Here is a 121,896-nt window from a genome sequence, read left to right as displayed (position 1 = left end):
CAAGCTTTGTCCTCCACCTCCTGACTCTGGCTGCTGGCTCCTTTTATAAGACACCCAGAAGTGCTCCAGGTGCTTGTTGGTCTACTTCCAGCAACACTCCCGGGTGTGATGGAAGAGCTGCATCCAAGGGCTCTGCAGCAGCTGCAGTACCCCCTGGCAGTGCCCATGGAACCCAAAAGGGGTGAATCAAACTCCAGCTCCCATGGAACCCTGCAGGAGTCCGAGGCACTCCTTCAACTTAGGAGGGCTTCCACCTAGCACTCCATGGAAGGTAATGCTCTGGATAGGCTTGCTCCCTGGGTAGTTCCAGCATGGATGGCATCCTGGCTGGGCAAGGGCCCTGGGCGTGCGCCACAAAGGAAACAATATTAACACATATATGTTGTAAGAGACGGTCAGCAGTTCAACAAGGACGCCTCTCTGTTGGAAGGATGAGCCTTTTTAGAACACTGCCTCTTGCAAGACACTAGATGGCAGCTCCCCTGAAATGTAGCGGTGCCCCGGATTCCCACAGGGCATCCTGGGACTTGAGTTCAGTATCTCAGCCCTGTTGGGTGCCCTCCAGGGGGCTTTGGAATGAAGATGGGAGACAAGATCCTTGCCTAGCCCAGAAGTACTAAAAGGTCACGGGGACGGAAGCCAAGAATTACTGCCAGGCTGATTAAAGAACTTGAATTCTCCATTTGACCCGGAAGTGTGGCAAGTCACGTGGGAGGGAGAACAGAAGCACTTCCGGTTCAAGGAATATATAAAGGACTGTGGAACACCCAGCAGGTGAGCCAGAGTCGGCTGGAGGTGAACAAAGCTTGCTGGGAGCTGTGGAGGAGAAAGAGAGAGAACATTGTGTATTTGTGCTTAATTACTTGGCTGTGTTATTGTGGCTGTGGTGCTGGGAGGGCACTGTTTAAGAAGGAAATGATTAAAAACAACTTCTTGATGCTTTTACCCTGTGTCCTGCGTGTCTGTCTGTTGGGTTTAAGGGGCAGCAGTGACCTCTAGAGTCCGCAATGTATATAAATGACTGTGTGTGTGTGTAAAGAATGCACTAGAACAGGGGTCTCCAACATGTCGCTTGCGAGCTACCGATAGTTCGCAACCCCTTTTCAAATCCTACATAACTTTGAAAACTTGATTAGCCAAATTAGGGGTGGGCGATCTTTCCAAAAAATCATATCACGATCCTTTTAACACAAAATCAGAATTCACAATTTGAATTTCAATCTATCTTTTCAATGAGGCATACACTTAAGAAAACTCATCAAGACCTAAGTAACACTTTATTTTAAATATCAAACAAAGTTGAATTCAATTGTTCTCTCATTTGCTAGCTAAGAGGAGTTAAGGCACACGCACCAAAGTTGGGGAGTCAGTAAGGAAAGCCCCTACCCTTGGATCTTGGATTCGCACAAATAAATCGAAACCGCAAGCGAACTCTGATGCATAGCGAAATGAGAGAAGTCGCAAAATCAACCGGAATATTAAACCAAATTATAGAAAAAAAACCCAATCGGAATATTAAACCAAATTATAGAAAAAAAACCCAATCTAAATCCGTTAAGTAGTTCTCTCTTGAAAAGTGGACAAACATATTATATATTGATATATGATATATTATATATTAGTAAACCATCAAAATAATGTAAAGTCTCAATAGCATTCTTAGCATTTCTAGAGCTTAGTAGAGCCAGATAACTAGAAGAATCTTCACCAATCAGCTCTGAAAAAGTCTACTTTGTTTGGGTCTCCATACCTCTGTGAGTCTGACATGAATGTCATGAAATCAAAGTTCAGAATGAGACGGACAGACGGACATTGAAATGACTCCATAAGAGTGAACATAAGGGGGCTACACTCCACCGTACACCTCAGTGCCAGTCATCTGGCTAACTAAAAAACACAACTGGACCTGTGAATAAAGTGACACAGTGACTTGTGACAAAATGACAAATGAAGAAGTCACATCTGTGGATTAGGAATTGCATTGTTTTGTTTTGACAGCATTCATGTTTTAATTCAATGGTGTGAGATACACTAGACATACAAAATACATTTGCAAGTGAATTCAATATTTTTTGTGATGTTTTAATGCAAAATGTGAGTTGCGGACACCAACATTTTGTAAATGCAAAAAAAACACGAGGAGCTCTCGGCCATTTTCATTTTGTAAAATTAGCTCTCCAGGGGAAAAAAGGTTGGAGACCCCTGCACTAGAAGAACTGCAGCCTCAAGTGCAATGACACTACCAGAATCCTGTGAGATCCTTAGGTGGCAGGTAAACTGCTAATGCTACCATTACCAGTGACAACAACCCACCATTGATAGAAGGCACAATGCTCCAGTATTGCATATGGCAGCATTTCTCAACCTTTAAGTATTTGCCACCCGAGTTTTCATAATAGTTTTAATCGCGCCCCCCTAATGTTTTTTTTGAGAGGAGCCCATTAATACCAATTTGTTCTTTTTAAATTAATGATATATCATAGATGCATATTTTATTATACCTACTTAACTTTTGTCGACATTTATCTAACTCTATATTTATTTTTCTAGTATCAGAAGGTAGTTTAAGTTAATTTGTTTTGGTTTCAATAGATGTATTTTTCATATTTTTGATTCTTGTTTTCTTTTTTTCACATCTTCACGCCCCCCCTTTTTGTTACTTTGCGGCCCCCTAGGGCTGGGGCCCTCAATCACAGTCCTGGAGAGCCGCAGTGGCTGCAGGTTTTTGTTCTAACCCAGTTGCCTAATTAGAAAGCAATTCTTGCCAATAATTTAATTTCTTCACTTGTTAGTGCTTTAACTCTGCTATGTCAGGTAATTCTCATATCCTAGATTTTCTTCCCCTTTCTAAGGATATCATCCAAATGATTTGAAGGCTAAAATGGAGGAGTAATTCTCAGTCCTTCACATTTTTCTCTTCACATTCCTTCCAAGTATTTAATTAAACCCAATAGAGGATGATAAATACACACAGAGGTGTAAATGGTAAAAAGCTAAATGGAGAAATGCTGGTCTCATTTGTCATTTGCTTCTTATTGCTAATAAGGGGTGATTAAAAACCAAGAATCCAGCTGTTTAAGACTGAAATAAGCAATAAGGGTTCATAATCTTAACGAGCGAGACAACTAAAGTGAAGCAGTAGTGTTACTTGAGCAAAAAGAGCTTCTTATTAAGCAACTGGGTTGGAGCAAAAACCTGCAGCCACTGCGGCCCTCCAGGACCGTGATTGAGGACCCCTGCCCTAGGGGGTCTGCCCCACAGTTTGAGAACCACTGGCATATGGAGCCCTAGGTCAGGTGGCACCAGTGACATCCGTGTAAGTCCATGATACTGGGGGACAATGAGAACCATGACTGAAGCCCCCCATGCCTACAGGTGGCAGCACTGAAGAGACTTATTCTCTAATACACTGCATATCTCCCTGCTCTTCATTTCATTGGTCAGGTGTCCAGGATATTGCTGAGCCCTGTAATAGAAGACTAGCAGTCCAGGATTGCAGGAATACCTGGAGTCACCAGAGGGATTTCTGACAGGATTATCCCCAGATTCCCTTAACTATTTGCTGACTCAGGTGCTGGTGGTTGAGCTCCTTCTGGAAGCAGTTCCATGCAGGGACTTAAAAGTTGAACTTACAGCCGACAGTTGAAAGGCCCAACGCCAGTTCTGATCCTGGCATATACAGGGTGAATGTGAGTGACCAATTCACCTAACACATGGATTTTTTGTGGCAGATGACTAGGACCCCTGACTGGCTGGGACACCTTTATAGAAGGACTGGGGGAAAACCAATACCTTCCCTGGAACATGAGAAGGCAGCTCTCCTGGATTGCATCGGGGCTTACAAGCTCAACCCTGTGCATGCCCGTGACCACTGCCAGGGGGCGCCTGAACAATTCCTGAACCCTGGACTGTACCACTTCCACCACACCAGGAAGATCATGAGGGAGCACCTGGAGCACATCCGGGTGCAATATAAAAGAGGCCGCCTCACATGTCTGTCATGGAGCCGAAGTTGGGATGTAGAGGACAAAGCTTGCGGGAGAGGAGTGGAGGCGGCAGTAGAGGAGAAGAAAAGAAAGAAGAAAATGACTGAGCTCTTGTGTGTGATCTGTGCACTGTGTACAGTGCTGTATAGAAAAGGAGAAAAAGAAAATAAAATCGTGTGTGCTTTTGGGACTTGTGTGTCTCGGTGTCTGTCTGTGTCCGGACTGATCTTCCACACCGTCCTTTTACAAACAAGTTTAATTCAGTTCAAGGTTTTTGGACTGGAGCCGTTTTTTCAGCAGATCTGGATGCAAAGTTGGAACCAATCCTGAGTGGGATGCCAGTCCATTCCATGGCACACTCATTCACACCCCTTAGTGTGGGTGAGGAATTGTTTCATTTCTCCCATGCTTTTAGTGCGTATGGAATATGAGTCCTTACAAGGACCCTGTGCTTTTACTCACCACTACATCTACAAGATGTCGTCGGCTTTAGCCACCATGTCACATTCAGCTCTGCATCATTCACAAATTTGAGTTTTCCAGATATTTATTGATTTTTTTTTTCTTTTAATAAATCCATTGAAAAATAGACAGATGAAGTATTTTGAATCACAGATGTAAAATAAAGTAGTCGTCTTATCTGAGGCTCTCAATATCACACAGTTAAATAATCGTTAGAAGAATAATTCTTTTATTAGTTTTGTGAACAAGCGTTTTTTCTCACATTACTGGACAAACATGAACACAGAGAACCATTGCAGAACATCATTTGCCATGTATTCAACCAACATGGGGTTAAGAAAATGCACCGGAATCGGCTCTCCCACCAATGGATGATTTTTCTACAATTATTGGAGACAACCTTCTTTTTGGATAGTCCATTATGTTTGAAACTGAAGGTCTTGGAGCTAGCAGCACTGAACAGCAGGTGAGATGAATAAGACGTGTCTTCATTGTTTCCCAAGCCTTTGTCCTTTCTCCAGTGCCTCGTATTTCAGGATTGTGAGAAGGGGCTCCATGAGTGCTCAAGTGCCACCTGAATGGCCTTCTCCCTATGACAGAGATGAACTAAACTTTGTCCTGGGCAGCCACGGTGACATCTGATTTTTATTTCATTCTGAATGACTCCTAACTGGATTTCACTTCTTACTGGTCACCTAATATTTATTTGATTCCTCCTTCTTGCTCTCATCTGATGCATTAGAAATCTCTCTTTGTATCTAAAATATTTTAGAACCAGACTGGATCATTAGCTTGTTCATTCATTTATTTTCAAATCCACGTAATCCACTTCTGGGTGCCAGGGATGCCAGGGCCTATCCTGGTAGCAGTTGGCAGAATTCAAGAAAAATGATTATTATTATTGATAGGAATATTCCTGAAGTCCTCAATCTTTCTAACATAACACTTAATCCAATTCACTGCCATAGGGGCTGAAGCCTATTTCAACAGCAATGGCTGCAAGGCAGGACTCAACAGAGTACCAGTCCTTCACAGGACCCTCTCTCACATTGAAAGAAAGCCAATTTAGATCTGCCTTATCTTAACATGCAGCCCTCAGTGAGCGGGGAATCAACCCTTACAACATCTTTGGGGCAAATTTTGCTGTTTGACATCAGTAAAAGTACCCTAAATGTAATTTGCTCAGCATAAAAACTTTGTGACATTTCTTTCATTTTCCTAAATTAATGAAAAATAAAAAAAGTTAAACATCCGACCATTTGTTAAGCTTCTATTGAAAAAAGATTACCTTGCCATGTCTTTTGGGTCAGTTTTGACCCACTATTGACTTTAATGGATTTGACACTGAATTTAGGGCAGTTTGTTTGTTCACAACTCATAAAAACATCCTAAACGTTACGTGTTCACGAATTAGGAAGGATTTTAGTAAAGTGTGCTGAGCTTACAAAACCAAAGCAGTTTACAAATGGCACACTTCTGTGCAGCTGCCAGGGCCATATTAACGCATGGGCATGCTGGGCAGTTGCACGAGCATAGGGCTCCACGCTAATCTATGTATGCTGCGACTTGCTGTCAATAAACTAATACTATTCTATATTAAGTCTTTCAGGGCTGATGTTGACTTTTGTCAAAAGGAGGAGTTGCTGATGGTAATCAACTGTAAAGTGTGACAAAACCAACCGTTATGTTTCAGTTGGACTCTGGTTGGTAGAAGGAAAGGTAGCTTCATTGGTTTGACTGAGATTTCCAGCACTCATGTGAGTAGTAAGGTGCAAACAAGAGCAAAAATGGCACTGACATAAACAAATGCATAAAGCAAAATACTCCGTGGATGAAGTTTTGCCAATTGTCTCAAAACTGGACTATGACTTGCTGGACTCCAATTTTGATACAAGTGATCGAAAGCAAATGTGAGGGTTCCAGCTTCAGCTGACTGGTCCCCAGCTAATCATTGTACTGGCAATGTTCGCCAGGACGACTGCCACTTAACAATGATAAGAGGTAGAAACCAGATTACAATGCACTGCAGCCGTGACTACTGCTGCTGCTGCCGCAGACACGCGAAGAGAGCCTGGCAGCAAGCCTGCTGCCCATTCTTGGCAAACTGGCAGCCGCTGCATGCAGCAACAGACGTTTTATGTTGATTTCTGTGTGAAACCATTGCTTTTCAGAAACTGTTTTTTGGAAAAAATATTCAGCCCTCAAAGAGTTAAACTATAAATATTTGTTATTGTGTTACAAATGGACATTGGCATTCGCCTCTGATTTAGTATCACGGTCACCTCTGCAACCTCACGTGCCTGTGTGTGTACGAATCTCACTCACTACACCACGTAAAAGCGTATATGTTAACGTCACTTCAACTCAACTCTCAGCAAAGAAATTTCACAAATATTTTGTGTTGAACACTTGATTAATGAGAAATAATTCATAGTAATTTCATACTGTGCCATCTCCGTCCGTATGGCTATCCAATTGAGTATCATTTATATGGTGAAATTTTTGTGTTTTTCAAGGCTCATGTTATATCGTTCAAACGTTTGTGTTAATAAATCTTTTTAATGTTTAAACACTGATTTTGTTGGAAGTACCAATACAATAAATATATGTTTCATTTTATCAACCATTTACACTTTTACTCCTGTGAGCGGTTGTGTTGGTAGGGGCCACAGTGCACTGCTTTGCCCGGGGGGGCCTATAATGCTGTTAAGATGGCCCTGTCAGCTGCTACATATTTTGAACACTGCCATGTCCTTCAGGTCACCATTGACTTCAATGGATTTTTCCACTGCATTTAGGTGTTTATTTACAATCCTTATAATCATCTAAATGGCATCAGCTCAGTAACAAAATATGATGGGTTTTAGTAAAGTGCCCTAAATATACAATAAGCGAAAAAGTTTCAAAATGTCACATTTTTGTAAAGCTGCTGCACATTTTGAACAATGCCATGTCCTTCGAGTATGGCAAGCCGAATGAAACATTTAGAAACATTTCAAAATGTTTTTTAAGATTTCTGGAATTTTGTTATTATAATAAATTATATATTTTGGTAAGTTTGACCCACCATATTTCTAGCAAAGCTAAATTTCTCTTTGGTACAAATAAAGATCGATCATCTATCGATCCATCAATCTGCTTTAGTGGATTTTACTCTCCATTTAGGGGACTGTTGGTTTACATCCCATTCAAACACCGTAATGCCACATGTTATAAACCTTGTCACTACTACAGGTTAATCAATATAAAAGAGGTTTGGGGTAAAAACTCTCACATCCAAGGCACCTAAAAAAGGGTGTCGAATCGGGTCAAGAAAGACCCGGAAGGTGTAGACTTGAGTTAGCAGTCGAAGACATTGTAAAGGTGAGAGGGGTTAGGGAACCCCCTCTCACAAATTCAACTCAATTAGCAACACTCAATCTCTTTGTTATCTGTTACTAAAGTAATGAAATGAAAAATAATTAATTGGGTCAACTGTGGCAAATATTGTGCAGTTTATATACTTTGTGTCTATCAAATTGTACCCATGATCGAGTTCTTTCAGTCACTACCCAAATCTCATGACTATTGGTGAAGTTAGGAATGTAAAACGACCGATAAATGGAGAGCCTCTTCACTATGACCAACTGGTTCAACGTCAAAATGACAGTTGATATGTACATGTATAGGGTGGCATGGTGGCACAGTGGTAGCACTACTTTCTTGCAGTAGAGAGACCTGGCTTTGCATGTTGGGTCCTCCCTGCATGGTGTTTGCATGATCTCTCCGTGTCTGTGTGGGTTTCCTGCAGGTGCTCCAGGGCTCTCCCACTGTCCAAAGATATGCAGGTTAGGTGAATTGATGAAACGTGTGTGTGTTTGTCCTGTGATGCGATGAAATGGTGCCCTATCCAGGATTTGTTTCTGCCTTGTGCCCTATATTAGCTGGGATAGGCTCTAGCTACCTAGCTTGTCTGTATCAAGTTATATATATATATATATATATATATATATATATATATATATATATATATATATATATAGTGGCAGACTGCTGGGGCCCTTACCCAGCCCCGACCATGGAAGGACTGGGGGAGAGTGTATTTTCAAGACCGTTTCTCCCCTGGACTGTCAGAGGGAAGTCCCCTTGGCTCCCAGTAGGGCCACAGGTTATGAGCATGGAAGCTCATCCCTGCTGGTGCCCATGGCTAACACCAGGGGGCACCTGGACATTTGCAGGGCCCTATTTGAGAGCACTTCTGCCACACCCGGAAGCAGCTCGTTGGGCACCTAGAGTCCTTTCGGGTGCCCTATAAAAGGAGCCAGTCACCACCACTCAAGAGCTAGAGTCAGGAGAAGGAGGAGGAGGAGGACTGGAGGCAGATGGACTGGCGGCAGAGAAGGGACTGTGTTGGGTTTGGTGAGCCTTGTGTCTTGGTGATTTGTGCGCTGAATTGTAAATAAACTAAGTTGTGTGTGGTAATTATATAATTATATCCATATTATACTGTATATAATATGGATATAATTATATAATTACCACACACAACATATTATATATAATATGGATATAATTATATAATTACCACACACAACATATTATATATAATATGGATATAATTATATAATTACCACACACAACATATTATATATAATATGGATATCATAGTGGTTGGGCTACTGCCTCATATATTCAGCATCTTCCATTCCCTATGTCCCCATGTCTTCATGAACTTTTCACCAGTACTCCTGGTTTTATCCCATATCCCAAAAATATGACTGCTAAAAGAATTGGCACCTACAACTTGGTTTCATTTTGAGTGTGGGTATCAGTGTTTCCTGCTATAGACTGGTATTCTTTTATGAATTTCTTTGTGCCAAGTGCTGCCCAGTTCTGCCAGGATATGTTCACTCCCTGCAACCGTAAATTGGATTAAATCACTTTGAACGTGGCATGGTCTGCAATAACTATATGTATTAACTGTATAGATAAGAATGAAATAATTGACTATCACTGATGTCAAACCAGAAGAGATGACTATCCATCCATCCTTCCACCCATCCATTTCTGTTTAATGTAGCTCAAATTCATGAGGGTTAGTCTATTCACAGCTTTTTGGGCTTTGGGGCTATGAGGCCACACCATTTTACAACCATGTTTCCTATATGAAGATATGAAACACATAATGTAATATGTAAGAGCCATCTTCTTAAGTAAGGAACTTGTCACTTCTGTGAAACCACATCAAATGCGCATTGCTGAAATTCTTTTAAAAATGACCAACAGAAGACCAGCATCTGACCAGTGATATTGTGATAAATTAGAGCTCGTTGAAAAGTTAAGTGCACATGAATAAATGATAATTTATTAATTTTTCTTCTGCCACTTTCCTTTCTACTCAATCGTAGGGGGCTAACCTTTGGAAAAACAATTTGCCACTGACATCAACATTTAACATCAGGTCTCAGGAGGAGGTTGGACATTTTGCACCTTGGAGAGGGTGACGGGGATTCGGCTCTCTCCGGGTGTGGGTGCCTTGGTAATTGGGTGCGCCGATGCTTGCAGTTCCGCTATTCTCTCCTTAAACTTTTGCTGCAGATAAGTCTCCTCTTTAGAGTAGCTTTTAGCAAAGGCAGACATCAGAAGGCAGATTGCCATCAGGGTTCCTCCAACGCAGAACAGAATGGCCCCGACAAGCTTGCAGATGTCTAGAGCCTTGTTAAACTGGATTGCATGACTGTCGATGAAAAGTAATTCATCTTCCCCAAAGGCTTCAATCTTTGGTGGTACGACATAGCCAACTGCGATGACTATCAGGCCCGTTAAGAGAATGATGGTTCCTGACATGAGTCCGACCTAAGAGAAAAGAAAAAAATGGATTGGGTGATAAAGAGAACATGAAGTGTTGGGTCTTTTTAATGATGAATCCACAATCAGGCTCTTCAGGTATTTTAACATCCCCATCCATCCATCCATCCATCCATCGTTTGCTTTGCGCCTTCCCCCACCATAACCTATCATCTATGAGGGAGGAGCAAAAGCTTTAGATTTGTCAAAAATTGTCTGGTTTTCAGCTGATCTCGATGTTTGAGAGTTCCACTAAACCGAAAACATTGCTATCTTGATGATGGGTGTGTGTCTGTCTCTGTGTCTCAGTTTCTTCATGATAGCTAAAATGGCTGGACGGAAAAATGCCAAACTCGAAACTTAAGCCTGTTAAGAGATGTCGATGTGCTGATTAGTTTTTGAGCGAAATTGGGCAAAAGAAGAAGGCACTCTAATGGAACCATCAAATACCGTAATTCTGCAATTAATTATGAATTCGTCTCGTCAATTGCTATCGTAATGACCTATTTTATGATCAGAAAGGTCAGCTTCAGTGCAGTAAACAATTACTGAAATGTTAAAGAACAGTTCGGGAAACTTGGTTCCTAAGGCACAAAGCCTACTGGTGCTCACATCCAAATTTTTGTGGCTTATCTGGGTCCAGGTCACAAGAATAGCAGTCTAAGGAAATATACCTTGACATCTTTTTTCCTGACACCTTCTTCAACTTCTCTGGGGGGATACTGAGGCGTTTCCAGGCCAGTCAATAGATATAATCTCTCCAGAGTGTCCTTGGTCTTCCCTGAGGTCTCCTCCCCATCCTTATCAGGTCACCAAACCACCTGAACAGGCGCCTTTCCATGCAGAGGACCAGCAGCTCTACCTTGAGTTCCTCTCAAAGGTCTGCTTCTCACTCTGTCTCTAAGGGTGTGAGACAGACAGCATGCGAAGGAAACTAATTTCTGACACTTGTATCCGTGATCAAGTTCTTTTGGTCACTAACCAAAGCTCATGAGCATAGGTGAGATCAGAAACGTAGATCAATCTGTAAATCAAGGGACTCTTCACCAAGTCTGACATGAATTCGGAAGATGCTCAGTTACGCTTGTCAACCTCCTACTCCCTTTTTCCCGTCACTAGTGAACAAGAGCCAGAGACACCCATACATGTGTTTTCATTTTTTATTTTGACTTTTAATTTTAAATTGTTTTATTTATTTTTTACATAAATAAGTAAATACATAAATAAGGATTTTTGTTGATTTTTGCCTTTCCTTTTGGATTTATGACACAGTTGGATCAAATTCAGATGCACTTTGAGGATCAGTCAGTTCAGATCCCACACGCAGATGGTACACCTTGACATAAGGATGTGGATAATAACCTAACCTAACATAACCTTTGGCCTCTGCAATCCTAAAAAAGACTAAGAAGGTTACAGAACCCACCTACTGAACTCAGTTGATCGAAGGCTACAGTGTCTGCACTGCCCTCGAACCCACCTGAATGTTACGGCAAGCACACATTCTTGAACTTGTTTATTTTTGAATGAACTCAAACTGTAAGCAGTTGCAGATTTTGGTTCAAACCAACTTGTCGTTCACTGAATGAAGCTCTTTCAACTGATTGCTGCTGCTTGATGCCTTACTTAGGGACAGTTTGACTATATTTACAGTCTATGTTTACGAAAATTCACTGTTTGTTGCTAGATCTCTACCAGCACTGTCTGCTTGTATTCTCTATGGAGTGGCCTTCTCGTCCACTCAGGTCTACCAGGGAACAACATCTGGTGATGCCACCTCTATGTGGCATCAAGTCTCAATTCAGATATAAGTCTCACTATAATTTACTAACTGTCCCCTGTGACTCCACCCACATAGTAGTGAAACAGAACAAACTCTAAAAATCAATAAAAAATGTAAAAAAAAAGTAATAATTTGTATTGAGAAGAATTTATATTGATAGCTTTTGTATCCAAGGGCCTCTTGATATACAATATTTTTAGTTTTGCTATCAGTGGTGAGAATGTCTCAATTACTGTATAAGTATTCAGTTATAAGTCTCAATTATGTTATAAATATAGTCTAAATTTAAGTTATAAATATTCAGCTATAAGTCTGAATTACTGTATAAGTATTCAGTTATAAGTCTCAATTATGTTATAAATATTCAGTTATACAGTAAGTCTCAATTATAAGTATTCAGTTATAAGTCTCAATTCAGTTATAAGTCTCAATTATAAGTTATAAATATTCAGTTATAAGTCTCAATTCAGTTATGTCTAAATTATAAGTCATAAATATTCAGTTATAAGTCTCAATTCAGTTATAAGTCTCAATTATAAGTTATAAATATTCAGTTATAAGTCTCAATTACTGTATAAGTATTCAGTTATAAGTCTCAATTCAGTTATAAGTCTAAATTATAAGCCATAAATAGTCAGCTATAAGTCTCAATTCAGACTCTTGTGTAATTCCGAGTTGTTGGAACTGGCTGCCCACCTCCATCCGTACTGCTGACTCCCTCAATGTATTTGAGAAGCAACTGAAGACCCATCTATTCTGTGAATATCTGTCAAATAGGAAAAATAACTTTACTCTGTGGTACTTCATATTCTTGGTTAATTTAATTTTAATTGCTTTACTGATTATAATGTGTGAGTTATTACATCTTTTCACTTTTGACAATCAATTTTTGTTACCCATCCCCTGGTCTCCTAAGTGTGGGGCAACAGTGCTTCCAAAGTGAAAGTGGCTACATAAAATAGTTTATTTTCTCCATAATAAAAAGTTAAATTATATGGCTACATTATTGACCTTTTCAAAATGAACAGCTGGTTGAAAAAAATGGCTTAGTGAATTTGGGCAACAGAATAGAACAGAAAGAACTGTACATTATTCCATAATGGTTAAGAGAAGCACCCAGGACTCTAATTTTGGTGGACCAGTCCATCTATCTTTATTCTGAATCTACGTTTTCCATTAGAGAGTTGCCAGAATCTGCAGCCAACATAGGCATCAGTGGGCTCAACACAGGGAGCAAACCTGGAGAAATGCTAAAGTAGGAGACTACCACCACAATCTATCACTGAGGGCGTTGGCATGTGGCAAGCATCTAGAATAGGTGGGAGAAACCCATAAGAACATGAAGTCCACAAAGACCAGGGAGAACCCCAAATGCATTGAACTTGGACAGAATTGTACCTTAGCTTCTTTAAATTTAAAAAAAAATCCTATTGAAGTCATTTCTTTCTTTCGCTTCCCTAAATTTAGAAATCAATAGAGTATGCCCATCCCCTGTTAAATTTCTTATTTTTTCTTAATAGAAAAATCTCCCACCTTCCAGAGAACAGAGCTCCACCTGCTTGGTGATCTCTGAATCTGAAAATCTTCATCATGTTCCCAGATTGAGGCAGTGCAGTCTTCATAAAACTGGTGTAAGTATGATCGAACTCCATAGCGTCGATAGTTACCCTCAGCAGCACTGTGCGCGTGCTCAACCTTCTCTGACGCACAGATCTCTGAGCAGGAACGCATCCTTCACATCTGAAATAAATACAAAGAAATGAAGTGGTTGGGAACATGAGCTGACATCCACACCCAACACACGCCGAAATGACAGGCCTCTCAGAATGCAGTACATCTGTGAAAGCGTGTCACTCACTCACTCACTCACTCACTCACTCACTCACTCACTCACTCACTCACTCACTCACTCACTCACTCACTCTCTCTCTCTCTCTCTCTCTTCTCTCTCTCTCTCTCTCTCTCTCTATCTCTATCTCTATCTATCTATCTATCTACAGTCATATGAAAAAGTTTGGGAATCCCTCTCAATTCTTTGGATTTTTCTTCATCATTGGCTGAACTTTCAAAGTAGCAACTTCCTTTTAATATGACATGTCTTATGGAGACAGTAGTATTTCAGCAGTGACATTAACTTTATTGGATTAACAGAAAATGTGCAATATGCATGCATAAATGTGGGCACCCCAACAGAGCTATGATATCAATACTTAGTTGAGCCTCTTTTGCATATCTAACAGCCTCTAGACGCCTCCTATAGCCTTTGATGAGTGTCTGCATTCTAGATGGAGGTATTTCTGACCCCATTCTTCCATACAAAATCTCTCCAGTTCAGTTCAATTTGATGGCTGCCGAGCATGGACAGCCTGCTTCAAATCATCCCATAGATTTTCGATGATGAATTCAAGTCAGGGGACTGTGACGGCCATTCCAGAACATTGTACTTCTCCCTCTGCATGAATGCCTTTGTAGATTTCGAACTGTGTTTTGGTTCATTATCTTGTTGGAATATCCAACCCCTGTGTAACTTCAACTTTGTGACTGATGCTTGAACATTATCCTGAAGAATTTGTTGATATTGGGTTGAATTCATCCGACCCTCGACTTTAACAAGGGCCCCAGTCCCTGAACTAGCCACACAGCCACACAGCATGATGGAACTTCCACCAAATTTGACAGGAGGTAGCAGGTGTTTTTCTTGGAATGCGGTGTTCATCTTCCGCCATGCAAAGCGGTTTTTGTTCTGACCAAATAACTCAATTTTTGTCTATCTATCTATCCTGTAGACTACACTAAAATTAATATCTATCTATCTATCTATCTATCTATCTATCTATCTATCTATCTATCTATCTATCTATCTATCTATCTATCTATCCTGCCAACTACACTAAAATTAATATCTATCTATCTATCTATCTATCTATCTATCTATCTATCTATCTATCTATCTATCTATCTATCTATCTATCTATCTTGCCAACTACACTAAAATTAATATCTATCTATCTATCTATCTATCTATCTATCTATCTATCTATCTATCTATCTATCTATCTATCTATCTATCTATCTATCTATCTATCTATCTATCTATCTATCTATCTATACTAAAATTAAAGTCTATCTATCTATCTATCTATCTATCTATCTATCTATCTATCTATCTATCTATCTATCTATCTATCCATCCAGACAACTACACTAAATGTTTAGTTGCAACCAGTTTTTTATGGTTTGTCTGCCATCCCTAAGCCTAAATGTCAAACTCTGCCCATGGTTATTTTCTGCTATGTTATGTTATAGGTGGCCAAGATATTTTCTATTGTAGTTAAAGGTTTTGAGAATGAGAAATAAAAATCCACACACTGTGCAAAAAATAAGGTTTTAAGTTTAAAAGACAGCACAGTGTTTGAAATAGTCTATTCAAAACATGTTAATTTGGATGACTCAGTTGCAGCAAATGATAAGTCAAATTCTAAAAAATTAGAAAGTGTAATGTAATTTTTGACACTTCTTTTGTCTGGCAAATTGCAGAAATATGGGCTACATATCTCAGGTCTGCCTCAGAATTAACACCAACAGTTTGAGATCTGTTTGAACCTGATAATTCCCCTCATAGAGAATGAATGTCAGTTTATGCACCTACTGTACATTGATCCAATTATAGATACTAATGTAAAAATGCCTGATTTAAAAAATAATCCACTTATCCCTCCATAGAAAAGAAAATTTAAAAAAAAATTAACAATTGATAACAGTTAATGTGAGAGACATAAGAAGGGAAAAATTACAGACAGACAGACAGACAGACAGACAGACAGACAGACAGACAGATAGATAGATAGATAGATAGATAGATAGATAGATAGATAGATAGATAGAACTTTATTTGTCCGCAAGGGGAAATTAGTTTTTTTTACAAAAGCTCTTTAAATAAATAAATAACATAACTAGGAAGATAAGTAAGTAAATATATAAATACACACACACATCAGAATGACTGTAAAGCAAGAAAATTCAAAAGGAAGAAAAGTTCTGATTTAGCTGCCACAGTCACAGTGAGGCAGAGACGAAGCGGAGTGTTAGGAGTGAAGGAGATCCTGGTGTCAAACTGTCATTGAGATGGCACAGCAGAGAATGTTTAGTTGGTTTTCGACCCCTGATCCTGAAAACATTAATATCTCGATGATGGGTGTGTGTGAGCGTCTGTCTGTCTATCTGTGTCTCAGTTTCTTGAGGATGGTCGAGAGCTAAAACAACTGATCTTAAAAATACCAAACTCGAAGCTTACGCCTGTTAGGAGATGACGATGTGCTGATTAGTTTTTGAGTCAAATCGTGCAAGAGAAAGAGGCACTCTACAGGAACCCTCAAATACTGTAATTCTGCAATTAATTATGAATTCTTCTCGTCAGTTGCTATCGTAATGACCTATGTTATGATCAGAAAGATCAGCATCGGAGCGGTAAATAATTACTGAAATGTTAAAGGAGTAGTTCAGGCAACTTGGTTCCTACGGTGCAAAGTCTACTGACGCTCACGTCCAAATTATTTTTCTCCAAATTGAAAAAAATCACAGCAGATCACACTGAACATCAATACAATAATTACATTTTTTGACATTAATGGACTTGTTAAGAAAGAGTTTGTTCCCCTTGAAAAGACTGCTAATCAGTAATGCATCAGTGGATGGTACCTCACCTGGCCAGGAGGTCATAATAAAGGAAGGACACGGATGGACATTGTTGGTTTGTGGCACCTTTCACAGTCGGAAGGCCATTATGAGGGAAGGACAGAAGGCGACTGCCTGCTGAGGCTTTGTGCTCCCCCAGCACACCGGTTGGCAGTGTTCCTCTGGAATGACTCCAGTTTGGACACCGGCAGGGCTACATGGGAGCTGAAGTTCTCCTGGGCAGCCATGTTAGGGTTCTCAGGTGTCACTAGGGGGAGCTGCTGGGAGTGGCTCTGCTGTTATGGAGACTTTCCACCAGACCTGGAAGTGCTTCTAGGTGGCAATACTGTTTCACTGGAAGTACTCCAGGGTTTGTGTTAAAAAACAGCCACTGTGCCTCATCCCGCAGTCAGTGTCGGGAGGAGAGTGGAGTTGGAAAAAGAAAAGAAATGAAATAAAAAAGAAATGTGACTAATTTATTTATCAGGTCATTAAAAAACAGGCATTTTATTTGGATAAAACCTTCTTTCCTTGAACCCGTGACTGTGTGATCCAGTTGTGTCTGGGTGTGTGGGGTGCAAGTGCACCCCCTACAGGTCACAAGATACATTACATTAACTGTATATTCTCACAGTAAAAAAGAAAATATAATACAATAAATGGATAAAATACTTATATTAAATAGGTACTCACTCGCAAATTTACATTTAAGCAGTGTTTTACCTGTCAATATCAATTCATTGTTTCAATGCGCAGAGCCATTTTATGAATAACTGTTGGATTGCTGTATATCCATAATGGTACTGCATTCTGTGGAGGCCATTTGAGTCCAGTGAGCTCATTGTCATGTTCAAGAAACCAGTTTGAGATGATCTGATCTTTGTGATATGACACGTTATCCAGCTGGAAGAGGCCATCAGAAGATGGGAACACTGCGGTCATAAATGGATGGACTTGGTCAGCAACAATACTGTGGCATTTAAACAATGCTCAGATGGTACTAAGGGGCCCAAAGTGTGCCAAGAAAATATCCTACACACCATTACACCAGCACCACTAGCCTGAACTGTTGATTCAAGGCAGGATGGATCAATGCTTTCATGTTATTGATGCCAAATTCTGAAATTAACATCCGAATGTCACAGCAGAAATCGAGACTCATCAGACCAGGAAAGTTTTTCCAATGTTCTGTTGTCCAATTTTGGTGAATTGTAGCCCTCAGTTGCCTGTTCTTAGCTGACAGGAATGGCACCCACTGTGGTCTCCTGCTGCTGTAGCCCACCTGTGCTGTGTATTTTGCACACGTTGGTTTAACAAGTGGTTATTTGAGTTACTGTCACCTTTCTATCAGCTCAAACCAGTCTGGCCATCAACAAGGCATTGTCGCCCAGAGAACTGCCGCTCACTGGATATCTTCCCTTTTTCAGACCACTCTCTGTAAACCCTAGAGATGTTTGTGTGTGAAAATCCCAGTAGATCAGCAGTTTCTGAAATACTCAGACCAGCCCGTCTGGTTGTTCAGAGTCACTTCAGTCACCTTCCTTCCACTTCCTGATGCTCGGTTTGAACTTCTGCAGTTCGTCTCAACAATGTCTACAGGCCTAAATGCATTGAATTGTTGTCATATGATGGGCTAATTAGATATTTGCAGTTGTGCCTAATAAAATGGCCGGTGAGTGTATATGTCTGGCCTGGTTGTGCCTCAGTATCCCTGGAGGTGTTGGAGAAGGTGGCGGGGAAAAGGGACATCTAAGCACCTTTGCTCAGACTACTGCGCCCAAATAAGTGACAGAAAAAGGACGGATGGATAGAATGGGCAACTTAACATCCTTCCATCCATTATCCAACCCGCTATATCCTAACTACAGGGTCATGGGGGTCTGCTGGAGCCAATGCCAGCCAACACAGGGCACAAGGCAGGAAACAAACCCCGGGCAGGGTGCCATCCCACCACAGGCAACTTAACATTTATCATCATAATTAAAGCCACATACATAAAACACGTTAATGCTTTCCACATTAGGAATACACTTTGTACAAATCCTAATTGCAAGATATTTAAAACGTGACATTGCCCCACAATCCAGGTCAAAAGCCTCCTTCGTTCTAATGGAAGACGACGCACAGACTGTCTTGTTCCCATTTAGCATAAACCACGAGTCTGCTCTTTGGCACGCGGCCACAGTTAGTTTATGAGCCTCCTGTTGTTATATAACCATCTTCATTTATCAAGTCACAAAACATTTCATTGGGATGAACGTTTGCACAATGTTACGGGAGGGCCTGAGCTGTGAGTCAGCCCTCATCTGCATGTGAATGACATTCCTAAATGTCAGGGTGCCAGTTATTGTTAAAAGGCAAACAGAGTGCAGCTAGGAAGGCAACAGAGATTGGCAGCATGCAACTACTCCTCCACTTGACCTGGCACAAGCAGTGATTTGTGGCAGCAACCTTGACGTACTCCTTAATGTTAAACGTTTAGAGAACAGATTCTTCTAAATCCTCAGTCCTGTACTCGGAAAGTAACCCATTTATTACGATTCTTTATTTAATATCAAATCGAAGCCTAAGGCGACACATGGTGATAAATGACAAGCTCTCCTGGCTGCCATATGCTCCTGTCGGAGCACTTTCATGTTGATTTGTTGATAAATTGGGTGGCAACACAAAATGGGGACCTGCACGGAAATATTAAGACTTGGCATGTTATCAGGCATTGATCAAAACTACTTGCTTTGCAAAGTCATTTGAGTCAACACGACAACTTACTGCTTTATATGAATTTATATGGTGGGCACGGTGTTCTCTTGTGCTGGCTGGGCTGTTACAATCTGTGTACTCAACTATAGAACATCACATTAAACTTTTATGATTTGTTTAGACCGTTTGTTATTTACAACAATATGCTTCCTTTTTGGCTAGAAGTAATTGTTTGAATGAAGTGCCAAAAGTAATAACCTGCCAAATATGAACACAGTAGTAAAATTATTGCAGATATACAGTGATGGAAATAAGATTGCATTGAACACGTTAACATTTTCCTCATCAAATATATTTCAAAGCAACTGCTTTAGAACACCTCTGTTTTTTCCATTTTTAGGGAAAGTATAATGTCTTGATGTTTTATGAAATCAAGACATAGAACAAATAAACAATGGCAAATAAAAAAAAAGTCAAGGAATCTTTAATTGTACAAGATTTTTGATTCATCAAAGTAGCCTGCACCCTTTACTGACATAACAGCCAAACTGTGGTAAGGCTTGTGATTCAGAATGCTAGTCACTCTGTGCCAGTCACCACCTCTGCCCCCAGACCATCACACTTCCTCTCCATGTTTGACAGTTGGTGTCACACACTGAGGGACCATCCTGTCACCAACTCGACGCACGACAGACACCCTGTGTGATGAACCCAAGATTTCTAATTTGGATTCCTCAGTTCGTAAGACTTTCTTCCAGTCTTCAGTAGTCCACAGCTGGTATTTCAAGGCCCTGTTTGGTCCTTTAAGGAATGGCTTTTTTTCGCCCTGTCAAACCTGCAGCACAAAGTCTGCTCTTCACAGTACAAACTGATATTTGCTTTTGATGACCTGCACTGTTAAGCTGTGCTGAGAGGCGCCTGTGATTACACAAGCTGGTGACCCTCACAAACTTGTCTCCAGATTGACTGGTGACTTTGCCTCTGCCAGATCTCATCCTATCCAGGGGCGGCTCTAGGCTCGTGGCTGCCCTGGGCAGAGAACGAATCTGTGGCCCCTTCGCCAGCCAATATCAATATGGTATCTTATGCATGGCGGATGGCCACGTCTGTTGCGGACACTGCATAGCTGCCTCGCGCTCATGACATAAGCGTTTAACTTATGATAAAGTTCAGGATTGCACCTTCCTGTGATGCAATGAAAGCCTCCTGAGTCGCCTTTCTCTTTCGTTTTGAATAACCAGATTCTTGTACTCGAGATCTCTTCATTTTGCTTACAAAGGGTATGCAAATGTCTTGTGTCCCCTATCCAACCAGATATTCACTATGACTATTGCGCTAACACTAATACTTTATTCTGTGGTGGGCTGGCACCCTGCCTTACACTCTTTATTGGCTGGGATTGGCTCCAGCAGACCCCCGTGACCTTAGGATATAGCAGGTTGGATAATGGATGGATAATACTTTCTTAAAACTAGGTGAAACATTAACTTGTAAGACAACTTGCCGACTTGCACTAGCTTCGCTTCAGCTGTCAGCTGTGTCGTTATTTCCTCTTTCTGTTTTATATTCAATATTTATTGGCGTGGCGGCCCCTGGGATTTGGCGGCCCTGTGCAGGTGCACAGTTTGCACATGCCTAAGTCCGCCCCTGTCCTATCAGATTCTCTTCCAGTTTCCAATTGCCTTTGGATTGTGTAGGACACCACTGGATTCACAGACACAATTTCTCTAAATGAAAGGCCTACACTTCTAAGGGTAATAATGCTCTGTCTCATGTCATTTGTTAATTGACGTGTTCTTGCTATTATCAGTGTAATATTGTCCAAGTCGTACTTCTGTTCCAACTCTGCTTTAAGACACACAGAGGGGTTTTAAAGTAATCGACAGAAGTTGGGACACCCGTGCAAATTGTTTGCTTCAAATTGCAAGGCTTCATTTACTTTAAATGCTGCAGAACATCTACAGAGTGTATAACGTATTAGTTGTTACCTAAAGAAGGCCCATTTGTAACATTCTGATATTTCCCTTTTGCTAACCAGAACATTACATTTAAACCTCTGGCAGCTGATTGCTTACCTTTTCACAATTTCAGTTCATTCATTGCATTTTAACTGATGAACTTTGAAGCAAAACTGGCACAACGGAGGTGTTTTAAAACTTTTGACCAGTAGTGTATACACATGAAATTCAGACTGGACACTGGTATTAATTAACTCAAAGAAGTCATATGATTCCAATCTATTAGAAAGTGAAATGACACAGGGAAAAAAAAACATATTGAGCATAATACGAAAAAGCACTAAAGCACCTCCTTCCACTACTTAGCTCTCCTACTTGTGCTGGGTTAGCATATGTTGGTCAGTCAGTATGTCTCGAAAGGATTACACACCTCTAAATGTGAGACAAATCATTTGTTACCTAGTTGTCACACAAGTAACATCTCATGATGGGTGGAGTCTAATCAAGAGGGAAGCAGACAGATTCTCAAACCAGACTACACATCTGGGGACAGATTAGTGACAAAATCCTGCACTGCAAAGGCTCCATCTACAGGGCTTCATCCTAAAACACCTGAAACCAATTCCTCCAGTCCGTGCATTTTTTTAATGCTGCCAGGGTTTCAGAATGGTGGCCAAAAAGTGCAAAAAGGCTGTGTTGTTTTTAACAGAACAGAACATAAATACTGTCTACGGAGTGTGTAAATGGGCGCCAACAATTCAAAGACAGGGGAGTGACAAACATAACAGAATTAAAGGGTCTCGTTTAAAAATCAAAAGGGGATGTACACTTTTTATAGAGGCACAGACCATTTTAATTTTATTAAACATAGTTGAACATAGTTAGAAGAGACTGCATGTAGCATATTTCAGAGAAAGTGTGCTGAAAACAAAAATGCATGCCAGAAATGATGTTACTTATGCAATATTAAACAGCGAACGGAGCAGGTGCACACTCGATTTGACTTCAAGCCTCAAACAAGTCATGTGTTTAATGCATAATTGTTTAAAAGTATAGAAACATCAGACTAAAAATAGTGTGCTCTCATAGAAATTAAAAAACACATTAATTAAAAAAAAAATGAAGTTGCTTATTTTTATGTTTACTCATTGTTGAGGACCCCAGCGGCTGGATCAGGCCAAGGGGACTCCCGCATAACACCTGGCTGCGGCAGATAGATGGTAATTTCCGGAGTGTGGGACTGGACCTGGGGGTTTGCCAATCGGGATCCCGAGAGGTTTCGTTGTGTGGTGGGCACAGCAACATGCTGAAACCAGTGCATGCTCCCCAACCTGGCTTGACCTGACCTTTTTGTCATGCATATGGAATTTCAACAGACAAAGTGCTGTGTAGATTTTGATCCATGTAATGCAATTTAAAAAAATTCGATCACGGGCTTTAAATAGCATACGCTAATATCACAAAAAGCCATTCATAAGAGCGCCAAGGCTCTGTTCACTCTTTAGAATTGTATGCATGACGTCATTTCTGGCAGATGTTTTCAGAAAAATGCCGCATGACCTCTCTTCTAAATGCTGCTCAATGATGCTAATTTAAATAAGCTCCGTCCCCTTTTTTAAAAGTACAACACCCCTTTTGAATTTTAAACACACCCTTTCTCTTCTCTTAGGTTGGCCACACCCTGTTTTTCAATAGTTGCCGCCCACTTTCACATGCCATAGACAGTGTGCAGGCATGGATGGACCTTCTAGCAGAACAACAGTCCTAATCATACTCAAAGGAGACTCTCTGGTGGTTCCAGAGGAAAAAATAAAGGTGTTGGAATGGCCCAGTCAATCACATTTGTGGAAAGAACAGAAGATCAAAATTCACTAGCAGTCTCATCCCCCTGCTCCACCAAAGCTAAACACCTTTGTAGAAGAATGGGCCACAATCCCACCTGAACACTGGGAAAGACTTGCATTATCAAACAAGAAGTGTATTGACGTTGTCACTGCACGCAATGGATTCTCCACCAAGTATTAAATTCCAGTTAGCATTTTCAATGCTTTTTTTCTAAGTCATTCCACTTTATTGCAAATAAAATTTCTATGGATTGGAATTTTAGTTTGTTTAGCTGTGTCATTTTTTATATGAGTTAACTAGCTGTGCTACCCATCTAACATCTAAATTACAACACTCATCTCAGCGTTAACATCCAGTGCTTCATCTACTGGATTATGTTTTGTAATGCATGTAGTAATAAGATGCATTGCATTTGTTATTTCAACAGGTGGCACATCACAAACATCTGTAAATAATAAAATGCATTACTACAAATATTACATATGCACCATTTTTCAGAAAAAAAAAGCAATGCATATACTGTATCTCTGACACATGGAATGGGATTCGTAAAAGCACAGTTAATTTTGGTGATATTCCTGTTGGAATGACAAATGCAACATATGTTATATACCATTTAGTATGGAATATATAAGAGCAGTGTTAATGTTTGTAATGTGCCATCTTCTGGAATGACAAATGCAATGCATATGTCTCTGTTACATGCCATATGTAATGGGATTCATAAAAGCAGTGTTAATGTTGGTGATGCGCCATCTGTTAGAATGAAAAATGCAATGCAATGCATATATCTCTATTGGGATTGTGTGGCTATTAGCTAAACAAGAGGGATTGATTGGTCTTCTCTTATTTATCAAATTTCTTATGTTTCTTATATTTCTATGTTATATGCCATTTGCTACATTTTAATAAAAGCAGTGTTAATGTTTGTGATGTGCCATCGGTTGGAATGACAAATGCAATACACATGCCTTTCATATGCCATTTGATGTGTTTTTCATAAAAGCAGTGTTAATGTTTGTGATGTGCCATTTATTGAAATGACAAACAGTGCAATTTATTACTGCAATGGTTCATGATGCGTCATCTGTTGGAATGACAGTATAGTAACTTCATGGACACACAGACACTTATCCTTTTATTAAGGTGCACACCAATGTCTGGTCTAAATTTCATGCGCATTACTTTAATGGAAATTTGTTTAATGAGATGTGTCAAACTTATTTCCTCCACTGTATAGTAACTTGTGTTACTATAGGGCAGTAGGACGCCGGCAACAGGGTGCGTGGACAAGGTGGGAGAGCACTCTCCAGCGTAGGATTACATGGTCGGACATCATGCATGGAGATTTCTTTCGTGTCCGGTTCCTGGTGCAGGCGGTCTACGATGTCCTGCCAAGTCCAGCAAACCTCCACGTCTGGGGAAAGAGTGAAACATCATCCTGCCCACTTTGTTCAGGAAGAGGCTCTCTAGAACATCTACTAAGCAGCTGTCCTAAGGCATTGGCAGATGGACGCTACCGGTGGCGCCATGACAAGGTGCTCAAGGCAGTTGTTGAAAGCTTGACTGCAGCCATCAAGACAAGCAAACACATCCACGGCCCTAAGAAGTCAGTTACCTTCATTAAAGCAGGAGAGCAATCCCAGGCAAAGGCAGTAACAACAGGCCTCTTCCACACAGCCTCTGACTGGCAGCTGCAGGCTGACTTGGGAAACCAACTAAAGTTCCTGCAGCAAATTATAACTACACAACTCCAGCCAGACATGATCATTACATCTGAGGCCTCAAAACAGCTGATCATGCTGGAACTGACAGTGCCCTGGGAAGAACGTATTGAGGAAGCTAGGGAGAGGAAACGTGCCAAGTACCAGGAGCTGGTACAGGAGTGCAGGGGCAGAGGCTGGAGGGTACTCTATGAGCCCATAGAAATAGGTTGCAGAGGATTTGCAGGACACTCACTCTGTAGAGTCCTCACACGGTTGGGCATAACAGGAGCGGCCAAGAAGAGGGCCATTAAATCCGCAAGTGAAGCCGCAAAGAAAGCCTCAAGGTGGCTTTGGATGAAGAGGGCCGATCCGTGGATTGCTACTGGGACACAAGTTGGGGAGTGATCAACCCCGGCTGGGTCACCTGAGCGAGGGTGTATGATGTTGCGAGACCCGAAATGCCTGGTGACCTCAGGATACAACACTGATGATGTGTCCCAGTGCATCCAGGTGATGTTTCTTATACAGTGTTTTTAAATACTAGCAAGATTTTCGCTACATATTCTACATTTATTACTGCACAGTATTTATTTTGGTAATAATTCAGTTCCATGTGTGATAAATTATAAATGGCAGTTTGCTAACAAATTCAGCAAAGTATAACATGTTTCTTACCTGTCTTGCAATTTTCAAACATTTTAAATGATAAATGAGAATGTGAAGTTTCTGTATTACAGTGTGCTGCCATGTTTACAAATATCACATGGCGGCTCCACAATCCATCATCAGGGATTGAGAGTGATGATGTAGAGGGGAGTTTTAGGCCCCGCAGGAACAACACCATTTATCTGAGTTACTTTTTGATTGGGAAGTACAAGACCTGTGAATATCATCTTCTCCATAGTCTTATTTTGTGAAACTACATTCACAGGGCCTGAATCAGATATCGGTGGGCATTCTAGCAAGAAACCTCTATGAGTGACTCTATGTTTAGGATGACAATAAATGTAGCTGAGTGGAAATATTCATTTATTAATTCAATTTTTATTCTGTTGACCAGAACAAAAAGAAAAAAAAAACATTCAAAAAGTTCCAAACAGCAAAAGCAATACAACCACAATGAAATCATAGCCTTCCGATAACTGTGACCAGAGACTTCAGAAAGAATTCAGACCCCTTCAGTTGGTGTTGCAGCCTTGTGTTCATATAAATTCATTTTTTCACACTTTAACCAACACTTAATGCCCGAGAATGACAAAACAAAAAAAGGATTGTTGGAATTTTTGCAAATTTATTACAGATAAAAACAGAAATAATACATCGACACCACTCTTCAGACTCTTTACTATGATGCATGTGATCTGACTCAGGTGCCTCCCATTTTATTGATCATCATTAAGATATTTGGAGTCCACCTGTGCTCAAGTCAATTGATTGCACATGATTAGGTTAGACACATACACACCTGTCTACACAGTTGGTCCCACTGTTGAACAAAAACCAAGCCATGAGGCCGATAGAATTGCCTACAGAGCCTAGAGACAGGATTGTGTCGAGTGAAGGTTCTGCTGAATGTTCTCAAGAGTGCAGTAACCTTCATAATTCTTATATGGAAGATGTTTGGAACAACCATGACTCTCCATTGAGTTCACCAGCCAGCAGAAAAAAGCTTTAATTAAAGTGTGTTGACCAAGAACTAGATTGTCACTCTGGCAGAGATCCAAAGAACTTGTCTGCAGATGGAAAAGATGGGAGAAACTTCCAGAAGGATAACCCTCACTGTGGCACTTCACTGATCTGGGCTTTATGACCGAGTGACCGAAAACAAGTCTCTCCTCAGTAAAAAACATCGGAAACCCTACATGGAGGACACTCAGATTACGTGAAACAACATTCTATAGTCTGATGAAGCCAAGAATGGAGCCTGAACTCCAAATGCTATGTCTGGAGGAATCCAGATATCTCTCATCACCTTCCATTCCAACAGTGAAGTATGGTGGTGGCAGCATCAACAACTAGGAAACTATTCAAGTTTCAGAGAAGGTTGAAAGGAGCAAAGTACAGAGACATCTTTAATAGAAAGCCTGCTCTACAGCACACTGGACCTCAGACTGGGTCAAAGGTTCACCTTCCAATAGGACAATGACCCTAAGCACTAAGCAAAGACAACACAGGAGTGGATTCGAGAAAATGTCCTTGAGGGGCCCAGCCAGAGCCTGGACTTCAACCTGGAGAGACCTGAAAGTAGCTGACCACCAAAGGTCTCCACCCAACCTGACAGAGCTTGAGAGGATCTGCAGAGAAGAATGGAAGAAGCCCACCAAATCCAGATGTGTGAAGTTGGTCATATCATATCCAAGAAGACCCTAGGCTAGAACTGTACAGACTGCATCTCCGTTGTTAGTCATTAGCACTAAAACAAAAGTAACATGATAGTTAGGATTTGTTACTAACCCTCACCTATTCTGCTTCTCTTCTCGGTACTCCAATGTGGCCCTCCATGCAACGGCCCACCTGCCAAGTTGTTCTGCCTGCCTAAGGTAAAGTCATCCCTAATGGAAGATCATAGGACTAGTCAGGTAGAGGGGTCCTTTCATCGGATTGGCTGGCCCAGCGCTGACTCAGTGGTGAAATGGCCAATAGGGGGAGGCAGCTTGATGGACAAATCCAAATCATATTATGTGGTATCATCTACTGTTGAATTCTGCTCTGTACTTGTAATATTTTTATTGTATTATTATATTGCATTGAGGATTACTTGTGTTCTGTTCTGTGTATTGTATTGTATTGACCCCCTTCTTTTTGACACCCACTGCACACCCCACCTACCTGGAAAGGGGTCTCTCTTTGAACTGCCTTTCCTAAGGTTTCTACCGTTTTTTTCTCTGCAAGGGTTTTATTTTGGGAGTTTTTTCTCATCTTCTTAGAGAGTCAAGACTGGGGGGCTGTCAAAAGGCAGGGCCTGTTAAAGCCCATTGTTGCACTTCTTGTGTGATTTTGGGCTACACAAAAATAAATTGTATTGTAATTACTGCAAAAGGGGCTTCAACAAGGTATTGAATAAAGATTATGAATACTCGTCTGAATGAAATATTTCAGTTTTTTATTTTTAATGAATCTGCAAAAAATTCCTTAAATCCTGCTTTTGCTTTCTCATTTTGGGTTATTGAATGTTGTTTGATGAGGGAGAAAATTACTTGAAATGACTTTTAGCATAAGGCTGCAAAGTAGCAAAATGTGTAAAAAAAAGTGAAGGAGTCGGAATACCTTCTGAAGGTGCTATTTAATTCCCACCTCCCTGATCCCCGCAACCATAAAACAAAAACAACAAAACCTCTTCAATAAAGGCCAAGTCCCCCAATCACAGCACCCTGGAGTTTCAAATGAGGTGAACTGAGGACACAAGAAAGGAAATTGAACGTGCTAAGAAAAGGAACAAATAAAGACTAATAATGAGGAATTAGAAAAATATTGAATTTTAGGGCTGCGGTGAGCTGGCACCCTGCCCGGGGTTTGTTTCCTGCCTTGCGCCCTGTGTTGGCTGGGATTGGGTCCAGCAGACCCCCGTGAGCCTGTACTTAGGATAGGATATAACACAAAGTCACAGACCAAGTGATTTAGGTGATGAATTATTAACACTTGTAATGTGCATTTCCAAGTGAAACAAGCAAAAATTGAATAAAACCCAATAATGAAGAGCAGTGGCATCCCTTCCTATAAGTATATCACGCCCTGAGCGGAGGACCGATTGGTGGGGTGGTCTGCCTAATGGTGTTATTGCTGTTTCAGGAATTGTTAAATTAATGCCGCCTACAGTCACCTGTTGTGATCACCTTCCATTAATGAGCAGGGAGCAGAGAGACAGCAGTCAGGAGCACAGGAAAGAAAATAAAAACAAAATCATGAAGAAGCAACTCGTGCTGCACTTGCAGGTGTGTTTTGAAATTAAAATTTGTCAAACTTCTGTTCAACTTGTTAAAGTTACATCAGTCACAACTACACTAAAGCAACAATGGAGCAAGCACGGCATTCTGTGTAATAGTTTTGATATCAAGTGCTTAACAGATATTATCCAGTGCCCAGTGTCCATGCAGACCTCAGCACCTACAGATATCGTTAAAAGTTAAGTCGGGATATGAAGTGCTCAGTGTTGTTGTACCAAAGACACGTTTGGAAATTTCAACAATATGTGGGCTCTCTTGCTTGCTAGTTAGTGGATGGATGAATTGTGTTAATTGCACCTAGCAACCTTGACATCCAAAAAGAGCAATTAGCTCACATTATCATAATCTGTGCGTCTGGGGGCCATCTTCATGACTCTGGAGAGGTAAACACTTCCACCCCAGGAGGACAAGGGGCACTAATGGTAACAATCTCTTTTCTGTTTTCTGTAGGATAGGACAACGCCCTGGTGAAGCCCCAGCCCGTATGGTCCAGACGATATAAAAGGTGCCTGACCCAAGAAGGTGGAGTCTCATTTGGACCCTCACCTAACTGGAGGACAGAGGAAATCCAAAAAAGAGCAATTAGCTCAGATTATCACAATCTGTGCATTTGGGGACCATCTTTATGACTCTGGAGAGATAAGCACTTCCGCTCCAGTGGGAGAAGGGGCACTAACGGTAACAATCCATTTTCTGTTTCCTGTAGGATAGGACAACGCCCTGGTGGAGCTCCGCCCCATATGGTCCAGACGATATAAAAGGTGCTCCACCACCAGAAGGAGGAGTCTCATCTGGGCCTTAACCTAACAGGAGGACAGAGGACATCCAAAAAGAGCAGTTAGCTCAGATTGTTACACATGTGCACTGAGAGACCATCTTCCTGGCTCTGGAGATGTAAGCACATTCATGCCGGGATGAAAGGGGGCACTAATAGTAACATTCTCTGCTCCTTTTCCCGTAGCACAGGACAACGCCCCAGTGAATCCCCACCCCTTATAGTCCAGACGATGTAAAAGGTGCTCCACCCCCAGAAGGAGGAGTCTCATTTGGGCCTTAACCTAACAGGAGCACAGAGGACATTCAAAAAGATCAGTTAGCTCAGATTGTCACACATGTGTAGCTAGGAACCATCTTTGTGGCTCTGCTAATGGCAAACATTCTCTTCTTTTCCTGAAGCACAGGACAACACCCTGGTGAAGCCCCACACCGTATGGTCCAGACTATATTAGTTGCCTGACCCAAGAAGGAGGAGTCTCATTTGGACCCTCACCTAGCAGGAGGTCAGAGGAAATCCAAAAAAGAGCAATTAGATCAGATTATCACAATCTGTGCATCTGGGGGCCATATTCATGACTCTAGAGAGATAAGCACTTCCACCCCAGTGGGAGAAGGGGCACTAATGGTAACAATCTATTTTCCATTTCCTGTAGGATAGGACAACGCCCCAGTGAAGCCCCGCCCCGTATAGTCCAGATGATGTCTCATTTGGACCTTAACCAAACAGGAGCACAGAGGACATTCAAAAAGATCAGTTAGCTCAGATTGTCACACATGTGTAGCTAGGAACCATCTTTGTGGCTCTGGTAATGGCAAACATTCTCTTCTCCTTTTCCAGAAGCACAGGACAACGCCCCACTGAAGCCCCACACCGAATGGTCCAGATGATATAAAAGATGCCTGACCCAAGAAGGTGGAGTCTCATTTGGACCCTAGCCTAAGAGGAGGTCGGAGCTCCAATGCATTCCAGTTCTTTACGAAGCCCTGACTGTTCGCTTGCCCCTAGTGACTAATTTACTTAAGTTGGTCCAGTCGGCACCCCAACCCTTTTTCCTACCTACTTTGGTCTGCTTACTCGGCTGCATTTACAAGATGAACTTCAAATGATGGTTAATATTTTTGGCCGCTGACATTACTTGATGTAGTTGAGTTTGTATTGCTATCTACTGTCATTGGAAGGACAAAATGAAGTTTAGAAGAAGATTCCCCTTAGAGCCCCAAGTTTGGCTGGGGGCAGCACTGCTAGACAGTAATCAATCCAGAGGGAATTCCAACTTGAACCGAACAGAAAAACAAATGATAGACTGAAGACCAAATGGTCAAAACTTGAATACACTCCCAGAACACATGGAAGAAGATACAAAAAACATCAAGTGAACCAGAAATGACTCAAAGGATCAGAAACCAGACCCAGAGACAGAGGAGAGCTGTTTTGAACATGACAAGAACATCCAAACTCCAAACTTCCTATGATTTAGATAGGAATATAAGTAACAAGATAGTTACGTTTGCAGATGATACCAAGATAGGTGGATTAGCAGATAACTTGGAATTCGTTATATCATTACAGAAGGACTTGGATAGCATACAGGCTTGGGCAGATTTGTGGCAGATGAAATTTAATATCAGTAAATGTAAAGTATTAAATATAGGAAGTATAGGTTTGAATACACAATGGGCGGTCGGAAAATCGAGAGTACACCTTATGAGAAGGATTTAGGAGTCGCAGTGGACTCTAAGCTATCGACTTCCAGACAGTGTTCAGAAGCCATTAAGAAGGCTAACAGAATGTCAGGTCATATAGCGCCTTGATGTGTGGAGTACAAGTCACAGGAGGTTCTGCTCAACCTTTATAACACACTTCTAAGGCCTCATCTGGAGTTCTGTGTGCAGTTTTGGTCTCCAGGTTACAAAAAGGACATAGCAGTGCTAAAAAAGGTCCAGAGAAGAGCGACTAGGCTGATTCAGGAGCTACAGGGGTTGAATTATGAGGGAAGATTAAAAGAGGTGAGCCTTTACAGTTTAAGCACAAGAAGATTAAGAGGTGACCTGATTGAAGTGTTTAAAATTATGTAGGGAATTAGTCCAGTGGATCGAGACTTTTATTTTAAAATGAGTTTATCAAGAAAACGGGGACACAGTTGGAAACTTAAGGGTAAATTTCACACAAACAGGAAGTTTTTCTTTACACAAAGAACAATAGACACTTGGAATAATTTACCAAGTAGTGTGGTGGGCAGTAAGACATTAGGGACTTTCAAAACTCGACATGATGTTTTTTTGGAAGAAACAAGTAGATAGTACTGGCGAGCTTTGTTGAGCTGAATGGCCTGTTCTCATCCAGAGTGTTCTAATGTTCTAATTCAAAGGAGGCATGAAGGCAAGGTTCAGCATTACTAATAAGTGGCAACATAACCTTTTACTGCCCAATGTGTCAACTTGGAATTTCTAATTAAACAAAATGTGAATTTCATTTTAAGCGACTGAGCAAACTGTAAGGTATATGCTAAAGTATTTGATATATAATAGTTTTGGCCACTGGGGTAATGCAGAACCCCCACTTCCCCAAGCCTCAAACACAATTGGATTCAAAACTCAACCTTTTTATTAACAAAAACACCTTGGACAAGTTTCTGCTTTTAAACAGCACAACCACAGAAACAAATCTGAGTCTTTTTATCCTCCTCCACTCTCCTCCCAACTCCCATTCCCCAAATGAATGTAAGGGTGGCTTTTTTTATGTAAGACCTGGGAGTGGTTCGGATGTCAGGACTCTGCATGGGGGAAAACACCTTCTGGGTTAGTCGTAAGCCTTCCCTGCAGCACCCCCGGGTGGCACACACTGATCCCAGCGTGACTGCCACCATGGAACTACAATTCCCAGAAATCCCTGTGTGTATGTATTGATATATGCCACCCAACGCACCAGGGGTGCACAGAGTTTTGGAAGGCTATATCCCCATGTCCATCCACCACTTTGGCCTCCTGAATGGGCAAGAGTCTTTTGTCGAACCTCACCAGGGTTCCAGTCCATCCATGTTGGCATGGCATGCCCACCTCATGGCTTAGACAGGGAACGCCTTGCCTATGACCACCCATTACACTGGCTTCCCGGCCAGGCAAGGTAGCAGGGTCCATCCCAGCCGGGACACCAATCCATCCATGCCGTCCATCACATAGGTTAAGGTAAGAAAGCAAACATTAGTGTGTGTTTCAAATGTTGACCCTTTTGTCTTTGCTGGCTGAAATGCAAGTGTCCCATTCACCATCAACACTAATTCTACGATAAGGATCAATTTCTCCATTCTCACATAACTATTCTTGAAATTATTAGCATACTCCTCATCATCTTAAGATGTTTCTGATTCCATTTCTTCCAAAAAAATGATTTTGTTCTTTTATAACAGCTTCCTCTCATCCTTGTATTGTTGCATTGCAATCTCTCATTGCAAGGCTCTTGAAATGTAAAGGTGGCATTATAATGATAGTACAGACAGATCTTCGACAAATGCAGTGCATATGTCTCTTTTACACGCTACATGTGTTTGGTATGGGATTCATAAAAGAAGTGTTCATGTTTGTGATGTGCCATTTGTGGCCATGACAAATTGAAATGCATTTTATAAGCACAAATGTTGGTAACGTGCCATCTGCTGGAATGACAGATGCAATACATTTCATGGGCACAAATGTCTGTGATGTGCCGTCTGTTGGAATGACAAATGCAATACATATTTCTCTGTTATATGCCATTTGGTATTGGGTCCATAAAAGCAGTATTAATGTTTGTGATTTGCCACCTGTTGGAATGTCAAATGCAACACACATTTAGGCACAAATGTTTGTGATGTGCCATCTGTTGGAATGACAAATGTAATGTATTTTATAGGCACAAATGTTTGTGATGCACCACCTGTTGGAATGAAAAATGCAACACATTCCATTGGCACAAATGTAATGGGTCTGCTAAATGCCATTCAGTATGGGAATTACTAGAGCAGTGTTAATGTTTGTGATTTGCCATCTGTTGGAATGTCAAATGCAATGCACTTTTAGGCACAAATGTTTGTGATGTGCCATCTGTTGGAATGACAAGTGCAATGCATTTTATGAACACACATGTTTGTGATGTGCCATTTGTTGGAATGACAGAGACATAGCAACTGGACAAACACACAAATACACAGACACATAGGCACTTATCCTTTTATTAAGGTGGATTTTAAAACAAAGCCTGATATCAAACGAGCTAATGTTCATGCTGCTTAGGTAAGTTATGACTTTTCTATTATTCCAATGAGGTAAATTGCACCTAATTACGAACAAAAAATGTCTACAAATATTGATGGGAGTTTAGGGATTTAGGAATTATACCCTTCACATTTGCAGCATTTTATTAAGCATCTGAGTAATTTATTCTGATTCCATTTGTGAAATGGAGTAATGAACACTTCTGAAAACAGTGAACAGGAGGCTAAGGCAGTTGGGGGCCTTCAAAGCTGTTGTCAGAGTGTTTGGTTTATCACAGTGTACTTATTCTATAGCGTACACTTTTAAATAGATATATAACAAAAACCAACTGTTGTGATTATATGACTGACAAAACATGTGTGGACCTAAACTCATAATTAGATGATAACGAGTGCACTGAAAAAGAGAAGGCAAACTACTCATTAAAACTAATGACTGAATACAAATGACTCAGTTGACTCCTAACTACTCTTAACAATGTGTAATTTAACACAGATGTGTATTGACTGCTGCAGACTGAATAGTTAAAACACACAAATGGGGTGTTTGGGTCTTCTTGCGCAGGCATCGTGGCCAAATGGGGTGAGACCCCTGGACTGCAGAGTGTGATAATGCTGGATCAGAAAGCTCCGTTGACTCATGCAGAGACCTTAAGTAGCCGAGGTGGGCACATGACACTCCACTTTTCAAGTCACTACATTGGCACCCTGAAACAGCACATACATTTGTTTAGTTCATATCCTTGATGCTTGCCTACAGAGTAGTCAATGGGTCAGCACCTACTGTATATACTGTATACTCTGTGGGGGTCCTATGCTCCCTCTTGCCCACCTGATGAACAACCTCTGGTGATGCCACCTCTGCCTGGTATCAAATCTCAATCCAGGCTCTTTTCCTGTGTAGCTCTAAGCTGGTGGAATGAGTTGCCCATGTAGCACCATTTGAAAATCAACCTCCCACAATCAGTTTAAGAAGTATTGGAAGACTCTCGTGGTTGGTGAATTTCTGTCCAACTGATATTCAGTTATATAAATTGTAACACGCTTGTATTTTGTTCTGAGTTCTTCACTTGTGATGACCCATTTTATTAACTTATGTTACACTTGTTCCCAAGCAGTCCTCCAGACTGATGTTTACTCGATTATATAGACCACTTTCGCAAGTCCCTTTGGATAAAAGCGTCTGCTAAGCAAATAAATGCAAATGTAAATGTTTAAGCCCCTAGTGCTCCAGATGTGCAATTACACTGGAGTGCGCAGTGGCTAAAAAGATCAGATCAATAAATGTATACATGGATGCCAATCAAACAATCAACGTGGAGTATTTGGACAAATGCCTTTCTCACAGCAATGAACGAAGAGATCACAGACAAACGGTAATACTTTAAAAATATAACATACGAGATAACAAAACATTCAACACTCAGAACGGAAAAAAAGAGCAAGACATCTCGTTTTTCTCACGGAAGATTGAAATCTTGTATAATTTACAAAAAGTTCAGAACAGTGCATTCTTCTTATAAAGATATGGTTTTATATGATCAGCTACGTAAATAATAACCCGATGAGTCATCCGAGTCGATTCAGGCAAAGACAGCAACGAATGTGCGGCCCGAGGCGAATGACGTCTCATGTTGTATTTCTCCCTGCGAGAACGGAGCAAAGCTGCTCGTACCGAATTCTAATTAAATTGGTGCTTGCTAGAGTTGGCTCCAGCTTCCCTGCGACCCTGCTCAGGATAAGCGGGCTGGATGGATGGATGGATGAATGAATTTTTTGGGTGGTGGGGGTATACCCTCATGCTATTAAATCCGAGACATGCCACTCGACAGATTATGGATTGCTGGCTGGTTGGGAACGATATCGTGAATTCTTATTACCAGTTCAGCACCCCCATGTACACTTTAATGCGAAAACAGAAAACTATATATAAAAACAACGACTCGGTTGACTCCTAACTCTTAACAATGTGTAATTTAACACAGATCTGTATTGACTGCTGTAGACTGAATACTTAAAACACCTATAGCATGGATTGTAAAAGCGTCCCCGTGGGGTCTGCACGTTCTCATCCTCTGAACATTCGGTGCTTCTTCTACACAACACAAATCGCGCGATTCACCCGATAGTGGGAGGATACGAGTGTGGGCTCAGATGGATCGCCGCCCGTCCGAGCTGCCTCCTGTCCTTATAAATACCGAGTATACTGTCTAGAACCAAGCGGAAAATAAAAACCTTGGTCTAGGAAACGAATAGACGAAATTTAGGGCATTGCCTGGGATTCTCATTTAAAAGGGCACTTGTAGACACTTCTTTGAGAAATCACCTCGAAACCGCCACATATGAAATAGTAAGGGTAGGTGCGGGAAGTACAGTTATCGCCTCACAGTACGGCTCAATCCCCAGTGCTGGAATGGATGCTCTCGGTGCCCTTGTGTAAACGTGGGGTTTTCATAATATCCGTTTCCTGTCAAGTGATGTACCGGCGCCGGTCCTTGTCTGTGTGGATTGTACCCGACATCCCGCGATTTTAGGAAATGGATGGCTGGATGGACACCAGTGAGCTCAGAATGAACTAATATTGCATTCAGAAGCTCTGACGGAGAGCTCGATTTGCAAAGTACGGGCATCATCATGTTTGGGGCTTGCTCGTGCTCCACGCCCAGTGACAGCAGGGTGGGCTGTGACTCCACTCGACCCTATAAACGAAGAAGTGGATATAAGCGTACAGAATCATGCTGATTTAACACAGGCGATTTTTGCTACAAGTGCCTGCAATAATTAATCCTTTGATTGTTAATTTCTGGCATTCTGAAGAACGATTTAAACACGATTAGTTAATCTTCGTAATCAACAATGCCCCAATGTGAAATACCGATTTGTGATGTTCACCTGCAGACGACCTTTGATGAAAAGCTGCAAAGCGTTACGATTACAACGAGCGCGATTTACATTTCGCACTAGTGGAAAACGTTGTTTTAATAAAGTTGTATGTTATTTCCTAGATTCACCAATACCTTTCGTCCTCCTTTTAAATCGGGTTACATTTTCTGAATAAGAACCCACAACGTGTATTGTAACACGTTACTTGTGTCCAGCAAGAAGGGACATTTATAAATCTCAGGTCACTGTGTGTAATATGTATTACGAAGCGCAGTTACCTGAGACGTAAGGAAAGAAAGCTTGGGGTGTGACAACATAGCCAAACCCGACCGAACTGTAAGGTGACTTAGGTCAGCGCTCAAACTGGGTATTGAAATGTCTTAACCGCTTGCTCACATAATCCGTGACGAAAGAGACGAGCGCGAGCAGTGCTTAGTTTTGTTAGGATGGGAATTCGAATATCTATCTATCTATCTATGATAGAGAGAGAGAGAGAGAGAGAGAGAGAGAGAGAGAGAGAGAGAGAGAGAGAAATAGGCGAGCGATCAAAATAACAATCACAATCATAATAAAAAATCACAATACAATGTAACAAAGATTTAGTCGGAAGGGAGACGCAATGTAATAGCATAAGCAACCAAGAAGTCTAACGTACGAGTTCTACAATAACATTACCAAAGTTTGAAATAAAATCCCAGTGAATTACCCGCTTCGCAGAGTACGCGTAAAGGTTAGAAATGAAGGCACACACACAGCAAAGCCACATACCTGAGCAGTGAAAACATCAGCTTTATGGCATTTTATGGTTTGCAGCACCACGTCTACAATGCATCCGAAGCCTGTTTTTTTAAGCCGGTGTCGAAGTCGGGAGCATCCTCTCTGTAACCTTCTCTTTACATGCCCGCTACCCGTGACGTATCGTCCTTGCGTAGCTTAAACAAACAGCCGTCTTTCCAAAACAAATTCAGCACTAGCTGATGCACCACACGTCCGCGTGAATTGCATGCTACAATAGGAAAATGATTGATATGAAAGGGTAAAGAAAGAAGATGTAAATATTTCTATATACCTGTCATAACCAGACTGTTGCCTGGAGAGTGATCGCTGCTGCAGCTCTCTCACTTCGGTCCCATCACTCTGAGTGCCGCGCTCTCTCATTCGATGAATAACATTCACCGATTCACAGCGCCGAGTGCGCAGGCGCGCAGAATCCACTGGACGCGAGGCGTGGGTGGCAGTACAATCAGCCCTCTGTGGAGTTTCAGACTTTCGTCAACTTCTGTATTGCAAAACATTGTGCGTCCTTGAGACTTTCAAAAGGAACGGCCTCCTTTGATTTCACTCTCCTTTCGGATGCCTGCTTCAGTTTCTTTCACTTATGACAGTCCGCGTGGGTGTGTCTAGAATTCGTTTTAATGAATACACCGACATACAATAAGCGCACGCGGAGGATTAAAAAAACACTTTAAAACTCACGACCTTCCACCTCGATCTTTATGTTATGGCTACTCTTAAATGTGGCAGTCATTTTGGGAATCGGTGCCTTCAAGCGTTTACAGAACAGGTGCACGCGCTATAGAAGATGAGACCGTGCTGGAAAGATTAAAGAGCGTAAAAGAATTTTCGGTTACTTCACAGATGCGGTTTTTCTTAAATGTAATGCCTTTATACAACATAGTAAAGATTGAGAGGGATCAGATCAATGCAGCTGCACTCTTTTATTGGTGATCACAAAATTTTAGACTTATTTTCTGGAGTGCTAATCTTCTGATGACATGACTTGTTTTTTATGTAGCCTACTGGTGACATTATGCAAACTCACTAGATGACTTGTTCAGAATTATACTGGCAGCACACTATTTCAGCAGTAAGTAGGATACGAGTCCAGTAGGTTGCGGACTCATATTACAACCTCAATGAGTTTTGGGGTCATCAAGGATTGGATTATGTCTATACTGGTATACAGTACCTAAGTATTGACCTTGGAAGTTTTATTGTTACACAGCATTGAAATGAAGCAAATTTAATTGGACTTTATGAACTTTTTTTGCAGAAAAAGTGAAAGTGAAAACAGATCTCTGCAAAGTGGTCTAAAATAATTGCAAGAATAAAACACAAAATATTGAATTGAATAAATATTCACCTCTTCTAAAGACGTCTAGTGTAACACCAGCTCTTGTTATCTATATAAGTTCTCAGATGATTCCTTCATCATAGGCTGTATTAATAATGAAGACAAGTTGGAGTGCAGGAGGCTTGTGGAGAACATTATCTTGCAGTGCAGGGAGAACCACCTGAAGTTCAACATCAGCAAGACAAAAGAGATGGTGGTGGATGTTTGGCATGTCTAGGAGCCCCTGAGACCAGTGATTGGAAGTGGAGATTGTGCACAGTTATAAGTACCCGAGGGTCCTTATGAACAGCAAACTGGACTGTTCTTACAACACAATGGTGCTGTACAAGAAGGGACAGAGCAGACTGCACATTCTGAGGAGACTCAGGTCCTTCTGATGTGTGCAGCAAGCTACTGGAAACATTTTGGCAGTCTGTTGTACCCAGTGCATTGTTGTATGCTGTGCTCTCCTGGGCAAGTAACCTGAGTTAAGGTGATGCAGAATGGCTGAAGAAACTTATCAGAAAAGCCAGATCCATCATAGCTCTGACACTGGACACTCTGGAGGCTGCTGTGGAAAAGTGGATTTGTGGTAAAATATGTTGAACAATTCTGCCCATCCCCTTCAGAGGGTGTTGTCTTGGAGTACTTTTATCCACAGGCTCATTCTCTTATGGTGCAATAAGAAGTGCCCCTGGGGTTCTTTTCTGCCTGCTGCCATTAATTCAATGTTTCTTTGCAATGCCCCGTCTTTCACTCTAAGCAGGAATGATAGGAATTTAGTGCCACTTCAACTCACTACCGTTATTTTAGCATAATATATATTGTATTCTGTTTTTATTCTATTGTTTTATATTGTACTTTGAGTTGATATCTGTTTTCAATGTGTTTGCTGCACCATGCACTTGAATTTCCCCTTGGGGATTACTAAAATGTATCTAATCTAATCTAATCTAGCTCAGTATTTAATAGATGCACCATTGCCGGCCATGACAGCCTTAAGTCTGTGTGCTCAGTTCTCTCTCTTTGTCTTCCATTTTTGCATATCTGGACTCTGCCGTTCCCACTTCTTCTTTGTAAGACTGCTCAAGGTCTCTCAGGTGTCATGGTGATCGTGAGTGAACAGCCTGTGTCATATCCAGCCACAAATTCTCAATTGGATTGAGATGTGCACTCAGACTTGGCCACCCCAGGACATTAATTTTGCTGTTTTTAAGCCACTGCTTTGTAGTTTTGGCTTCTGCTCGGGGTTGATGTCTTGGTAGAACACAACAGTTTCTTGCAGGCTGCATTAGGTTTTCCTCCCATATTTTGCTATGTTCCTTTTCCCCTCACAAGCCTTCCACAGCCTGCTGCACCAAAGCGTCTCCTCAATATGATACTGCCAGCACTGTCCTTCGCAGTGGGCACGGTGTGTCACTGATGACGTGCTGTGATTGGCTTACACCAGGGGTGTCCAAATCCAGTCCTGGTGGGCCACAGTGGCTGCAGGTTTTCATTCTATCAATCTTCTTGATTAACTTGTTTTGCCTTAGTTTTAATTGACGTGACTAAGACCCCTTAATTGTTTCTTTTTCCTTAGTAAGCAGACAAACAATAATGAGACACAAAGCAAGCCGCCTCATTTAAAATTAGTTTAGCAAGAGCAAGGAGATACCCATCTTAAGGGTAAATCTCACAAAAACAGAAAGCTTTTCTTCTCACAGGGAAGTATAGAGACTAGCATAGTGTGGTGGGCAGTAGGACTTTAGGGATCTTCACAGCTACACTTGATGTTGTTTTGGAAGAATTAAGTGGATAGAACTGGCGAGTTTTGTTGGGCTGAATGGCCTGCTGACATCCAGATTGTTCTAATGTTCCAGGCAAGAACAATAGATGTTCATAAAACTGCAGCTGCCGAAGCCCCCATGCAACAGTTGTTGTCTGTACAATTTCTCCAAGCTAAGCCACTGTTGCTTGTAACTTCTTCAGATTTCTTATGGGTTTCTCAGTGGCCTCCTTCAGTCGTCGTCGTCTTGCATGATCACTCAGCTTGGGTGAACATCCTGCCCCAGACAGATCTATGGCTCTGCCATGCTCTTCCCATTTCTTCCTGATTGATTTGTGTTTTGTGGATTTGGAGAAGGTATTCGACTGTGTCCCTCGAAGCATCCTGTGGGGTGTGCTCCAAAAAGTACGGGGTACAAGGTTTGTTGTTACGAGCCATCCAGTCCCTGTACAGGAGGAGCAGGAGCTTGGTCCGAATTGCCGGTAATAAGTTGGACTCGACTCCTGTTGAGGTTGGACTCCGCCAAGGCTCCCCTTTGTCACCGATTCTGTTCATAAGTTATATGGATAGAATTTCTTGCCGCAGCCAGGGAGGGGAGGGGATCTTGTTCGGTGACCTCAGAATCTCGTCTCTGCTAGTTGCAGATGACATGGTTCTGTTGGCTTCATCGGACAGTGACCTCCAGCTCTCACTGGAGCGGTTCGCAGCCGAGTGCGAAGCAGCGGGATGAGAGTCAGCACCTCTAAATCTGAGGCCATGGTTCTCAGCCGGAAAAGGGTGGAATGCTCTCTCCGGGTTGGGAGCACAGTACTGCCTCAAGTGGAGGAGTTTAAGTATCTCGGGGACTTGTTCACAAGTGAGGGAAGAATGGAGCGGGAGGTTGACAGATGGATCGGTGTGGCATCCATAGTAATGCGGGCTCTGCAAAGGTCCGTCGTGGTGAAGAGAGAGCTGAGCCAAAAGGCGAGGCTGTCGATTTACCAGTCGATCTACGCTCCTACCCTCACCTATGGCCACAAACTTTGGGTAGTGACCAAAGGAGCAAGATCGCGGATACAAGCGGCCAAAATGAGTTTTCTCCGCAGGGTGGCTGGACTTTCCCTTAGAGATAGGGTGAGGAGTTCAGTTATCCGGGAGAGACTCGGAGTAGAGTTGCTGCTCCTCCGCAATGAGAGGAGTCAGTTGAGGTGGTTCGGGCATCTGGTTATGATGCCTCCCTGGGCGGTGTTCTGGGCATGCCCCACTGGGAGAAGGCCACAGGGCAGACCCAGGACATTCTGGAGGGATTATATCTCCCGGCTGGCCCTGGAACGCCTCGGGGTCCTACCAGAGGAGCTGGAGAAGGTGGCCAGGGAGAGGGATGCCTGGGCTTCCCTGCTTAGGCTGCTGCCCCCGCGACCCGACTTCGGATAAGCGGTGTATAATGGATGGATGGATGGATGATTTGCAGTAACTTGGACTCCAAGGGTAATTCAGTGATTTGGATATTTTCTCGTCACCATCCCCCGACTGTGCTTTTCAATCAGTTTCTCATGACGTTACTTTGGAGTGTTCTTTGGTCTTCATTGTGTAGGTTAGGGCACCATACTGACTCAACACAAGTTGGCCCTTTCATATTTAGGTCCACTTAAACTACAAGGAAGAGTCAAGCTAAAGTTATAAAATGGGATTTATCAGAAAATGGAAGGAACTTTAACAAAACTGATCAGGTCATTTCTCAATGTGTGATGGACGGCCGGCAGCTCAGGCCGACACATCCAAGATGCTAGATGGTGTCTTCCCTGCAGCATGGAGGTGCCCCGGATTCCCGCAGGGCACCATGGGAGATGGAGTTCGGCTTCACAGCCCTGCTGGGTGCTGTGGGTGCAATCGTGGGACGCTGCAGGGAGATGCGGGGATTTTTATTTTTGCGGTAGCCCGGAAGTACTCCCAAGTCACAAGGACGGAGAAACAGAAGTACTTATGGGCTGAAGAAAAATATAAGTCTTTATCTGACCCGGAAGTGCTATGGAATCACATGGACAGAAGGACAGAAGCACTTCCGGGTCAAGGACTATTGAAAGAAATATTCGAGTCCCAGCAAGGGAGCTGGAGTTGGGTGGTAGAGTGACAGAGCTGCTGGGAGGAGAGGAGGATTGATTTATTGTTATTGTATTTGACTATTGATTTATTGTTTATGGTGGTGTTAGTGGTGTCTACTGTGGCACAATATCAAAAAAAAGAAATTAAAATATTTCTAAGTGCTTTTGCTTGGTGTCTTTGACGTTTTGTCTGTGGGGTTTGAGGAGCGACAGTGCCCTTTAGTGTCACATATGTCATCTGCACCCTTCTCAATGCCCTTGCGCCACCTGCGTGGATTACAACAGAATAAAAGGTTGTATCTCGTCCTCACCACCCCTCGTGCACCGCTTTCTTCACATCATCATCTGTTTTGAATCGACGACCACCCAGATGTTTTTTTAGTGGTCCAAAAAGGTGGAAATCAAATAAGGAGGATGTGGCAATACCTCAAACTTCAGTTTCTCCATACAATCATTAGTGCTCTTAGCAGTGTGTCATTGTCTTGCAGCAAAAGGACCCCTTGAGACAGCGGTCCCCACCACTTGGATCAAATAACAGGCTTCACATTGGGCTCTAGCAAATCACAGTATCTTTGCACTAGTGACTGCAGTACCCCTGTAGTATTTGACAATAACTTGGGTGCATGAGTGGTTGTGAGGACAAGACAAAACCTTTTATTCTGCTGGCACTTGCAGGCAGGTGGTGCAAGTGCATTGAGAAGGTTAAGGCTACACTGAGAAATGACAGCATCAGTTTTGTTAAGGTTTGTTCAATTTTCTGATAAATCCCATTTTCTAACATTAGCTTGACTCCCCCTTGTAGAATCACGTGAAACCCCAGATTCAACCGTGACTTTTATACTCACAAAAACTACTGTAGATATAAATGGGGATGTGGGCCAGCAGCCTGGCAGCACTGGGTACAAGCAGGAACCAATTCTAGATCTGTTGAACTCCATAAGAGGCGATATTTACTGATACACTCACCCACGGACCCCCACACTGGCTTGGCTTTCCTACTAGTCTGCACGTGTTTAGGAGATGGAACAAAACCTGGAATATCCAGATACGGAAAGTGTGCACATTTCATGCAGATGGCATTTTTAATAATGTAAATATATTCAGTGGTGTTCCATTTACTTTGCTTTTAAGATAATGAAAGAATATTTCATTGCTAAGACGCAGATTGGACAAGGAGCTTCATTATAATCTGGTCCCAGAGATGGACCTGCTTAGTCATTTGACACCTCAGCCTCTCAATTTTGGACCCTTGCCCAGACAGACCTTTTGTGGCTCATTGTTAACATGTCTGAGGAGGAGGAGGAGGAGGAGGAGGATGTATAGCCAGCTGGCTCATATCTGTTGGACCACCTTTTATTCTAAAGCACTCCACGCCTAAATGGGATTTGTTTTTCTTTTTGCCCCCCCCTTTTTTGCCACTAAGTCGTGTCCTTGTACCGTCTATACTCGTGCTACCTGTTTGTACTTTGATGTATATTTAATGTTTGACTGTTTGATAGTGTTAGGACTCTCAGTCAGAGCCACGTAATAAAGTCAACAGGGCTGCCTTATTTACACTTATGCTCAGATATTTTCAATTTCATACAAGTAAATTAATTTTTGAAAACTCAAATCTGCTTTATTTTTAGCCTTGAAGTGCAGCAATCCTATGTTTCGACGTCTTTCCTGGCCCCAAATCTCTCTTCAGTCACTGATTATTTTAATTTTGCAGGCTGAGAAAGTCAGAGATTTTACTGTATATTCTTCTGGCACAGTGCAACATGATAGGCTTGTGTTTTTGTTTTTAATGTTTTATTTTTTGTCATCGTCGTAATTTACCCCAAACCTTCGGGTTTCTCCTCTGTTTATTTGATATTAGCTGTCCACACATTGTGACAGATAGGGGGCGATATCGCTCCCTTGAACCCCTGTCCAAGACTCCAGAAACCTGGAAAAGTCCAAATGTTGACTTTATTTATCTTCCACAGTGCACAAAGCACCCTCTCCTCCACTATACTCATATACAAATCAATCACAAATACAATAAACAATCCTCCACTCCCAGACGCGTTGCCACCCTTCCACTAAGCTCAGCTCGTCGACTGGGAGCTCCCACAATCCTTTTATTGTCCCTGACCCGGAAGTTTTCCAATCTCCAGACCATGTGATCTTCTATCACTTCCGGGTCAGATAAAAAGTCCTTTTCTTCACCCCGGAAGCACGTCATTCCCCTTGTCCATGTGACTCGGACGTACTTCAGAGGCGTAGGGTAAATAATCGTTGTTCCTCCCTGCAGCATCAACTAGTGGCCCCCATGGTATCCAGCAGGGCGGTGTATAAAAACTCCAATGTCCATGATGCCCTGCTGGTCTTCGGGGAACCTCCATACTGCAGGTAGGGCTCCACCTGGTGGCTTGGGGTTATTGGCTGGGATAAACGGCCGGCAATACACCACACCATGTAGTAGTGAAAGAGGACAAACTTTAAAAATCAATTAAACAAAATGTAATTCTGGCCAAGCAGAAGGCAGGTACATTCCAACGTCAAATGTTGCCACTAACAGGAGGGCGTTCCCCATGTGGTGAGAAAAGCATGTGGCCGTGATATCTCTGGCAATCAGCAGCTACCCTCTGAAACACTCTCTCTCAAAAATGTCAAACGTTACTCCTTAACAATCCATCGATTATAATGTCTGTTGAACAACTAGCTAAGTGGAGGCAAGGTACACTCCAACGTGTAGCGAGAGGTTGACCGAGTTGAATGGAGGCTGGTGTATGAGTGAGGAGGGCCCTACCTGGCTCCCTACTCTCGAGGCCGTGCTTCACCCTCCCTTTGGCTCGCAGCCTCTCTCTCGGATTTGCACAAATAAATTGTTACCGCAAGTGACCTATGAAACTTAGCACGATGAGAGAAGCTGCAAAATCAACTGGAATGTCCAAGCAAATTATAGAAAAAAAACGATCTAAATCTGTTAAGTAGTTTTCTCGTGAAAAACAGACAGACATTGGATTTTATATATACACCAGTAACGGCGCACTCCACGATAACGTGCAGTGAATACACTTGACTTGAGCATTCATAGTTTTCATCCTCTTTCTCTGCATGTTTACTATTTGTTTGCTCAGATGTTGATGCTCTTGCTGCTTTCTGAGCGGCTCTTCTTTTCTCCACCCTAGCAGCCCGTTGCTTCTCTTCTGTTGTCGCCATTGTTTCGCATTAAACCTATTAAGTCAGTGTTTGTGTTGCAATTACTTAGTACGTTTTCCTGAATTTTTTACTTAAACTGGCACTTACAGTTAGGTCCATAAAAATTTGGACAAAGACAACCTTTTTCTAATTTTGGTTCTGTACATTACCACAATGAATTTTAAATGAAATAACTCAGGTGCAGTTGAAGTGCTGACTTTCAGCTTTAATTCAGTGGGTTGAACAAAATGATTGCATAAAAATGTGAGGCAACTAAAGCATTTTTTTTAACACAATCTCTTCATTTCAGGGGCTCAAAAGTAATTGGACAAATTAAATAACTGGAAATAAAATGTTCATTTCTAATACTTGGTTGAAAACCCTTTGCTGGCAATGACAGCCTGAAGTCTTGAACTCATGGACATCACCAGATGCTGGGTTTCCTCCGTTTTAATGCTCTGCCAGGCCTTTACTGCAGCGGCTTTCAGTTGCTGTTTGTTTGTGGGCCTTTCTGTCTGAAGTTTAGTCTTCAACAAGTGAAATGCATGCTCAATTGGGTTAAGATCAGGTGACTGACTTGGCCATTCAAGAATTTTCCACTTCTTTGCTTTAATAAACTCCTGGGTTGCTTTGGCTGTATGTTTTGTGTCATTGTCCATCTGTATCATGAAACGCCAATCAATTTGACTGCATTTAGCTGGATTTGAGCAGACAGTATGTCTCTGAACACCTCAGAATTCATTCGGCTGCTTCTGTCCTGTGTCACATCATCAATAAACACTAGTGTCCCAGTGCCACTGGCAGCCATGCATGCCCAAGCCATCACACTGCCTCCACCGTGTTTTACAGATGATGTGGTATGCTTTGGATAATGAGCTGTTCCACGCCTTCTCCATACTTTTTTCTTGCCATCATTCTGGTAGAGGTTGATCTTGGTTTCATCTGTCCAAAGAATGTTTTTCCAGAACTGTGCTGGCTTTTTAGATGTTCTTTAGCAAAGTCCAATCTAGCCTTTCTATTCTTGAGGCTTATGAGTGGCTTGCACCTTGCAGTGCACCCTCTGTATTTTACTTTCATGCAGTCTTCTCTTTATGGTAGACTTGGATATCGATCGCCCCCCCTGGAGAGTGTTGTTCACTTGGTTGGCTGTTGTGAAGGGGTTTCTCTTCACCATGGAAATGATTCTGCGATCATCCACCACTGTTGTCTTCTGTGGACGTCCAGGTCTTTTTGCTTGCTGAGTTCACCAGTGCTTGCTTTCTTTCTCAGGATGTACCAAACTGTAGATTTTGCCACTCATAATATTGTAGCAATTTCTCAGATGGGTTCTTTCTGTTTTCGCAGCTTAAGGATGGCTTCTTTCACCTGCATGGAGAGCTCCTTTGACCGCATGTTGTCTGTTCACAGCAAAATATTCCACATGCAAGCACCACACCTCAAATCAACTCCAGGCCTTTTATCTGCTTAATTGATAAGACATAACGACGGACTTGAACACACCTGCCCATGAAATAGCCTTTGAGTCAATTGTCCAATTACTTTTGAGCCCCTGAAATGAAGGGATTGTGTTAAAAAATGCTTTAGTTGCCTCACATTTTTATGCAATCGTTTTGTTCAACCCACTGAATTAAAGCTGAAAGTCTGCACTTCAACTGCATCTGAGTTGTTTCATTTAAAATTCATTGTGGTGATGTACTGAACCAAAATTAGAGAAAAGTTGCCTCTGTCCAAATATTTATGGACCGAACTGTAAGTCTTCAATCTGGCTCAAGAATGATTTAAGATATGAAGAGGTAGGGGAAGTGATGCCGAAGGTTGTAGGAATGAGAATGGTGCCCGCTGCCAAGAGTTGGTTCTACAATAAAATAAAATAAAAATAAAAAGAGGAAAAGCCTTGGAGGTCAATCATCACCCCAAAAGTGTTTAGTAGAGGTCGCGTAGTACATGTGTACCAAATTTCAGGTCAATAGTTCAAACGGTTTGCAAGCTACAGGTGATTTAAAATCCTGGACAGGCAAATGGACAGCCACGGTAACGTTTTATATAAGAAGACCAGTAACAGCGTACTGCATGATAACGTGTAGTGAATACACTTGACTTATAGTTTTCATCCTCTTTCCCTGTATGTTTACCATTCATTTGCTCAGAGGCTGATGCGTTTGCTACTTCCTGAGCAGCTCTTCTTTTCTCCACCCTAGCTGCCTGCTGCTTCTCTTCTTCCGTCAGCATCTTTTCGCGTTAAAACTGATTAAGTTAGTTTTTGTGTTGCAATTGCTTAGTATGTTTTTCTTCATTTTTCACTTAAGCTGGCACTTAAATCATTCTTGAGGCAAATTGAGGACTTAAGACATGAAGAGGTAGGTGACCGCGAAGGTGGTAGGGAATGAGAACGGTGCACATACGCATGCGCCGCACTGCCTCCCTGTTGCGCACTGCTGAGAGTTGATTCTACAGCAAAATAAAATAAAAATATAACAAGCAATAAAATCATCACCCCGAAAGCGGTTAGTAGACGTCATGTAGTATATGTGTAAAAAAATTCAGGTCAGTTCAATAGTTCAAACGGTTTGCAAGCTACAGGTGATTTAAAATCCTGGACAGGCAAATGGACAGCCACGGCAGTATAAGAAGATAGTGAAGGCATAACGCCTAAGCAAAATAGATCAAGTGTTGAGGGAAGTCCCCGTATAACGTTAGCGGATCTGAGGAATCATTAAAGACTGATAATGTGGTCAAAGATGAGTAATACAGACATTTGACAATCAAAACAATGCTTTTGTGGGTCTTTTATGTATACATGGCAGGGAATGATTAGCAAACAGGAAACAGAACTGAATCTTGATGGAGGTGACCTTGATGGTGAGAGGGAAATCCATCCATCCATCCATTTTCTAACCCGCTGAATCCGAATAGGGTCACGGGGGTCTGCTGGAGCCTATCCCAGCCAACACAGGGCACAAGGCAGGAACCAATCCTGGGCAGGGTGCCAACCCACCGCAGGACACACACAAACACACCCACACACCAAGCACACCCTAGGGCCAATTTAGAATCGCCAATCCACCTAACCTGCATGTCTTTGGATTGTGGGAGGAAACCGGAGCACCCGGAGGAAACCCACGCGAGACACGGGAGAACATGCAAACTCCACGCAGGGAGGACCGGGAAGCGAACCCGGGTCTCCTAACTGCGAGGCAGCAGCGCTACCACTGCACCACCGTGCCGCCCACGTGAGAGGGAAATGACATCATAATCTGGAGCCGAAAAATGAAGTCATCGGTAAGGGACGGGAAGTGAAGTCATCAACTGGAAGTGACATCTACATCCTTGGATGTGCAGTCCTCAGAGAGAGCTGGAACTGAATTTATCAAGTGGGCTTTATGTATGGTACTTTGCTTGAGCTTCTGTTTTACTGTTGAGGAAGGGGAAAAGGCATTAATGCTCTCTTCCAATTCCCCATCTTTCATTCTTTCGTGCTGAACTGGGCCTTTTGGCTGCCCCCCACTTATGAGTGTGTGACAATATATATAGATTTGAGGTTTTGCCTTAGACCCTTTCCCCACTGATTTCCTAAGAAAGTGCTTTAGCCCACAAAAGTTCTTTTTTAATTTTTTGAAAAAGTTAATCCTGCAAACGCCTGAATGATTATCCATGTTTTCCATGTACATCCCATAATCATTTCTTAATGATTAGTTCTCATTTCACAAGTGATTAAATGGAAGCCCCTGTCCTACACTGTCCACATTGTCTGACTTTGCTGGACGTTGATCATTTCAGTCATTTGAACAGCTCTCACAATGGCATCCCAGGCTCACCAGAACTTCCACAGCGAGTGTTAAGCCACCATCAACCACATGGTTAACATGGAGTTGACCGCCTCTTACACCTGCCTGTCAATGGCTCACTACTTTAGATGCGACAATGTGGCTTTGCAGAAATTCCTCAAAAAACAAAGTAATGAAGGGAACAAGCATGCAGAGGAGCTGATGAAATATCAGAGAAAAAGGGGCAAACACATCTCCTTTCAGGACATCAAGAAGCCAGAGAAGGATGAGTAGGCTGTGGATGCTCTGAAGGCAGATAGAACCATCAACCAGGCTTTACTAGATCTTCATAAAATGGAATCTGACCATGGAGACTTCCTAAGAAGTCACTTTCTGTCTGAATGAAGAGGTGGAAATCATCAAGAAGATGGATGACTACATCACCAACGTGAATAAGATGGGAGCAACCAGCAGTGGGTTGCCAGAATGCTTGTCTGACAAACTCTCCCTGAATGACAGCAGTTAACCTAATTTTACAAAGAACTCAATAAACATTATGTTTGTAGCACAAGATTTGGCGTTGAGTCCTGATTTCTATTTAACGGTGTGCTAGAATGTGGCCTTTCCTATATACAGTGCATCTGGAAAGTATTCACAGCACATCCGTTTTTCCACATTTTGTTATGTTACAGCCTTATTCCAAAATGGATTAAAAATCTTTTTATTTCCTCAGAATTCTACATACAACAACCCATAATGACGTCAAAAAAGTTTACTTGAGATTTTTGCAAATTTATTAAAAATAAAAAAACTGAGAAATCACATGTACATAAGTATTCACAGCCTTTGCTCAATACTTTGTCGATGCACCTTTGGCAGCAATTACAGCCTCAAGTCTTTTTAAATATGATGCCACAAGCTTGGCACACCTATCCTTGGCCAGTTTTGCCCATTCCTCTTTGCAGCACCTCTCAAGCTCCATCAGGTTGGATGGGAAGCGTCGGGGGACAGCCATTTTAAGATCTCTCCAGAGATGTCTGGGCTCTGGTTAGGCCACTCAAGGACATTCACAGAGTTGTCCTGAAGCCACTCCTTTGATAGCTTGGCTGTGTGCTTAGGGTCGTTGTCCTGCTGAAAGATGAACCGTCGCCCCAGTCTGAGGTCAAGAGCGCTCTGGAGCAGGTGTTCATCCAGGATGTCTCTTTACGTTGCTGCAGTCATCTTTCCTTTTATTCTGACTAGTCTCCCAGTTCCTGCCACTGAAAAACATCCTCACAGTATGATGCTGCCACCACCATGCTTCACTGCAGGGATGGTATTGGCCTGGTGATGAGCGGTGCCTGGTTTCCTTCAAACGTGACGCCTGGCGTTCATACCAAAGAGTTCGATTTTTGTCTCATCAGACCAGAAAATTTTGCTTCTCATGGTCTGAGAGTCCTTCAGGTGCCTTTTGGCAAACTCCAGGTGGGCTGCCATGTGCCTTTTACTAAGGAGTGGCTTCCGTCTGGCCACTCTACCATACAGGCCTGATTGGTGGATTGCTGCAGAGATGGATGTCCTTCTGGAAGGTTCTCCTCTCTCCACAGAGGACCTCTGGAGCTCTGACAGAGTGACCATCGGGTTCTTGGTCACTTCCCTGACTAAGGCCCTTCTCTCCCGATCGCTCAGTTTAGATGGCCAGCCAGCTCTAGGAAGAGTCCTGGTGGTTTCGAACTTCTTCCACTTATGGATGACGGAGGCCACTGTACTCATTGGGACCTTCAAAGCAGCAGAAATTTCTCTGTAACCTTCCCCAGATTTGTGCCTCGAGACAATCCTGTCTCCGAGGTCTATAGACAATTCCTTTGACTTCATGCTTGGTTTGTGCTCTGACATGAACTGTCAACTGTGGGAACTTCTATAGACAGGCGTGTGCCTTTCCAAATCATGTCCAATCAACTGAATTTACCACAAGTGGACTCCAATTAAGGTGCAGAAACATCTCAAGGATGATCAGGGAAAACAGGATGGACCGGAGCTCAATTTGGAGCTTCATGGCAAAGGCTGTGAATACTTATGTACATGTGATTTCTCAGTTTTTTTATTATTAATAAATTTGTAAAAATCTCAAGTAAACTGTTTTCACGTTGTCATTATGGGGTGTTGTGTGTAGAATTCTGAGGAAAAAAAAGAATTTAATCCATTTTGGAATAAGGCTGTAACATAACAAAATGTGGAAAACGTGATGCGCTGTGAATACTTTCCAGATGCACTGTACTGCACTGAGATTTGCTTATTTTGTTATTACAATAAACATGTTCAAGATTTCATAAATCTGCTTAACAGCTTAAAGAGCATTTGTTCAGTTATTGGTAACTTAAATGTACAGCGGAGCAGGGAAACGGGAAATTTTCAATTGATATTCAATGCACGAATAAACACATTACAGAATACATTTAATGATGAAATGTATTGTACAGGATATGCAATTAATGATAGTAATCGATATTCATTCAATATTCAATTTATGTTTTCTCCGTACACGACGTAACATATCAAGAGGAATGCCAGCCATTTCTTCTTCAATTCTCCTTTTTAGTTCATCAATATTTGCAGGACGTGTGTGGTACACTTGGCTTTTAAGATGTCCCAACATAAAAAAATCACAGTGAGATATGGGGATCTTGGAGGCCATGGATTGTCACTGTTGTGTGAAATGATGCGCCTTCTAAACAATAGTCAAATAGCTGCCATCAATTGTTGGGCGGTATTTTGAAGTGGCTCCGCCTGAGGACTTCTTTTTTAAGGCTGAACCCAAAATTTGAAATTATGCACCCATGTTGCAGATGGGACATAATCATGACATCTTAACTGGCAATGACGCAGAAATTCCCTTTGTACAGCAGTTACGCTATCACCGTTCTTATAAAAGGTGTTCACAGGGAATGCTCTTTGCGCACCACCCCAATCCTCCATTATAACTAATGGCAAGGAGTTCTAAACGAGGTCACATTGGTCCCAATCAACTGCCAACGTCCTAGATTCGTCAACACCTAGTTCCAAAAATTCCCATTTCCCTGTCCCACCCTGTATATACTCTGCTGCAAACTGTTGGAAATAAAGTAACATGAATTTGCTTCTGGAGAGGGGTTGGGTCAGATCTGCTGCTTTCAGTAATACTGCCATGTGAGAATCTTAATTAACGTTTGAATTTGCAGTACTCAGCTATGAATTACTACCTCTGGCATCCTTAATAAGGGCAGGATAACCCATGTAAAGGATTCAACGTTAAACCTCTGAATACCCTAACAATGGCTGAGACCAATCCTGCTCTCCGTTTCCCACACTACAAAGGCTAAACCTCTAGATTGCCCCAAGCAAAGGCCAAGCCGGGATCATAAAACACAGCCTGCTCCCTCTTCATCAACCTTTGAGAGGATTTTGAACAGATACACTGAACAGAGACTGGCACTAAACACCTTAACAAAGACCAAGAGCCTTCTACTGTTGGGATCACAGACCACTCAGCCTGCTCCCTCTTTGACACCTCTGAAAGGATTTAACCGGAATGAGCACAGCTCATTACATAACTGAACCTCTTAACACTTTTGGTCCTGGTTGGGATTCTACCAAATCTGGATTTGCTTCCGTTAGGTCAGATTATCTCAAGGCATAATATGAGCTACCACAGCTGTGCTGACGACACACAACTGTATTTATCAATAGCACCTGATGACCCTGACTCTCTTGTCTCACTGACCTCCAATGTCTTACTTGTGTTTCTGAATGGATGAGTAGTAATTTTCTCAAAATAAATAAGGAGAAATCGGAAATCTTAGTGATTAGTAAAAATAAATATAATCAGGGTATTAGAAATAAACTTGATCCATTAGGCTTGAAAGTAAAGACAGAGGTAAATAATTTAGGAGTAATTGTTGACTCTGACCTGAATTTTAAACCACATATTAATCAGATTACTAGGACAGCATTTTTTCACTTAAGAAATATAGCAAAAAATCGACCCCTTATAACTTTGGAAGATGCTGAAAAATTAGTTCTGTTTTTAGTCAACTAGATTACTGTAATGCACTCCTCTCAGGACTCCCCAAAAATGACATCAATCGGGTACAACTAGTGCAGAATGCAGCTACCAGAATCTTAACTAGGAAAAGAAAATCCGAGCACATCACACCAGTCTTAGCGCCACTACACTGGTTACCTGTGCCATTTAGAATTGACTTTAAAACACTGCTTAAGGTTTACAAGGCCTTAAATAATCTCGAACCATCCTATAGTTGGGAATGCCTTTCACCTTACACTCCAAATCGTAACCTTAGATCTTCAAAAGAGTGTCTGCTTAGAAATCCAGGAGCTAAACTTACAAGAAGTGGTGAGGCGGCCTTCTGCTGTTATGCAGCTAAAATCTGGAATAGCCTGCCAGACTAATACATTAGAGCACTTTAAAACACTGCTGAAAACACATTTCTTTAACATGAGTTTCTCATAGCTTCATCCTAGTTAATTCCTGATACTCTGTATATTCAATTAATTATCATTACTATTCATGGTGCCTCCGCAATCCATACTAACCCCTACTCGCTCTTCTGTTGTTTTTCCGGTTTTCTGGGGTGGCGATCTGCGCCACCACCACCTAATCAAAGCACCGTGATGTCCCTACATTGATGGATTAAAGACCAGAAGTCCACATGACAGTCATCATCAAGTCCTTCCATGAGAACCCTGAATACAATGAGGACTGATCATTTATGTTAGGTTGAATGCCTAGAAGGGGGCTGGGTGGTCTCGTGGCCTGGAACCCCTGCAGAGTTTATTTTTTCTCTCCAGCCATCTGTCCTCCCTGGCCATCGGACCTTACTTTTATTCTATGTTAATTAGTGTTCTCTTATTTTGTCTTTTTTTTCTTTTCTTCATCATGTAAAGCACTTTGAGCTACATTATTTGTATGAAAATGTGCTATAGAAATAAATGTTGATGTTGTTGTAGTTTTTTTTATAGTTTTAACAGTTCATTGGCAGTGTGTAAAATGATCAGTGTTGCAGTAATTATGACTCACTCTCCTTGCATGAAAAAAAATGTGTTCCATTAAAATTTCACATTTTCTTGGTGAATTATGACGTTTACTTAAAAAGTGCAGCAAAAAAGTATTTGCCGTCCAGGGATCCATTAACACCCAAGTATTTGGCAGTTTAAGGGCTAATATATATAAATGATTCAGATGGGAATACAGTATAAGCTGGTTAAGTTTGCAGACAATACCAAGCTCAGTGGATTGTCAGATAATCAAGAATCCGTTGAATCATCACAGAGGGACTTGGACAGCTGACAGACTTGGGCAGATTTGTGGCAGATGAAATTTAATTCCAGAAAATGTAAAGTAATACATGTAGGAATTAGAAATGTTAGGTATGATTACACAATGGGAGGTCTGAAAATCAGAAGTACGCCGAATGAGAAGGATTTAGGAGTCGCAGTGGACACGTCACTATCAACTGCCAGACAGTGTTCAGAAGGCTGTTAGGTTATATAGCGCCTTGATGTGTGCAGTACAAGTCCAAGCAGGTTCTGCTCAAGCTTTATAACACACTGGTGAGGCCTCATCTGGAGTTCTGTGTGCAGTTTTGGTCTCCAGGCTATAAAAAAGGACATAGCAGCACTAGTAATAGTCGTGAGAAGAGTGACTAGGCCGATTCCAGGGCTACAGGGGATGAATTATGAAGAAAGATTAAAAGAGCTGAGCCTTTACAGTTTAACTCGTTCAGGGCTGATGTCAACTTTTGTCAAAATTCAGGAGTAGAAGACGGTAATCAACTGTAAACTGCAACAAAACTCGCCCTTACATTTTAGTTCGACTCTCTTTGCTAGAAGGAAAGTTACATAGCTTTTTTGATTTAACCTCGATTCCCTATGCGTGCGTGAGTAGTGAAGAGCAAACAGCCTCTAAAATGGCACCGACATCTGGTGAGAGACCAAAGCAAATGTACAAGGCAAAATGCTCCATGGGCGTTTTACGTAATTTTGTTTAATAGGACTCTGACTTGTCAGACTCCGAGTTTGATGCAAGTGATCTGGAGATGGAGATCAAAAACGAAAGTGAGGTACCAGCATCATCTGATCAGTCCCCAGGTGATCGTGTTGCTGAACACTTTCGTGTAGCTGATGTGCCTACAGCAGTGTTTGTCTAGTAGGACCACCACGTATGATGACAAGAGGTACAAACCAGTTTGCGTCACACTGCGACCGCCACCACCACCCACCTGCTGTGCGAAGACAGGCAGGCAGCTGCCCACCATGCATTCTTGCTGACCATTGAGGTGCCCCCAACGCAGCCACTGCTGCCAGAGATGCTGAACATGCGCCAACAGCAGCCACAGCACATAGCAACTGACATTTTATGTTGACTTATGTGTGAAACCATTGCTTTGTGTGCTTTTCAGAAAACTCATTTCTTTGGAAAAAATATTCAGCCCTCAAAGAGTTAAGCAAAAGAAGATTAAGAAAAGACCTGACTGAAGTTTTTAAAATTATGAAAGGAATTAGTCCAGTGGACTGTTATTTTAAAAGGATTTCATCAAGAACACGGGGAACTTAAGGGTAAACTTCGTACAAACATTAGGATGTTTTTCTTTTCACAAATGGACTAAGTGACCAAGTAGTGTGGTAGACAATAGGACTTTAGGGACTTTCAAGACTAAACTTGATGATATTTTAAAGGAATTAAGTGGATCGTGAGCTTTGTTGGGCTGAATGGCCTGTTCTCATTTAGATTGTTCTTCTGTTCTAGTTATATTGTTGAAGTCCCTTAAAAGTGAAGGTGCTTGAAGTGAAAGGTGCTATAAAAAAACTGAATGTTTGAATGATAGAATTATATTTAAAAAGCCACCTAACAAGACAGCCTGGCTCTTAAATACGTGTTGCTCAGGAGTTTTGGGTGGCCTTGCTTGGTTTCCCTCAGCTAATATGAACAATGCAGTTCTGCTTTGCTTCAACTGTCGATCACTCTCTCTTTGAGCAAATGGCGTGAAGTTGATAATCATGTGGAAAACAATAAGACCTGCAAACAGGAAGGGACTGCATAATGGGGGAACTAAAGAGGTGGCAAAGAAAGTTCAGAAAGCTTCTGAGTATAGCATGCACAAATGAATAAACAAGAAGACACAGGCCGCGCTGTCAATGTATTGCTAATGTGATTGACGTGGCAGAGTGAGTCAGAAGAAAGGCAAACAGGAGTTATTGGAATTGAGCTCTGAGTATACGAGTTAGAAGGTGAAATGATGACCCAGAGAGGCCAAAAATAAATGAGACGTTAGCAGAAGATGTAATACGGGCTTGAAAGAGATGATTGCATGACTCCAACACTATAAACCTGCGCCAGTGAAGGATGAGGTTCATTCTGGTTATATTATATGAACTGCTTTGTGAAATGCTTGAGGACTGAGCTCACTCAGAACAATTTGTAAGGTGCTTTGTTATATTGTTATCCTAGCTATGCTACTTGCCTTCATCCATAAACTTTTGTAAGATAATGGGCCTCAGCTATAGGGTTGTCTATTAATCAGATGTACCAGAGGTGCATCTATGTGACTGTGGCTTTGGACCTCAAGGCTGATTTATTCTTCTGTGTCAAGCCCATTCAGTAGTTTAAACTTAGTCATGCCGTGCTGCAGCAACATACCTGGACGCTAGTTGGCAGTGCTTGTAGCATGTTACAAAAGTGGATCTTCTTCTTCTTCATCTTGTCCCACTTCTATGTGGGGTTGATGCGCTTGATCAACTTTTTCCAAGCAGCTCGGTCCTGCACCTCCTTGCCAGTCAATGATCCATTAAAATGCAGGCAGCTTTTGCCCTCTAGGATTACCGCTCGTCTTTTTAGAATTTTAGAACAATCTGGATGAGAACAGGCCATTCATCTCAACAAAGGCTCAACATCCTATCCACATAATTCCTCCAAAATAACATCAAGTTGAGTTTTGAAGATCTATAAAGTCCTACTGTCTACCACACTACTTGGTTACTTATTCCATGTGCCTGTGGTTCTCTGTGTAAAGAAAAACTTCCTAACGTTTGTGCAAAATTTACCATTAATAAGTTCCAACTGTGTCCCTGTGTTCTTGACAAACTTATTTTAAAGTCACCATCTTGATCCACTGGACTAATTGCCTTCATCATTTTAAACACTTCAGTCATGTCACCTCTTAATCTTCTTTTGCTTTTAATTGGAAATAATTCGTCCCCTGTAGCCCTGGAATCAGCCAAGTCACTCTTCTCTGGACTTTTTCCTCTTGCGACTGTCACACACATGGGAGACAACTAGAAGGAACAAAAGACGATAATTCCATGCCAAGCCAGTGGGTGACGGGGTGCAGTAAACCTCTCTCTTTTATTCCTGCAGACCATACATGGGAAACTCTGCCTGGATGATATCACATCCATTTCCGGGACCCGATGATGTCACTTCCGTTTCCGGGACCCGATGACGTCACTTCCGCCAACCTACCTTAAAAGGCTGACGACTGCCTGTTTTGGACTCAACCTGCACACCCTGTACTACCAATTTTCATTTCGTTGCAGCCTTATTCAAGTATATAGGTGGCGGCCCCAAACATTTCCTGTGTCAAGGCATTTCCTTTCACACTACACAGTTTCTTCCATAGGCGAACGTATTTGCCTCTTACATTTTTTTACTTTTTCATATATCTACCGAGCTGATTTTTCTCACCCTAAATTAGCAACTTTTTGATTATTTTTTGTAGTGTTGCAATGAGGCATTATAGAAATGTGAATATTTTATAATTTCTTTGACAAATCTTTTCTTGATCTGCTGCATGTTTATTTCAGAATAGAAGAAGACAAATGAAAACATGTTTCAGGAAATGCGTAGTTACCAAACTGGCCAATCAGAGTCATGGGGGTCTGTGTAGGATTCACATCAACATGATATGGTGTCAGGCTATGCTGTAGCTATGCCATAAGCTATTCAGGCTATGGTGTAGACTCAACACTGAAGTACGAATCGGCCTTCAGACTTCAGATGCTGAAATTGTAGGTTCCAATCCCACTACTTACAGAACAAAGCTTAAAAGAAGTGGTGAGGCGGCCTTCTGCTGCTATGCACCTAAAATCTGGAATAGCCTGCCAATAGGAATTCGCCAGGCTAATACAGTGGAGCACTTTAAAACACTGCTGAAAACACATTACTTTAACATGGCCTTTCTATAACTTCAATTTAATTTAATTTAACTTAATCCTGATACTCTGTATGTTCAATTTCCTTATAATAACTACTCATGGTGGCTCTAAAATCCGTACTGACCCCTACTCTCTTTTCTGTTTATTTTTCCGGTTTCTTTGTGGTGGTGGCCTGCGCCACCTCCACCTACTCAAAGCTTCATGATGCTACAACAACGATGGATGGATTTAAAGGCAGAAGTCTACGTGACCATCATCATCATCATCAAGCCCTTCCATGAGAACCCTAAATCCAAAGAGGACTGTTTCATTGATGTTAGGTAGAATGCCCAGAGGGGACTGGGTGGTCTCATGGTCTGGAATTCCTACAGATTTTATTTTTTCTCCAGCCGTCTGGAGTGTTTTTGCTTTTTCTGTCCCCCCCTGGCCATTGAACCTTACTCTTATTCGATGTTAATTAATGTTGATTTATTTTATTTTCTTATTGTGTCTTTTATTTTTCTATTCTTTATTATGTAAAGCACTTTGAGCTACTGTTTGTATGAAAATGTGCTATATAAATAAATGTTGTTGTTGTTGTTGTTGTTACTGACACCAGGTGACCATGAGCAGGTTACTTCACTTGCCTGTGATCCAACTGGAAAAACAAAAGACTAATTAACTGTATGTCAAATGTTGTAAGTCACCTTGGATACAGATATCTGAGGTGTCATACAGTCATAATATTAGGTCACTGGAGCTGCTTACTCTTAAACATGTGATACACATTTGCCTATAAGTGAAACATTCCTGCATTGGAACAATTCCTGCTTTTCCTAGCAACTTGCCATTTGTTGAAGGTGTCACATATGCACATAGGACACAATTTAAGGGCTTGGATAATTGTAATGATCCCCCGGAAAGCCAGAGGGCATTATTGACTAATACCTTTTCTTTTTCTGTCTGGACCTGAAGACTGGACTTTTGACTGCCATGACACCTCTGAAGTCACTTCCAGATTCTGCCTGCCAAGAACCTTTATCAAAGGGAGCAGCGCCATCATAGTTAGTCTGTCTTGAAGACTTGCATTGTCGTGATGTTCCTTTTTCCTTTTCAGCACGCTATACTTTGTGTTTTATTTGAATATGTGGGGTTAGCCTTTACGGTGACCCAAAGGTTTTGCATCTCTTTTTGTCTCTTTATTACAATGGTCATCGTAAATCATAATTTTACAGGAAAGTTTGCTCTGTTGTGTTGAAATGGGTATTCAGTAGGTATAATGTAAAATTTGACTATAAATATAGATAATTATTATTATGAGATGTTTACAATTTTAACTTCATGTCCTTCTCTCTTTTTCATCAATTGCATGTTTAAAGTTGATTTTTTTGCCACTGCCATAAGCAGCCAATAAAGAGTTAACACTGAATTGTGTTTCACTTTAACTTAACCCTTTCGGCCTTGACATCCTATTACTAGTACATATACAGAATATATATGCAGCCATTTTTGTAAAGCACAGGTATGTTTGCAGTCGTTGGAACTGGACATGCTACTATTAGTACAGACTGGAGAGACTGGCATACAGTCCACAAAACACAGAAGTGAAAATGGATGCTTCCAGAATGTGCACACCACTTTCAATTTTATTTCCTCAAGAAGACTGAAGTATTTGGTATTTGGCAGCTATTATATAATAATAGTGATCATTTTTTTTGTTTTTCATTTTTCAGTTTCCTAGACACACTAAAGGTTGAATATCTCACAAAATAATTTTTCCCATAAAAACAGAAAATACAGAGCCGGAAGGGTTAAATATTGCCCTGTACCCTCACCACCCCTTGTTAACCATTGAGCTTTGCACCTTCCTTGAGCTGCCCCAAACTTTCTCCATCCCCTTCTTACCTGACTGTAGACGTCAATAGTGGTCCTGCCTCTTTTATCCCTTCTCTATCTATCTATCTATCTATCTATCTATCTATCTATCTATCTATCTATCTATCTATCTATCTATCTATCTATCTATCTATCTATCTATCTATCTATCTATCTATCTATCTATCTATCTATCTATCTATCTATCTATCTATCTATCTATCTATCTATCTATTTATGAAGGAATGCCTGACGTCTCTTTAAGAGGTTCAGGCCAGCCAGGGAAGCAGTGGCACCTTTGGTCACCAGGGGAGCGAGCACTTGGCGTGGAGCATCATCAATGGGTTTGGATGACCTGAATGTGCTTCTTTGTGAGTCTGGGTCAAGCACTGGAAGTTCCTGGTTATTCTTTTAGGGGATTTCTTGTCCCTTTTGCAATGGAGCTTGGAGCTGGGACCACAATAGGTAGAAGAGTTCACCTGAAAAGAGGTAGAGGATATGCCAGTACTATGAGTGAGAAGAGGAGGAGGAAGGATGCTGAATTGTAGCATGTAGCCTGCTCCTTAAATGGCTTAATGTTTGCTGTTTTTCCTTTGTGTTTTGCCACAAGGTGGACAGTTAGCAGGCCACTAGTGCAAAGGCAATTAATGACCCATGTCATGGATGTGTGTCAGAGGGCCATCTTCTGGGTTTGTCAAAGGTAAGTATTAACAGGATACAAGGGGGCACTGTCGCTAATCGTCTTGTCTCTTTTCCTACCCACAGCTCTGAGAAGACACCCACTGAGGACAACTGACTCCAGCCCTTCTGGTCCAAAGACTAATTGAGCAGGGAGCTCCCGGAAGGAGTCAACTCACTTGGGAATGAACAACCCGTCGGATGGAGCTCCATCCTGAATCCTAACCGCTCTTCAGAGCCTTGTCGCTAACTTAAAAGGCAGACACCAGTTCTTGTTCTGTTTTGCACCATTGTGCGCCAGCTCTTTTGTTTGACTTGGTTATTTCACTAAATGGGGTGACCCGGTCGTCACCCCAACAATTTCATTTGGACTTGTGTATTTCTCTTGGTCGATGACACCACCAAATGACATCAAGTTAACAAGCAAGTTAGAAAATGGACACATGGTGTAACATTTAGGTGCATTCAAGGGCTTAGTTGGAGCATTTCACATTTTTTAGGCACTTTTATCAAAGAGTTGATTATGAAATTTTTGTTTATGGACTATTTTTATATCACTGAGTCATATTCAAAAGGAACAGCAATAACAGGATGCAATTACATGCATTAGTAGACTACATTAAATGTAAGCTTTTAACAGTCATTTACAATGTCATGTACTGCAGTTAAAAACGTAGCCCAAATAGTATTGTGGTGGCTCCATAGCGTTCATCAGCAGCTCTCAATTTAAGAGATGTAAAAGTGACATCGACTCATGTCCAGTTTTTAGTTATTGTTGTGGAGGTTGTTTGGCCAATTGTAATTCAAAATTTTTAAACATAATATTTTTGAAAGAAGTACCTGAAGCCCTGCGGTGGGCTGGCGCCCTGCCCTGGGTTTGTTTCCTGCCTTGCGCCCTGTGTTGGCTGGGATTGGCTCCAGCAGACCCCCGTGACCCTGTAGTTAGGATATAGTGGGTTGGATAATGGATGGATGGATGGATGGAGAAGTACCTGAAGTAGCACTACATTCTGTTGAACTATCAATTTAAAAGTGTTAGCTGGTGTCAGAGAAATACTGAATCATTACAAAGTTCAGATAAGGCAGCTCTGAGGTTATCTTGTGCCAGTCAATCACAGGACGAACACACAAACTCATCCTAGGGCTAGTTGAGCGTCACTAATTCACCTAACTGCATGTCTTTGGACAGTGGGATTAATCCTGAGGACCCGGAGGAAACCCACATAGAAACAGGGAGAAAATGTAAACTCTTCATAGGGAGAACCTGTCTCCTTACTGCTAGACAGCAGCGCTAACTCTGCTGCACCGTGCTGCCCTTATTACCAAATACTGACACAAAAGCTCTTGGACTCGATCGATAGCACGTGGGTAAGGTGTAGTTCTCACATATGGCACTAGAGGTTGTATGCCTGGTAAATCAGTCCGTCAAGTGGCATCGTGCTGACTTAATCAAATGCATACTTCTGTCACTTATCATACAATACTAGTAACGGCGCACTGAGCGATAATGTGCAGTGAATACACTTGACTTGAGCATTCCTCGTTTTCATCCTCTTTCTCTGTACATTTAGCATTCGTTTGCTCAGAGATTGAGGTGCTTGCTGCTTCCTGAGCAACTCTAGCGGCCCGCTTCTCTTCTTTCGTCAGCATCTTTTTGCATTAAAACTGATTAAGTCAGTGTTTTTGTTGTGACCCGACATTTGCACAATTGACATATGCGCGCCGACAAAATAGCGCCGATTAAAACGTGCCGTCGAAAGTTTCATTAAATATTAATTACTAGTTTAAAGCAGATATAATAATGTTTATTTTAGAAGTCAATATTATGAGACGCGGCACACAGATAGTCCTTAAGATCACGCCCTGCATATGTAGGAAGAATTGCAGCAAGGACGTCCCACTCTCTTGGCCTCTCTCGCGATTTTGTCGGCGCGCATTTGTCAAAAACAAGTTAGCGGGTTTGTCGCCACTTATTTGTCGATCGCGGTTTTGTCTGTATGTCTATTGCACTTTTGTCGGTGAACCGTTTTTGTTGCAATTGCTTAGTACGTTTTCCTTAATTTTTCACTCAAGCTGGCATTTGAGGAAGACTGAAGACTTAAGAATAATTTAAGATATGAAGAGGTAGCTGAAGGTGGTAGGGATGACAACGTGTACCAAATTTCAGGTCAATAGGTCATGCGGTTTGCAAGTTACAAGTGATTTAAAATCCTGGACTGACAAACGAACAGTACGAATATTGCATTATATAAGATTTTTTTTTTTTCTCTAAGCCACTGTGACAGATTTTCAAGAAACAATTTTTGACATTGACTGACTTTTTTTTTTTATAAAGAGTTTGATCCCTGTAGACAGACATTACATTGAACTACTGAGGCATCTAACGTTAAGAAAAAATCGCAGGAGTTAATTGTGGGGACGGATTTCATATCGTCCAAATGGCATAAAATGTAAGTTTAACAGATTGAAACTCAGAGTTTCTTCTGATGAGTGTGTGATTTTAAGTGTGTGTGTCTGAGATTTCATGGTGATGGCAACCCTTCTAGCTCTGGATCCTGCTTTGCACCCTGGTTTGGATGTGGTCCCCTGAGACCCTGAAAATAGATTCAGTTCATTTAATAATTAAGGCATGGATTTATGAATGGATGGACAAAATAATAATTTTTAAGCAAATAATAGTAGTAATAGTAGAAAAAATGGTTTTCTTTGTACAGAGAGCTGCGAAATTCTTACTAACAAGTCCAACCAACACACAATATGTCAGCACTCTCTGGCACCATGATAAACAAGAATGTATTAAGATACACAGCTTAACTGAGGATAATTTAATAAAGAAAACGTAAAATGTATATGAAATACGACATCTTTTAGTTGTCCTATATACTATGACCAAGATTTATGTGGCAAAGGACGGATGGATGGACAGGTGGATTTTCTTTCTTTCTCCTCACTAGCAAAGCAAAATCTCTAATAAAATCTCAGGCTCACACTCGTCAAACAGATGGGATCTGATGTCCTGTAAGCATTGATCCTCTCGTTCGACACGGCACACGCTCCGGCGGGCAGGCAAATGTGTCAAGACACATTTTCAGTCTGTTGGACCAGCATCTCAAACACAACAGGGATCCGTCTTTGAAAGTTACAAAAAAAAAAAAAAAGGAAAATGAGTCACACTTCACTACCGAACCGGCTAAGTCTGTGCATTTCTGATGCTTTCCTCCATCTCCATCACAGCGAGCTGGAGAAGAACCAGGTGGCACTGAACACAAGGAAAGAACGCTCATCAGGGGGGACTTTTAGCATAATTACATGTATTCTTATGTTTGAGTAAAAACATGACCACTTGTCAGCCACTTAGGTAGAGGAAACACTTTAACTGAATCAAAATGTGGAATTGACAGTTAACAATATTTGCTTACTGTTTGACTAACTTTAAAATACAGAAAGGTTAAAAAATTCAATTCAAGTGCTATCAATAAAGTAACTTGAACATAACAATAGATTTTTATATTAAAAACTAGGGGTCTTTGCCAGGGCCGGATTAAGATGAAATTGGACCTGATGCTGCAGTGCAAAAAAGGCCTGTTTTTTCTCGGCATTGGTGCACTCGACACTCACCGTACATGCGCACTCAGACCGACCGAGGAGCCTTAATTGCTTACGACGCAACCAGCCAGCCTTTATTGAACTTGAATAATAATAACGACGTAGTATCGTAACAACTCGAGATTATCATCAACATTCAATAGCAATTGTCTGAAAAGTGCACTTAATGCAGAAAACTTAACAATGAAATACACAAAATTTCACAATTCTCTTACGAAACAGAGTAAGAAAAAATGAATTTGCAGAGACATTGGGTCAAAGTGACTCAGTTCAGGCTCTTGAGGGTAAAAATTTGTCCATTTTAAATTTCATAATAGACCAGAATCCTGTTGAGGATTTAAAAAATTCTAAACATCCATGCCGGGCCTGCAGGCCAGCTTTTAGTTTTACCTTTACAGATAGTCATTTAAATAGCCATCGATTTTTACTGTACAACTAACTTTCAAAGTGAAAAATTTACTACGTGGCACTTACCGAACAATAATAAAGTGGCAAGAATCCCTAAGATATTGCAAAAAACACAGATAAATTACTAAGTAAACTGTTTAACGTAAAATTGATAGCATTAACCTGAAATCTTCGGTTAACAATAAACACAACGACGTTATAGTTACGTCACAGCGCAAAGAACAATAGTAGCTGTTGTCACAGACGGCTGGGGTTCTTACCCGGCCGGGACGCCTAGAAAGACCAGAAGCTGGCATTAAAAGCTTCCGGGTCAGGAGGACACAACCGCCCTGGAGCAGGAGAGGACCACGGGAAAGGAAGAGAGACTTTCCTACTCGTTGGGACCCGTGGCCACCGCCAGGGGACGCTTTAAGCCTCCTGGGACCCGGGAGAACATTACTTCCGCCACACTTGGCAAGATGGCGGAGGAACCTGCCAGGGACGCCTGGAGTGCTTCCGGGGCAAAGGGCAGCACTTCCGCCACACCAGGAAGTGCTGCCGGAAGATCGTCATCAGCCACCTGGAGCACATCCGGGCAGGAATAAAAGGCGCCGCCTCCCAGCAATCTGGGAGCTAGAGTCGGGAGAGGGAGCAGGACGAAGCTCCCAGGAGGAGATTGCGCCAAGGACTGAGAGAAAGAAAGTTCATTTTGGGTGATTATTGCTTTGTGCATTGTGTGGTGTTTTGGGACTGTGTTTATTTAATGAATAATAAACGTGTGACTTTTATAAAGATGTGGTCTCCGACTGGTGGTGTCCGGGCAAGTCTCACACTGTATAATAAGTAACGCTGTGTCTAGGCATCCAAAAGTCGGACTCCAAATTTCATTCTTAGAATTATTTTGAGGTTAATATAGCAAAGGAAAACTGTTCAGCTTCCGGAAAATTCTCGCCTGTTTTCATCTGGGCCTGTTTCAGGATTGGGCCTAATGTTGCAGCATCAATAGCACCCACCTTAATCCGGCTCTGGTCTTTGCCCCCTGCTTGCTTTGCTTGACAATCCCCTGGCCTAAGCTACATGCCAGCTGCTTCACGTCTCTGCCGCTTGCGTATGTGGATTTCACGCTCACCAAACAATCAATCTTTTAATTCTTGTGAATACACCTCTTCATTGGGAAGAAACACTCCTTTTCCATGATGGCAACACGAATTAGATGATCGACAAGTCTCAGACTTAAAATTTAAATCTGAACAATACATTCAATCTCTTTTTGCTATTCCATTATTTTACAGAGTAATAATTTCCATTTGTTTGCACTAATGCCATCTTTACTGTAATTTTAACACTTTCATAATCTCTAACCTGCTCTGCATGTGTATTGCGTCAACGTTTTTGAATTCTTTACGACGTTCTACTTTATCATCATCTACTCTTTGTCTTTTATTTCCGGTCCCGGGCGTGGTTAAATCTCTTGGCACAAAGTCTCGTCTCGAGGGACATGAAAGTATCTCTCTAATAAAGTCACATCTCGTCCCAAGCTAAAAAGTTTCATCTCGTCCCAGGATTGTTTTTATTTAATAGAGAGATACGGGTGATACTTCACAGCTCTGACTCCCAGATTTGAACATCAGCCTGGCCACTGTGTGTAGAGTTTGCATGTTTTCCTTGTGTCGTATTTCCACTTTGTAGTGTCACACACGTGCGATTAGGAGGGAGTTGAGTGGACCAACTGGAGGTAATCACCTGCCAGGCCAGGGGTTGGCATAGTGCGCTAAACCTACTTCTGTTATCTCTGCAGGCCAAATACAGGAAAACCTGCTTGATTTAATGTCACTTCCGGTTCTGGTGCAATGACAGATGTCACTTCTGGTTCAAGCGCCAGATGACATCACTTCTAGTCTGTGCCTTTAAATCGGCCATCTTTTCCTCAGTCAGGTCAGTTCAGGCTGGAACTCGACCTATGCACATCAGTGCTCATTACAAGATCCTTTTGCAGCCAGGGGCAATATATGGGTGACTGCCCAAAACCTTTTTCTGTGTGTTGGGACAATTTTTTTCACAGTAGATATGGTCAGAGAATATGAAACTAAACTGGCCATCCAGGACTGGCTTCTGCCTACCACTTAATGACATTGATATAACCTCAGCCCAAAGCAGATTTGCAAAATGATGTAACGACTAATGTGATAGAATCCATTTTTAAAAATGATAGCAGTACAAATTATGGATGATATTTGCTTACTGTTTGACTAACTTTAAAATACAGAAAGGTTAAAAAATATTCAAGTGCTATTAATAAAATAACTTGAATATAAGAACAGAAGAAATCTGTTTTTTTCCCACTCTCTAAAGACATGCTGGTTAGGTGAATTGGCACCACTAATTTGGCCCATGTGTCAATGATTGCCCTGTGATGGACTGGCTTCAAGTCTGGGGTTTGTTCCTGCTTTATGTTAGCTAAAATAGGATCCAGCCCCCAGCGAGACCCTGCTCTGGATCAAACAGGTTAGAAAATGTCATGACATTTGTTTTTATCGTTTTGTCTGTTTATATATGTTTATATTATACTAGCTGTGTAAGCCCATGGTCCTAGAAACTATTGAAATCGTCAGAAAAAAAATTGAAATGAAGAGATGTCAGGTAATTGAAAGGAACCATTCTGGACGTCTGTCTCCTAGCAGGTTTCGTTTTGCCGATGTGCTCGCCTCGCTTCTGTATTATCGGCTAAGCGAATGTCTATAAAGTATCTATCTATCTATCTATCTATCTATCTATCTATCTATCTATCTATCTATCTATCTATCTATCTATCTATCTATCTATCTAATTCTTCAAAGGTTTCATTTTGCCGATGTGCTCGCCTCGCTTCTGTATTATCGGCTAAGTGAGTGACTCTTTCTTCGGAGGTTTCATTTTGCCAACATGCTTGCATCGCTTGTGCATTAGCGGCTAAGCAAATGTCTAATTCTACGAAGGTTTCATTTTGCTGGCGTGCTAACCTCGCTTCTGTATTATCGGCTAAGCGAGTGACTCTTTCTTCTGGCGTTTGATTTTGCCGCTGTGCTGGCCTCACTTGTGTATCCTCTGAGGTGGAGCCCTTAGCCCGACTCCACCTCTCACTTCCAGGCCTTTCAGACAGACACACACACTTCCACGTGTAGACATTTATATATAAGATATATAATGTAAATATGTACATATTTATATATGTTGTAAAGGACGACACACCTGGGCAGGTGTCTCAGCTGGGATGAGGCAAGGTTCCTTACCATTATAGGAGGCCGGAACATTGGAAGCTCACGAGGAAAGCCAAGTTGTTACCTGACTTAGCCAGGAAGATGGCAGCAGATGCCAGTTTGGAATTGGGTATGCCGGTGTCCTGGCAGGGTGAGATCACAGAACAATGCTCTGCCTGGAAGGCCAGTGTGATAGGTGGACCAGGGGAGAAGCTGATCAGGGCTACATGCTCCCCCCAATAAGTTAGGTGGGTGGTGCTACCTGTACAGACACTCACAAAGCATGCTGGGTACTGTAGTCCCATGTGGCAGCCTTGTTGGGTGCTGCCAGAGGTTGTTGTGACAGTTTGTGATCCCTACTCTCGGGGACTTCTGCTTGGCAATTGGGCCATGACCCAGCACTGGTAGTACCCATGGGTCTACCGTAAAAGAAGCCATGTGAGCTGAAGAACACACGTCTGGGAAGAGTGGAGGAATCGGAGAGAGGAGAAGAGAATATTTGTGAAGACCCAACATGTAAGAACTCTTTTGTAAGGTACTTTGGTTAATAAACCTGTTTTATTTGAACCCAGGACTTGAGTAGTGTGATCAAGTTTGTGGTTTGGGGTGCTGCAATGCCCTCTATTGGTCACAGTGTTTATATTTTTATCATTAAACTGGTAAACCACATTCTGTTCTGTTTCTCACCACCATTTTACGATCATTTTTGTATAGTTGTTGACATGCTTGTTGCAGGCCACATGACCCAGAGGTCAGGTAACGAATTGTGTCATTGTTCCCCACCTGTAGGCCTATAAGATGCACAGACTGGAGGAAACTGCAGCGAGTTTTTAGAATGAATTTCTGGAAGCACACCCTTTACAATGGTGGATTTTACTGCTATGAACTACTGAGATTTTAATAAGTTGTTTTCAAACATCTATGCTCTTTTTGAGTTTAGGACTCTTTTGCTTTGCTCCCTCTCTCTTCTTTGTCTTTCTTTACGGCTTAGTCGCCATCTTGTTAATGAATCCCTATCAGTTTAAAGACTACTACCTTCTCTGCCTCACCCCTTTAACCATTAATCTCTGGGTACTGTATTGAATTCGTCTTTGTACGTCCCTTTTTCCTTCTTGGCAGGCCCACCGCCAAGGGGGGACAAACGGGACTCTGGTCCAGGGCCCTAATGGAAGGGGGCCCCTTTACGCTTGATTTTTTTAATGCTGATGTTGTGGGTGTAGATATACACTCACCTAAAGGATTATTAGGAACACCTGTTCAATTTCTCATTAATGCAATTATCTAATCAACCAATCACATGGCGGTTGCTTCAATGCATTTAGGGGTGTGGTCCTGGTCAAGACAATCTCCTGAACTCCAAACTGAATGTCAGAATGGGAAAGAAAGGTGATTTAAGCAATTTTGAGCGTGGCATGGTTGTTGGTGCCAGATGGGCCGGTCTGAGTATTTCACAATCTGCTCAGTTACTGGGATTTTCACATACAACCATTTCTAGGGTTTACAAAGAATGGTGTGAAAAGGGAAAAACATCCAGTATGCGGCAGTCCTGTGGGCGAAAATGCCTTGTTGATGCTAGAGGTCAGAGGAGAATGGGCCGACTGATTCAAGCTGATAGAAGAGCAACTTTGACTGAAATAACCACTCGTTACAACCGAGGTATACAGCAAAGCATTTGTGAAGCCACAACACACACAACCTTGAGGCGGATGGGCTACAACAGCAGAAGACCCCACCGGGTACCACTCATCTCCACTACGAATAGGAAAAAGAGGCTACAATTTGCACGAGCTCACCAAAATTGGACAGTTGAAGACTGGAAAAATGTTGCCTGGTCTGATGAGTCTCAATTTCTGTTGAGACATTCAAATGGTAGAGTCAGAATTTGGCGTAAACAGAATGAGAACATGGATCCATCATGCCTTGTTACCACTGTGCAGGCTGGTGGTGGTGGTGTAATGGTGTGGGGGATGTTTTCTTAGCACACTTTAGGCCCCTTAGTGCCAATTGGGCATCGTTTAAATGCCACGGGTTACCTGAGCATTGTTTCTGACCATGTCCATCCCTTCATGACCACCATGTACCCATCCTCTGATGGCTACTTCCAGCAGGATAATGCACCATGTCACAAAGCTCGAATCATTTCAAATTGGTTTCTTGAACATGGCAATGAGTTCACAGTACTAAAATGGCCCCCACAGTCACCAGATCTCAACCCAATAGAGCATCTTTGGGATGTGGTGGAACGGGAGCTTCGTGCCATGGATGTGCATCCCACAAATCTCCATCAACTGCAAGATGCTATCCTATCAATATGGGCCAACATTTCTAAAGAATGCTTTCAGCACCTTGTTGAATCAATGCCACGTAGAATTAAGGCAGTTCTGAAGGCGAAAGGGGGTCAAACACCGTATTAGTATGGTGTTCCTAATAATCCTTTAGGTGAGTTTATATTCGGACAATTATTCAAGTTACATGTAATAGAAAAGTTAAATAATTTAGCTTACAACAATACAAGTAAGTGTTTTAATAGCCGCACGCTCCACGCAAGTAGATATCGTGCTCATGTCGTGTGAAGCACGCTTCTCAAAGACAAAGGAGAGCCGACGTCCTTGAGCTTGACATTGAGTAGTATGTTTGTTGTACAGGGTAGCCAGGGTTAGCACTGGCTTTCCTTCTCGCAGTCAAACTTTGATGTGCGAGAAGGCTTAACTGGTATTCATAAATGCAGCATTGTCGCTGTCGGATAAACAACATTTCGATCATTTTGTACACGTATTTCAAGGTTTTAGCATGTGGGGACCCGGGTGAAGGCAGAGGGACCCACACGTACCCAGTTGTCTGGGGCCCAAATATTTCTGACGGCGGGCCTGTTCTTGGTCATAAAGAAAGGAAATTTTAGTTTCAAATAAGCAGACATCAATATTGAATGTTCGCCCATATTTGCCCATATTTCTTAGGACTGCTGCTCTCCTGGAGGTCATTAAACAGGCCACATTAAAGCCACACTGCATCTACACGTCTGCATGGTGACCAGCCTCTTAGACCACCAGCTGCTTTTAATTAAATTCCTTGTATAATTAGGTAGCTAACAGTAATGGTAACAGTGGGAGTGGAATGGACTGTCAGCCTAATTGTAAAAAGTCTGGCTATTGTCAATTTAGGAGTTTCTCCGAGTGTTTTTTTAATATCGGTACATTTCTATGATAGATGTACTTGTTAAAATCACACGTACTGCATATCCAGCCTGGATTAGACAAGTGCCTGTACTTAGAGTCAGATTTCTGCATACAGCGAGAATTGCTCCAAATTAACAAGTACACATCCGAGGGATATTTCCACAGTTTCACAATCTGCCTGACTACACTCAGCATGGAGGTACTTGAATATTCTTCTGCATGTACCGTTTGTAATGTCAAGCTCTGGGCATACAGTGCCGAAAGTATTTTTCGTAATTAAGGCAGAACAGGCTTTACAAAGTAAAGTGAATCATGTGTCTCATCCAAAACATGCAAATATTTGTCATATTATTTTTTGTTATTATTATCCTTCTCATTTGTTTCTAATGCAGTCCCTCACCGCCTCACTGAATGCTGTGCAGTCACTCCACTTGAGATCTTGGTTTTAAAGATGACTGATTAACTTTGACAGGCACGTCTGCTTAAATGTGTGCAGGCAGTCTGAAAAAGCAAATATACGGAGATTATCAAATTGTTGTATTTACATCTAATTATCCATTTTTAAGCAAGTAATCTGTTTATCTTTATACAGCATCAATCACAAGTTTGAACACCCCTGATTGAGCACATGTTTTTCATAATCTGAAAGATGTTTTATACCTAAACACTTAAAATTTGTTGGTAAATGAGATAAGTGGCCTGTGGAGAAGCGCGATTTTTAAATAAACAATCGAGTCCTGGAGTGACGCGAGAGACTCAAAGTGGCTGGTGCTTTGCTTTCCCACCCCCAAACCGCACGCTTTGCTCGCCAGCCACTTCGTGTCTCTGCCGCTCGTGTTGTGAAGAGGGGGGCTGAACGCACCCCAAGGAGACGCAGTCGCTCCACCGAAACCCCCTCTTAAACAGTGACACAATGGGAAGCAAATACATTTTTTTTTACCTCCTCTTTGCTCAATTAGCTTGCTGCTGCTGCTTGTGCTGTGTTGCATAATCTGCATCTCGTACTACGCTTCGAACATTTAAAAGCTTGTACAGCAGCTGTCGTCCTTGTCTCGTGGGACGTTAAAGCGTCTCAGAGAAAATCACGTCTCGACCCAAGATTTTTTTATACAATAGAGAGATAATCGAGTCCCGGAGTAACATGAGAGATTCAAAGTGGCTGGCACTTTGCTCTCCCACCCTCAAACCGCTCGCTTTGCTTGCCAGCCACTTTGTGTCTCTGCCCCTCGTGTTGTGAAGAGGGGGGCTGAATGCACCCCAAGGAGACGCAGTCACTCCTCCGAAACCCCCTCTTTAACATTAATACAATGGGAAACAAATATAGTTTTTTATACCTCCTCTTTGCTCAATCAGCTGCTGGTTTGCTGCTGCTGCTTGTGCTGTGCTGTGTGATCTGCATCTCGTGCTGGTATTCGAACATTTAAAAGCCTGTACAGCAGCTGTCGTTCTTGTCTCGCGGGACGTCAAATTGTCTCTGAGTAAATCGCATCTCGACTCAAGATTTTTTAATACAATAGGGAGATAATCGAGTCCTGGAGTGTGCAGGCTCCGAACGGGTACATATGTGTGGGTGCATGCGCCACTCGAGGGTTGTTTGGGGTGCTTGGCTGCACAGGCAAATGCAAGCAGGTCAGTCAAGATTCACATCTCGGAGTAGCACCTACACCTACTCTGGCATTATATTTACTATTTTACAAAGGTGTTTTCACCATTTGAAACAGATCTTGAAATATCATCAAAAACCTATGCAGTTATCACTGTAATTCTCCATTAAAATGGCCCAGACCACGGAACATTTATTACATAGTTATAGTTACATACCCTGATGTTTTATTACATTTTGAAAGGACAGATACATCGTAACTATGTACTCTAAGTACTCTTGTTTTTGGATCAGTGATAAATTGTTACATTGTAATTATATAAACTGTGGAATAACAGTGACAACTGAGTAATTAACTATAACGTTACTTTGTATTACACAGTAAGTACAGAGTAATAACTCATTGTTATACTGTACTTATACAGGTAATTACATATTAGTTACAGTGTAATTATGGACAATGTAAAGTGTTACCTATTATTATTATTATTAGAATGTGCGATCATTGCAAACTGTCTTATGGCAGCCTTAGGAGTAATTTCAGATGAGATTTGACTCTCTGATACACTGACCATTATTTCCTTCACTGCATTATTAGTTGTAGCAACTAATTCTACCCAGTAAAAACAATCTAAATTCACTCTCCATAACTCGATACAGTAGTATTTTATATTATCTGAAAGTAGAAAGAACCAAATTTTCCTTGTCTGGAATTTTAGAATTTGCCTTCTTTAGAATTTGTCAAGATTTCTTTAATGTTATTGTGGAACAAGTCTGTATTATTCCTGTCTATGGTAAAAGGTTATACAAAATAGTGTTTTCAATTATCCATTGCGATTCGTGGTCATTTAAGGGGATAGGACCCTGATGAATGCGAAAATCCATTAATACGTTTTGGGCCTGTGATTACTGTTTATGCTTAGCTTGTTGCACTAAATAACAGTTGTGAGAAATGTGAGACAGAACAGTCACCGTGCAACCAAATCACGTGTGCAAGACTGGCTGTCGAGGCAAAGATGCATGGCACACCTTACACAAAAAGTGTAGTTCAGCAGTTCTTTAGTGAACTGTAACTTTTTACAAAATGTAACTTATTATAATGAATTTATGTGTGTATTTATAGTAGTAAACAACAAAAATGATCAGTATTACTGATAGAACAGAAATCCAACAAAATACTAACCACCAAACGATAATAACTCTCAGCACAGTCCAGTTTCACAAACGCAGATGATGGTGGTGTAGTTAAGAAAATCAATCCCCCGTTGACAGTCTCCTGAAAGTTATGTAAAGTTTTGTCCTACCATGATGCCGATGTATGTGAAGATTTGTACTAGTTTGGAGTGCTTCCCAGATGGAGGTTTTTTCCAACACAAACAAAATCACACAAACAAGTGGGCAGAAGACAAGAACATAACATAGACATCTGTAATACAATTGGTGTAATTGTAATCTAATGTAATGAGGCACAGAAAGAAAAAGACATCAGTGATTGCGACCCGACCATCTTCACTTTTAAAGCTAGAGCCTTCATCTTTCACCCAGGATCCCTTACAGTGACCGCAGAAGCTGCCCAATGACTCAATAGTCCCAGGGTTGATGGGATTTGCAGTCCCTTTAAGTAGTGAGGCTACAGCAGGTCACAAAATAATTTTAATTTAAGTATTGATGACAAACCTGTGAATAGTCGGATCCATGAATTGTAAACCCACGAATTGCAAGGGCCGACCTGTACATATAATTAGCTCTCTGTTATAGCTCTGCTTCACTGAAATGTATGTTTGATTGCCATATTGTATAACTTCTTCTGTTAAGATATTGCTATATTTCTTGAGCTTCTATAAAGGAAAAAATTGCCATTGGGACAAAAAAGTACTATTTATTAATCTTTCTAGGTATCTTGATGGCACAATGCTTCTTAGCTTTTGTGTGTTCCCTGCACAAAGTGCTTTAACAATTATATATCAGCTAATTCCATTTAAACATGCAGGTGGACACAGTTTGCTTAATCTTCTTTTGTGGTCTGAACACTCCAATGTATAAAATTAGGTCCTTCTCTCTCTTCATGGAAGGGCTGAAAGTCTTCAAACAAGGACTTGCCCAAGAAGGTCCCTGGCAGTGAGATATAGCCTTCCACACCCCCAAATGTCTACAGTGAGGGGTTCGCCACTTCTAGTGATATATCCCCATGCTGATATGAAAGGGGGGTAATATATGAAAAAAATCCAAAATAATAAGACTAAAGAGGGACTCTATCCCTGACTCATAGAGAATGGAACAAAGTTGACTCACCGTTGTATGGGATGGAACCTTATTATCCTTCATTTTGAATAATATAATTTGTTGCATGAAAGGGGGCCAAAGCCAGAAAGTGATTACAGGAAGGTCTATGAAAAACAGTTTATTAAAATAAATGCAGCCCACGTCTCAGAGAGGGAGATCATCTTGAAAGAGTCGCTATCGTTATTTACTGAGCAGCCACCCTCACCTACAGTGCATCAGCATGATTTGGTAAGCATCCTTTTCTAGCCTCCATCATCTCATGACTCTAAACAAAGAATGTGTGGATCCCCCTCACTACTTACAATTTCAGAACGGCTGCTTCAACACCTTTAGGGTGAGGGCCATATGGAGAACAGTCTCAGCCACCAGCACACAGTAGCTCATAGATTGGCTATAATAAAGATGGGGCACTGTGGTTAAATCTGCTGCTTCAAAAGTTCAGCAATCTAGATGCAAATCACCACCATGGTCCCTAAAAATATGGAGTTTGCATGTTCTTCCTGCATGGATTTTTCTCTGAATATTGCAGCTTCCGTCACATAGCAAAGACATGTGTTTTAGGTTACCTGAAAGTTTGTGTGAGTATGGGCACACGAGTGGGCCTGGGGTCCAGTATTGGTTTCTGCTTTCTGCTTAATGTTGCCAAGATTAGCTCCGCTACCTCATTACACCAAATGTATGTATATTTGAGAATGTTTACATTTACATTTGATTAGCAGATGTCTTTATCCAAAGCGACTGACAAAAGAGGTCAACATAATCGAGTAACATCAGTCTGGGCACTGTATGGGAACAAGTGTTACAGGACAATGGTGTAAAATTGGATTTCCATCAGTTTATCAATTTTTTTATTTTTAATAAATTTGCAAAAATCTCAAGTAAACTTTTTTCACGTTGTCATCATGGGGTGTTGTGTGCAGAATTCTGAGGAAAAAATGAAAAGGCTGTAATATAACAAAATGTGGAAAAAGTGATGCGCTGTGAATACTTTCCGGATGCACTGTAATAAGTAAGTTACAATTCCCAGATTTACAGAATGTAACAGCTATCACTTGCTGTTCATCAAACAAGAAAGTCTTCATTAAGGGAGTCAGAGTTTGGAATGGAGGTGGGCAGCTCACTCCAGCAGCCAGGAGCTACACATGAAAAGAGTCTGGACTGAGATTTGATACCATGTAGAGGTGGCATCACCAGACGCCATTCATCAGGGGCCTCATGTATAACGCCGTGCGTAGAACTAGCACTATAACATTGCGTAAGCACAAAAGCCGAAATGTGCTTACGCACAGAAAAATCCAGATGCAGGAATCTGTGCGTACTCCAACTTCCACGTTCTTCCGCTACATAAATCCCGATCAGCGTGAAAACTAACGCTCGTGCACGCGCATTATGTAACCTCCCAGAATTACGCCTATTTGAATATGCAAATCAATATAAATCGCCCTTAAGCGCAGCCTTCTGTGAAAAGACAATGGGAAAAGCACGGGGAAAATATAAGAATTTCAGCGAATACCAAGTGGAGGCAAAGAAAAAACATACTATTTGTTCAAATAAACCGTGGTATAATCAACAAAATGAAGTTGATCGAGTGACATAGCGTGTTGGAGAAACTTGAAAGCTCACATTCACAAAATCGCACAGTGCCGGAAATAAAAAAGAAGTCACATATCAAAGTTGCCGTGAAAAGAAGAGTTGTAAGCCCTCTGTCTGAGTGTCATATGAAAGTTTATTTGGGTACAGAGAAAAAAGGCACACAGTGGGGAAAAAGCACGAAATGTCAACTTCAATCTCGACATTTCCACTTTAATCACGTAGTTTATTTTGTCATTTAGTAGAACATCATAAACTTCATCTTTAAAATCGTTTAATTAACCAGTTTCTCAAATCACATCGTAATTAAAGTAGCATGTTAAATGCTTTGTTTTGTATTTGATCTTCTATGTGCTCTATGTGTGTGAATCACTACTTGCTTCTTAAACCGGCTCTCTTCCTCCAACTGGACACAGAGTCCATTACATTTGTGATATTACAGCTCTCTGAATAACTAAAATACTGAGATGTATACGTGATGTCATTTTCATGATGATAGGAGCTAAAGCACATTATTAAACATGTGTTTCATGAGCCTCGTGCTCATGACAAGCATTTATCTTTTGTCGAAATTTGTCGCTGCGTTTTTAGCTGTGTTGTTATTTTCTCTTTCTGTTTTATATTCAATATATATTGGCGTAGCCGTCACTGCAGTCCTTGCTTTTCCTTCCCCAAGTAACCGATCGCCATACAATCAGCTCTGTAATAGACGTTAAGCCATCTGTAAGCTTAGCGCCGATTCTTCAAAACGTTTAAAGAACATTGAAATATCTTCGTAGTACATGTTTAATTATTCTATCCTTCACGACACTCCCAGTGAAGAATATAGATTATTTAAATGAATTTAAAGTTTTATGTGTATAATTTAACAAACATATTTTGCTGCATTTCACCTTAAAAATTATATCATCATCATATGTAAATACGCGCTTTATAAAGTGGCTCAGGTTGTGAGATATTATAACTGTAGTGCAAGTTTACAGTGAGGTGATTGTACTTATAAGTACAAACCGTTCTACAAGGAGCACTTGATTGAGTGCATTTAAAGTTCTTGGGATTCAACTGTTTCTGAACTGCGAGGTCTGTACAGGAAAGGCTTTAAAACGTTCTGCAGTGGCTGAGACAGCGTATCCTTAATGCCGTATACCGATAATTCTCTTTCCGATCAGCTGCTGCTGTGATTCACACTCAGATACAGTGATATAAATATTCCGAGTCGTGCAGTGAGAGTAATATGGAAAAAGATGATCCGCTGTGGCAACTCCTAACGGGAGGAGCTGAAAGAAGAAGAAGAAGAAGAAGAAGAAGAAGAAGAAGAAGAAGAAGAAGAAGGAGAAGTGAGAAGTAACAACGCTAAAGCAGTTATGGTATTTGGAATACTATGGCTGTTCCCTGGACCATTATATTGTTACAAGTTAATTACAATCAGATGCATTACACTAATAAACAATATGCGGTTAGTTTCGGTGTATTTATAAAGCCGCGTCATGAAAATAATGAGTAATCACACAAGAACAGTAGCACTGCTTTGACGCTGGGTGCCGCCAGTTTGCAAAACCGAGCAGAGAACTTGCGTACGACAAGGCATGAGGTACCGTGGAAAAGTGCGTGGCTTTACGCCAAGTGTAGGTTTTATACATCGCGATTTGAACGTGGAAAAGTTCTTACGCAACATTTCTGTGCGTACGCACCGTTTATACATGAGGCCCCAGGAGATCTGCGTGGTTGAGAAGGAGCATAGGACCTCACAAAATGTCTCCAATATATAGGTGCAGACCCACTGACCACTCTGTAGGCAAGAATCAAGGATTTGAACTTAATTTGTGTGCCTACAGGAAGCCAGTGTGGTGATCTGGGAGAGAGGAGATGACATCCCCGAACACCATTCATCAGCAGATCTGAGTGGCTGAGAAGTAGCATAGGACATCAACAAGTGTCTCCAATATATAGGTGCGGACCCACTGACCACTCTGTAGGCAAGAATCAAGGATTTGAACTTAATATGTGTGGCTACAGGAAGCCAGTGTGGTGACTTGGAGAGAGGAGATGGTATCTCCATATGCCATTCATCAGCAGATCTGAGTGGCTGAGAAGAAGCATCGGACCTCACAAAATGTCTCCAATATATAGTTGTAGACCCACTGACCACACCGTCGGCAAGAATCAAGAATTTAAACTAAATATGTGTGGCTACAAGAAGTCAGTGTAGTAATCTGGAGAGAACGTGGCATCCCCAAACACCATTCATCAGCAGATCTGAGTGGTTGAGAATGAGCATAGGACCTCACAAATTGTTTCCAATATATAGGTATGGACCCACTGACCACTCTGTAGTCAAGAATCAAGGATTTAAACTTAATATGTCCTGCTACAGGAAGCCAGTTTAGTGATCTGAAGGGTGGAGTGACATGTGCCTACCTCGGCAGGTTGAACACCAGATAAGCCGCTTTGTTTTGGTTGGTGACACATACTGGTGTTCCTACCAGCAGAGGTTTGCTGTAGTCTGGCCGTGACAAGACTAGAACTTGGACCAGGAGTGGAGCCGCATGCTCTGTCAGTTCTTATAGATATTGTACAGAGAGAGAATCTGCAAGATTGAGAGACCATAACAACAATGGTCAAGAAGGTAATTTTATTTCTCTTAGAATTCACACTAGAAGACCTCCCTTACTCCTAGTTAGTTAAACAGTTAAACCCTTGTCTACTACTACCTTCCCAATCTCAAGCTTAGCTAGCACCTATGACCACTTCTAGTTACCCAAAGAAGAACTCATATATTCCAAGATTACCTCACAAATCCTTTCCTCTGACTATAGCTGGTGGTCCTGAACGTTTCTTCAACCACAGGCAGACATTTGATCTCCCCAGTAACCTTGCAAGACTACAGCATGCTGCCCCCCTAGCTGTCTGAAACTATTCAGAACTCCCAGGTCTCAACAGACCCTGCTCTATGATGGTAACACCCTGTGCTGGCCCTGACAGGTGTCACTTCTTAAAAATAACTCTTTGGCTCTCCCTAATGTTTTCACTGTTCCACCTGTTGAATTGTGTGTTTCTCAGTGACCGGTTACAGCCAGCTTTTGTTTGCTTAGGTTTGTATTTTCAATAATTTGATCAGACACCCATTCACAGGGAATGTGTTGTAAACACAAAGTCATTTTCTGACTAGCCACTGTTCAATATATCCGGTGCACTAAAAATGAATTTTAACTTAAGCTGAAAGAATGGATTTGAAATGATTTCTTATACTTCCAGCAAACTGGAGCGGGCAGGTTAATGTTCTCTGGCAGTTATTCAAAAACTTATTAGAGACAGCTGAACGAATCCAAGACTAATATCAGTGCATTTCTCTGTGCTTATCACGCTCCACAGGATCCAATTATATAAGACCATTGCTTCTTAGACACAAAGAAATTAATAATATATCTCGTAGTATAAAAGATTAATAAAGATAAATTATGATTAGCCTGATTCTATGATGTCATCTAGGGCGCTAATAGATGAGGATTAGCTTCTTACCAGAAAGTAAGGTTTGGGTGCTCGGTGATTGGAATAAAAAAGAGAATTTGAGTTGTTTTGATTTTCTCTTTCTCTTTTTTTTGTATCTATTTGGGTTGCACATATGTAAAGAGTTATTGGCTTGCTGCACATCAAATAATCATGACATAACATTCTCAGATTTCTTCTCATCTCACTTTAGTTTTTGAAACCACTTCTCTTGAAGGCCAAGCAGGTCAGTCCAGACCTCCCTGTGCTCAGCTACAGATTACAGTTCTTCCTGGGGGATCCCAAGATGTTCCAGAGCCTGCTAAGAGATATTATCCTTCCAGAGTGTCCCGGGTCTGCTCCAGGGTCTCCACCCAGTGGAACGTGCCTGGAGCAGCTCTGAGGGAACCTCGCACGAGGCATCCTTATGACATGACCAAACCAACACAACTGGCTCATCTCGATCAGGAGGAGCAATCAGCGACTCTACTCTGAATCGCTGAGCTTCTCACCTTATCAAGGAGTCTTGGCACAGCCACCCTGCAAAGAACCCTAGACTGACAATCTCATTACATTAGCCACAACTCATGACCATAGGTGAAGACAGTGTTGTATTTATCCCCGTAAACTGGGAGTAAAGGCACTCATAGATAGATAGATAGATAGATAGATAGATAGATAGATAGATAGATAGATAGATAGATAGATAGATAGATAGATATACTTTAATTTTAGTATAGTTGGCAGGATAGATAGTGTGGAGCCGACCCGGACACAGACAGGCGGACATGTTGATACTCACCACCACACGTTTATTATGTACAATAATATTTACAAGTAATGGTCACTCAGACCCAATCCCATGTGCACAAACCCCAATATTCAGTCCTGGCCACTCAATGCCTTTCTTCGGGCCGCCTCCACTCTCTTCTCTTGCCTCGTCCTCTTCCACCCGACTCTAGCTTCGAATGAAGGGAGACGGCCCCTTTTATCCTCTCCCAGACGAGCTCCAGGTGGCTCCCGGCATTCCCTCGTTGGCCACGCCCCAGCGTGGCGGAAGTGCCGGCTGTTCTCCCGGCAGCTCTCCGAGTGCCCTTCTGGTGTGGCGGAAGTGCTGAGGGAACAGGTCCCCAAGGCACTGGGGCGCCTCCTGGCAGTGACCACGGGCCCCTGCAGGGTGGGGCTTCCATGCCCTTAACCCGTGGCCCCCAAAGCAACCAGGAAGGTGGCCCCCACGTGATCCAGGGTGGGCGCAGACCCACATCCGGTCCCTCACTGCGTCCCGGCCGGGTCATGGCCCCTGGCATCTCTGACAATAGATAGATAGATAGATAGATAGATAGATAGATAGATAGATAGATATACTTTAATTTTAGTATAGTTGGCAGGATAGACAGCTAGATAGATAGATAGATAGATAGATAGATAGATAGATAGATAGATAGATAGATAGATAGATAGATAGATAGATAGATAGATAGATAGAAATTTAAGAAGTTCATCTGTCTGTTCAGCACCCCATCTCTGTTCAGCCTAGTTCATTATCACTAACACCTGCCAAGTCAATGTGTAACCTTGGGGTGGTGATTGATGACCGGGTGTTCTTTAAGGTCCATGTTGCTCTGGTCTCTCAGTCTCTGTACAATATCTTCAAGTTCCTGCCATATCTGACAGAGCATGCAGCACAATCCCTGGTCTAAGCTTTGGTCTTGTCACGGCTGGACTACTGCAGTTCTCTCTTGGCAGGAGCACCAACTTGTGTCACCAAGCCGCTGTAGATGGTTCAAAATGCAAGGGCAAATCTGGTGTTCAACAAGCTGAGATGGGCGCATGTCATTCCTCTCTTCAGACCACTACAATGGCTTCCTGTAGCACTACATATTAAGCTCAAGTTCTCGATGCTGTAGTCAGTGGATCTGCACCTTTATATATGGAGACACTTGTGAGGTCTGTAGACCCACATGGGCTGGACTGGTATTGCAGCCAGAAGAGGGGATGGTTCCTTACCTGGATGTTAGGCTCCTAGAATGCAGGCAGGCATCCCGATCAGGGAAGATAGAGGAACCAGACCCAGAAGAGGTGGCCAGAACAGATGGACAGACAGCCTACCAGAAGTGGAAGAGGTCGCTGGGGACTTTCTATTTGCCCCAGATCCTAGATGGCAGCAGTCCTCTGTGACAGCACCCATTCGGGAACCAGCAGGGAATACTGGGAGATGTAGTCCAGCAATACAGTTGGGGACCATGGGTACCACAAGGGGGTGATGTAGGGAGATGCACTCCCCAATTTATGGGACATCCATGTGACCCAGAAGTACTTCCATCGGGCAATTGCCCTGAGACCGAAAGTACCCCTGGGACTGTAATTAAAGGGGCCGCACTCTCTTATTCAGGCGAGTCGGAGCTGGGTGAACATGGAGCAATATTCAGCTGGATGAGGACAGTGTGATGGCGAAGAGAAGATGGGTATTGTGGAGAGAGAGAGAGCCTGTGTATTTTTGCTTGTGCGACTTTACAGAAGAATTTGTTAATAACACTTTCATTATTTGAACCCGAGACTCTGTATGATCGTGAACTATTGTGATGAAAAAAGGCCATTTACCTCAACATGCTTGTCCTTCTATTCACCTAGACTGCCCTAAATAACATGAACTCAAGACCTGAAGGTCCCTGCACTTCTCCTCTCCAACAGAACTACTTTATTGTTTTATTCCAGTGCGTCTATACTTCTTTCCGTGAAGTAAAACTTTCTAACATTTGTGCAAAATCTGCTTTTAACAAGTTTCCCACTGTGTCCCTGTTTTTGCTGCCAAATTTACTGCTAGGAACCACTGTACTAATTCCATTCATAATATTAAACACCTCAATAATGTCAGCTCCTAATCTCCATTTGCTTAAATTGAAGAGGTTCAGTTCCTTTAAACTCCCCTCATGGCTCTTATTTCTCATTCCTGGAATCAGTGTAGTCACTCTCCTCTGGACTGTCTCTATTGCTGCTAGTAACGTAACACAAGAAATATTATTACAAACAAATACACACAAAAATTACTAAAAAGAAGAGGAAATGTCTGACTTGGCTAATGATAAGAAAGTAGCACCAGTGAGGCATTTTATAGGCTTATTGCCACTGGCAGTGCCAAGCAAAGCCCATTTAGAGCCCTAGATGGGGTGGATGGACATCACCCCTTGTTTGTCGATAACAGATAGTCAGTCTTATTAGACTTTATCAACACGGGTGGTTGTCTTCCACGGTGTCTAGAGCACGTGCCCCATCAGGAACACAGATCGAGCCCCTTTGTGTATATACCATGAACTTTAAGGAGTATACGCCCACTTACTTTCATAAATGCTGCCCCTCAGATGACAGCTCCTTAGGTGTCTGCCTATGTCACCTCATGTATTGACCAGCTCTAGCCATTGGTATAAAGAAGACACAGTAGCACAGTAGCATTTCTTGACACAGTAGCCTTGGAATGTCCCTTGTGGTGTCATATCAGTCATCAAATGGCATTTGCGTTTGATTCTGACTGCTTCTCTAATTGTTTGATTAAAAAAGGCAATGAAACCAGAGGGAAGAGAGAGAGCGCCAATTTATAGAAATGGTCCCTAAATGGAACCTAATGTCCCTACTCAATCAAGGTCTGTGGCCTAAATATTGGACTCTTAGACAAATAACCTTGCTGGTTGTCCTTCTCTTTTCAAGTAATTGGTGGTGATGATAAAGATGATGGCTTAAGTGGTAACGTCTAATGGAAACATTATGCACATTTAATCAGAAGGTTAACACCTTAGTGTGTCTTTTCCCTATCAAAGAACTACAAATGAGACTTACTTATCAGTCATGAGAACATTTATTTGAGAAAAAGCAGAACATCTGTATTCAGTATGCCTGCTGACAAGTCACCATAAACATTCAGTGACAAAAGAAAAAAAAGTATGAATCATCATCTGTGCCTTGCATTTTATTTTGCTTTGGCTTTCGCCAGGTGTGTTGCCCATTATCTGAAGAAAATGTTGTGATATTTAAACGTGAAACTGTGGCTGGCAAGTTTTTCTAAAGAAAATGATTAGGAGGCCTAGTGTGAAAAGCACAATGCTCCGCAAAATAACAAGTGGCAGAAGAATGACTCCTTTGATCCAGGTTCAATCTGGTTATTTCCTACGCTTTGTACATAAATTTAGATGGGCCGGCAGGGAGCACTTCATAACAGCGGTGCTCCAGAACAGAAGCATTAGATGTATGGCGAGGCTTATTTTAATGTCTCATGCAGGGCTGGAAGAACCAATGAAGCAATGCAGTGCAACTCCACTTGAGCCGGCAATGAAGATCTCCTGCTGTTGCATTGCTTAACTTCCTGTCCGACACTAAGTTTGAATATTTTTTCCTAATTCTGCTATCAAAGACATAATGAGTCATTCCAGAACTGAGAGCGCTCTTCAAACATTAGGGCCCAATTTTGTTAGATTTGAAATAGGTTTGGTTTATATGATCTTCTTGCATCCACCTAGGTGGGCTGGGCTGAGTGTCACAAGTCTCCATCTCTGGTGTCACTCCTTCCAGTGGACAAATATTCATACTTGAGATAACTCTTAAATCCAAAGCCGTAAATGCCATTTGTACCCGATTCTATACTCGGGAGATGGTGATGCTGCACCCTAGTGGCTGCCAGGCAAGTTAACATAGACCTCCAATTTATGCCATCTTCAATGTAGATAAGGACTAGAGAATGCAGGAGTTATGTGGTACACACGGACACGCCAGGGGGATCATGTATAAACGGTGTGTATGCACAAAAATTTTGCGTAAGAACGCTTCCACGCTCAAATCGTGATGTATTTCCACGGTAGCTCATACCCTGGCATACGCAAGTTCTCCGTTCGGTTTTGCAGACTGGCAGAACCCAGCGTCAAAGCAGTGCTACTGTTTCTGTGTGGTTACTCTTTCTTTTTCAGGTCCACATCCCTGACACGGCTACACTGAAATTAACCGCATATTGTTTATTAGTGTAATGCATCTGATTGTAATTAACCAGTAACAATATGATGGTCCACAGAATGGTCAAACTATTCTAAATACAATAGCTGCTTTAGAGTTGTTACTCTCATTGCATCTTCTTCTTCTTTCAGCTTCTCCCATTAGGTTGCCACAGCGGATCATCTTTTTTCCATATTACTCTCACTGCACCACTCGGAGTATTTATATCGCTGTATCTGAGTGGGGAATCAAAGATCTACAGCAGCTGATCAGAAAGAGAATTATCAGTATACAGCATCAAGCAAACGCTGCCTCAGCCATGCTGTCTATCGAACTGCTCTCACACGGCATACATTTCAAAGCCTTTCCTGTACAGACCTCGCGGTTCAGAAACAGTTTCATCCCAAGAACTCTAAATGCACTCATCAGTCCATCAAGTGCTCCTTGTAGAACTGTTTGTACTTATAAGTACAATTACCTCACTGCAAACTTGCGATATAGTAATAATATTGCACATCCTGAGCCACTTTATAAAGCGTGTATTTATATATGATGACAATATCATTTTTAAGATGAAATGCAGCAAAATATGTTTATTATATTATACAGATAAAACTTTAACTTCATTTAAATAATCTATATTGTTAATAATTAAACATGTGAGGACACGGTGCTGCAGCGCTAGCGAGTCACTTGCGCTCCATTCACAGATTGTTCCTGCCTCGCGTTATATTCTTGCTGTGGCTGGTGCGACACTGGAAGGATAAATATATAGAATAATTAAACACGTACTACGAAGATATTTCAATGTTCCTTAAAAGTTTTAAAGAATTGCCGTTCTAAGCTTACAGATGGCTTAATGTCTATTACAGAGCTGATTGTATGGCGATTAGGTATTTGGAGAAAGAAAAGTAAGGATAGAAATTGGGGGCTAGTGAGTTTGAGAGAGACAGTACTGCTACAATAAAGTATTTCATCGAAGGTCATGCATGGCACAGCAAGCATCTTGCATGAGACATGAACAATCACTGCGCCACCGTGTTCCCATGTTTAATAACATGATTTAACTCCTAAAAATAATATCACATATAAATCTCAGTATTTTAATTATTCAGAGAGCTGTAATATCACGAATGTAATGGATTCTGTGTCCTGTCGGAGGAAGTGAATGCCTGTTTAAGAAACACGTAGTGATTCACACACATAGAGCACATAGAAGATCAAATACAAAACAAAGCATTTAACGTGCTACTTTAGTTACGTTGGGATTTGAGAAAATAGTAAATTAAACGATTTTAAGATGAAGTTGATGATGTTCCACTTTAATGACAAAATAAACTACGTGATTAAAGTGGAGATTTTGAGATTAATGTTGACATTTCGTGCTTTCTTCCCACTGTGTGCCTATTTTTTTTTTCTCTGTACCCTAATAAGTTTTCATATGACACTCAGACAGTGGGCGATGACTCAGATTTTCATGGCAACTTTGATATCTGACAACTTCTTTTTTATTTCGGGCACTGTGCGACTTTGTGAACTTGAGCTTTCGAGTTTCTCCGACACTCAGTCATTCGATCGACTTCCTTTTGTTGTTTATACCACTGTTTAAACCAGCAAATAGTACGTTTTACTTTGTTTCCACTTGGTATTCACTGAAATTCTTCTATTTTCCCCCCCGTTCTTTTCCCATTGTCTTTTCACAGAAGGCTGTGCTTAAGGGCTATTTATATTGATTTGCATATTCAAAGAGGAGTAATTCTAGAAGGAGCTGGGGTGGGGCAGCAGGCGTGTGCACAAGCATTACTGACCAGGATTTATGTAGCGGAAGAACGTGGAAGTTGGCGAACACACAGATTTATGCATCTGGATTTTTCTGTGCGTACACACATTCCCGCTTTTGAGCTTACGCCATGTTATAGTGTGAGTTCTATGCACGGTGTTATAAATGAGGCCCCAGGTCTAGAACAAGACCCATTTTGAAAGGTCCCTGAATCTGCCACACCATTAAGCAAGCAACATGCAGACCAAGGAGCACTCCAAATAGGTGACAGACAAGTTTGTGGAGAAGTATAGACCAGGGTTGGGTTATTAACAAAATATCCCAAACTTTAAAAATCCTTTTGAGCATGAACAAATCCAACATGGAAAGAATATGGCACTCCTACAAACCTGACAAGAGAAGGCCACCCACTAAAACTCTCAGACCGGGCAAGGAGGGCATTCATCAGAGATACAAGAAAGACACCAAGGATCCACATTGGAGATGGGAGTATTGTATCTGTCCATGCCACCACTTTAAGCTGTATACTTAGTAGCCAGAAACAAAAGCAATTGCTTAAGAAAAAAAAAATAAGAAAACACCTTTGCAGCTTGCCCACCACCATGTGGCAGACACCCTAAACACATGGGAGAAGGTTGTCTGGTGAGATGAGACTAAAATGAAAGTTTTTGGCCATCATGGGAAACACCATTTGTGGAAGAAACCAAACACTTCCCAACATTCTGAGAACACCATTCCCAGAGTGAAGCATGGTGGGGGCAGCATCACACTGTGTGGACTGGAAAACTGGTCAGGAATGAAGGAAAGATGGATGGCACTAAATATGGGGCAATTTTAGAGGACAACCTGTTTAAGTCTGCCAGAGATTTGACACTGAAAGAAAGGTTCACCTTCCAGCAGGACAATAAATGACCCTAAAGCAACACTGGACACATTGAAATGTCCTGGAATGGCCTCATCAAAGGTCAGACTTCATTCCAATGGAGAATCTGTGGCATGACTTTAAAATGGCTGCACACCAGCGCAACACATCTAACCTGAAGGAGTCTTGCCTTGAGGAATAGCTGGAAATCCCAGTGGCTAGGTGTGCTAAGCTAATAGAGACAAGACTCTTTCAGCTAAAGGTAGCTCTACAAAGGATTAACTTTAGGGGGGTTGGGGTACCTGTGCACACTCAGAGTTTCTGCTTATTTTTGTCTTAATTATTGTTTGTCTCACATTAAAAATTACTTTTCACCCTGTGGCATACGAACAGGCAGAGCATGAATTATTACCTGAACGGTAGGCCAAGAGAAACGTCATTGGCCTGCAGGGCAGAAAGATCATATTGTGCCCAGCTGGTATAAAATACTGGAGGGACCAGAGGAAGCCTGAGCTTGGGAGCGGATCTATTCCCCATACGCTAGGTGGCAGGGGTCATCATGCAAGAGCTCAGTTGGAAAATGCTAGGGAAATGGAGTCCGTAAGTGCGGCCCTGTAGGGGTCGCTTGGGATCAGTAGAAGGCGCTGTCGGGGGAGGACCGCTCTACTTTGTCTATGACCCGGAAGTGCCTTCTAAAGGGAACAGAATGATACCGGAAGTATTCCTGGGTCTGACATGAAAGAAAGCGAGTCAGGAGGCAGATGGCAACACTCAGCGGAGACAAAGAGAGGGACACCCACCGCATGACAGACCAACTCAGGATCCCGGATTAGGACCCGAGAGCAGCCACGCGACGGGTGACACCTCAACACCACACTAGTTCAGATGGAATAGAACAGTGTGAGGATTTTTATGGTGGCTGGAGTGCCAATTTTGCCACCAACCCCAGGTTTTTCCCTGCAGGGCCTACATGCAGGGCTAGATGAAGATTAATGTCATTCCCAGGACAGAGCAAGAGTCCAACGGAGTACTCCGCCCTTAAGGAGGCGAAGAAGGAGGAAGAATAAGAACACCCATTAGATCATTGATTTGATAGTTGGTGGCTTATTATTATAGTAGTTGGACAAGAGGATTGTGAGTAGGTGCCTAAGAAAAGAATAAAAGTCTTTTATTTTATTTTATTAAAGGTGTGGTGTATTGCTGGGACTGTGGTTTTTTGGGCTTTCTGGCATCCTCTTGTGGTCACAACCCTCATAGTGGTAGGCATGTTGTGTAATTCAAATCGTGCTGATCCCCCAAAGATCCATTTTAATTCCAGGTTGTAATGTGACAAAACAGGTCAAACATTGAGGGAGGCTGAATACTTTCGCAAGGCACTGTACAAGTCGTAAAATACCATTCCACCTTTCTAAGCGCTGTTCTTCATCTGAATGTCTTAATAGGACGAGTCCTTATACAAGAAGTAGAAGTGATTAGGCTTTTAGTTGATTTTGGATATCCTTGTCGTCTGCTCATAGGTCAATATGTCCAAGAAGGCGATGCTTCCGAGGGAGCTATCGTGCAGCTCCTGAGACTGTGGGAAAGGCACATGGATGCAGTGAATGTTTTAGCAGCTAAACACAGAGGGGTTGTGGGTTAACTCCTGAGCCATTACAGACTCGTGACCACAGCGGCACTCTGTAACCATTAATGACATTGTAGGTAAAAGATTGAATCTCCAGCCAAATGACCCAAAGCCTATTTTCCACTTATTTATTTCAGCTTCAAGAGCATAATAGGTGCTCTCTCCAGCAATTATAAGAGACTTAAGTAGCTTGCCTCCAGATGTCAATTTACAAAATCAGGATGTAAGAAATTGCACAAAAATGGGCACCAGATTTCGGATTGTCTGCCTTCCAGAGAGTGATGTCAAACACGTAATGTATATTCCATGTGGGAATAATCTTACGCTGTCTGTTATTTGCTGGCAATCTCAAAATCAAACATCAGTAAGGAAAACACACAGAAAAACTGACGTCTATTTTTAGAACCTGCCTGTTGACGTAATCAGTGAGGCTAGTGTGAGTGACTAATCCTTGATATAGTGGGCCTCGACAGTGGGGCGCACAGGAAATATACAGTATGGGAGTGAAGTGAGAAAACGTGGATGAGGAGGAGGGTGACATTGTCCGAGATGTGATTTAATTATGATTAAGGTCTGTGCAGGCTACACAGATATTGATTTTATAAGAAAAAGCAGAGCTACAAGCAGCCCTGAGTGAATGAAATGGCACGGCCCCCCCGCAGGTCTGCAAGGTTTAGGCCAACAGCACTCCTGATGATGGAGGAGATTAGATAGTGGACATTCATTGTGGTGATTAATTGTTTAACTGGATTTGGCTATAAGGACATTATTTAATTGATAAGTATACACAGCATTAAGGTATAGGTCACTCTGTCTCTCACTATATGCAGTGCCTTCCATAATGTTTGGGACAAGGACACATTTTTACATGATTTACCCCACTGCTCCACAGCTTAAAATTATAAATCAAAAAAGTGCACAATGCAGACTTGCAATTCAGGGGAGTTGCACACATTTCGGTCCCACCATGTAGAAATGACAACACTTTTACTACACGGTCCCCCCATTTCAGGGCACTATAATGTTTGGGACAATTGGTGTCCCAGGTGTTTGTGATTCCTCAGGTGGGTTTCATGGCTTCATAAGATACCTTGGCCTGCTTCTACACTTTGGAGCCTGTAGTTGCCGCTGTTCAGGGCAGGACTGTGAGGGCAAGAGCTGTGCCAATGAAAGTCAAAGAAGAGGCTGAAACACAAAAATAAAACCATCATAGACATCAGTAAAACCTTAGGATGACCAAAATCAACTGTCTGGAATATCATGAAGAAGAAAGAACACACTGGTGAGCTCAGTAATCACAAAGGGACTGGTAGGCCAAGGAAGACTTCCACTGATGATGACAGAAGAATCCTCACTATACTAAAGCAAAAGCCCCAAACACCTGACCAACAGATCATACAGTCTTCAAGGTGCCGATGTGGATGTGACTTCATGAGACTTCACAAACAGAAATGCAGGGGCCACACTGCAAGATGCAGAACACCAGTTAGCCACAAAAACAGGATGTCCAGATTATAGTTTGTAGAAAATGACTTTAAAGAGCCTGTGGAATTCTGGGTTAAGGTCTTGTGGACAGACAAGACAAAGATGAACCTCATCAGAGTGATGGCAAGAGCCAAGTGAGGAGACCTAGAGGAACTGCCCGAGATCCAAAGCAGATCACTTCATCTGCTAAACATGGTGCTGGAGGTGTTATGACTTGGGCAGGTATGGCTGCCACAGGTCCCGGCACACTTCTCTTCATTGATGATGGAACTGCTGATGGCACAATGAACTCTGAGGTGTGTAGAGAAACATCTGAACTGCTCAAGTTCAGTAAAAGCCTCCAAACTCATTGGACGACACCTCATTCTACAACAAAATAATGATCCCAAACATATTGTTAAGGCAACATGGAGTTTGTCAAAGATAAGAAATGGAAAAGTCTCGAGCCATTCACCTAATGTAAATCCAATTGAGCAGGCTTTCCATATGCTGAAGAGAAATCTTAAGGGGAGAAGCCACTGAAACAAGCAGGAACTGAAGATGGCGGAATTAGAGACTCAGCAGAGCATCACCAGAGAAGATCCTCAGCACCTGCTGATGTCTATAAATTGCAGACTTTAAGCAATCATTATATGCCAGGGAGATGTGACAAAGTCCAGAATATGACAACGGCTTTAACAGACCTGCCATTGCTGTGTCCCAAACATTATGGTGCCCTGAAATAGGAGTCCATATAGACAAAGTGTTGTCATTTCAACACGGTGTGACCAAAATGTGTGCAAATCCCCTTAAATGAAAGTCTGAAATGTCCACTTTAATCACAATGTCTGAATTGTTTGATTTGTAATTTTAAACTGTGAAGAAGAGGGTCAGATTACTGAAAAATGTATCTGTATCCCCAACATTAAGAAGAAGACACGGTATCACTATATATTGCGACAATATGAGACTCCACACATGATAAAGGTTTGGGGCAGCCACCCATATAATATGTTCCTGGCTGCAAAAATAAAGAATTGTAAGACCAGAGTAGTTTACAAGACTGAGTCTAAAACAAAACTGAAATCCAGAGGAGGGGAGAGAGGCTTTATAGGAAGTCTGGGGGAAGTGATGTCGTCCTCGGGTCTGGAACGGGAAGTGATGTTGTCCTCGGGGCCGGGACAGGAAGTGATGTCGTCCTCGAGCCTGGGACCAGAAGTGATGTTGTCCTTGGGCCCGGGACCGGAAGTGACGTGCTCTGAGCTAAGGCACCGGCTCCTAGCGGGATTTTCCAGGAAAGATCTGCAGGAGACTTAGAAAGAGAGTTAGTGCTCCCCACACCCTGGGCAGACGTGCTAACATTATTCTCTAAGTCCTTCAGCTGCCTCCTATTCACACATGTGTGACAATATACAGTATATGCCTTGTGACACCAGAGGGCGCTGTCGCTCCTCCAAACTAACAGTCAACATGTCCAGACACCAGGTAAAAGTACCAGAAATAATTTTAATTTCTTCAATAATGTGCACAAAGCACCTCCACAATACACAATAAGTCACAATAATCAATACAATATATATCCTCCTCTCCTCCCAGCAGCTCTGTTACACTCCCTCCCAACTCCGACTCTCCTTGCTGGGTTTCCCATCGTCCTTTATATAGTCCTTGACCCGGAAGTGCTCCTGTCCTTCAGTCCACGTGATCCAATAGCACTTACGGGTCAGTTGAAGATTCATATTTTTCTTCAGCCTGGAAGTACTTCAGTTCTTCCGTCCCCGTGACTTGGGAGTACTTCCGGGCTATAGGGAAAATAGAAATCCCCGTGTCTCCCTGCAGCGTCACCTGATGGAACCCACGGTACCCAGCAGTGCTGTGAAGTTGAGCTCCATCTCCCATGATGCCCTGCGGGAATCCCGGGCACCTCCATGCTTCATCTAACGGCCTGGATGTGTTGGCCGGGATAAGATGCTGGCCATCTCTCACAGCCTATTAAAGGTATTCACCCTTTGGAGGTTTCCACATTTTATTGTTATACAACATTGAATCTCAGTGGATTTCATTTGGCTTTTTTCAACAGAAAAAGAGTCTTTAATGTCAAAGTGAAAACAGATCTCTGCAAAGTGATCGGAATGAATTACAAACTTAAAACATAAACTAACTGATAGTATTCAACCCTTTAATGTGACACACCTAAATCATCACTGGTGCATTTTCACAATATTCGGAAGTGACACATTGACAGTTAAATCTACTTCCTGTTAGTTTGCCGGTATATTTACAAGTAGTTGCTTAGCAGACAGTTTTATACAAAGATACGTACAAAAGAGGTCAACATAATCGTGTAACGTCATTTTGAGGGCTGTTTGGGAACAAGTGTTATAGGAAAATTAATTTCCACAAGTGAAGAGCTCAGAACAAAATCAAAGCGAGTTACAATTCACGGATTTACAAAAGCCTAACAGCTACCCGTTAGAAACTCACGAAAACAAGAGAGTCATCACATGCTTCTTGAAAACATCAAGGGAGTCAGAGTTTCAAATGTAATTAGGCATCTTAGTCCACCAGCCGGGAGATACACAAGAAAAGAGTCTGGGCCGAGATTTGATATCACACAGAGGTGACATCACCAGACGCCATTCATCAGCAGATCAGAGTGGTTGAGAAGGCGTATAGGAACTATGATTGAAACAGGGGCCGTCAGGAAGCCCCAAACATGATCACACAGAGTCTCTGGTTCAAATAATGGAAGTTTTATTAACAAATTCTTCTGTAAAGTCACACGAGCAAAAATACACAGGCTCTTTCTCTCACAATACCCATCTTCTCTTTACCTTCACACTGTCCTCCTCCAGTTGAATATTGTTCCATGTTCACCCAGCTCCGATTCGCCTGGATAAGAGAGTGTGGCCCTTTTAATTACAGTCCCAGGGGTACTTTTGGTCCCAGGGAAATTGCCCGATGGAAGTACTTCTGGGTCACATGGATGTCCCATAAATTGGGGAGTGCATCTCCCTACAGCACCCCGTTGTGGTACCCATGGTCCCCAACTGTATTGCTGGACTACATCTCCCAGTATTCCCTGCTGGTTCCCGAATGGGTGCTGTCACAGAGGACTGCTGCCATCTAGGATCTGGGGCAAATAGAAAGTCCCCAGCGACCTCTTCCACTTCTGGTAGGCTGTCCGTCCATCTGTTCTGGCCACCTCTTCTGGGTCTGGTTCCTCTATCTTCCCTGGTCGGGATGCCTGCCTGCATTCTAGGAGCCTAACATCCAGGTAAGGAACCATCCCCTCTTCTGGCTGCAATACCAGTCCAGCCCATGTGGGTCTACAGACCTCACAAGTGTCTCCATATATAAAGGTGCAGATCCACTGACTACAGCATCGAGAACTTGAGCTTAATATGTAGTGCTACAGGAAGCCAGTGTAGTGATCTGAAGAGAGGAATGACATGCGCCCATCTCAGCTGTTTGAACACTAGATTTGCCGCTGCATTTTGAACCATCTACAGTGGCTTGGTGACACAAGTTGGTGCTCCTGCCAAGAGAGAACTGCAGTAGTCCAGCCGTGACAAGAGCAAAGCTTAGACCAGGGATTGTGCTGCATGCTCTGTCAGATATGGCATAAACTTGTAGATATTGTACAGAGACTGAGAGACCAGAGCAACATGGACCTTAATGGACAGGTCATCAATCACCACCCCAAGGTTACACAATGACTTGGCAGGTGTTAGTGATAATGAACTAGGCTGAACAGAGATGGGGTGCTGAACAGACAGATGAACTTCTTAAATTTCTATCTATCTATCTATCTATCTATCTATCTATCTATCTATCTATCTATCTATCTATCTATCTATCTATCTATCTATCTATCTATCTATCTATCTATCTATCTATCTATCTATCTATCTATCTATCTATCTATCTATCTATCTATTATATAGTGCTTTTTATTATCTATCTATCTATCTATCTATCTATCTATCTATCTATCTATCTATCTATCTATCTATCTATCTAAAATCATTCTTTGCCAGGTTGAGCTGGAGATGGAGTTCCTACATCCAGGTTGTAATTTTAGTGAGACATGCAGAGATTCCAGCTGATGCCACATGGTCCTCTGGGGGGTGACTGGAATGGCAGAGTATCATCAGCATAGCAGTTAGAAGAGATACCTTGGGACTGGATGATAGGGCCTACTGAAGAGGTGTTTACCTGGATGTTGTGTATTTTGTTTTACTATTTCCAATTTAATGAACTGATTTTTGCAATGTAAGAACTATCACTGAAAAGCACTACACAACGAAAGCATTAAAACTGGACAAATACTGTAAAATGTCAGTGAAGGAATTCTTTTAAAATTGCTAAGTTAAGTCTGTTAACTTTATTATGGCAGTAAGGTTAGAGTTTTAGGTAACCTGTTGTTTTATATTTAATGTTAGCTTTCTCGATCTCAACAGATGGCAGTATTTTGTAATACAGAACAATCAAGACAACTTAGTTTTAATCTTATAAAACAACCATATTTGATTGACATTTTTCAAGTGACCACTTATCGTTGTATTGTTTTCAAATATTTTTTCATGTTTGTCGTATGAGAGTTGTTAGTTTCCTGACATGAAACACACAGATACACAACACACAACCTATGGCTCATATTGCTAATCAGAATAAGAATAATTTAAAATAGCATTGCAGTTACATTATGTATTCTGACCAGCAGTAGGCACTGTTCCTTAGTCGTGTTCCATTAAGAAGGCACCGGCTGTGTTTTTTTTCCATCAGCGCAGACTCAGACATTCACTCTGAGATGAGCATTTGCCCTTTCAAAAGTCGATTCCTATGTCAGCACAACACTAACATTGTTGCAGTTAAAAAGGCACAGCATCAATCTGAAGTCAGCACATACACTTTATGAAGTCACCAGTTGGCTACAAGCAGGGGAGCTGCAATGACATATAAAAATGTGTTCTTTTATCTCTTTTGATTGTTTGAATCTATTATCTTTACTATGTTTCATCAATGGGAAAGCTGTTGAAACTCAGGCATGGAAGTTTATGTTTGCCATAGGACTACCATAGAAGCTCTTCTTCTGTGATTCTGCCATTGTTGAGGTTAATCAGAATGGATTTTACAAATTGATGAAGGAAAAATATGGAAGTGTGAAAAGGACTAATTGAGTGCAGTATTTTTGGTCATTCTCTAACCCAAAATAACATTAAACTGAGTTCTGAAAGTCTCTAAAGTCCTCCTGTCCACCAAACTACTTCGTCTCTTATTCCAGGTGTCTGTGGTTCTCTGTGAAAAGAAAAACTTTGTAATATTTGAGTGAAATTACCCCCTAACAAGTTTCCAACTGTATCCCTGTGTTCTTGTCGAACTCATTTTAAAGTCACAGTCTCGATCCACTGGACAAATTCCCTTCAAAATTTCAAACACTTCAGTCATGTCTCCTCTTAATCTTCTTTTGCTTAAACTGAAACGGCTCAGCTCTTTTAATCTTTCCTCATAACTCATTCCCTGAAGCCCTGGAATCAGAATGGTCATCCTTCTCTGGACATTTTCCAGAACTGCTAGGTCTTTTGTGTAGTCTGGAGACCAAAACTGCACACAGAACTTCAGGGGAGGTCTAAATGAGTTACACGTAACATAGTATAACATTCTGACACCTACTTAATCCCAACAAGGTCACCCTCCTCCAAATTTCCATACAGCGCTGCTACTACACTCCAACTACTCTCAGTGCAAATCCTACTCTCGTCGCCAATTAATCTGTTGTGGACTCGCACCACAAGCATCTGAGCATCTGGCTGAGAAGTGGACGCTTTGCAGCTTGACTTAGCTCCATTAGTCAGTTAACGCAGAGCCGATCTTTGAACACTGTGTGAGGTGTGCTTCATTAGATCTCACTCTTTGTCAGCCCCCTCCTTTTTCTATGCAGTGTTGCCACCATAATGAGGTTCTATTTAAACTGAATAAGCTGGAGCTGGAAATTACAGGGAAAGGGGAAATTTTGGAACTAGGTGTTGGCAATCCTGGGGAATCGGCAGTAGTTTGGGACCAAGGCAATCTCGTTTAGACCTCCTTGTTATTAGTTATAATGGAGCAGTAGAGTGGTGTGCAATGAACATTCACTGTGAAAGCCTTTTATAAGAATGGTGATAATGTGACTGCTTCGCAAAGGGAATTTTGGCATCATTACTAGTTAGGACATCATGATCCTGTCCCATCTGCTCATACGATTACAACATAGGTGTGTAATTTCGAAGAAACAGGTTCAGCCTTAAAAAAGAAGTCCCCAGATGGCGCCACTTCGCATATTGCCTGACAAACGATGGCTGCTATTCGGCGATTGTTAGGAAGGTGCGCAATTTCACACAACAGTGACATTCCATGGCCTCTGAGATCCCCACATCTCACTGTTTGTGATTTTTTTCTGTGGGGGCATCTTAAAAGCCAAGTGTACCACACACGTCCTGCAACCATTGCTGAACTAAAAAGGAGGACAGAAGAGGAAATCACTGGCATTCCTCTTGACATGTTACATTGAGCAATGCAGAATTTCTACAACAGACTGTCAGAATGTGTACAGAGAAATAGACAACACCTTCATGATGTTTTCTTCAAAACATAAAATGAATATTGATTACCATTATTAAGTCCATATCCTGTACAATACATTTCATCATTAAATGCATTTTGTAATTGTTTATTCGTGCATTGAACGTCAATTGAAAATTTCCCGTTTCTCTGCACCACCCTGTATAATGAAAAGAAAAAACACTGAAATACTTTGGACACATAGAAAGAAATAAAAAGAATAAGATATTACAATGCATAGAAGTAAAGATGGAAGCAAAATGTGCAAGTGGAAGGAGAAGAACATCCAGGATGAGTAATATAATAAACTGGAAAGAACTTAAGAGACAGAAGGAGATACGGCATATTATTGGCCAACCTCAAAGTTGCTGGATGTCATGGCCGGCATGTACACTGGTACTGTGAGTGCTGTGCAGAGTGAAGGCAGAACCTCTGCATTTTTCTCAGTTGATTTTGGGGTTCATCAGGGGTCTGTTTTGCTCCTACTCTGTTCAATGTGTGCATGGACTGGGTGTTGGGGATGGTTGTGGGGTCCAGAGGCTGTGGGGCATCTGATGATGAAGAGAGGATTCACTGATCTTGACTTTGCCGACAATGCTGTGATCATCGTGAGTCAATGGAGGCTCTGAATGGGGCTCTCAAGAGACTGAGCGAGGAGTCTGAATGTCAGGGCTTGTGATGAAAACCAAGATCCAGGTCTTTAATGATCTCTTAGGCATGACTATCAGCAGTGTGTCTGCCTGTGGAAAGAGTGTCGACTTTGTTGAAAGGTTTACTTACCTTGGCGGTGACATCCATGTCTCTTTTGACTCTCCCTGTGAAGTCAGTAGGTGGATTGGGAGAGCATTGTCATGAGGTTGCTGGAAAAGGGGGTGTGTCACAAGGATGAAGGTACAAGTCTTTAGAGATCTGGTGCTTCATATTTTGCTATCAAGAGACATGGACACTATCCAGTGATCTGAGATAAAGACTGAACTCCTTCAGTACTGTGTCTCTTCAAAGAATCCTTGGGTGCTGCTAATTTGACTTTGTGTCGAATGAGCGGTTGGTCATGGTGTCCTGAATGAGACAATTTTAAATGCATTGTGAAGGAGTGTCAGTTACAGCAGTATGGCCATGCGGTGTGATTCCCAGAGAGTGATTCGCCTCACAGCATCCACCATATTAAAGGACACGAGTGGCTGGACCAGGCCAAGGGGACACCCACGTAACACCTGGCTGCGTCAGATAGATGATCATTTCTGAAGGGTGGGACTGAACCATGTGTCTGTCTGGGGGTTTGCTAACCGGGATCCTGAGCTGTTTCATCATGTGGTGGCTGCGGCAACGCACCATACCAGTGCATGCTCCCTAACCTGACCTCTTTCCCTGAGATGGAACCAACAGAGGAGAAGAGAGATGGGACACACTTTGAAAGTTACTCTATAAGATAAAGACAAACGTCTGATGCCAAGCAACAAAAAAAAATGCATATCATCAGCTAAATCAAACCTGATGAATTCCAAAAATGTTTCACTGCACCGACTTGAAGTTACAGTTTGTCCAAATTCAAACATGACATAAGCCTAAGATTAATGGTGATTGCATTAACAGATTCAAATGAATACACCTAGAAGAGGAGAAACAGCAGGGGGCTCTGCTGCATTGAAAGTGGAAATCCAGCCTTCACACCAGTCGTTAATGTCCCTCTGCCAACGTGCTTACATATTTAAGCAATTAAGGGAGAAGCAGCTGTCTGCTGAAGTTGATGAACGTTCAGCCAGCTTTGTGTCTCACACATTAAAGGGGGCTATATCTGTGTTCAGCTTCCCTTGGTACCTGAGGCAAGACTATGGGAATAATAATGGTGACAACATAAAAGAAAAAACAAATAAAAACAAGAAGTTGAGGGATGATTTCCTTGTGCTGTATTTGAACACACGGTATTTATAATTCATCAATGACAGATGAGAAAATCATGAAGTGTAGAAATCTGATCTGTGGTTTGTTTTAAGGCCAAGCAGAAAGACAGTTGTAATTACAGGTACATATTAATCGAAGTGTGCGGCTGTGAACCAGGGAGAGTAAACTTTTTAGAAAGAAGGCAACGAAGGGTCTTCCTGTTAGGATTTAAAATTTCATTTTGCATTTTACAGCAGTGGTTCTCAGACTTTGGGGCGGGCCCTCCTAGGGGGGCACGAAGTAACATAAAGGGGGGCGCGAAGATGTGAGAAAAAGAAAACAAGAATCGAAAATATAAAAAAATACATCTATTAAAACCAAAGAAATTAACTTAAACTATATTCTGATACTAGAAAAATAAATATAGAGTTAGATAAATGTCGATAAAAGTTAAGTAGGTACAGTATAATAAAATATGCATCTATGATATATCATTAATTATAAAAGAACAAATCGGAATTAGTGGGCTCCTTTCAAAAAATGTTAGGGGGGCGCGATTAAAACTGTTATGAAAACTCAGGTCGCAAATACTTCAAGGTTGAGAAACGCTGTGTTACAGGGAAGGCATTGCTAAGAAAGTTCTCAAAAGAGAAATGAAAGACACGACAGGTCACGAGATGAGTCGCGTGAAACTGTCTGGGAATCATTACTGATGGCATGTTTCAGCCAGGATTTCTCCTCTGGCTGGGAGTTTAATCTCATATTTCTTGTCTTTTCCGTTCAACTTTGTACCATTTATCTAGGTGAATGTTTCTTTTGTTTATTACCTGTTTTTTTTTTTACCAATGCCTGTGTCATTTTTGTTGTATTTTGTGGGTGGTTCCCCAGGAGATGGAGAGGGTCACCCATAGTTCCTGGCAGTTCATTTCAAATGCGCTAGGGAATTGGTGATTGTCACTGTGAATTTGTTGCTACTTGTGCTTTTTTATCTCCGTTCTGCATAAATCAGGAAATAAAACATGGAATTAAAAATTAATCATGAAATTACCATATATACCCGCATATAAGTCAGGTCTTGAAACCTGAAAAATCGATCATAAAATCAGACCCCGACTTATATGCCCATTCAAAAATACAACACTTAATTTTTATTTTATTTTTTTTACATCTTCTTGCTTCCTCCGATCTCATACCAGTTTCTCAGACACATCGAATTTTGTTGCAGCAGTGCAGTTACCAATTTCTTTCGCCACTTCAATGGCTTTTAATTTAAAACCAGCTTCAAATTTGTTGTCAGTTATAATCATCAAAATGAAAAGAAATAAACATTTGAAATACATCAGTCTGTTTGTAATGAATGAATCTAATATACAAGTTTCATTTTTTGAATGGAATTACTGAAATAAATCAACTTTGTCATGATATTCTAATTTTATGACCGGAACCTTGTACCTAGAAAAAAACGGCCGTGTACTCCGTGCTTACTCTCTCAGGTGGGCGTTAGCATATCACAATCTCTTGGGCCAATAGCGTGAGTTTTCCACATTCGACTTATACAACCAACATTATAAACTACCAGAACTTATACAGTAAAATCAAGTCCCGACTTATCCGCGGGAGAACTTAAACACGAGTATATACGGTAATTTTTTTCTCCATTGTTACTACAAACTACATGAGGTAAGTAACACATATCATTTTTAAGTCGAGTATTCTTTTAAAGTGAAGCAGTAGTGGGTATGATGCAAGAAGCCATTTTGAATAGGATGCCAGTGTAAAAGGTAAGAATTGCTAGCTTCATTAGTACACAATTAAATTAGGGTGGCACAGTAGTTACAACAGTTGACTCACAGCTCCAAAATTGAAATTTCATTCTAAACATTCTAAAGACTCTAAAACAATTCTAAAATGGCTGGGGGTAAGCTATGTGTTTGTGCGAGTGTGCCTTATGATGCACTGGTATTCTCAACAAGGGATAAACTGGACCTCCCATGACCTTGAATTTGGATTTACTGGATTGAACAAATGATGGATGGAAAATAAATAAATGAATGTTAATGCAATTAGTAAATCTCAACCCTGCACTCCGTGACACATTTTCATCTTCGGCCATACCACAGAGATCATTTTGTGAAAAGTGCAAGAACATATTATAGCTTTTTTTTCCTTTTATAAGTGGTTACAGTAAGAAGTCTCCAGGTAGGAAATGCCTGGCAGCAACATGGAGACAGACAGTGGAAGGTGGTGTCGATGGCCATTTAAGTCGGGTGTGAGAGGGCCTGTCATACCCGTCTGAACCTTCAAATGCTGGAAAACCAACCACCTGTTGTTTATTTCGTTCCTGGCTAGAAAGATATCCATTTGGTCTCCATGTGTCGCGGCATTGTTACTGGCAGGAAAAGAGCAAGTGCATGTAAGCTAGTTGTGTATGAAGAGCGATAGAAGGAGAGTTCAGGAGGTCACCTGAATGTTGGGGCATTTGTTGGTGGGCACGGATGCAGCCAGAAATACAATATTTCTACCAAACATGAGACTAGAACGTCACCACGGCATCTCCTATTGTTTGTGCCAAATTGACATGAATTGTGATTGGTTAGGTAACATGGCCTGGCATATAAAACTGAGGGATGCCCAGCAGGAGCTGTCTTTTGACAGTCTGGCATTGGAGGAAGGTTTAACAAAGTGAGCTTGGCATTAACCTTTGAAATTTAATTTCCAGATATAGTGCTAGGGTGTTAAACCATGTTAGCCATTATGAATGCAGTGAAAAGTCGAGCAAAATGACACCTTTTATTGGCTAACTAAAATCATTACAATATGCAATCTTCTGAGGCAACTCCGGGCCCTTCTTCAAGCAAGATGTAATTATCTGAAAAAGGGGTCTGAGTTGCCTTGAAAGCTTGCATATTGTAATCTTTTTAGTTAGCCAATAAAAGGTGTCATTTTGCTTGACTTTTCAGTACATTTCCAGATCTAGAGAGAGTTTCACTGATTTTTCCTTTGTGTAGTTGTTGTGCCCGTTCTACTTTCTTTCGATTTTGGTTTTTGAATATTTTTTTTTCTGTGTGTTTGATTTTTGTCTTGTGTGAAAGAGGAATAAGAAGAATTATGTGTTTGTTTTTTTGTCATTTTTTTATCACTTGAATTTTTCAGAACCATTATACATTATGAAGTATGAGCGCCTGAGGATCATTGTCCAGGCTCAGAAAAGGTATGCAATACCCTGCCAGGGTAAGGGGGTGCCAATGCTAACAATACTGACTCATTTCTCCTCCATAGCTCCGAGAAGCTGCCCAGTGAAGGAACCTCAGCCACGCCCCCATTCAACTAAACCACACCTCTTCCAGTCAGGACAAAATAAATTGAAGACTTCCAGGAAGATGGCTTCTCAGTCTGAGGAATACAGTCCTACATGACTGAGCTACCTGACCCAGACCAGCTTGAGGGAGCCGATAAACCTGAGAAGCCACAGAAGTTAAGAGGCATCCATTATACCTGATTTCTGTTTAGCGCTCATTAATGTTCTTTGCTTTGGACACTGGAAGTAAATGGGGTGAATCTGTTGACACCCCAACTTTTATTTGGTTCTCCTCATTTAAACCTCACAACATATTGTAAATAATATATATCTCTATCAAGAGGTTGAATTCTGAATGTAGAGCCTGCCTTTTCCTATGAAGTGCCTCACTTGGACACCTGGTATGCTCTCGATCCATTCTAGTAATTTCATTGATTAGCTGTGATACCTTCTTGGTTTCCAATTTATTTCTGTGGAAAAGATATGAGATAATCTGTTCTCTTAAGAAGGCCTTCAGGGTTTCCCAGAGTATGCCTGCAGAGACCTCTGAGGATGCATTTGTCTCTAGAAAAAAACTGATTTGTTTGGATATAAATTCTGTGCAGTTCTCGTCTGCTAATAAAAGTGGGTTAAGATGCCATCTGCGAGATGAGTATGTGGGGCATAGTGATTTTAGCTCCAAAATAAAGGGGGCATGGTCAGAAATAACAATAGCATTGCACTTACAAGATTTAATCATAGGCAATAAGTTGTTATCGACAAAGAAATAATCAATTCTTGAGTAGCAATGATACACTGGTGAGTAGAAGGAATATGTTCTTGAGTTTGGGTTTAGAAATCTCCAGGGGTCTGATAAGTTGTGATCAGTTACAATGTAGCAGTGCTACTATCAGTAAGAACTGCATTTCCCAGCAGTCCATGCAGAGGCTGTTGGGGTCAAAGGTGGTCAAATGAGGGTAAAAGGAAGGCAGGTGGCCAAAATGGGAAAAAAGGTTGTTTTTGTTGTTGTACGCTGTGTGTTGCATTTACCTGTCGGACTGCCTGCTGTTAATTCTGCCATATTTCATCATTGTGTCCTGGATTGTATTTGTTTGTTGTGGGTCTTGATCGTCTGTCTACCTGTATACTGAGGACTGTGTTTGGATTTATTAGCTTTCCCGCAAGAAAAGGAGCGCTCCTGAACCATCCATCCGTCTTCATCCTTTGTGTTTTCCCTTCCCTTTCAACATACAGATCTCTGAACTTAATCTTGTCACTTCTCATTTCATCCGTTTTGTTTTTTTCATGGACTTTGGTGGTGTTTGTGTTTATATGTTAAATGTCTCTGACAATAAATAAAATCCAATCTGTCTGTCTGTCCACTTTTCATGAAAGAACTTCATAAATGATTTCGATCGAGTTTTTTTCTATAATTTGCTTGAACATTCTGGTTGATTTTGCAACGTCTCTCATCGCGCTAAGTATCAGAGTTCGGTTGTGGGACTGGTTTATTCTCTCGAATCTAAGAGAGAGGGTGCAGTCCGAGGGGAGTAGGATGCAGGACCTCAGAAGTAGGAGCCAGGCGGGGGCTTCCTCACTCAGTCATGTGCCAGCCTCCACCTCTTGCCACGTGTTGGAGCGTACCTTGCCTCCACTTAGCTAGAGATACCTGTTTGTTCAACAGACATTCTCATCTAAAGATTGTTAAGGAGTAATGGTTGATGTTTTTGAGAGGGAGATCAAAGCTACATGTGTTTTAGGGGGTACCTGCTTATTGGCAGTGATATCATGGCCATGTGCTCTTCTCCCCAGAGATACCTTGCTAACTTTTCACATTTTTGGCAAAGCTACATTTTCACCCCTGAACGCAAAACCAAAAATACAGTAATCCCTCCTCGATCGCGGGGGTTGCGTTCCAGAACCCCCCGCGATAGGTGAAAATCCGCGAAGTAGAAACTATATGTTTGTATGGTTATTTTTATATATTTTAAGCCCTTAGAAACTCTCCCACACTGTTACACAGTAAACCCTCGTTTATCGCAGTTAATCCGCTCCAGACAGGCAAATGAATTTCCACGAAGTAGGATTCTTTATTTATAAATCTAATATTTTCGCAGTTAGAGCATTGAAAACCTGTTTACGACCTTCTAAATACATTTTTTAACATTATTAGAGCCCACTAAACATGAAATAACACCCTTTAGTCAAAAGTTTAAACTGTGCTCCATGACAAGACAGAGATGACAGTTCTTTCTCACAATTAAAAGAATGCAAACATATCTTCCTCTTCAAAGGAGTGCATGTCAGGAGCGGAGAATGTCAGAGAGAGAGAGAGAAAAGTAAACAAGCAAAAATCAATAGGGCTGTTGCGCTTTTAAGTATACGAAACACCGTGATAAAGCGGCCACATTGAAGGGATCAATGTGAAGGTAGCCATTCAGCATTTTTTAGAGGAGCGTCCGTATCTTCTAAGCAAACAGCCCCTCTGCTCACACCCCCTCCGTCAGGAGCAGAGAATGTCAGAGAGAGTGAGAGAGACAGAGAAAAGCAAACAATCAAAAATCAATACGGGCTGTTAGAGCTTTTAAGTGTGCGTATATCATTGAGGAGTTTTATTTAATACATAATACATGCTCTGATTGGGTAGCTTCTCAGCCATCCGCCAATAGCGTTCCTTGTATGAAATCAACTGGGCAAACCAACTGAGGAAGCTTGTACCATAAATTAAAAGACCCATTGTCTGCAGAAATCCGCGAACTAGCGAAAAATCCGTGATATATATTTAGATATGCTTACATTTAAAATCCGCGATGGAGTGAAGCCGCGAAAGTTGAAGCGTGATATAGCGAGGGATTACTGTATTGTATAACAAGAGATAAGAAGATATGAAAGCTATAAATATAAATTCTTCTCAATACATTATTACATTTTTTTTTTTAATTTTTTATGATGTTTAAAGTTTGTCCTGTTTCACTACTACTCAGGCGGAGCTGCAGGGGACAGCTAATTGTAAATAAATATATGCAATGTCTGTGTTTGCTTTGAGTGCGTGATACTGATTTGTGTTTGCTGGCACCAATAATTCTTATAAAGGTTATAGCTGATGAGTTGTGTTCTTTTTGAACATTGTTTCTGAAGTCTCTGCTGCCATTATTCCACCACCGGTCCATTCAGGTATGTTACAGATGCCCAGAGTTTGAACGTGTGTAGAGGTGCCAATGCATGGGCATGACAGTGCCTTGTATCCTAAGTGGTGATCTCCATGAGTGCATACCGGCATCCACTAAGCATATCCGATAGCTGCATTTCAAAGCCGCTGATCCGTTTGTTCTCTTTTTAAATATAACTCTGTTCTTTCCATGAGTAAAGCTTTGAACTTGAAAATGTTTGTGAGAGTGAAGTCTTCATCATTTGTCGAGCCATCTGGGCGCACTAGGGATGTCCGTATCCTGTGGTGCGGCTCTGTGTAATTCACAATTGCTATGTGCTGAAGGGGCTGCTTACTGTCCTTTGTGAATTCCTGGCTCAAGTGAAAGTATGGGGCTTTTTTGGGGTTGGGGGCTGTCAAGTAATGTTTATCCTTATATAATTACAAGTAAAACTACTGTATGATTTCCTCAGAATGAGGCATTGTCACTATTGACGCAGTCAGCGGCCATCGCTATATTGCTGCCATGGTTGCTGACCTTGCAGTGGTAACTTCTCAAGAACTAAAATGTACAAGATATTTCAAATTATAATGATTTAGATGATACATACACTTTAAATGCTCTGCATATGATATGCTTAACAATTAATTCTTCCTTGAAAAGATGCCTTTAAAAATCTTAATTTTGCTTGAGAAGCTTTCCCCTTAAGGTTTCCAATAGCCAAATGGCGCCCAGATGTGCAGATTAGCGCTCAGGGGAGGCTTCCTGCTGTTTGCCTCTAAAAGGACGAGTAAACGTGCCATTTCCTTAATCTGCTTGGAAATGGCAGATCTGAGAAAATCTTTATTAAAATATACACATGGAAGAGGGAGGGTGTGTTGATTTGCTCCACAAAATGCAATCCTGAGCCCTTTCAGTTATTAAACTTCACTTAAAACTCCACATTAAAATAATACCTCATTCAATAAGCTTACATTTCTTCTTGTGTGAGTGGGTTTAAAAGATTTATAAGGTTAAAGCTTTTATTTAAAGATTGAAGGGACAAAAAGTTCCTGATTTATTTTTTTTGTAATGTTATGGTGTCTTGGAGCAGAACCTAATTCTGCATTCAGAACAAACAGCAGTGTGAGATTTACATTTAAAGAACCTAACCAAAGTATCTGCCATTGCTTGGGTGTATTTGTATAATGTGCTAAGATACGAAAAGAAGGTATTTAAGCATTGCTGGCTGTCTCAGTCCTTCATCAACGCTACGTCTCTGTCAGGGTCTCTGTTCTCATGAGTCGAGAATTTGTTCTTTTTATGAGTGATTGGATCCCATAATTGCTGCAGCCCCTTGCACAGATTTAACCATAAACACTACTTCTTTGTATTTCCCGCTGTACTGTGGTTTCATTAATAGAAGTTAACCCTACATTATTAAACTAAATGGTTTGCTGAATAAGTAAACCATTGAAATGGTATGTAAGATGACAAAACTACTGATTTCATCTGGTTCAGTTCATTGAACCTCCCTTCATGAGGACACTTTGATGCTCCATAAACTCACTATGTCAAGTTGACTTAACCTTAATATACGATCAACATTTCATGAACATCCGCTCAGTTGTCATCAACGCTACGTCTCTCTCAACGTCTCTGCTCTCATGACTTGAGAATTTTTTCTTTTTATAATTGATTGGATTCTATAACTGCTGTAACTCCTTGCTGGGTTGTAACCATAAACACTACTTCTTTGTATTTCCCGCTGTACTGTGGTTTCATTCATAGATGTTAACCCTACATTATTAAACGGAATTGTTTGCTGAATAAGTAAACCGTTGAAATGGTATGTAAGCTGATAAAACTAACGGTTTCATTTGATTCAGTTCATTGAACCTCCATTGGTGAGGACACTTTTGATGCTCCATAAACTCACTATGTCAAGTTAACTTAATCTTAACATTCGTGCAACATTTCATGAGCATCCGCTCAGTTGTCATCAACGCTACGTCTCTGTCAACGTCTCTGCTCTCATGACTTGAGAATTTGTTCTTTTTATAATTGATTGTGTTCTATAGAATCTATGACTATAGTCATATAACCACTGACTCGCTCATCACAGAATCTCCCGAACCATGATGACTTGGGACTTGAAATTTGGAATGTAGGTTACCCTTGGCTCATAGGTGCTCACTAAGAACAGTTTTAAAAATTTCATGGTCCAAGTGCAAAATTTCGTATAGTTTTTTAGACCCGTTTGTATGTCCGTCCGCTTTTCATGAGAAGAGTACTTAACAGATTTAGATCAGGTTTTTTTCTATAATTTGCTTGAACATTCTGTTGATTTTGCGACTTTCTCATTGCGCTAAGAATCAAAGTTCGCTTGCAGGAATGGTATATTCGTGCTAATCAGAGACAGAGGCTGCGGGCTGAGGGGACGGGGAAGAGTGAAGTCAGGAGTAGAGAGCTGGGCAGGGCCTTCGTCACTGTCCTGTTTCACTTCTATGCGGGCGAAGCCTTGGGGGATGGCTAGTATTCTATAAAATCCAAGAAAAGGCAGTCATTATGCTGCTAAATGATCACCTCAATAAACAAACTATTCTTAATAAGTTTCAGTCGGGTTTTAGAACAAATCACAGCACAGAAACTGCACTCATTAAAGTAGTAAATGACTTGCTGGTAAATGCAGACAGAGGCCGTGTATCCGTTCTCATCCTCTTAGATCTGAGTGCCGCATTTGAAACCATAGATCACAATATTCTTAGAAATCGCCTTAGTCAATGGGTGGGCCTCTCTGGCTGTGTTTTAAATTGGTTTGAGTCCTACCTGGCAGGTAAAACATTCGTTGTTTGTGATAATTATACTTCAGAGACACCTGATATTCTGTATGGCGTTCCATTAGGATCTATCCTGGATCTGCTGCTCTTTTTGATTTACATGCTCCTCCATGAGGTCAGATTATCTCAAGGCATAACGTGAGCTACCATAGCTATGCTGATGACACACAGCTGTATTTATCAATAGTGCCTGATGACCCCGACTCTCTTGGGTCACTGACCCCCAATGTCTGAGTTTCTGAGTGGATGAGAATTCATTTTCTAAAACTAAATAAGGAGAAAACAGAAATTTTCGTGAATGGCAAAAATGAATATAATGAGTGTATTAGAAATTAGCTTGATGCATTAGGATTAAAAGTCAAGACAGAGGTAAATTTAGGGGTAATTATTGACTCTGACCTAAATTTTAAATCACATATTAATCACATTACTGGGACAGCATTTTTCACTTAAGGAATAAAGCAGAAGTTAGACCTCTTATAACATTGCAAGATGCTGAGAAAGTAGTTCACGCTTTTGTTTTCAGTCAACTAGTTTACTGTAACGCACTCTTCTCAGGACTACCCAAAAAAGACATCAATTGGTGCAACTGGTGCAAAATGGAGCTGCTAGAATCCTAACTAGGAAAAGAAAATCTGAGCACATCACTCCAGTTTTGATGTCACTACACTGGTTACCTGTGTCATTTAGAATTGACTTTAAAATACTGCTTATGGTTTACAAAGCCTTCAATAATCTCTCCATCCTATATTTCAAAATGTCTCTCACCTTACACTCCAAATATTAACCTTAGATCTTCAAATGAGTGTCTGCTTAGAATTCCAAGAGCTAAACTTAAAACAAGTGGTGAGGCGGCCTTCTGCTCTTATGCACCTAAAATCTGGAAGAGCTGACTGATAGAAATTCACCAGGCTAACACAGTGGAGCACTTTTAAAAACTGCTAAAATCTCATTACTTTAACATGGCTTTCTCATAGCTTCATTTTAGTTTAATCCTGTGTCATACCTGGATGAAGGTGGTACCCAGCCGGGACGCCTGAGAAGACATCGAGGGGGCGACGCCATGGAGGCCTCGGGTAAAGAGCTGGGAAGCTCGACCCTGTAGGAACCCGGGGTTACCGCCAGGGGGACACCAATACCAGGAAGACCCTAGACCTCAGCACTTCTGCCACACCAGGAAGTGCTGGGGGGAAGAGAAAACAGGGACATCCGGAGTGCTTCCGGGGAGACAGCCGGCAATTCTGCCACACTGGGGCGTGTCGGTGGGAGATTGCTGGGAACTCACCTGGAGCACATCCGGGTGCTTATTTAAAGGGGACTCCTCCCTACAGAAGGGACAAGAGTCGGGTGGAAGAGTGACAAGGTCTTTGGAGGAGGCAGGAGGCGACCTGAAGAAGAGAAAACAAAGAGAAGGCATTGTGTTGGCCTGGACTGAGGGATATTGGGGCTGGTGAGCACGGACTTTTGGAAAATAGAAATGAACAATAAACGTATGTTGGGTGACTTGAGTGTGTCTGCCTGTCTGTGTCCGGGGCAATGTTCACACCTGATACTCTGCATATGCATTTAATCATCATTATCGTTCTTGGTGGCTCCAAAATCTGTACTAACCCCAACTTTCTCTTCTGTTCTTTTCCCGGTTTTCTGTGGTGCTGATCTGTGCCACCACCACCTGATCAAAGCATTGTGATGTCCCTACATTGATGGATTGAATGCCAGAGGTCTACATGACCATCATCATCAAGTTCTGCCATGTGACCCCTGAACACAATGAGGACTGATTGAAATCATTTATGGTAGGTAGAATGCCCAGAGGGGGCTGGGTGGTCTTGTGGCCTTAGAACCCCTGCAGATTTTATTTTTTATTCTCCAGCCCTCTGGAGTTTTTTTTTTTTTTTCTGTCCTCCCTGGCCCTTCGGACCTTACTTTTATTCTATGTTAATTAGTGTTCTCTGATTTTATTACTGTATTTTGCCTTTTTTCTCTTTTTTCTTCCTGTAAAGCACTTTGAGCTACATTATTTGTGTGAAAATGTGCTATAGAAAGAAATGTTGTTGCTGTTGTTGTATAGCTGCTCTAACTCCTTGTACGGTTGTAACCAGAAGTACTACTTCTTTGTTTTTCCTGGTGTACTGTTTGATTTTACATTAATAAACTGGATGTTTGTTGAATATGTGAATCATTGACATGGCATGAAAGCTGGCAAGGCTATTAGTTTCATTTGGATCCCCTTCATTGAACCTCCATTCATGAGGAAACGTTTGAAACTCAATAAACTCTCCATGCTAAGTTGACTTAAACATAACGCAGAAGACATGCAACATTTATGAACATCCGCTCAGTTGTTTTGGAGTAATGTGAGGTTTTTGTGGTGTTGGTCCTCCTATTATGACTCCCCAGTGAAATTCTATGAGGCCTAGGTTTTAAAAATCATGAATAGAAATATCAATTGTGTAAGATGACCCGGACACAGACAGGCAGACACGTTGAAATCACCCCTACACACATTTATTTTACATCATTCTATTTACAACAGTGCACACCAAACCCCTAAAGTCCCCAAAGTCCTGGCCAACCAACAATGCCTCGCTTCTTCAGGCCACCTCCTTGTCTCTCCTCCCAGACCTTGTCCTCTCTTCTCTCCCGACTCCAGCCATTGTATGAAGGGAGGCGGCCCCTTTTATAATCACCTGGATGTGCTCCAGGTGCTTCCCGGCAATCTTCCACCGGCACTTCAGCCACACTGGTTGCATCCCCGGAAGCACTCCGGGTGTCCCTGCTCCTCTTCCCCCCTGCACTTCTGGGTGTGGCGGAAGTGCTGAGGTCCAGGGCTCCAAAGGCATAGGGGCGCCCCCCTGGTAATGGACACTGCTATTGTGGGCTGCATCAGGAGTGGGCAGGAGGAGGAGTACAGAAAGTTAATCAAAGACTTTGTTAAATGGTGTGACTCAAACCACTTACACCTTAACACCAGCAAGACCAAGGAGCTGGTGGTGGATTTTAGGAGGCCTAGGCCCCTCATGGACCCTGTGATCATCAGAGGTGACTGTGCAGAGGGTGCAGACCTTTAAATATCTGGGAGTGCAGCTGGATGACAAATTGGACTGGACTGCCAATACTGATGCTCTGTGCAAGAAAGGTCAGAGCAGACTATACTTTCTGAGAAGGTTGGCGTCCTTCAACATCTGCAGTAAAATGCTGCAGATGTTCTACCAGACGGTTGTGGCGAGTGCCCTCTTCTACGTGGTGGTTTGCTGGTGTGGCAGCATAAAGATGAAAGACGCCTCACGCCTGGACAAACTTGTTAAGAAGGCAGGCTCTATTGTAGGATTAAAGCTGGACAGTTTAACATCTGTGGCAGAGCGACGGGCACTAAGCAAACTCCTGTCAATCATGAAGAATCCACGGCATCCACCGAACAGGATCATCTCCAGGCAGAGGAGTAGCTTCAGTGACAGACTGAGGAGATCGTTCCTCCCCCACACTATGCGACTCTTCAATTCCACCCGGGGGAGTAAATGCTAACATTAATTTTATTTTAATTTTTTTCATTTTTATTCTATTTAATTTAATATTGTTTCTTTGTATCAGTATACTGCTGCTGGATTATGTGAATTTCCCCTTGGGATTAATAAAGTATCTATCTATCTATCTATCTATCTATCTATCTATCTATCTATCTATCTATCTATCTATCTATCTATCTATCTATCTAATGACTACGGGCCCCTACAGGGTTGAGCTTCTAAGCTCTGTACCCATGGCCCCCAAAGGTACCAGGGCGGTCACCCCCACATGGTCTGGGGAAGGCGTAAAGCCTCCTCAGGTCCTCCTGGGTGTCCTGGCCGGGTTACCCACCCAGCCATTTCCGACACAATATACACAAAACTGTGTAAAAGTAGACATAGTGGTTTTTGAGTGATGTGCAATTCTTGTGTCGGTCCCCCATCACAGCACATGCAGCTCACCCCTGCCATCGTTTCCATTGAACCACTAAAGTTGAATGTATCCTTCTCTGTAAGTATGGCCAATCCTAAACAATATGGCCTTACTTTCAGCTGAACTCTGTTCACATTTTTGGTTGTGCCTGAACCCCTTTACATGTGGCGACTTGCAGTTCTTTCACTCAACCACAGACCATAAGCTTGTCATGGAAGGGATAGGCACAAGGTGAGACAGGAATCAGCATTGGATGGGATGCAAACTACTGACACAAATGCAGCCCCCAGAGGAAAACCACATGAATAAGAGGAGAAACATCAGCCAGGATTTGAACTGGGGCCTAAGCTCTGCCAGCTGCACTACCGTGCTACCCTTTATTACTGTATATTGTTCTAAAAATAAGAAACAGTAAAATTTACTGCAATCCACATAAGTATTATATTCTTAGTAGTCCAATTGCAGTTAATGAAAATAATTGATTAAAGTTAATATAATAAATGGCAAAAATATAATTCATTAATTACGGAAAGCATACTTTTCTAAAATCGTACACTTTTGCACTTTGCTTCCCTCTGCTGGTGATTGTGACGCATGTCAAGTTGATCCAGTTACATTATAACAAAAGGGTGAAACACACAAGTGGAGTTCCTGAATATCCCGCTACTTCAGTCCTCTCTCTGGCTTCAACCAAGTAAAATATAAAAGGTGAGCCACGTGTCTGCCTTTACTACAACTCCGGCTTTAATAGCTTAGTAGCTTTTGCAACTTCCAGGATTTTTTGTGTGTAGTTCAGAAAAAAAAATATATAGTGGAGCTCGGCCCAGACACAGGCAGGCAGACAAGGTTTTAACACCCACAACACCTTTATTTACAGTCTGTTATTTACAGGTGCACACACAACCCCAATCTCCCCCAAAAGTCCAGGCCTCACATCACAATGCCTCTTTCACTCTTCAGGCCGATTCCTTTCCTTTCCCAAGACCTTGTCTTCGTTCGCTCCTGACTCCAGCCAATGAATGGAGGGAGGCAGTCCTTTTATGACCACCTGGATGTGCTCCAGGCGCCTCCCGATTAACTTCTGACGTCAATCCCCAGTGTGTCGGAAGTACCTGCTGTACACCCGGAAACATTCCGGGTGTCGCCGATCCTCTTCCCCCCAGCACTTCCGGGTGTGGTGAAAGTGCTGAGGTCCAGGGCTCCATAGGCATTGGGGTGCTCCCTGGCGGTGACCACAGGCCCCTACAGGTCTGAAATGAAAGCTCTGTACCTGTGGTCCCCATAGCCACCAGGGCGGTCGCACCCACATGGTCTGCAGGAGGCATAAGCCCTCCTCTGGTTCTCTGGGGCATCCCGGCCGGGTCACCCAGCAGCCACCTGTGACAAAATATGTATATATTTAAAAATACCGGCAGCACCTTGACTGTGGCACAGCAGTGGTTAGTGCTGCTGTTTTGTGAATTCAGCTTTAAAGTTTGATTCCCAAGTTCTACGTGTGGAGTCTGCATGTCTTCCTTGTGTTAGTGTGGGTTTTCTTCTGATTGCTCTGATTTTTCTCACACCTCTCATGAAAACTGACCCACATATGAGGTTATTTTTTTTTGTTCGTTATTTTTGCCTTATATTATTTCTTGTATTAAAAATATCTTAGTTTTCTCATATATCTTGGGGTCAGCCATTGCCCCTAGAGCAATTACAGGTTAAGTTCCTTACTTAAGGGCTCAGCGGAGCAGAATCTCTTTTGGTCGTAATGGGGATTTGAAAAGGCAACCTTCCAGATATGAGCGCTGATCCTTAGCCACAGAGCCACCACTTCACCCGTTTGGGTGTGTTATGTGAGTGGACGCTGCCCTGTCCAGAACTTTATACTGGTTTGTGCCCAGTGCTGCCAAGATAAGCTCTCACCCCGGCAACCCTGAATTGGATTAAGCAGATTTGGGAATGATACGGCATCGTGGTGCCATACATGTGCAGACAGAGAAGATTAATATGTTTAAGGGTTGATACATGGCAATAAAATAAGTATAGTAAAAATAAGTAAACAATGCAATATTAACAAAAATGATAAAATTACACAAATTCATAATGTATAAAATCAATAATAATAATAATACTTTACATTTATACAGCACTTTTCTTGCTACTCAAAGCGCTTTACACCAGGCATGTCAAACTCACTACCATTGGTGGGCCGCTTCGACTTCCATATGTGCGTCATGGGCGGCACTGTAACAAATACTATTATACAAAGTTACTGTAGCTTTCTTTCCAATACTGAAAACTTTAAAAAATGTAACACTTAAAGTTTAAAGAAAAGCAATTTATTTCCATACAATCTCCGTACAACAGTGTACAATTAGAGTTTTAGCCTCTTAGCTAGATCCTTATACTGTATAGGAGTCTTACAGTGTGAGATCTATTGCTTTTGTCCCGACACTTGGCATCTCTTGTTAGTAACCAGTTCGTCAATATCAGGCTTGAAATCTTGTGCAGCTGCAAGTTTTATGAGGGATGAAAGGTGCTCAACATTAAGTCTTGAGTGATGTGGGGTTTAGGTAGCTTTCATTAACGAAAACAATTGCTCACAAAGGTAAATGCTTCCAAACATAGACAGTACTCTAAATGCCAACTTACGGATCTGCACATACAAGGGTGGCAGGTACGCATACAAGCCGGACACACCAACTTCGTTGTATTTTGCCATCAGAATAGAATCTGACTGCATTTCAGTCAATTCCATTTTGATATTCTCAGGTGCATTCTCAACGTTGTAAGAGAACAGCGCAAAGTCCTGTTCATGTGAACTGAAATCACGAAAACGCTCACTGAATTTATTACTCAGTAGTTCAAGGAAAGCAAATCCTCCAAAAATCTAATTTTATTTTACTAAGTTTACTTCAAAGTTTATATTGTAAAATAAGCCGATATACAAAAAGCCCCCTGACCTACACTAATTTAATAAATCACAAAAATTTGTTAATAAACAATTCACCATCCACTTCAGATCTTCAGCTGTAGTCTGCACTAACTGTTCGTTACAATACTAGCACAAAATTACATAAAACTAGAGCAAAAAAACATGAAAATATCCATCCATCCATCCAGAGGTGTGACCAGAACATCATGTGTGGGGCTTGTCTGGGGGGGCAAAAAATATCCATCCATCCATCCATCCCCATTTTCATAGGGGGGGGGTCAAATAATAAGAACAACATAGTTTTGTATAACATTTAAAAGCAAAAATTTCGGCATAAATCATAACCTATTGTTCAATAAAATTAACAGAGGTAATAGAACTTGTATTATTTTTTGTGAACAAATATAGAACTACATCTACAAGGTAAATATCAATAAAGTCAAATGTATACAACATATGAGAGCAAGAACAGAAACGTGGCTCATTGTAGTCATTAGGGAGGCTATAGGCTATCAGTTTCTAGTGTTTAACCTGGATATTATCTACAGGACCAGTCTGCGGTTACTCTTGGCAAATTCTGAAATAAATTCATTCATGTCGATTTTCTGTGATGTTTTTCTCATGTGCCAGAATGACTAAATTTCTCTTCCTTGAATGCAGCATTGTTCGTCAGAGTGGAGTGAGAATGCGGTTCAAAGTAGAGAAAGAGCTTTTGCATGCGGCTGAAGACACACCAATGATGAGTGCTGTGATACATAACGAATGCAACATAAGGAAGGTCTCTTTGTACTGCTGAATGCATTTGCACGCTTCACAGAGATTAGCATCAGCTAGCAGTTTATTGATCAATATGGCTTTTGCCACAGCAATTTCATTTTGCAAGCTCATGCTGGTTTGCTCTGTGCCTGCAAGTGCCTGAAGAGGTTTCAGAAGAGAATGAGCAAGAAATAATTCTGATTTTTGCAGGAGAAGCGATGTGGCCCTCAATAATTCAACATTTCTCTGACAGAATCTTGTCTCCATTTCCACAATAGCTCTATCAAGAATGCTGAACATAACCCTTTTAAAAGTCTGATTAGGAGCAATTTGTTCATCAGAGTCGCCATGCCTGAGCATAGACACGACAATACTATCATCAAGCTGAGAATTAACTTAAATTAAATTAAATTGGTAGGCCTACTTTCACACTGAGAGAAATGCTCCTCCCAGAATGAGTTGCATCTCGTCTCCGTCAGTGTGGCCAGTGACACTGTCACCACCTCCCCAGCCGTACACAAGTCCACTGCATGTGCCTGTAGAATTGCATTGGCTAGTTTCAGCACACCAACCACATGAAGGAGGAATTTTCCTGTATTAAAGAAATTGTACTTTTTTAATTGGGTCAGAAGACCACATGCCTCTATGCCAATGTCAAAAGGGGCAGTGCCAGCCTCTGCGACCTCTGAGAGAAGCCCCCTTATAGCTTCCTCATTGTTGACTTTGTGACATCATAATGAGTGGTCCATCGTATTTCTAGAAGTCTTCTCAGTGTGGTTGTATTGTATGTGTGTGAAACATAATGTCTGTGACAAAATGTGTTCAATGAATTTGACCAGTCAAAGAACTTCTTAGCCAGAGGTTCTGATTCCATTGCATGTATCACTGCTAAATGGAGCTGGTGGATGTAGCAGTGTACATATGGAATGTACTTGTAACAAAGCCTGGACAACACCCCTTGCCCCAGACATGACAGAAGCACCATCAAAACACTGACACACTAAATTGTCTGGGCTGTGACCTAGCTCAGAGAGATGTGACAGAATTTGGTTACAAATATATTCAGCATCAAGCTGATTCAGTTCAATTAAGCCAATCAGGTGTTCTTCGGGGATGGAGTTCTGGACAAATGTAATCACTACAGACAAATTCTCAATGTCCAGCGATCCCTGGTACCATCACTTTTAATGCAAAGTCCAAGAGAGTCAGCTTTTTCATATTTGGTCCTGATATCTTTTACCACCATTTTGGCAAGAGTCTCAATTATTTCATTTTGAATTACATTGGATGTGTATTTTGCATTGTCTGGGTTGTATTTAACAATTTCTGCAAGTTTGGCATCTTTTTTGATTGTGTAATCAAAGAACTTAGGGAAAGTCCCTTCTCCCCACCTACGTGATTGTGACCACACAGAGCCAGTTCATTGACTGCAAGGAGCTGATTGGCCTCCCCAATGCTTTTCACATAACATTGATTCTTTTCTATCTGGGTTGGACCTATGCTTTCACCCATCTCTGCCCGGCGCCGATACTCTTGCCACGTAGACATGGCTCTGATACTAGACGTGTGTTTCTGGAAGCCGCCACCGTCTTTTCTAGAGCTTTTTTCCAATTAGTGTAGCTGTGTTTGGTGAATATGTCATCGTGGTCCGAACTGGAAACACTAAATTTGCAGCAGGCAAAGCAAAAGCTGGCATCGCGGACAACAGAATATTCAAGCCATGGTCGAGACTGATTCCAGCTTGCACTTAAACATCTGAGTGTCTTTCCAAATGCGCGCTTGGGATAATTAATTAAAATGGGCTGGGATGGGCTATCCATATTTAAGTCAGGCAGTCCAGACTGTAGCCTATATTTTGTTGAAGGCAGAGGTTTGGAGTACCCAACATGGGCACAGAGCTGGAGGATTGTGTAGGCTTATCTACATCATTTGGAGTTTCAGTTACAGACGTGGGTGCGCTGTGCTGCGTGTCTGCTTTTTAATAAGCCACCTATGCATAGCCTTTGGTGTTACCAACCAGAAAGTAAAAGAAGAATGGAACGTATACGCTGTTTTAATTAAAGAATGCGGTCAACAGGTTCAAAACGTGCGGCGAAGTAAACTGTGAGCAGCACGGTGCCTGTCTAATCGGAAAGCAACTCAGTTTTGAAAATCAAATGTTATTCTTCTTCAGAGTTTTCACTGAACAGACAGAGCATTTCGCAGGGTGGGTACGGCTTGTCTCTGGGGGGACAGTGGCCACCCCAGCCCCCCCGTGGTCACGCCTCCGCATCCATCCTCTTTCGCTTATCCGAGATCAGATTGCGGGGGCAACAGCTTGAGCACAGATGCCCAGACCTCCCTCTCCCCGGCCATTTCTGCTAGCTGTTCCGGGGGAATCCCGAGGCATTCCCAGGCCAGCTGAGAGACATAGTCCCTACAGCATGTCCTGGGTCTTCCCCTCACCAGGGAGGCGTCCAGGAGGCATCCTGATCTGATGCCCAAGCCACTTCATCTGAATCCTCTCGATGCGGAGGAGCAGTTCCTGAATAGTTGACTGAGTTTCTCACCCTATCTTTAAGGGAAAGCCCAGACACCCTGCGAACAAAATGCTTGTATTCGCGATCTTGTTATTTCGGTCACTTCCCACAGCTCATGACCAAAGGTGAGGTTAGGAACGTAGATCGACCGGTAAATTGAGAGCTTTGCCTAATGGCTCAGCTCCGTTTTCACGATGAAAGACCGATGCAGAGCCCGCATCACTGCGTACGCCGCACCGATCTGCCTGACGATCTCCCGCTCCATTATGTGAAAATATGCAAGCTATTACTTGTGATGGTCAGTTCTGCCCAGTGGCCAGTCTCAGCAGCCAAGTTAGTAGTGTAGCCTGTCAGGTTGCTGCAGCCTAGCATTTCAGTTGTGACTTTGCGGCTAAATTAACTTTTGTCAAGGGGGGACAGTGTCATGCCTAGGATATCAAGGAGTTGACGGCGCAGCTGCAACTATACTAGCAGATGACGTTTTCGGTACCGTAATGCCATGGGAAAATGCACTTTTATCAGAAAGCGGAAGTAAGACAAGTCAATAAGTAACGCCGAAGATGTAGAATGATTCAATCACAAATGATAGTAATCATTTTGTACAAGTTTAGTGATAACTAGGATCTGTCATGCAGGCCGCACAGATTTCTGTTGAGGGTCACATGCGGCCCGCAGGCCGCGTGTTTGACATGCCTGCTTTACACAGTGAGTGGGGAGCCACTTCAACCGACACTAATGTGTAATACCCACCTGGATGATGTGATGGCCGCCATTTTGTGCCCAGTACACACAACGTACATTAGCTGTTACATGATAAAAGGGTGAGAGAGAGAGAAATTTAATGACAGGGGATGATTAGGGGGCCAGAATGACCAGGTCATAGTGGGCAATTTAGCCAGGACATCGGAATACACCCTAGTCTCTATTTGAGAGAGACAATGAAAATATGGACACAAGAGGGATGGGAATGGAAGACAAAACAAAGGAGCCACAGTGGAGGTAGACGGATAAAGTAAAAGAAGATCTGAAGGAAAAGGGCTTGACTGAGGAGGACCGAGCTGTTTGGAGAAGGTTGATCAAGCACATCAACCTGGGCAGACATGAAAAAAGATAAAGAGGTACGAGAAGTCTTGGGTTCTCCATGTGGAAAACACTTTTTAACATCTGTGTGAAATTTACCTTATAAGTCTCCAACTGTGTCCCATGTTCTTGCTGAGCTAATTTTAAATGAGCCACGTGGATTCACTGTACTAATTACTTACAGAACTGTAACCATATCATGGTGGCTCTAAAGACTAGTGATCTGCACTGGCAATTGGAAGGTTGCTGGTTCGAATCCCGTAAAATGCCAAAAGGGACTCTGCTCTGTTGGGCCCTTGGGTAAGACCCTTAACCTGCAATTGCTGAGCACTTTGAGTAGTGAGAAAAGCGCTATATAAATGCAAATTATTATTATTATCTTTTAATAACCATTCACTTAACCTGGAAATGAATGCACTCCTAATTCATTCTCATAACTCATTCCCTGCAGCCCTGCCTCACTCCTGGACAAACTTGTTAGGAAGGCAGGCTCTATTGTAGGAATGGAACTGGATAGTTTAACATCTGTGGCAGAGCGACGGGCACTAAGCAAACTCCTGTCAATCATGTAAAATCCACGGCATCCACTGCACAGGATCATCTCCAGACAGAGGAGCAGCTTCAGCGACAGACTGCTGTCACCATCCTGCTTCACTGACAGACTGAGGAGACCTCACACTATGCGACTCTTCAGTTCCACCCGGGGGGGTAAACGTTAACATTATACAAAGTTATTGTCTGTTTTTACATGCATTTTTATTACTCTTTAATTTAATTTATTTTTTTGTGCATTAGTATACTGCTGCTGGATTATGTGAATTTCCCCTTGGGATTAATAATCTATCTATCTATCTATCTATCTATCTATCTATCTATCTATCTATCTATCTATCTATCTATCTATCTATTATATAGTGCCTTTCATATCTATCTATCTATCTATCTATCTATCTATCTATCTATCTATCTATCTATCTATCTATCTATCTATCTATCTATCTATCTTTTTTGTAATATGGAGTCTAAAAGTGTGCCCAGTACTCTAGGTGAGGCCTCACCAGCGCGTCGGAAAGCTTCAGCAGAACCCCCTTTGACTTGTACTCTACACATTGTGAAGTATAACCTAAAATTCTCCTGTTCTTCCCAATAGCACATGTACATTGTCTAGGTGAAGATAGTGGTGGATCCACTACAACTCCTAGGACCTTCTCATATGGGATAAGTCACCGCCAACGTCATTGATTAACGTAACATGCACATCTCTAGGATATTGTGTAAGTCACTGAAAAGATGCAGAAAAAGACAGTGACAGGATCTGAACACAAATCCCTTAAAGAGAGCGTTAACCACAATGTCCTTTGCCTCAATAAGTATCAGCAAGAACGAATGAATAATTTAGATTTATTAGATAATAGTTTGGCTGGATAAATTACAGCTCATTTATTTCATTGACATTTCTTTGCCAGCTTTGTTCAGAATGGTTCC

At 41.8% G+C, this 121,896-nt stretch overlaps 1 protein-coding gene and 1 pseudogene across 2 annotated transcripts; one reads left to right on the top strand and one right to left on the bottom strand.

Annotated features, from left to right (window-relative positions):
* Positions 1-9,770: 9,770 nt before the first annotated feature.
* nrsn1 (neurensin 1) lies at positions 9,771-37,959 on the bottom strand. 2 transcript variants are annotated; one of them, XM_039737245.1, is made up of 3 exons: positions 37,864-37,959; positions 13,591-13,797; positions 9,771-10,283 (listed from the first exon to the last, which is right to left on the bottom strand). In XM_039737245.1, exons 2-3 carry the CDS (start codon positions 13,786-13,788, stop codon positions 9,885-9,887), a joined length of 597 nt encoding a protein of 198 aa, XP_039593179.1. In that variant the 5' UTR covers positions 13,789-13,797; positions 37,864-37,959; the 3' UTR covers positions 9,771-9,884. The 2 variants fall into 2 exon arrangements, with proteins under 2 accessions (XP_039593179.1, XP_039593180.1); XM_039737246.1 differs by lacking the exon at positions 37,864-37,959 and adding an exon at positions 37,563-37,821.
* An 11,759-nt stretch (positions 37,960-49,718) lies between these two features.
* On the top strand, positions 49,719-50,211 carry LOC120515719 (annotated as a pseudogene).
* Positions 50,212-121,896: the final 71,685 nt, after the last annotated feature.

This window comes from Polypterus senegalus, chromosome 15 (genome assembly GCF_016835505.1).
Source record: "Polypterus senegalus isolate Bchr_013 chromosome 15, ASM1683550v1, whole genome shotgun sequence".
Lineage (NCBI taxonomy): Eukaryota > Metazoa > Chordata > Cladistia > Polypteriformes > Polypteridae > Polypterus > Polypterus senegalus.
The sequence above is the reverse complement of the archived record's forward strand: the minus strand, read 5'-3'. Positions and strand labels throughout refer to the sequence as shown.

Coding starts and splice junctions, on each gene's coding strand:
- nrsn1 (XM_039737245.1), bottom strand. CDS start 13,788: ATGCGTTCCTGCTCAGAGATCTGTGCGTCAGAGAAGGTTGAGCACGCG. Junction 10,284..13,590: donor GGAGCTCTGTTCTCTGGAAG/GTGGGAGATTTT, acceptor CTTTTCTCTTAG/GTCGGACTCATGTCAGGAAC.